General features: G+C 45.3%; 3 protein-coding genes across 4 annotated transcripts in view; all 3 read right to left on the bottom strand.

The window, feature by feature from the left end:
• Positions 1–13,316, bottom strand: part of usp21 (ubiquitin specific peptidase 21) — a 20,171-nt gene extending 6,855 nt beyond the window's left edge. Inside the window, exons 1-5 of the mRNA XM_064956117.1 lie at positions 13,155–13,316; positions 8,207–8,254; positions 1,443–1,560; positions 1,250–1,370; positions 497–616 (exon numbers count right to left, since the gene is read on the bottom strand). Coding sequence (XP_064812189.1) covers positions 497–616; positions 1,250–1,370; positions 1,443–1,560; positions 8,207–8,254; positions 13,155–13,316 — 569 coding nt within the window. The remainder of the gene's footprint in view (positions 1–496; positions 617–1,249; positions 1,371–1,442; positions 1,561–8,206; positions 8,255–13,154) is intronic.
• A 25,121-nt stretch (positions 13,317–38,437) lies between these two features.
• LOC135527674 (ubiquitin-like modifier-activating enzyme 1) lies at positions 38,438–110,840 on the bottom strand. 2 transcript variants are annotated; one of them, XM_064956162.1, is made up of 24 exons: positions 110,659–110,840; positions 85,742–85,858; positions 85,555–85,613; positions 83,273–83,441; positions 82,761–82,895; positions 80,936–81,133; positions 77,240–77,372; positions 74,405–74,502; positions 73,951–74,097; positions 69,372–69,548; positions 64,591–64,701; positions 56,759–56,976; positions 56,230–56,411; positions 54,685–54,881; positions 54,500–54,564; positions 51,529–51,724; positions 49,963–50,037; positions 49,657–49,846; positions 48,384–48,472; positions 46,566–46,658; positions 44,464–44,655; positions 42,981–43,082; positions 42,793–42,893; positions 38,438–38,967 (listed from the first exon to the last, which is right to left on the bottom strand). In XM_064956162.1, exons 2-24 carry the CDS (start codon positions 85,856–85,858, stop codon positions 38,832–38,834), a joined length of 3,180 nt encoding a protein of 1,059 aa, XP_064812234.1. In that variant the 5' UTR covers positions 110,659–110,840; the 3' UTR covers positions 38,438–38,831. The 2 variants fall into 2 exon arrangements, with proteins under 2 accessions (XP_064812234.1, XP_064812233.1); XM_064956161.1 differs by lacking the exon at positions 110,659–110,840 and adding an exon at positions 97,022–97,245.
• A 33,229-nt stretch (positions 110,841–144,069) lies between these two features.
• LOC135527627 (caM kinase-like vesicle-associated protein) overlaps positions 144,070–144,179 on the bottom strand; it is a 156,525-nt gene continuing 156,415 nt past the window's right edge. The window contains exon 12 of the mRNA XM_064956116.1: positions 144,070–144,179. This exon is cut by the window's right edge and continues 2,022 nt beyond it. The gene's annotated coding sequence lies outside the window, so the exon portion shown is untranslated.

Here is a 144,179-nt window from a genome sequence, read left to right as displayed (position 1 = left end):
AGAGTGAAAGAGAGAGAGAGATAGGGAGAGACAGAGTGAAAGAGAGAGAGAGTTAGGGAGAGACAGAGTGAAAGAGAGAGAGAGAGAGAGAGATAGGGAGAGACAGAGGGAAAGAGAGAGAGAGTTAGGGAGAGACAGAGTGAAAGAGAGAGTTAGGGAGAGACAGAGGGAAAGAGAGAGCGAGATAGGGAGAGACAGAGTGAAAGAGAGAGAGAGATAGGGAGAGACAGAGTGAAAGAGAGAGCGAGATAGGGAGAGACAGAGTGAAAGAGATAGGGAGAGACAGAGTGAAAGAGAGAGCGAGATAGGGAGAGACAGAGTGAAAGAGATAGGGAGAGAGAGTGAAAGAGAGAGCGAGATAGGGAGAGACAGAGTGAAAGAGAGAGAGAGTTAGAAAGAGGGTGGAACGTTTATATTTAAGACAAGAGGTTGAATCTTGCCTCAGTAGGTCATTAGGTGGTCTTTAGTGCATTTGGACCCTTCCATGTCTCTGTACCTGACTGTGGTGCATTTGGGTTCAGGCTCCAGGCTGGTGAGCCGGACGTACGGCCGGCGGTTGATCTCACAGTGAAGCCTGTCCAATAAGAACCTCAGAAACTCCTGAGCATCCTGTTGACTGGAAGGAAGTAGAGATGTTCTCACTGCTTTACAATAGTTTTGCACGTGCACACACACGGCCGGCTCTATTCTTTTGGGAGCCCTAGACGAGATTTGGTCTTTAAAGAGATTTTTGTTTTAAAGTTAATTTCCTTTAATTCTACACATTTTTGACATGGGGCAGAGAGAACATTTAGCAATTTTATAACTAAATACATGCTAATAATTTTGCCATGGGGTGAGGAAATGTCCGTTTTTCAGATAATTTCCTGAGGTTTTACACATTTTGCCATGGTGTGGAGAATTTCTTTTTAAATTCTACAATTTTTTCCATGACTTAAGCCATGTCATTATGATATCTGAGTGAAAATGACCAAATCAAATGGGGTGCCCCCTGAAAGTCAGGCCCCCTGGGCATGTGCCCTTCATGCCCGGGTGATAATTCGGCAATGATTACTACGTTTAGATAGCTGGCCGCTTGACCAACTTACCAATCAATCTAAAGAAAAATGTTAGCTAACATGGGCTAATTGAGTGACTGTCAGTGACTGACGTAAGACATTTTGAAATTGCACCTTGATTTGCTCAAATGTTGAACAGTAAGTTGTGACCAGACTGAACCACTTATGCCCAGGGCCTTGCGCACACCTACCTGTATCCGCTGAAGTAAGGCACCGCGTCTTTGAAGATGCTGTAGAACTTCCCAGGATTCACTTCTGTGTTTTGGTTTTCTTCGTTCACATCCCAGAGACTCAACAGCACCTGGGAGAACGCTGGGTGGGAGAGGTTAGAGGTCAGAGAACCGCTGAGGAAAGGGAGAGAGGAAAGGAAAAGGTTGTATTTACCCTCCATGAGGTGTGGTTCCTCTGTACTGCACATCTCCTGTCTGTAGGCTTTGACCAGACAGTAGTCCCTCAGACCTCTGGTGTGAGATAGACACTGAACCACCGCATTCAGAAAACACTGAGAGAGAGAGATGAAATCATGAGTTTTTACTCACCAGAGTAACACAATGTGGTCAAAGACTTAGTAACATAAAACCTCTTTGTTTTTCAATGTTCACCTAAAATGACATACCCACATCTAACTGCCTGTAGCTCAGGACCCAAATCTAACTGCCTGTAGCTCAGGACCCAAATCTAACTGCCTGTAGCTCAGGACCCACATCTAACTGTCTGTAGCTCAGGACCCAAATCTAACTGCCTGTAGCTCAGGACCCAAATCTAACTGCCTGTAGCTCAGGACCCAAATCTAACTGCCTGTAGCTCAGGACCCACATCTAACTGCCTGTAGCTCAGGACCCAAATCTAACTGCCTGTAGCTCAGGACCCAAATCTAACTGCCTGTAGCTCAGGACCCAAATCTAACTGTCTGTAGCTCAGGACCCAAATCTAACTGCCTGTAGCTCAGGACCCAAATCTAACTGTCTGTAGCTCAGGACCCAAATCTAACTGTCTGTAGCTCAGGACCCAAATCTAACTGCCTGTAGCTCAGGACCCAAATCTAACTGTCTGTAGCTCAGGACCCACATCTAACTGCCTGTAGCTCAGGGCCCAAATCTAACTGCCTGTAGCTCAGGACCCAAATCTAACTGCCTGTAGCTCAGGACCCAAATCTAACTGCCTGTAGCTCAGGACCCAAATCTAACTGCCTGTAGCTCAGGACCCACATCTAACTGCCTGTAGCTCAGGACCCAAATCTAACTGCCTGTAGCTCAGGACCCAAATCTAACTGTCTGTAGCTCAGGACCCAAATCTAACTGCCTGTAGCTCAGGACCCAAGTCTAACTGCCTGTAGCTCAGGACCCAAATCTAACTGCCTGTAGCTCAGGACCCAAATCTAACTGCCTGTAGCTCAGGACCCAAATCTAACTGTCTGTAGCTCAGGACCCAAATCTAACTGCCTGTAGCTCAGGACCCAAATCTAACTGCCTGTAGCTCAGGACCCACATCTAACTGCCTGTAGCTCAGGACCCAAATCTAACTGCCTGTAGCTCAGGACCCAAATCTAACTGCCTGTAGCTCAGGACCCAAATCTAACTGCCTGTAGCTCAGGACCCAAATCTAACTGCCTGTAGCTCAGGACCCACATCTAACTGCCTGTAGCTCAGGACCCAAATCTAACTGCCTGTAGTTCAGGACCCAAATCTAACTGTCTGTAGCTCAGGACCCACATCTAACTGCCAGTAGCTCAGGACCCAAATCTAACTGCCTGTAGCTCAGGACCCAAATCTAACTGTCTGTAGCTCAGGACCCAAATCTAACTGCCTGTAGCTCAGGACCCAAATCTAACTGTCTGTAGCTCAGGACCCAAATCTAACTGCCTGTAGCTCAGGACCCACATCTAACTGCCTGTAGCTCAGGACCCAAATCTAACTGCCTGTAGCTCAGGACCCAAATCTAACTGTCTGTAGCTCAGGACCTGAAGCAAGGATATGTATATTATTGATACCATTTGAAAGGAAACACTGAAGTTTGTGGAAATGTGGGAGATGTAGGAGAATATAATACATTACATCTACTGTAGGCCGTCATTGTAAATAAGAATGTGTCCTTAACTGACTTGCCTAGTTAAATAAAGGTTCAATAAAAAATTGTAAATTTAAAAAGAATCTGGTCAAATATAATAAACATGAGTTTAGAAAAAAATATTCTTCCATCTTTGAAATGCAAGAGAAATGCCAGAATATAATATTGCAGTTTAGGTGCAAGTTAGATTTTGGCCACTAGATGGCAGCAGTGTGTGCACAAAGTTTCAGATTGATCCAGTGAAGCGTTGCAATACTGCACAGTATTTTGTATCAAGTCTGCCCAAATGTGCCGAATTGGTCAATTGATAAATTTTCAAGTACATACAAACATGCTATGGTAATACAACATTTTAGTTTACACACTCCCAGGAATGTCATACATGATGGATCATTAGCTTATACACTAACTTTAACCCATCTAGATGTCTGGGCAGGGTGGGTGTGGAGCCATAGACAGAAGTGGGGTCAAACTGTAGACCCCAGTTCCTACATTTCAATATATCCAATGAACAAACGTATTTTATCAAACTAAACTATGCTACATTTTTATCTCTGGGACCATCAGGATGACAAATCAGAGCAGATTACTGAATGTAAGTACATTATTTACCTTCAGAGGTGAATGTATCAAACCAGTTGCCGCGATTTCTCTTTCCTTTATCTAGGTTTTTACCCCCATAAAAACTGTTGGCAGAAGGAATACTCGGTGTCTTCTACCTCAACAATTTAACTATCCAAATCCACCACATCTCCCAGTTTACGAGATTGTTAACACACAAGCAGGAAAAACATGGGGAAATGCTTGAACAAATGTATCATCTGTAGTTTTGATTTCTGGGTACTACTACTTCTAAAACAGGAGTTACCACCAGCGATATTGTTCCCTACTAGGAATGTGACTCCTTTTACTGACAGTGTAGACACCAACACGGAAACGTCCTGATACCAAGTCTGACACTAAGTGGACCCAGTGTAATGGTACAGGTACGGTTTGTCTCTCTATCCCCTGTAATATGACATGCGAGCCACAATACGTTTCAGGAGACCAGGGTAAAGCATCAGTAACGATCACTGACTGCACCGCCCCGGTGTCTCGTAAGATTTGTATGGGCTTTTGATCAGCTTGTTCTCCAGTTAAGGAAACACAACCGGCAGAGATAAACGGAGCAGAGACAGGATCTTTCTAAGGTCTTCGAAAGCCAAGTCAACAAACAGATTACCGACCATTTCGAATCCCACCATACCTTCTCCGCTATGCAATCTGGTTTCAGAGGTGGTCATGGGTGCACCTCAGCCCTGCTCAAGGTCCTAAACGATATCTTAACCTCCAACGATAAGAAACATTACTGTGCAGCCGTATTTATTGATCTGGCCAAGGCTTTCGACTCTGTCAATCACCACATCCTCATCGGCAGACTCGACAGCCTTGGTTTCTCAAATGATTGCCTCGCCTGGTTCACCAACTACTTCTCTGATAGAATTCAGTGTGTCAAATCAGAGGGTCTGCTGTCCGGACCTCTGGCAGTGTCTATGGGGGTGCCACAGGGTTAAATTCTTGGACCGACACTCTTCTCTGTATGCTGCTGGTGAGTCTCTGATCCAGCTCTACGCAGACGACACCATTCTGTATACTTCTGGCCCTTCTTTGGACACTGTGTTAACAACCCTCCAGGCAAGCTTCAATACCATGGAACTCTCCTTCCATGGCCTCCAATTGCTCTTAAATATAAGTAAAACTAAATGCATGCTGCCTGCACCTGCCCGCCCATCCAACATCACTACTCTGGACGGTTCTGACTTAAAATATGTGGACAACTACAAATACCTAGGTGTCTGGTTAGACTGTAAAGTCTCCTTCCAGACTCACATCAAACAACAAGTTAAATCTAGAATTGGCTTCCAATTTCGCAACAAAGCATCCTTCACTCATGCTGCCAAACATACCCTTGTAAAACTGACCATCCTACTGATCCTCGACTTCGGCGATGTCATTTACAAAATAGCCTCCAACACTCTACTCAGCAAACTGGATGCATTCTATCATAGTGCCATCCGTTTTGTCACCAAAGCCCCATATACTACCCACTACTGCGACCTGTACGCTCTCGTTGGCTGGCCCTCGCCTCATACTCGTCGCCAAACCCACTGGCTCCATGTCATCTACAAGACCCTGCTAGGTAAAGTCTCCCCTTATCTCAGCTCGCCGGTCACCATAGCAGCACCCACCTGTAGCACGCGCTCCAGCAGGTATATCTCTCTGGTCACCCCCAAAACCAATTCTTCCTTTGGCCGCCTCTCCTTCCAGTTCTCTGCCGCCAATGACTGGAACGAACTACAAAAAACTCTAAAACTGGGAACACTTATCTCCCTCACTAGCTTTAAGCACGAGCTGTCAGAGCAGCTCACAGTTTACTGCACCTGTACATAGCCCATCTAAAATTTAGCACAAACAACTACCTCTTCCCCATACTGTATTTATTTATTTAGCTCCTTTGCACCCCATTATTTCTATCTTGACTTTGCACTTTCTTCCACTGCAAATCTACCATTTCAGTGTTTTACTTGCTATATTGTATTTACTTTGCCACCATGGCCTTTTTTTTGCCTTTACCTCCCTTATCTCACCTCATTTGCTCACATCATATATAGACTTGTTTCTACTGTATTATTGACTGTATGTTTGTTTTACTGTGTGGCTCAGTCGGTAGAGCATGGCGCTTGCAACGCCAAGCGTCGTGGGAAGAACGTCGTGGGTTCGATTCCCGCTGGGACCACCCATATGTAAAAAGTAGTGGCCCCAGCCGACTTGTAAGTCGCTTTGGACAAAAGCGTCTGCTAAATGGGATATATTATATTATTATTATTATTTTACTCCATGTGTAACTCTGTTGTATGTGTCAAGCTACTTTGCTTTATCTTGGCCAGGTCGCAGTTGTAAATGAGAACTTGTTCTCAACTGGCCTACCTGGTTAAATAAAAAAACTTTTAAAAACCGGGCAGTCCGCAATCACCCTTTTGGTAAAAACATTAATGGATTTCGTGCGAAGGCTTAAGGTCGGAGGAGAAGCGACCTGAACGAGGCACTGATGATGTAATCGTCTGGCCTTCAAAACGAGGCGCACCAAAGACAGTCTTGTGTGTAAAAGCGGACTCATCTGCCAACACTGCTGCCTGGGCCAATGTCATCACTTTCTGTTCAGTTTCTGTTCAGTTAAATGAACTACAATTCTATCAGGGAGGTTGCTTTTAAAATCCTCCAATAGCATCAACTCCTGAATATCAGCAAAGGTGTTAGCTTTGCTGGCTGAACACCAGCGATTAAATAGATACTATACAGATACTTTTAACTGTATCGTAGTGTAAACTGTCTTCCAGGGAGAGAGCAGCTACTACTTCCTGGGCTTTCCCAGACAATTTACATTGTAACAGGAGCGGCCAAACCTCGAGTGGCCAATGCAGCGGCAACATGCTCAAATGCAGAGAAATAGGAATCAACTTCCGACTCCCGAAACGGCGCAATATTTTGAATCACATCGAAGCGGGTATGATGACGGGCAGGTTGTGGAGCCGCACTGGCGCCAGCGTCTAGTTCCAGTTGTCGGATCCTCATCTTGTCGATTTTCATAATTTATAAATCGAACTTCATCTGTCTCTCTTTATCCTTTTGCTTATGTTCTGCTTCTAACCGGGCCAGCTTCAGCCTAGCGGTCCCATCTGAACGACCCGAAGCAGAAAATAAAGGGTCCTCTGACTTGGCATCGGAAGGTCTACCCGTCTCCTGAAGCCTCCCTCTCCTCATCTTTCAAAGAGAACATTTGGTTTCTCATTAAACCCTCCCTGACTAGCACCAAAAGCTCAGCCGCCTCTCGGGGATAAAGAGTTCATAATGGTCAGCTATAGCGAAAAGGTCTACTTTCCTCAACCCCACCAAACGATCAACAGAGGGCGCTTCAATAAACTTGGAGATGACAGAGGCAGCCATTTTGTACACTGCAGCCTACTGAACACACATAAACTAAACAAATCATCCAAACTCACAACCTACCATCACACCTCAATCACTAACCACAGGTGAGCTCAGAGCAGCAGGGTCAGGTGGGTTTAATTATCCCGGATGAGTCCCCATTGTTACCCGCACCTACAGTCACATATCTCTTTCACTCCACGGGAAGTTAAGTGTAGCAGGGTGTTGCGTTCCCTCCTCCAAGAGGTGTATGTTACAATAAGATATTACAGTTTTTAATGTCCCGTTGGTAGGAGAGTCTTAATCGATGATGATCCAGTTTCTTTTCCAATAATTGAAGTTGGCCAATAATATGGAGAGTAGTTGTGGTTCGCCTACTTCTCTGCAAATTCTTACAAGGACCCCAGCCTTCTCCCCTGTCTTTTCTTCACGTGAATGACGGGGATTTGGGCCTCTGAGAAGCAGTATATCCTTCGCGTCGGACTCATTAAAGAAAAAATATTTGTCCAGTTCGAGGTGAGTAATCACTGTTCTGATATCCAGAAGCTCTTATCGGTCATGAGAGACGGTAGCAGCAAAATTTGGCAAAAAATGAGTTACAAACAACGCGAAAAACAAACAAAACAGCACAGTTGGTTAGGAGCCCGAAAAACGTCAGCCCTCCCCCTCTGGCGCCATTATCAATAAGGGTCAGTGCTAACATAGCCCTACCAGCTTGCTAATGTTAAGGTTAACAGGCCAGTTGGCTAGCAACCTTGCAAGTTTTGTTTGTAACAATACATTTAAGTATTTGCTAATAAGTTGGATGAAAATCTAATTGAAACCAATAGTCATGAGTGCAAAGGATTGTTTAATTTGAAGTTCTACGTTCTTTCTGTTTGAGTTCCCATTACACCTGCCAGATTCTCCATATTACATCATATCTGGCATTCTGATCGGGCTTTAAGTAATAAATGTCAAAGTGAAGTGTAATTTTGCATTGGGACTTTTGATGCGTATACTAATGCAGATTCATGTGTTACATGTGGTTACGTTTATGTTACCTACCCTTGAACCGATTTCCCAAATTTCCCTCACCCTGACACACACATCACACGTCAAACACAAGTACTTACCGTGTTTCCTACGTTACGAAGGCCGACTCTTCCACTCCCAACCTTGAGCTGGTCTTTCTGTGGAGAAGATTCAGACGAAGTCAGAGCTGAGGTGAAAGGGACAGTCAGAGCTGAGGTGAAAGGGACAGTCAGAGCTGAGGTGAAAGGGACAGTCAGAGCTGAGGTGAAAGGGACAGTCAGAGCTGAGGTGAAAGGGGCAGACAGACAGAGCTGAGGTGAAAGGGGCAGACAGACAGAGCTGAGGTGAAAGGGACAGACAGACAGAGCTGAGGTGAAAGGGACAGTCAGACAGAGCTGAGGTGAAAGGGACAGTCAGACAGAGCTGAGGTGAAAGGGACAGTCAGACAGAGCTGAGGTGAAAGGGACAGTCAGACAGAGCTGAGGTGAAGGGACAGTCAGACAGAGCTGAGGTGAAAGGGACAGTCAGACAGAGCTGAGGTGAAAGGGACAGTCAGACAGAGCTGAGGTGAAAGGGACAGTCAGACAGAGCTGAGGTGAAAGGGACAGTCAGACAGAGCTGAGGTGAAAGGGACAGTCAGACAGAGCTGAGGTGAAAGGGACAGTCAGAGCTGAGGTGAAAGGGACAGTCAGAGCTGAGGTGAAAGGGACAGTCAGAGCTGAGGTGAAAGGGACAGTCAGAGCTGAGGTGAAAGGGACAGTCAGAGCTGAGGTGAAAGGGACAGTCAGAGCTGAGGTGAAAGGGACAGTCAGAGCTGAGGTGAAAGGGACAGTCAGAGCTGAGGTGAAAGGGACAGTCAGAGCTGAGGTGAAAGGGACAGTCAGAGCTGAGGTGAAAGGGACAGTCAGACAGAGGTGAAAGGGATAGTCAGACAGAGCTGAGGTGAAAGGGATAGTCAGACAGAGCTGAGGTGAAGGGACAGTCAGAGCTGAGGTGAAGGGACAGACAGAGCTGAGGTGAAAGGGACAGTCAGACAGAGCTGAGGTGAAAGGGACAGTCAGAGCTGAGGTGAAAGGGATAGTCAGACAGAGCTGAGGTGAAGGGACAGTCAGAGCTGAGGTGAAGGGACAGACAGAGCTGAGGTGAGGTGAAAGGGACAGTCAGACAGAGCTGAGGTGAAGGGACAGTCAGAGCTGAGGTGAAGGGACAGTCAGACAGAGCTGAGGTGAAGGGACAGTCAGACAGAGCTGAGGTGAAGGGACAGTCAGAGCTGAGGTGAAGGGACAGTCAGAGCTGAGGTGAAGGGACAGTCAGAGCTGAGGTGAAGGGACAGTCAGAGCTGAGGTGAAGGGACAGTCAGAGCTGAGGTGAAGGGACAGTCAGAGCTGAGGTGAAAGGGACAGTCAGACAGAGCTGAGGTGAAAGGGACAGACAGACAGAGCTGAGGTGAAAGGGACAGACAGAGCTGAGGTGAAGGGACAGTCAGAGCTGAACTGGCATACGGTTGTCGGTCTGTGAGTTGTTACAGGCATCACACCCATGTGTGTCTGTGTACTGGAGTCACCTCGTTAGTCAGGATGCGTTTTACCTGTCCCAGAGAGTCACCTCGTTAGTCAGGATGCGTTTTACCTGTCCCAGAGAGTCACCTCGTTAGTCAGGATGTGTAACATCTGTGCTGTCCCAGAGAGTCACCTCGTTAGTCAGGATGTGTAACATCTGTGCTGTCCCAGAGAGTCACCTCATTAGTCAGGATGCGTTTTACCTGTCCCAGAGAGTCACCTCGTTAGTCAGGATGCGTTTTACCTGTCCCAGAGAGTCACCTCGTTAGTCAGGATGTGTAACATCTGTGCTGTCCCAGAGAGTCACCTCATTAGTCAGGATGTGTAACATCTGTGCTGTCCCAGAGAGTCACCTCGTTAGTCAGGATGTGTAGCATCTGTGCTGTCCCAGAGAGTCACCTCGTTAGTCAGGATGCGTTTTACCTGTCCCAGAGAGTCACCTCATTAGTCAGGATGTGTAGCATCTGTGCTGTCCCAGAGAGTCACCTCGTTAGTCAGGATGTGTAGCATCTGTGCTGTCCCAGAGAGTCACCTCGTTAGTCAGGATGTGTAGCATCTGTGCTGTCCCAGAGAGTCACCTCGTTAGTCAGGATGCGTTTTACCTGTCCCAGAGAGTCACCTCATTAGTCAGGATGTGTAGCATCTGTGCTGTCCCAGAGAGTCACCTCGTTAGTCAGGATGTGTAGCATCTGTGCTGTCCCAGAGAGTCACCTCGTTAGTCAGGATGTGTAGCATCTGTGCTGTCCCAGAGAGTCACCTCGTTAGTCAGGATGTGTAGCATCTGTGCTGTCCCAGAGAGTCACCTCATTAGTCAGGATGTGTAACATCTGTGCTGTCCCAGAGAGTCACCTCATTAGTCAGGATGTGTAACATCTGTGCTGGCCCAGAGAGTCACCTCATTAGTCAGGATGCGTTTTACCTGTCCCAGAGAGTCACCTCATTAGTCAGGATGCGTTTTACCTGTCCCAGAGAGTCACCTCGTTAGTCAGGATGTGTAACATCTGTGCTGTCCCAGAGAGTCACCTCATTAGTCAGGATGTGTAACATCTGTGCTGGCCCAGCTGGATTTTAAGAGCTGCTAACCCTTGTTTATTAGTTGGAAAGGAAATGTTGGTGGGTGTCTTTTAGAACCCCTTCCTAGTGGGAACTCATGGTGGGTGTCTTTTAGAACCCCTTCCTAGTGGGAACTCATGGTGGGTGTCTTTTAGAACCCCTTCCTAGTGGGGATCCATGGTGGGTGTCTTTTAGAACCCCTTCCTAGTGGGAACTCATGGTGGGTGTCTTTTAGAACCCCTTCCTAGTGGGAACTCATGGTGGGTGTCTTTTAGAACCCCTTCCTAGTGGGGATCCATGGTGGGTGTCTTTTAGAACCCCTTCCAAAACCCCAACATTCAGAACTCATTTTGAAAGCCCTTTCTGTTTTGGTTCGATTGTCAAAGTGATTTTCTTTGTTAGTTCTCTTTTCTGTGAGGGACGTCAATTTGAGTGTGTCTTATGGGAACGTGTGTGTGAGCCAGATTAAGCCTGTTTATCTGGTTCGGCTCAGCAGAGGCTACACCGTTTATCCTATTACACACAGGGAACACTGCTGACCGGGTGAGAGACGGTACCAGTGACAGGGTTAGAGACGGTACCAGTGACAGGGTTAGAGACGGTCCCAGTGACAGGGTTAGAGACGGTCCCAGTGACAGGCTTAGAGACGGTACCAGTGACAGGCTTAGAGACGGTCCCTGTGACAGGGTTAGAGACGGTCCCTGTGACAGGGTTAGAGACGGTCCCTGTGACAGGCTTAGAGACGGTACCAGTGACAGGCTTAGAGACGGTACCAGTGACAGGCTTAGAGACGGTACCAGTGACAGGCTTAGAGACGGTACCAGTGACAGGCTTAGAGACGGTACCAGTGACAGGCTTAGAGACGGTCCCTGTGACAGGCTTAGAGACGGTACCAGTGACAGGCTTAGAGACGGTCCCAGTGACAGGCTTAGAGACGGTCCCTGTGACAGGCTTAGGGACGGTCCCTGTGACAGGCTTAGAGACGGTCCCAGTGACAGGCTTAGAGACGGTCCCAGTGACAGGCTTAGAGACGGTACCAGTGACAGGCTTAGAGACGGTACCAGTGACAGGCTTAGAGACGGTACCAGTGACAGGCTTAGAGACGGTCCCTGTGACAGGCTTAGAGACGGTCCCTGTGACAGGCTTAGAGACGGTCCCTGTGACAGGCTTAGAGACGGTCCCTGTGACAGGCTTAGAGACGGTCCCTGTGACAGGCTTAGAGACGGTCCCTGTGACAGGCTTAGAGACGGTACCAGTGGGGCTGCTACGGTCCCTGTGACCGGGTTAGAGACGGTACCAGTGACCGGGTTAGAGACGGTACCAGTGACCGGGTTAGAGACGGTACCAGTGACCGGGTTAGAGACGGTACCAGTGACCGGGTTAGAGACGGTACCAGTGACCGGGTTAGAGACGGTACCAGTGACCGGGTTAGAGACGGTACCAGTGACCGGGTTAGAGACGGTACCAGTGGGGCTGCTAGGGTCCCTGTGACCGGGTTAGAGACGGTACCAGTGGGGCTGCTAGGGTCCCTGTGACCGGGTTAGAGACGGTACCAGTGGGGCTGCTACGGTCCCTGTGACAGGGTGAGAGACGGTCCCTGTGACAGGGTGAGAGACGGTCCCTGTGACAGGGTGAGAGACGGTCCCTGTGACAGGGTGAGAGACGGTCCCTGTGACAGGGTGAGAGACGGTCCCTGTGACAGGGTGAGAGACGGTCCCTGTGACAGGGTGAGAGACGGTCCCTGTGACAGGGTGAGAGAGACGGTCCCTGTGACAGGGTGAGAGACGGTCCCTGTGACAGGGTGAGAGACGGTCCCTGTGACAGGGTGAGAGACGGTCCCTGTGACAGGGTGAGAGACGGTCCCTGTGACAGGGTGAGAGACGGTCCCTGTGACAGGGTGAGAGACGGTCCCTGTGACAGGGTGAGAGACGGTCCCTGTGACAGGGTGAGAGACGGTCCCTGTGACAGGGTTAGAGACGGTCCCTGTGACAGGGTTAGAGACGGTCCCTGTGACAGGCTTAGAGACGGTCCCAGTGACAGGCTTAGAGACGGTCCCTGTGACAGGGTGAGAGACGGTATCAGGCTGCTACGCTACCTGAGAGCTGCTATGATACCTGTGGGGCTGCTACGGTACCTGTGACAGAGTTAGAGACGCTACCCGTGGGGCTGCTACGCTACCCGTGGGGCTGCTACGCTACCCGTGGGGCTGCTACGCTGTGTTCTGTGTTTCTTTACCAACTTAACTCCTAATGCCTGTCAATACAACCACAGGGTGCAGCAGGCTCTTACTCAAAACCAGCATTTGGCTCATCAATGACTCATTAGCTGCTGATTCAACTCAGAACCAGGAATGTAACTGCTGGGCTGGAACTAAAGCCTGCAAACCTCAACAGCAGCCCCATCAGTGATGTGTTTCTATGTACATGTGTATAGTAACACTCACCTCTTTGTGTACAACCAGGAGCAGCCCCATCAGTGATGTGTAGAGGAGAGACTTGGAGATGTCAGCCGTGTTTCTCTGGATCCCGTTCTGAGAGACCAGGGTTCTGCACAGAGCCTGGCAGGTCCCGTCCCCGGTGGCACGCGTTTCTGCCGGCATCGGTACCACAGTCAAAGAGGTCCCCAACTCTACGGCGCAGAAACTAATGAGTTGACTGGTCTCCTGGTCCTGTATCGGCGAGGTTGCTGGTTCAAGTCAACGAGGCCTTTGATGTAGAAAGAAGAAAAGATCCCTCTTAATGAAGGGTTGGTAAACCCTATCACAAACAGGGGTTCCTCTGCCAAGCTAACAATTCTAGGAGAAAGGAACATTTTCCAAATCATGACTGAACATATATATATAACTCCCACTATGACTACCACTATAACTACCACTATACTAATGCTATAACACCCACTATACTAATGCTATAACTACCGCTATAACTACCACTATAACTACCACTATAACTACCACTATACTAATGCTATAAGTCCCATTATACTAATGCTATAACTACCGCTATAACTACCGCTATAACTACCACTATAACTACCACTATAACTACCACTATACTAATGCTATAACACCCACTATACTAATGCTATAACTACCGCTATAACTACCACTATAACTACCACTATAACTACCACTATACTAATGCTATAAGTCCCATTATACTAATGCTATAACTACCGCTATAACTACCACTATAACTACCACTATAACTACCACTATACTAATGCTATAACACCCACTATACTAATGCTATAACTACCGCTATAACTACCACTATAACTACCACTATAACTACCACTATACTAATGCTATAATTACCTCTATACTAATGCTATAACTACCACTATAACTACCACCATAACTACCACTATAACTACCACTATACTAATGCTATAACTCCCACTATACTAATGCTATAACTACCACTATACTAATGCTATAACTACCACTATACTAATGCTATAACTACCACTATAACTTCCACTATACTAATGCTATGACTACCACTATAACTACCACTATAACTACCACTATAACTACCACTATACTAATGCTATAAGTCCCATTATACTAATGCTATAACTACCGCTATAACTACCGCTATAACTACCACTATAACTACCACTATAACTACCACTATACTAATGCTATAACACCCACTATACTAATGCTATAACTACCGCTATAACTACCACTATAACTACCACTATACTAATGCTATAAGTCCCATTATACTAATGCTATAACTACCACTATAACTACCACCATAACTACCACTATACTAATGCAATAACTCCCACTATACTAATGCTATAACTACCACTATACTAATGCTATAACTACCACTATAACTTCCACTATACTAATGCTATAACTACCACTATACTAATGCTATAACTACCACTATACTAATGCTATAACTACCACCATACTAATGATAACTACCACTATACTAATGCTATAACTACCACTATACTAATGCTATAACCACCACTATACTAATGCTATAACCACCACTATACTAATGCTATAACTACCACTATACTAATGCTATAACTACCACTATACTAATGCTATAGCTACCACTATACTAATGCTATAACTACCACTATACTAATGCTATAACTACCACTATACCAATGCTATAACTACCACTATACTAACGCTATAACTACCACTATACTACTGCTATAACTAACACCATACTAATGCTATAACTACCACTATACTAATGCTATAACTACCACTATACTAATGCTATAACTACCACTATAACTACCACTATAACTACCGCCATACTAATGCTATAACTCCCACCATACTAATGCTATAACTACCACCATAACTACCACCATAACTACCACCATAACTACCACCATAACTACCACTATCACTACCACCATAACTACCACTATCACTACCACTATCACTACCACTATAACTACCACTATAACTACCACCATACTAATGCTATAACTACCACTATACTAATGCTATAACTACCACTACAACTACCACTACAACTACCACTATACTAACTCTATAACTACCGCTATAACTACCACTATACTAACGCTATAACTACCACTATACCACTGCTATAACTATAACTACCACTATAACTACCACTATACTAATGCTATAACTACCACTATACTACTGCTATAACTACCACTATACTACTGCTATAACTACCACTATACTACTGCTATAACTACCACTATACTACTGCTATAACTACATCTATACTAATGTTATAACTAACACTTTAACTACCACTATACTAATGCTATAACTACCACTATACTAATGCTATAACTCCCACTACAACTACCACTATACTTATGCTATAACTAACACTATACTAATGCTATAACTACCACTATACTTATGCTATAACTAACACTATACTAATGCTATAACTCCCATTATACTAATGCTATAATTACCTCTATAACTACCGCTATAACTACCGCTATAACTACCGCTATGCTAATGCGATAACTACCGCTATGCTAATGCCATAACTACCGCTATAACTACCACTATAACTACCGCCATACTAATGCTATAATTACCGCCATACTACCGCTATAACTACCGCTATAACTACCGCTATACTACTGCTATAACTCCCACTATACTAATGCTATAACTCCCACTATAACTACCGCTATTGTGCTGTCACTCGTGCTCAGGCACGACAAGAGGGTGATGAGAGAGATTTGTCGAACACTGTTCTGTTCAAAGAGGTTGATCAAGAGGATGGATTGTGTGATACCTCTGAGAAGCATGGACAGGTGCGCCCTGTTGATGCCAAGGTTTTGGCATTCCCTGCACCTACCACCAGACGAGAGCTACGCCGCTTTTTAGGGATGGTTGGCTACTACCGTAGCTTCTGTAAAAATTTCTCTGCGGTAGTTGCTCCATTGACCGATTTGCTTAGTCCGGCTAGATCATTTGTGTGGTCCCCTGATTGTAAGAGAGCTTTTGAATCAGCGAAAGCACTCTTATGTAGTACACCTGTACTTGCTGCTCCAGATTTTGAACAACCGTTCAAACTTGAGGTAGATGCTAGTGCCAGAGGTGCTGGTGCTGTTCTACTGCAGCAGGACAAGAGTGGAGTGGATCATCCCGTTTGTTATTTTTCACGTAAATTTAATAAATGTCAAACAAACTATGCGACAATAGAACAAGAAGCTCTTGCTTTGTTGTTGGCTCTGCAATACTTTGAAGTATATATTGGTTCCAGTGCCCTACCCGTGATTGTATATACTGACCCATAACCCCTTAGTTTTTCTCCACCGAATGTACAACCAGAACCAGCGCCTTATGCGTTGGGCACTGATTGTACAAAATTATAATTTGGAGATCCGCCACAAAAAGGGTTCTGATAATGTGTTGGCAGATGCTTTGTCTCGTGTGTGAAATTGATTTCTGCATGTTTTGCAAGGTTGTTGCTTTGTTGGGAGTATTCATTGAAATACTGTAGTCGCAACCCCTAGGGTTGCTCTTTTAAGGGTGGGAGTGTTACGGATACAGTTATCCTGTGTGTGTGTATCCTGTGTGTGTGTTTCTTTTCTCTCCTTCTCCCCTCACAGGTGAAAATCATCACTCCCCAATCAGTCAACAATCAATCATCAATCAGAAGAGGCACCTCCTCCTATTTCCTGACCTATCACAGTTCCTTTCCCATGTTTTAAAAACCCCATCATTTGTTTGTTCTGGAGCCCAGCTCAGCTCAATCTCTCTGTAAATGCCATGTCTGTAGGTCTCTGTGTTTCACTCTCGCTTTGTGTCGTAACCTCTCTTTTGTTTAAGCACCTCATAGCACTTTGTCATCACCTGTGAGTATTGTTTTTGGTTATGGTGTTTGTGTTTGATTGCTGGTGGAAAAGGGGGAAACCAAGACAAGTCGCCCATGGGCATACACTACCCGTAGGTGAACTTTGTTAAATACACTAGTTAGAACTGGGCGGACCACCCACTGTATTTTTGGTTAGTTAGTTAGCTGTTGTTAAAGTAGGCTAGTCTAGCTTAGGGGTGTTTTTGAATACTTATTGTTTCTTTCCTTGGGTCCAGCTCAGCCCCTTTTCCTGCTCCTCCCATTACCGTGTGTTTATAAATAAACCTAGAGTTTGACGGTAGATTTCAGTTGTCGTGCTTATTTCGTTCACACTTTTCCTTTGTCACAATAATAATTTGCATGAGTTATGTTACGAGTCTCATTACCATCCCCCCTAGACTGTCGGGCCAAAAGGGATTCGTAACATAATGCTATAATTACCTCTATACTACCGCTACAACTACCTCTATACTACCGCTACAACTACCGCCATCCTACCGCTACAACTACCGCCATCCTAACGCTACAACTACCGCCATCCTAACGCTACAACTACCGCCATCCTACCGCTACAACTACCGCCATCCTAACGCTACAACTACCGCCATCCTAACGCTACAACTACCGCCATCCTAACGCTACAACTACCGCCATCCTAACGCTACAACTACCGCCATCCTAACGCTACAACTACCGCCATCCTAACGCTACAACTACCGCCATCCTAACGCTACAACTACCGCCATCCTAACGCTACAACTACCGCCATCCTAACGCTACAACTCCCTCTACAACTCCCTCTACAACTCCCTCTACAACTCCCTCTACAACTCCCACCATACTAATGTTCACGGAGGAGGTAGCTGCTCTTGAAAGAGTCATTGTCCACCCTCTCTCCCAGAAGCCTGGAAGGGATGAGAGAGCAATGTCTATGGGTTCGTAGCTTCAATCCCGCATAAAAAAAAACACAAAAAAACAAAACAACCAACCAACTGATTAATGGACTGCTGAATGTATATGTTTTCTCTTGCTTTGTTTGCCCTTTTCCATATCATGTCTGTCTCTGATAAATCCTTTTTGGGATAGGGGGCAGCATTTTCACTTTTGGATGAATAGCGTGCCCAGAGTAAACTGTCTGCTCCTCAGTCCCAGATGCTAATATATGCATATTATTATTAGTATTGGATAGAAAACACTCTGACGTTTCTAAAACTGTTTGAATGATGTCTGTGCGTATAACAGAACTCATATGGCAGGCGAAAACCTGAGAAAAATCCAACCAGGAAGCGGAACATCTGATGTTTGTAGTTTTTCAACGCTTGGCCTACCGAGTACACATTGAGATATGGATGAGGTTGCACTTCCTACGGCTTCCACTAGATGTCATTCGTCTTTTGAACATTGAATGAGGATTCTACTATAAAGGAGGGGCTTACGAGACCTCTGAGTCAGTGGTCTGGCAGAGTGCCTTGGTCTCATGACGCGCTCCAGACAGAGTTACCTCTCGTTCCAGTGCTTTTCTTCAGACAAAGGAATTCTCTGGTTGGAACATTATTGATGTTTTGTGTTAAAAACATCCTAAAGATTTATTCCATACATCGTTTGACATGTTTCTAAAGGACTGTAACGGAACTTTGAGTTTTTGTCTGGACGAAGTGCCTGCGCCTCATGAAGATGGATTACTGGGCTGAACATGCTAACAACAAGTTATTTGGACATAAATTATGGAACAAATCAACTCCACCTTTTATCGAATCAGATGGCTTTGTCCTCAGGCTTGAAGGGAAGCCAAAGTCATTACACTACCCCTTTACTGGTTCTGACAGTAGACCTATCAGCTTGCTGCCAGCTCTAAGCAAACTGATGGAAAAATGGTGTTTGACCAAATACAATGCTATTTCTCTTTTAACAAATTAACAGATTTTTAGCATGCTTATAGAGAAGGGCACTCAACATGTACTGCATGATGATTGGTGGAAAGAAATTGATCATTAGAAGATTGTGGGTGCTGTAATGTCAGATTTCAGTGCATTCTTTGATATTATTGACTGTAACATAACTTATGTGTTATGGCTTTTCAACTTCTGCCATATCGTGGATTCAGAGACATCTATCTAGAATAACTCAGAGGATTTTCTTTAATGGAAGCTTCTCTAAAGTCAAACATGTAAAATGTGGTGTACCGCAGGGTAGCTTTCTAGGCCCTCTACTCTTTTCATTTTTTTTTTTTACAAATGACCTGCCACTGGCATTAAACAAAGCATGTGTGTCCATGTATGCTGATGATTCAACCATATACACATAAGCAACCACAGCTAATGAAGTCACTGAAACCCTTAACAAAGAGTTGCAGTCTGTTTTGGAATGGGTGGCCAATAATAAACTGGTCCTGACCATCTCTAAAACTAAGAACATTGTATTTGGTACAAATCCTTCTCTACGTTCTAGACCTCCGCTGAATCTGGTAATGAATGGTGTGGCTGTTGAAGTTGAGGAGCCTAAATTACTTGGCGTTACCTTAGATTGTAAACTGTCATGGTCAAAACATATAGATTCAGTGGTTGTAAAGATGGGGGAGGTCTGGCCGTAATAAAGAGATGCTCTGCTTTTTTGACACCACACTCCACAAAGCAAGTCCTACAGGCTCTAGTTTTATCTAATCTTGATTATTGTCCAGTCGTGTGGTCCAGTGCTGCAAGGAAAGACCTAGTTAAGCTGCAGCTGGCCCAGAAGAGAGTGGCACGTTTTGCTCTTCATTGTAATCAGAGGGCTGATATTAACACTATGCTGCCAGTCTCTCTTGACTCAGAGTTGAGGAGACACTGACTGCATCACTTCTTCTTTATATAAGAAACATTAATGTGTTGAAAATCCCAAATTGTTTGCATAGTCAACTTACACACAGCTCTGACACACACATTTACCCAACCAGACATGTCACCAGGGGTCTTTTCACAGTCTCAAAATCCAGAACAAATTAAAGAAACGGTACAGTATTATATAGAGCCCTTATTGCATAGAACCACCTTCCATCTCTTATTGCTCAAATAAACAGCAAACCTGGTTTCAAAAAACAGATAAAGCAACACCTCACAGCACAACGCCTCTCCCCTATTGGACCTAGATAGTGTGTGTGTGTATGTATTGATATGTAGGCTACGTGTGCCTTTTTTGAAAAATGTATGTAGTTCTGTCCTTGAGCTGTTCTTGTCTTAATTTTCATGTTTTGTGGAACCCAGGAAGAGGAGCTGCTGCTTTTGCAACATCTAATGAGGATCCTAATAAATTACCAAACATCTACCACTATAACTAATATCATACTAATGCTATAACTACCACTATAACTACCACTATACTAATGCTATAACTACGACTATAACTACCACTATAACTACCACCATACTAATGCTATAACTACCCCTATAACTACCACCATACTGATGCTATAACTACCACCATACTAATGCTATAACTACGACTATAACTACCACTATAACTACCACCATACTGATGCTATAACTACCACCATACTAATGCTATAACTACGACTATAACTACCACTATAACTACCACCATACTGATGCTATAACTACCACCATACTAATGCTATAACTACGACTATAACTACCACTATAACTACCACCATACTGATGCTATAACTACCACCATACTAATGCTATAACTACGACTATAACTACCACTATAACTACCACCATACTGATGCTATAACTACCACCATACTAATGCTATAACTACGACTATAACTAATATCATACTAATGCTATAACTACCACTAGAACTAATAACTACCACTATAACTACCACTAGAACTAATAACTACCACTATAACTACCACTAGAACTAATAACTACCACTATAACTACCACTAGAACTAATAACTACCACTATAACTACCACTAGAACTAATAACTACCACTATAACTACCACTATAACTACCACTATACTAATGCTATAACTCCCACTATACTAATGCTATAACTACCACTATAACTAATATCATACTAATGCTATAACTACCACTATAACTACCACTATACTAATGCTATAACTCCCACTATACTAATGCTATAACTACCACTAATACCTTACTGATGCTATAACTACCACTATAACTAATACCATACTAATGCTATAACTACCACTATAACTAATATCATACTAATGCTATAACTACCACTATAACTACCACTATAACTAATATCATACTAATGCTATAACTACCACTATACTAATGCTATAACTACCACTATAACTACCACTATAACTAATATCATACTAATGCTATAACTACCACTAACTACCACTAATACCTTACTGATGCTATAACTACCACTGTAACTAATACCATACTAATGCTATAACTACCACTATAACTAATATCATACTAATGCTATAACTAAAACTATAACTACCACTAATACCTTACTGATGCTATAACTACCACTGTAACTAATACCATACTAATGCTATAACTACCACTAGAACGAATACCTTACTGATGCTATAACTACCACTATAACTAATACTTTAAAACATGACCAGACAGAAACTTACCTGGTTGTTCAATTGATATATCTCCTCTACTCCAACCATCACTGGCTGTAGTGCTGTAGTCTGTCAGGTCTCCAACCATCACCGGCTGTAGTCTGTCAGGCCTCCAACCATCACCGGCTGTAGTCTGTCAGGTCTCCAACCATCACCGGCTGTAATGCTGTAGTCTGTCAGGTCTCCAACCATCACCAGCTGTAATACTGTAGTCTGTCAGGTCTCCAACCATCACCGGCTGTAATGCTGTAGTCTGTCAGGTCTCCAACCATCACCGGCTGTAGTGCTGTAGTCTGTCAGGTCTCCAACCATCACCGGCTGTAGTCTGTCAGGTCTCCAACCATCACCGGCTGTAGTGCTGTAGTCTGTCAGGTCTCCAACCATCACCGGCTGTAGTGCTGTAGTCTGTCAGGTCTCCAACCATCACCGGCTGTAGTCTGTCAGGTCTCCAAACATCACCGGCTGTAATGCTGTAGTCTGTCAGGTCTCCAACCATCACCGGCTGTAATGCTGTAGTCTGTCGGGTCTCCAACCATCACCGGCTGTAATGCTGTAGTCTGTCAGGTCTCCAACCATCACCGGCTGTAATGCTGTAGTCTGTCAGGTCTCCAACCATCACCGGCTGTAATACTGTAGTCTGTCAGGTCTCCAACCATCACCGGCTGTAATACTGTAGTCTGTCAGGTCTCCAACCATCACCGGCTGTAATACTGTAGTCTGTCAGGTCTCCAACCATCACCGGCTGTAGTCTGTCAGGTCTCCAACCATCACCGGCTGTAGTCTGTCAGGTCTCCAACCATCACCGGCTGTAGCCTTTCAAGTCTCCAAACATCACCAGCTGTAATACTGTATAGCGTGTATCAGGTAGGGGACATCACCTGTTTGGGGTGTAAATGCTGTGTCAGATAGGGGACGTCTCTCGTTTCTCCTAATGCTGTAATTCTCTCCTGTCCTGACACGGTCACACCCTCCCCTAAATAACTGCTCAGAGAGAGAGAGATAATCATGCCTAATCTTTCCGCCTAAATTTAGCTGTCTCTGTCCCCACCCTCTTAGTGTAGCTTAGACCTCAATGGGAACATACCACACATGGATAAACAGGGGATCTACTCAGCTCTGTGAGAAGTTTTTTACATTTTATTTTTTCGAAGTGCCGCTTTTATTTAAATCTTTGTCCAATGGATGTTAAATGTCAATTTATTATCAACAAATAAAAATATCCACTTCAGTCATGACATTTAGATGTTGCCTTCAGTCTGTACAGGTTGTCAGTGTGATCAATACTCACAGCTAACATCGCAGGGAGTTTCAACTTCAATTTAAATATACACTGACTTGTACAAATCATTATAGGGCAGACACATGGCAGATCATTAAGAACACCTGCTCTTTCCATGACAACGACTGACCAGGTGAACCCAGGTGTAATCTATGATCCCTTATTGATGCCACCTGTTAAATCCACTTCAATCAGTGTAGATGAAGTGGAGGAGACAGGTTAAAGAAGGATGTTTAAGCCTTGAGGCATGTGTGCGATTCAGAGGGTGAATGGGCAAGACAATAGATTGTAGTGCCTTTGAATGGGGTATGGTAGTAGGTGCCAGGCGCACCGGTTTGAGTCAAGAACTGCAACGCTGCTGGGTTTTTCACGCTCAACACTTTCCCGCGTGTATCAAGAATGGTCCACCCACCCAAAGGACATCCAGACAACTTGACACAACTGTGGGAAGCATTGGAGTCAACATGGGCCAGCATCCCTGTGGAACGTTTTCGACACCTTGTAGAGTCCATACCCTGACAAACTGAGGCCGTTCTGAGGGAGAAAGGCGGTACAACTCAATATAAGGAAGGTGTTCCTAATGTTTTGTCCACTCAGTGGATAGGGCATAAAGACTTTGAGGCACATATTCTAATATTAATGCATAACATTTTTAACAGAGACCCGGTGTTACTGACAGTAGGATAGAGATCAGTTTAACAGAGAGGTGTTACTGACAGTAGGATAGAGATCAGTTTAACAGAGACCCGGTGTTACTGACAGTAGGATAGATATCAGTTTAACAGAGAGGTGTTACTGACAGTAGGATAGAGATCAGTTTAACAGAGACCCGGTGTTACTGACAGTAGGATAGATATCAGTTTAACAGAGAGGTGTTACTGACAGTAGGATAGATATCAGTTTAACAGAGGTGTCACTGACAGTAGGATAGATATCAGTTTAACAGAGAGGTGTTACTGACAGTAGGATAGATATCAGTTTAACAGAGAGGTGTTACTGACAGTAGGATAGAGATCAGTTTAACAGAGAGGTGTTACTGACAGTAGGATAGAGATCAGTTTAACAGAGACCCGGTGTTACTGACAGTAGGATAGATATCAGTTTAACAGAGAGGTGTTACTGACAGTAGGATAGAGATCAGTTTAACAGAGACCCGGTGTTACTGACAGTAGGATAGATATCAGTTTAACAGAGAGGTGTTACTGACAGTAGGATAGATATCAGTTTAACAGAGGTGTCACTGACAGTAGGATAGATATCAGTTTAACAGAGAGGTGTTACTGACAGTAGGATAGATATCAGTTTAACAGAGAGGTGTTACTGACAGTAGGATAGATATCAGTTTAACAGAGAGGTGTTACTGACAGTAGGATAGATATCAGTTTAACAGAGAGGTGTTACTGACAGTAGGATAGAGATCAGTTTAACAGAGAGGTGTCACTGACAGTAGGATAGATATCAGTTTAACAGAGAGGTGTTACTGACAGTAGGATAGATATCAGTTTAACAGAGAGGTGTTACTGACAGTAGGATAGATATCAGTTTAACAGAGAGGTGTTACTGACAGTAGGATAGATATCAGTTTAACAGAGACCTGGTGTTACTGACAGTAGGATAGATATCAGTTTAACAGAGACCTGGTGTTACTGACAGTAGGATAGATATCAGTTTAACAGAGACCTGGTGTTACTGACAGTAGGATAGAGATCAGTTTAACAGAGACCTGGTGTTACTGACAGTAGGATAGATATCAGTTTAACAGAGACCTGGTGTTACTGACGGTAGGATAGATATCAGTTTAACAGAGAGGTGTTACTGACAGTAGGATAGATATCAGTTTAACAGAGAGGTGTTACTGACAGTAGGATAGATATCAGTTTAACAGAGACCTGGTGTTACTGACAGTAGGATAGATATCAGTTTAACAGAGACCTGGTGTTACTGACAGTAGGATAGATATCAGTTTAACAGAGACCTGGTGTTACTGACAGTAGGATAGATATCAGTTTAACAGAGACCTGGTGTTACTGACAGTAGGATAGATATCAGTTTAACAGAGACCCGGTGTTACTGACAGTAGGATAGAGATCAGTTTAACAGAGAGGTGTTACTGACAGTAGGATAGATATCAGTTTAACAGAGACCCGGTGTCACTGACAGTAGGATAGATATCAGTTTAACAGAGAGGTGTTACTGACAGTAGGATAGATATCAGTTTAACAGAGAGGTGTCACTGACAGTAGGATAGATATCAGTTTAACAGAGAGGTGTTACTGACAGTAGGATAGAGATCAGTTTAACAGAGACCGGTGTCACTGACAGTAGGATAGATATCAGTTTAACAGAGAGGTGTTACTGACAGTAGGATAGATATCAGTTTAACAGAGAGGTGTCACTGACAGTAGGATAGATATCAGTTTAACAGAGAGGTGTTACTGACAGTAGGATAGAGATCAGTTTAACAGAGACCCGGTGTCACTGACAGTAGGATAGATATCAGTTTAACAGAGACCCGGTGTCACTGACAGTAGGATAGATATCAGTTTAACAGAGAGGTGTCACTGACAGTAGGATAGATATCAGTTTAACAGAGAGGTGTCACTGACAGTAGGATAGATATCAGTTTAACAGAGACCCGGTGTCACTGACAGTAGGATAGATATCAGTTTAACAGAGAGGTGTTACTGACAGTAGGATAGATATCAGTTTAACAGAGAGGTGTTACTGACAGTAGGATAGATATCAGTTTAACAGAGAGGTGTTACTGACAGTAGGATAGATATCAGTTTAACAGAGACCCGGTGTTACTGACAGTAGGATAGATATCAGTTTAACAGAGAGGTGTTACTGACAGTAGGATAGATATCAGTTTAACAGAGACCTGGTGTTACTGACAGTAGGATAGATATCAGTTTAACAGAGACCTGGTGTTACTGACAGTAGGATAGAGATCAGTTTAACAGAGACCTGGTGTTACTGACAGTAGGATAGATATCAGTTTAACAGAGACCTGGTGTTACTGACGGTAGGATAGATATCAGTTTAACAGAGAGGTGTTACTGACAGTAGGATAGATATCAGTTTAACAGAGAGGTGTTACTGACAGTAGGATAGATATCAGTTTAACAGAGACCTGGTGTTACTGACAGTAGGATAGAGATCAGTTTAACAGAGAGGTGTTACTGACAGTAGGATAGATATCAGTTTAACAGAGACCTGGTGTTACTGACAGTAGGATAGATATCAGTTTAACAGAGACCTGGTGTTACTGACAGTAGGATAGATATCAGTTTAACAGAGACCTGGTGTTACTGACAGTAGGATAGAGATCAGTTTAACAGAGAGGTGTTACTGACAGTAGGATAGATATCAGTTTAACAGAGAGGTGTTACTGACAGTAGGATAGATATCAGTTTAACAGAGAGGTGTTACTGACAGTAGGATAGATATCAGTTTAACAGAGAGGTGTTACTGACAGTAGGATAGATATCAGTTTAACAGAGAGGTGTTACTGACAGTAGGATAGATATCAGTTTAACAGAGAGGTGTCACTGACAGTAGGATAGATATCAGTTTAACAGAGACCCGGTGTTACTGACAGTAGGATAGATATCAGTTTAACAGAGACCCGGTGTCACTGACAGTAGGATAGATATCAGTTTAACAGAGAGGTGTTACTGACAGTAGGATAGATATCAGTTTAACAGAGAGGTGTCACTGACAGTAGGATAGATATCAATTTAACAGAGAGGTGTTACTGACAGTAGGATAGATATCAGTTTAACAGAGACCCGGTGTCACTGACAGTAGGATAGATATCAGTTTAACAGAGAGGTGTCACTGACAGTAGGATAGATATCAGTTTAACAGAGAGGTGTCACTGACAGTAGGATAGATATCAGTTTAACAGAGACCCGGTGTCACTGACAGTAGGATAGATATCAGTTTAACAGAGAGGTGTCACTGACAGTAGGATAGATATCAGTTTAACAGAGAGGTGTTACTGACAGTAGGATAGAGATCAGTTTAACAGAGACCCGGTGTCACTGACAGTAGGATAGATATCAGTTTAACAGAGAGGTGTTACTGACAGTAGGATAGATATCAGTTTAACAGAGAGGTGTCACTGACAGTAGGATAGATATCAGTTTAACAGAGAGGTGTTACTGACAGTAGGATAGAGATCAGTTTAACAGAGACCCGGTGTCACTGACAGTAGGATAGATATCAGTTTAACAGAGACCCGGTGTCACTGACAGTAGGATAGATATCAGTTTAACAGAGAGGTGTCACTGACAGTAGGATAGATATCAGTTTAACAGAGAGGTGTCACTGACAGTAGGATAGATATCAGTTTAACAGAGACCGGTGTCACTGACAGTAGGATAGATATCAGTTTAACAGAGAGGTGTTACTGACAGTAGGATAGATATCAGTTTAACAGAGAGGTGTCACTGACAGTAGGATAGATATCAGTTTAACAGAGAGGTGTTACTGACAGTAGGATAGAGATCAGTTTAACAGAGACCCGGTGTCACTGACAGTAGGATAGATATCAGTTTAACAGAGACCCGGTGTCACTGACAGTAGGATAGATATCAGTTTAACAGAGACCCGGTGTCACTGACAGTAGGATAGATATCAGTTTAACAGAGAGGTGTTACTGACAGTAGGATAGATATCAGTTTAACAGTCAGGTGTTACTGACAGTAGGATAGATATCAGTTTAACAGAGACCCGGTGTTACTGACAGTAGGATAGATATCAATTTAACAGAGAGGTGTTACTGACAGTAGGATAGATATCAGTTTAACAGAGAGGTGTCACTGACAGTAGGATAGATATCAGTTTAACAGAGAGGTGTTACTGACAGTAGGATAGATATCAGTTTAACAGAGAGGTGTCACTGACAGTAGGATAGATATCAATTTAACAGAGAGGTGTTACTGACAGTAGGATAGATATCAGTTTAACAGAGAGGTGTCACTGACAGTAGGATAGATATCAGTTTAACAGAGAGGTGTCACTGACAGTAGGATAGATATCAGTTTAACAGAGAGGTGTTACTGACAGTAGGATAGATATCAGTTTAACAGAGAGGTGTTACTGACAGTAGGATAGATATCAGTTTAACAGAGAGGTGTTACTGACAGTAGGATAGATATCAGTTTAACAGAGACCCGGTGTCACTGACAGTAGGATAGATATCAGTTTAACAGAGAGGTGTTACTGACAGTAGGATAGATATCAGTTTAACAGAGAGGTGTTACTGACAGTAGGATAGATATCAGTTTAACAGAGAGGTGTCACTGACAGTAGGATAGATATCAGTTTAACAGAGAGGTGTCACTGACAGTAGGATAGATATCAGTTTAACAGAGACCCGGTGTCACTGACAGTAGGATAGATATCAGTTTAACAGAGAGGTGTTACTGACAGTAGGATAGATATCAGTTTAACAGAGAGGTGTTACTGACAGTAGGATAGATATCAGTTTAACAGAGAGGTGTCACTGACAGTAGGATAGATATCAGTTTAACAGAGAGGTGTTACTGACAGTCAGATAAAGTTGAAGACAGAAGTTTAAATACACTACGTTAACTGTGCCTTTAAACAGCTTAGAAAATTCCAGAAAATGTCATGGCTTTAGAAGCTTCTGATAGGCGAATTGACATCATTTGAGTCAATTGGAGGTGTACCTGTGGGTGTATTTCAAGGCCTACCTTCAAACTCAGTGCCTCTTTGCTTGACATCATGGGAAAAGCAAAAGAAATCAGCCAAGACCTCAGAACAAAAAGTAAACATCCACAAGTCTGGTTCATTTTTGGGAGCAAGGTGTTTTCAAACACCCGAAGGTACCATGTTCATCTGTACAAACAACAGTACGCAAGTATAAACACCATGGGACCATGCAGCCGTCATACCGCTCAGGAAGGAGACGGGTTCTGTCTCCTAGAGATGAACGTACTTTGGTGCGAAAAGTGCAAATCAATCCCAGAACAACAGCAAAGGACCTTATGAAGATACTGGAGGAAACATATACAAAAGTATCTATATCCACAGTAAAACGAGTCCTATATCGACATAACATGAAAGGCCGCTCAGCAAGGAAGAAGCCACTGCTCCAAAACCGCCATAAAAAAGCCAGACTACGGTTTGCAACTGCACATGGGGACAAAGATCCTACTTTTGGAGAAATGTCCACTAGTCTGATGAAACAAAAATGGAACTGTTTTGCCGTAATGACCATTATTATGTTTGGAGGAAAAAGGGGGAGGCTTGCAAGCAGAAGAACACCATCCCAACCGTGAAGCATGGGGGTGGCAGCATCATGTTGTGTGGGTGCTTTGCTGCAGGAGGGCCTGGTGCACTTCACAAAATAGATGGCATCATGATGTAGGAAAATGTTGATATATTGAAGCAAAATCAGTCAGGAAGTTATAGCTTGGTCGCAAATGGGTCTTCCTAATGGACAATAACCCCAAGCATACTTCCAAAGTTGTGGAAAACGGCTTACAGACAACAAAGGCAAGGTATTGGAGTGGCCATCACAAAGCCCTGACCTCAATCCTATAGAACATTTGTGGGCAGAACCGAGCTACAGTTGCACCAGCTCAGTCAGGAGGAATGGGCCAAAATTCACCCAACTTATTGTTGAAAGCTTGTGGAAGGCTACCCGAAACGTTTGACTCAAGTTAAACAATTTAAAGGCAATGCTACCGAATACTAATTGAGTGTATGTAAACTGGGAATGTGATGAAAGAAATAAAAGCTGAAATAAATCATTCTCAAGTATCATTCTGACATTTCACATTCTTAAAATAAAGTGGTGATCCTAATTGACCTAAGACAGGGCATTTTTACTAGGATTAAATGTCAGGAATTGTGAAAAACGGAGTTTAAATGTATTTGGCTTAGGTGTATGTAAACTTCCGACTTCAACTGTATATGCCTCACCATCTGAAGCCCTATCACAATAGTTGGAATGATCCGGCCTCTGCCGTGTCTCGAAGCTGATTGCTGGACTAGAACCACAGAACTCACCTGAGAAGATGATGCCGGGTGTGTGCAGGACACAACAGCCAAAAGGACAGAGCTCTGATCCAAAGAGCCCAGCAGAGGAGGGCTGGGGTGGTCCAGGCTGTGCCCAGGTAGTTGATTGACTAGGACAGGGAGAGGTAGCTGGAGGGACACCCACAGCCATGGAGGGATCCCGACCCAATCCCCGGGCAGAAGATAGCTGGTACAGGTGCTCAAATAGTTCCAAGATGGCATAGCAGTTCAGACGTCTTTTGTCCTCGTCTTGTCCCGTGTGTGTGTGTGTGTGTGTGTGTGTGTATATATATATATATATATATATATATATATATATATATATTTGTACAACTTTTTTAAATTTAATTTTCCATAAACTCATCTTCAAAACACTCTCCTGCAACCCGCCTCACCAATTTATATTTATAAAAAAGTATTATTTACCTCAAATCTGTAATCCTCCAAGAAGCTAGCCAGAAACTAGCCAGAAGCTAATCCAGACGCTAATCAGAAGCTAGTTAGCTTCTTTACTGGCAAATCGTTAGTATTCAGCTAACCACGGTTTGTGGTCATCAGCTATCCTTTTGCTCGAAAATCTATCACCAGTTTTGTACGGCGCAGCGCGGCTCGGAACGGAACATACCGGACCTATTTTTCTCTCCATGTCCCTGGATTTCTACCGCAAACTCTGGATATTCATACCTGGATCTATCTAGCTGCTATCCGTGTGACTAACGGCTTTCGTCGATTCCGGGGCAAACATCAATTATTCCGGAGCTAGCCAGCTGAAGAGTTCCATCAATCACTCCTGGGCTGCAGTCACCTATCCGGACCAGTTTTACTGCCCACCGGGCCTTGACAACTAGACTAACCGAAGGAGTTATCCGGGTGGCTCCTCCGTCGCAACGTTACCTTAACGCCCATCTGCGGCCTGCTAACCGTGAGCTGTCTTATTGGCTGCTATCTGAATAGACAATCGGACAATTTATTTTTATTATTATTATTTTTTTTTTTTCTTAGGCCTCTAACTTTATCTATTGTTTTTATTTTTGTGGTTGTTGTGTGATTTGGATTAATCCCCTCTACCACATGGAACCCCACTAATCTACTGACGGAACAAAAGAGGTGGCTAATAACAGACGTCCATCCTATGCTAGCTTGCTAACGATGGCCTGGCTAGCTGTCTAAATCGACGTGACCCCCAAACAACCTCTCCACTCACCGGACCCTTTTGATCACTCGACTAAGCATGCCTCTCCTTAATGTCAATATGCCTTGTCCATTGCTGTTTTGGTTAGTGTTTATTGGCTTATTTCACTGTAGAGCCTCTAGTCCTGCTCACTATACCTCAAATCAAATCAAATTATATTTGTCACATACACATGGTTAGCAGATGTTAATGCGAGTGTAGCAAAATGCTTGTGCTTCTAGTTCCGACAATGCAGTAATAACCAACAAGTAATCTAACTAACAATTCCTAAACTAATTTATTATACACAGTGTAAAGGGATAAAGAATATGTACATAAAGATATATGAATGAGTGATGGTACAGAGCAGCATAGGCAAGATACAGTAGATGGTATCGAGTACAGTATATACATATGAGATGAGTATGTAAACAAAGTGGCATAGTTAGTGGCTAGTGATACATGTATTACATAAAGATGCAGTCGATGATATAGAGTACAGTATATACGTGTGCATATGAGATGTAATGTAGGGTATGTAAACATTATATTAGGTAGCATTGTTTAAAGTGGCTAGTGATATATTTTACATAATTTCCCATCAATTCCCATTATTAAAGTGGCTGGAGTTGAGTCAGTGTGTTGGCAGCAGCCACTCAATGTTAGTGGTTGCTGTTTAACTGTCTGATGGCCTTGAGATAGAAGCTGTTTTTCAGTCTCTCGGTCCCAGCTTTGATGCACCTGTACTGGCCTCGCCTTCTGGATGATAGCGGGGTGAACAGGCAGTGGCTCGGGTGGGTGTTGTCCTTGATGATCTTTATGGCCTTCCTGTAACATCGGGTGGTGTAGGTGTCCTGGAGGGCAGGTAGTTTGCCCCCGGTGATGCATTGTGCAGACCTCACTACCCTCTGGAGAGCCTTACGGTTGTGGGCGGAGCAGTTGCCGTACCAGGCGGTGATACAGCCCGCCAGGATGCACTCGATTGTGCATCTGTAGAAGTTTGTGAGTGCTTTTGGTGACAAGCAGAATTTCTTCAGCATCCTGAGGTTGAAGAGGCGCTGCTGCGCCTTCTTCACGATGCTGTCTGTGTGGGCGGACCAATTCAGTTTGTCTGTGATGTGTATGCCGAGGAACTTAAAACTTGCTACTCTCTCCACTACTGTTCCATCGATGTGGATAGGGGGGTGTTCCCTCTGCTGTTTCCTGAAGTCCACAATCATCTCCTTAGTTTTGTTGACGTTGAGTGTGAGGTTATTTTCCTGACACCACATTCCGAGGGCCCTCACCTCCTCCCTGTAGGCCGGCTCATCGTTGTTGGTAATCAAGCCTACCACTGTTGTGCGTTCCGCAAACTTGATGATTAAGTTGGAGGCGTGCGTGGCCGCGCAGTTGTGGGTGAACAGGGAGTACAGGAGAGGGCTCAGAACGCACCCTTGTGGGGCCCCAGTGTTGAGGATCAGCGGGGTGGAGATGTTGTTGCCTACCCTCACCTTATCCAGCCTATTAGTTCCACCACCCACACCAACCACACATACAATGACATCTCCTGGTTTCAATGATGTTTTTAGAGACAATATCTCTCTCTTCATCACTCAATACCTAGGTTTACCTCCACTGTATTCACATCCTATCATACCTTTGTCTGTACATTATACCTTGATGCTATTTTATCGCCCCCAGAAACCTCCTTTTACGCTCTGTTCCAGACGACCAATTCTTATTGCTTGTAGCTTATTCTACTCCACCTCTGTTCCTCTGGTGATGTAGAGGTGAATCCAGGCCCTACAGTGCCTAGCTCCACTCCTACTCCCCAGGCACTCTCTTTTGACGACTTCTGTAACCGTAATAGCCTTGGTTTCATGCATGTTAACATTAGAAGCCTCCTCCCTAAGTGTGTTCTATTCACTGCTTTAGCACACTCTGCCAACCCAGATGTTCTAGCTGTGTCTGAATCCTGGCTTAGGAAGACCACCAAAAATTCTTACATTTTAATTCCAAACTACAACATTTTCAGACAAGATAGAACTGCCAAAGGGGGCGGTGTTGCGATCTACTGCAAAGATAGCCTGCAGAGTTCTGTCCTACTATCCAGGTCTGTACCCAAACAATTTGAACTTCTACTTTTAAAAATACACCTCTCTAAAAACAAGTCTCTCACCGTTGCCGCCTGCTATAGACCACTCTCTGCCCCCAGCTGTGCTCTGGAAACCATATGTGAACTGATTGCCCCCCATCTATTTTCAGAGCTCGTGCTGCTAGGCGACCTAAACTGGAACATGCTTAACACCCCACAATCTAAACTTGATGCCCTCAATCTCACACAAATTATCAATGAACCTACCAGGTACCTCCCCAAAGCCTTAAACACGGGCACCCTCATAGATATCATCCTAACCAACTTGCCCTCTAAATACACCTCTGCTGTCTTCAACCAAGATCTCAGTGATCACTGCCTCATTGCCTGCATCCGTAATGGGTCAGCGGTCAAACGACCTCCACTCATCACTGTAAAACGCTCCCTGAAACACTTCTAATCGACCTGGCCGGGGTATCCTGGAAGGATATTGATCTCATCCCGTCAGTAGAGGATGCCTGGATTTTTTTTTAAATGCCTTCCTAACCATCTTAAATAAACATGCCCCATTCAAGAAATTTAGAACCAGGAACAGATATAGCCCTTGGTTCTCCCCAGACCTGACTGCCCTTAACCAACACAAAAACAACCTATGGCGTTCTGCATTAGCATCGAACAGCCCCAGTGATATGCAGCTGTTCAGGGAAGCTAGAAACCATTATACACAGGCAGTTAGAAAAGCCAAGGCTAGCTTTTTCAAGCAGACATTTGCTTCCTGCAACAATAACTCAAAAAAGTTTTGGGACACTAAAGTCCATGGAGAATAAGAACACCTCCTCCCAGCTGCCCACTGCACTGAAGATAGGAAACACTGTCACCACTGATAAATCCACCATAATTGAGAATTTCAATAAGCATTTTTCTACTGTTGGCCATGCTTTCCACCTGGCTACTCCTACCCCGGTCAACATCACTGCCTTCCCCATTTCTCCTTCTCCCAAATCCGTTCAGCTGATGTTCTGAAAGAGCTGCAAAATCTGAACCCCTACAAATCAGCCGGGCTAGACAATCTGGACCCTTTCTTTCTAAAATTATCTGCCGAAATTGTTGCCACCCCTATTACTAGCCTGTTCAACCTCTCTTTCATGTCATCTGAGATTCCCAAAGATTGGAAAGCAGCTGCGGTCATCCCCCTCTTCAAAGAGGGGGACACTCTTGACCCAAACTGCTACAGACCTATATCTATCCTACCATGGCTTTCGAAGACCTTAGAAAGGCAAGTCAACAAACAGATTACCGACCATATCGAATCTCACCATACCTTCTCTGCTATGCAATCTGGTTTCAGAGCTGGTCATGGGTGCACCTCAGCCACGCTCAAGTTCCTAAACGATATCTTAACCGCCATCGATAAGAAACATTACTGTGCAGCCGTGTTCATTGATCTGGCCAAGGCTTTCAACTCTGTCAATCACCACATCCTCATCGGCAGACTCAACAGCCTTGGTTTCTCAAATGATTGCCTCACCTGGTTCACCAACTACTTCTCTGATAGAGTTCAGTGTGTCAAATTGGAGGGTCTGCTGTCCGGACCTCTGGCAGTCTCTATGGGGGTGCCACAGGGTTCAATTCTTGGACAGACTCTTCTCTGTATACATCAATGAGGTCGCTCTTGCTGCTGGTGAGTCTCTGATCCACCTCTATGCAGACGACACCATTCTGTATACTTCTGGCCCTTCTTTGGACACTGTGTTAACAACCCTCCAGGCAAGCTTCAATGCCATACAACTCTCCTTCCGTGGCCTCCAATTGCTCTTAAATACAAGTAAAACTAAATGCATGCTCTTCAACCGATCGCTACCCGCACCTGCCCGCCTGTCCAGCATGACTACTCTGGACGGCTCTGATTTAGAATACGTGGACAACTACAAATACTTAGGTGTCCGGTTAGACTCTAAACTCTCCTTCCAGACCCATATCAAATATCTCCAATCCAAAGTTAAATCTAGAATTGGCTTCCTATTTCGCAACAAAGCATCCTTCACTCATGCTGCCAAACATACCCTTGTAAAACTGACAATCCTAACAATCCTCGACTTTGGCGATGTAATTTACAAAATAGCCTCCAATACCCTACTCAACAAATTGGATGCAGTCTATCACAGTGCAATCCGTTTTGTCACCAAAGCCCCATATACTACCCACCATTGCGACCTGTACGCTCTCGTTGGCTGGCCCTCGCTTCATACTCGTCGCCAAACCCACTGGCTCAATGTCATCTACAAGACCCTTATCTCAGCTCGCTGGTCACCATAGCATCTCCCACCTGGAGTCCAACAAGGACCAGCCATTTCCACTCACCTGGAGTCCAACAAGGACCAGCCATTTCCACTCACCTGGAGTCCAACAAGGACCAGCCATTTCCACTCACCTGGAGTCCAACAAGGACCAGCCATTTCCACTCACCTGGAGTCCAACAAGGAGCAGCCATTTACACTCACCTGGAGTCCAACAAGGAGCAGCCATTTACACTCACCTGGAGTCCAACAAGGAGCAGCCATTTACACTCACCTGGAGTCCAACAAGGACCAGCCATTTCTACTCACCTGGAGTCCAACAAGGAGCAGCCATTTCCTGGTTCTAGCTCGTAGAGGGGTGCAGTGGCGGTAATTGATCGCAGCCCAGGAAGGTCCCTTTATGATCCTCTTGGATGTTTTTAGGACGTTTCAGAGAATCAGGACGCGCCGATTGAAATATCAAAACAAACTCAGGACGACAGTAAAACACCTTCATGGCCATTTAGCTAGCTAGCTTACTGTTGCTAGTTCATTTGTCCTGGGATATAAACATGGGGTTATTTTACCTGAAATGCACACGGCCATTTTGTCCCCTGGAGTTTTGTAGAATATCAGTCCATTTTGAGTCACAACATTGCGTGTTCTCTACTCCGACAATTAATCCGTAGATTATGGGAGAACGAGTTAAATTTCTAGTCATCTCCTCATTCATTCTTTCGTCTGTTCATTACCACAACCAACTGGAATGGAGTGTGGACCTCAGTTCAATCACCCACAGGGTATATACTGCTAAATACCAAATGGGGAGATGGGAGAGACTTACAGCTCATCAAGGATCAAAAATACAAACGTTTTATTTTAGCGCCTGGCTACAGACGGTCGTTGATGCACGCGAGCCGTCTGGATGAATAACATGTGTAATTTGAAACGCCGGCGGTGTGGTCAACATAGCCAGGGCGGTATTCAGTACAGCAGATGGTGCTGAGAACCCAGAATATACCGTGGCTAGTACAGTACGGCCTGCACACTTGAATTATCCAATAACATACCTTTAAAATCAGTCAACCTCGCCCCTGCATCACATACGGCTGGTCCCAGATGTGTCTGTGTTGTCTTGTCAGGCGATCGACCATAGGAGTTGATAAGCACAAACAGATCTGGGATCAGGCTAGCGCATCATACTTCTCCCTCTTCATAGAAACCCCCATGGGTGAACATTTAAAGAGGAGATGAGACAAATCTTTATTTATTCAATTCAATGTATTTATTGATCACACTCAGTGTTCCCATGACAGCTCTACCAGACCGACTCCACCTGTCAACACACTGGAGTTTAAAAAGCAGATGGAACAGGACAGAATGTTCCTAAAGGTTGTGGCCCGGCGCACACACAAGTCCATCCCAAAATAAAATTAAATGGAAAATCAGATTGAAAACTCAAGTCATGTTTAAACACCTGTCCCCCCCCACAATCCCTCCTCCTACCTTTAGGAACTAGATAGAAGGGGGGGAAGGAGGCAGAGACACACCTGTTAAAATACCAAACACCTGGGGGTCCCGGTCGGTCAGTCTGCCCCCCTCCCAGAGACACAGTCAGTCTGCCCCCTTCCCAGAGACACAGTCAGTCTGCCCCCTTCCCAGAGACACAGTCAGTCTGCCCCCTTCCCAGAGACACAGTCAGTCTGCCCCCTTCCCAGAGTTCCTCTTTATTCACAGCTCCCCCATTTCACAATTCTAATACAATCCAAGTGAGATTTTACGGTTGTTTCCTGGATTTCTGTTTTCCAAAATGTATAAAATCCTTAGAGATGTTCGTTCCAGTTAAGTTTGGTTTGCCACTACCGGTCAGATGACATCACGATGCAGGGGTCAGGGGTGAACAGGGAAGGACGTGCCACGTTGGCCCTGACACGGCAGTACTGAGTGGGGAGGGTAGCAGAGTTGTTGAGGGGGGGGTAGCAGAGTTGTTGAGGGTAGCAGAGTTGTTGAGGGGGAGGGTAGCAGAGTTGTTGAGGGGGGTAGCAGAGTTGTTGAGGGTAGCAGAGTTGTTGAGGGGGAGGGTAGCAGAGTTGTTGAGGGGGGGTAGCAGAGTTGTTGAGGGGGGGTAGCAGAGTTGTTGAGGGGGGGGGTAGCAGAGTTGTTGAGGGGGTAGCAGAGTTGTTGAGGGGGGTAGCAGAGTTGTTGAGGGGGGATAGCAGAGTTGTTGAGGGGGAATAGCAGAGTTGTTGAGGGGGGGGTAGCAGAGTTGTTGAGGGGGGTAGCAGAGTTGTTGAGGGGGTAGCAGAGTTGTTGAGGGGGGGGTAGCAGAGTTGTTGAGGGGGGGTAGCAGAGTTGTTGAGGGGGGTAGCAGAGTTGTTGAGGGGGGTAGCAGAGTTGTTGAGGGGGGTAGCAGAGTTGTTGAGGGGGGGTAGCAGAGTTGTTGAGGGGGTAGCAGAGTTGTTGAGGGGGAGGGTAGCAGAGTTGTTGAGGGGGTAGCAGAGTTGTTGAGGGGGAGGGTAGCAGAGTTGTTGAGGGGGTAGCAGAGTTGTTGAGGGGGTAGCAGAGTTGTTGAGGGGGGGTAGCAGAGTTGTTGAGGGGGGGAGGGTAGCAGAGTTGTTGAGGGGGGATAGCAGAGTTGTTGAGGGGGAGGGTAGCAGAGTTGTTGAGGGGGGAGGGTAGCAGAGTTGTTGAGGGGGAGGGTAGCAGAGTTGTTGAGGGGGAGGGTAGCAGAGTTGTTGAGGGGGAGTGTAGCAGAGTTGTTGAGGGGGGAGGGTAGCAGAGTTGTTGAGGGGGGTAGCAGAGTTGTTGAGGGGGGAGGGTAGCAGAGTTGTTGAGGGGGAGGGTAGCAGAGTTGTTGAGGGGGAGTAGCAGAGTTGTTGAGGGGGAGGGTAGCAGAGTTGTTGAGGGGGAGTAGCAGAGTTGTTGAGGGGGAGGGTAGCAGAGTTGTTGAGGGGGAGGGTAGCAGAGTTGTTGAGGGGGGAGGGTAGCAGAGTTGTTGAGGGGGGGGAGTAGCAGAGTTGTTGAGGGGGGGGTAGCAGAGTTGTTGAGTACAGGGGCCAACCCGTTTACAATCTCCCCACAACCATGTCCCAACACATCTCATTTCAGATCGTTGTTTGGCACCATAGTCTCTATAAATTCAGGGTACACTATATAGGAAATAGGGTACACTATATAGGGAAGAGGACACACTATACAGGGAATAGGGTACACTATATAGGGAATAGGGTACACTATATAGGGAATAGGGTACAATATATAGGGAATAGGGTGCCATTTTGATCCAGGGATCCAATAACCTTTCCTCTACAAGTGATTGATCCAAAGCCACCCCCCCGGTGTGTGTTGGTTCAGCGGATGGTGTATCTGACGTAGGGAACCTCCACATCTTCGTCAGTCAGGTCGTTGCAGCACAGCTCAAACACCAGGGCTTTCACATGCTTCCCCAGCTTCTTCTTAGAAACCTTGGTCACAATCTCTGTCATCCTGCAGAGGAGGGGGAGGGGTTAGTGGAGAGGAGAGAGGGGGGGGTTAGTGGAGAGGAGAGAGGGGGGAGAAGGAAGACAACAGTCATCTCTGGCAGGTGTCGCTTTCGGGGACAGGCTTAGTTCTGTACGCCGTGACAGTACGGGGTCAGTTCTGTACGCCGTGACAGTACGGGGTCAGTTCTGTACGCCGTGACAGTACGGGGGTCAGTTCTGTACGCCGTGACAGTAGGGGGTCAGTTCTGTACGCCGTGACAGTAGGGGGTCAGTTCTGTACGCCGTGACAGTACGGGGTCAGTTCTGTACGCCGTGACAGTAGGGGGTCAGTTCTGTACGCCGTGACAGTAGGGGGTCAGTTCTGTACGCCGTGACAGTACGGGGTCAGTTCTGTACGCCGTGACAGTACGGGGTCAGTTCTGTACGCCGTGACAGTACGGGGTCAGTTCTGTACGCCGTGACAGTACGGGGTCAGTTCTGTACGCCGTGACAGTAGGGGGTCAGTTCTGTACGCCGTGACAGTAGGGGGTCAGTTCTGTACGCCGTGACAGTACGGGGTCAGTTCTGGACGGGGTCAGTTCTGGACGGGGTCAGTTCTGGACGGGGTCAGTACGGGGGTCAGTTCTGGACGTGACAGTAAGGGGGTCAGTTCTGTACGCCGTGACAGTACGGGGGTCAGTTCAGTACGCCGTGACAGTACGGGGGTCAGTTCAGTACGCCGTGACAGTACGGGGGTCAGTTCAGTACGCCGTGACAGTACGGGGGTCAGTTCAGTACGCCGTGACAGTACGGGGGTCAGTTCTGTACGCCGTGACAGTAGGGGGTCAGTTCTGTACGCCGTGACAGTAGGGGGTCAGTTCTGTACGCCGTGACAGTAGGGGGTCAGTTCTGTACGCCGTGACAGTAGGGGGTCAGTTCTGTACGCCGTGAGTTCTGGACGTGACAGTAGGGGGTCAGTTCTGTACGCCGTGACAGTAGGGGGTCAGTTCTGTACGCCGTGAGTTCTGGACGTGACAGTAGGGGGTCAGTTCTGTACGCCGTGACAGTACGGGGTCAGTTCTGTACGCCGTGACAGTAGGGGGTCAGTTCTGTACGCCGTGACAGTAGGGGGTCAGTTCTGTACGCCGTGACAGTAGGGGGTCAGTTCTGGACGGGGTCAGTTCTGGACGGGGTCAGTTCTGGACGGGGTCAGTACGGGGGTCAGTTCTGGACGTGACAGTACGGGGGTCAGTTCTGGACGTGACAGTACGGGGGTCAGTTCTGTACGCCGTGACAGTACGGGGGTCAGTTCAGTACGCCGTGACAGTACGGGGGTCAGTTCAGTACGCCGTGACAGTACGGGGGTCAGTTCAGTACGCCGTGACAGTACGGGGGTCAGTTCAGTACGCCGTGACAGTACGGGGGTCAGTTCAGTACGCCGTGACAGTACGGGGGTCAGTTCAGTACGCCGTGACAGTACGGGGGTCAGTTCAGTACGCCGTGACAGTACGGGGGTCAGTTCTGTACGCCGTGACAGTAGGGGGTCAGTTCTGTACGCCGTGACAGTAGGGGGTCAGTTCTGTACGGGGTCAGTTCTGTACGGGGTCAGTTCTGGACGGGGTCAGTTCTGGACGGGGTCAGTACGGGGGTCAGTTCTGGCCGTGACAGTACGGGGGTCAGTTCTGTACGCCGTGACAGTACGGGGGTCAGTTCTGTACGCCGTGACAGTACGGGGATCAGTTCTGTACGCCGTGACAGTACGGGGGTCAGTTCTGTACGCCGTGACAGTACGGGGGTCAGTTCTGTACGCCGTGACAGTACGGGGGTCAGTTCAGTACGCCGTGACAGTACGGGGGTCAGTTCAGTACGCCGTGACAGTAGGGGGTCAGTTCTGGACGGGGGTCAGTTCTGGACGTGACAGTACGGGGGTCAGTTCTGGACGTGACAGTACGGGGGTCAGTTCTGTACGCCGTGACAGTACGGGGGTCAGTTCTGTACGCCGTGACAGTACGGGGGTCAGTTCTGTACGCCGTGACAGTACGGGGGTCAGTTCTGTACGCCGTGACAGTAGGGGGTCAGTTCTGTACGCCGTGACAGTACGGGGGTCAGTTCTGTACGCCGTGACAGTACGGGGGTCAGTTCTGTACGCCGTGACAGTAGGGGGTCAGTTCTGTACGCCGTGACAGTAGGGGGTCAGTTCTGTACGGGGTCAGTTCTGGACGGGGTCAGTTCTGGACGGGGTCAGTTCTGGCCGTGGTCAGTACGGGGGTCAGTTCTGGCCGTGACAGTACGGGGGTCAGTTCTGTACGCCGTGACAGTACGGGGGTCAGTTCTGTACGCCGTGACAGTACGGGGGTCAGTTCTGTACGCCGTGACAGTACGGGGGTCAGTTCTGTACGCCGTGACAGTACGGGGTCAGTTCTGTACGCCGTGACAGTACGGGGGTCAGTTCAGTACGCCGTGACAGTACGGGGGTCAGTTCAGTACGCCGTGACAGTACGGGGGTCAGTTCAGTACGCCGTGACAGTAGGGGGTCAGTTCTGGACGGGGGTCAGTTCTGTACGCCGTGACAGTACGGGGGTCAGTTCTGTACGCCGTGACAGTACGGGGGTCAGTTCTGTACGCCGTGACAGTACGGGGGTCAGTTCTGTACGCCGTGACAGTACGGGGGTCAGTTCTGTACGCCGTGACAGTACGGGGGTCAGTTCTGTACGCCGTGACAGTACGGGGTCAGTTCAGTACGCCGTGACAGTACGGGGGTCAGTTCAGTACGCCGTGACAGTAGGGGGTCAGTTCTGGACGGGGGTCAGTTCAGTACGCCGTGACAGTAGGGGGTCAGTTCTGGACGGGGGTCAGTTCCGGACGTGACAGTACGGGGGTCAGTTCCGGACGTGACAGTACGGGGGTCCGGACGTGACAGTACGGGGGTCAGTTCCGGACGTGACAGTACGGGGTCAGTTCCGGACGTGACAGTACGGGGGTCAGTTCCGGACGTGACAGTACGGGGGTCAGTTCCGGACGTGACAGTACGGGGTCAGTTCCGGACGTGACAGTACGGGGTCAGTTCCGGACGTGACAGTACGGGGTCAGTTCCGGACGTGACAGTACGGGGTCAGTTCCGGACGTGACAGTACGGGGGTCAGTTCCGGACGTGACAGTACGGGGTCAGTTCCGGACGTGACAGTACGGGGTCAGTTCCGGACGTGACAGTGCGGGGTCAGTTCCGGACGTGACAGTACGGGGTCAGTCAGTTCCGGACGTGACAGTACGGGGGTCAGTTCCGGACGTGACAGTACGGGGTCAGTTCCGGACGTGACAGACGGGGTCAGTTCCGGACGTGACAGTACGGGGGTCAGTTCCGGACGTGACAGTACGGGGTCAGTTCCGGACGTGACAGTACGGGGTCAGTTCCGGACGTGACAGTACGGGGGTCAGTTCCGGACGTGACAGTACGGGGTCAGTTCCGGACGTGACAGTACGGGGGTCAGTTCGTGACGGACGTTCCGGACGTGACAGTACGGGGTCAGTTCCGGACGTGACAGTACGGGGTCAGTTCCGGACGTGACAGTACGGGGTCAGTTCCGGACGTGACAGACGGGGTCAGTTCCGGACGTGACAGTGCGGGGTCAGTTCCGGACGTGACAGTACGGGGTCAGTTCCGGACGTGACAGTACGGGGTCAGTTCCGGACGTGACAGTACGGGGTCAGTTCCGGACGTGACAGTACGGGGTCAGTTCCGGACGTGACAGTACGGGGTCAGTTCCGGACGTGACAGGACGGGGTCAGTTCTGGACGGGGTCAGGACGGGGTCAGTTCTGGACGTGACAGGACGGGGTTAGCAGTGACTCACGGTAACAGCAGCCTCTCCTTCAGTTTAGCTGCAGGCATGAAGAAGGAGTAGAGCATGGAGACTCCCTGAGACAGCATGGTGATCTCCAACTGATGCTCATTCTACAGGGGAAGGAAAGACAAAATGTTATAGAAACCAATAATGAACGTAAAGCTTAGCACAGAAACTCAGCACGAGGGCAGACGTACCTTGAAGTAGTCCAGGAACTGTCGGAGGGTCATCTCCTCTCCATTGGCCTGCAGACCCTTCACCTCAAAACGATCCCACAGAGACCAGTCAATCTCATAGTACTATGGAGGGATGGAGAGATGGATGGGGAGGCAGAGAGAGAAAGAGATGGATGGGGAGGCAGAGAGAGAAAGAGATGGATGGGGAGGCAGAGAGAGAAAGAGATGGATGGGGAGGCAGAGAGAAAGAGATGGGGAGAGAGGGGGAGGCAGGGAGAGAAAGAAATTGATGGGGAGAGAAAAGTGTGGGGACAGAAGAATCTGTTAGAGGTACAGACAACCACTAAACGCTCAGTGTTCTGATCCTCGACCAGGGGATTTCTCTGAGTGTATGGTTGCTAGACATGACAGTCACGGGGACATTTCTCTGAGTGTATGGTTGCTAGACGTGACAGTCACGGGGACATTTCTCTCTGAGTGTATGGTTGCTAGACGTGACAGTCACGGGGACATTTCTCTCTGAGTGTATGGTTGCTAGACGTGACAGTCACGGGGACATTTCTCTCTGAGTGTATGGTTGCTAGACGTGACAGTCACGGGGACATTTCTCTGAGTGTATGGTTGCTAGACGTGACAGTCACGGGGACATTTCTCTCTGAGTGTATGGTTGCTAGACGTGACAGTCACGGGGACATTTCTCTCTGAGTGTATGGTTGCTAGACGTGACAGTCACGGGGACATTTCTCTCTGAGTGTATGGTTGCTAGACGTGACAGCCACGCAACATGCTACAATTTCAAAAGGTTTAATGCGTTACAGTTCATATAAGGAAATCAGTCAATTGAAATAAACGAATGAGGCCCTAATCTATGGATTTCACATGACTGGGCAGGGGTGCATCCACTGGGGAGCCAGGCACAGCCAATCAGAATGAGTTTATCCCCAGGGCTTTACCACAGACAGACACACCCCCCACCACCCGATCCCGCAGGTGAAGAAGCTGGATGAGGAGGTCCTGGGCTGGCGTGGTTACACGTGGTCTGCAGTTGTGAGACCGGGCGGACGTACTGGGAGAGAAACTACCATTAAATTCTCTGGCAACAGCTCTGGTGGACATTCCTGCATTCCTTGAGACATCTGTGGCATTGTGTCTTGTGACAAAACTGAACATTTTAGAGTGTCCTTTCATGGTCCCCAGGACAAGGTGCATCTGTGTAATGACCATGCCGGGACCAACATTTTACATCTTTCGTTTATATTTCTGTTCAGTTTAGTTCAAAATCATTTGTACTCTGCAATTAACCACAAACCTTGATTACATTGGAATACCATACCATATGCCTATATTTATAAGTGGGAATTAAATCATTTGAGGGGCCAAATAAAATACATTTTTAAATCAAATTAGAAAAATCACCCGCGGGCCATCTACTGGGGAGCCCTGTCCCAGACAGTCACACACATACCCTCTGAACAGACCCCCTCCCTCCCGAATCCAACCCTACCTTGTGGCTGGGAGCAGAGATGGGTTCTGAGAAGCCGAAGAAAGGCAGAGCCAGGTTCATGAAGCCGTTCTTAAACGACTCCACCTTCTTGTGTCCCTGAACGATCTTGATGAGCTCTAGACAGACCAGACCTACGACCGCTGCTGTGGTGGTCGCTATCGCAGGAATGATCTTCCCAGCTATCAGCTTACTCTGGGGACAGAGAGAGCCAGAGTCACAGAGAGCAAGACAGCGAACGAGCCAGAGTCACAGAGAGCAAGACAGCGAACGAGCCAGAGTCACAGAGAGCAAGACAGCGAACGAGCCAGAGAGCAAGGCAGCGAACGAGCCAGAGAGCAAGGCAGCGAACGAGCCAGAGCCAGAGAGAGCAAGACAGAACGAGCCAGAAGAGCAAGACAGAGCACGAGCAAGACAGCGAACGATCCAGAGTCACAGAGCAAGACAGCGAACCATCCAGAGTCACAGAGAGCAAGACAGCGAACGAGCCAGAGTCACAGAGAGCAAGACAGCGAACGAGCCAGAGTCACAGAGAGCAAGACAGCGAACGAGCCAGAGTCACAGAGAGCAAGACAGCGAACGAGCCAGAGAGAGCAAGACAGCGAACGAGCCAGAGAGAGCAAGACAGCGAACGAGCCAGAGAGAGCAAGACAGCGAACGAGCCAGAGAGAGCAGGACAGCGAACGAGCCAGAGAGAGCAGGACAGCGAACGAGCCAGAGAGAGCAGGACAGCGAACGAGCCAGAGAGAGCAGGACAGCGAACGAGCCAGAGAGAGCAGGACAGCGAACGAGCCAGAGAGAGCAGGACAGCGAACGAGCCAGAGAGAGCAGGACAGCGAACGAAACAGAGAGCAAGACAGCGAACGAGCCAGAGAGCAAGGCAGCGAACGAGCCAGAGCCAGAGAGAGCAAGACAGGGAACGAGCAGAGAGCAAGACAGAGAACGAGCCAGAAGAGCAAGACAGAGCACGAGCAAGACAGAGAGCAAGACAGCGAACGAGCCAGAGTCACAGAGAGCAAGACAGCGAACGAGCCAGAGTCACAGAGAGCAAGACAGCGAACGAGCCAGAGAGCAAGACAGCGAACGAGCCAGAGAGCAAGACAGCGAACGAGCCAGAGAGCAAGACAGCGAACGAGCCAGAGTCAGAGAGCAAGACAGCGAACGAGCCAGAGTCAGAGAGCAAGACAGCGAACGAGCCAGAGTCAGAGAGCAAGACAGCGAACGAGCCAGAGCCAGAGAGCAAGACAGCGAACGAGCCAGAGAGAGCAAGACAGCGAACGAGCCAGAGAGAGCAAGACAGCGAACGAGCCAGAGAGAGCAAGACAGCGAACGAGCCAGAGAGAGCAAGACAGCAAACGAGCCAGAGAGAGCAAGACAGCAAACGAGCCAGAGAGAGCAAGACAGCGAACGAGCCAGAGAGAGCAAGACAGCGAACGAGCCAGAGAGAGCAAGACAGCGAACGAGCCAGAGAGCAAGGCAGCGAACGAGCCAGAGCCAGAGAGAGCAAGACAGGGAACGAGCAGAGAGCAAGACAGAGAACGAGCCAGAAGAGCAAGACAGAGCACGAGCCAGAGTCACAGAGAGCAAGACAGCGAACGAGCCAGAGTCACAGAGAGCAAGACAGCGAACGAGCCAGAGTCACAGAGAGCAAGACAGCGAACGAGCCAGAGTCACAGAGAGCAAGACAGCGAACGAGCCAGAGTCACAGAGAGCAAGACAGCGAACGAGCCAGAGTCACAGAGAGCAAGACAGCGAACGAGCCAGAGTCACAGAGAGCAAGACAGCGAACGAGCCAGAGTCACAGAGAGCAAGACAGCGAACGAGCCAGAGTCACAGAGAGCGCAAGACAGCAAACGAGCCAGAGTCACAGAGAGCGCAAGACAGCAAACGAGCCAGAGTCACAGAGAGCAAGACAGCGAACGAGCCAGAGTCACAGAGAGCAAGACAGCGAACGAGCCAGAGTCACAGAGAGCAAGACAGCGAACGAGCCACAGTCACAGAGAGCAAGACAGCGAACGATCCAGAGTCACAGAGAGCAAGACAGCGAACGAGCCAGAGTCAGAGCAACCGGGACAGCGAGAGGGACAGTGTGTGTACGTACACACCTTGTGTCTGTCTGCAGGGGGAATGTTGTAGTTTTCTGCTCTCAGGTTGGAAGCAGCCACAATGAAGTCCATGTGGAAGTTAGAGTCATCATCCTGGAACACACAGAACACACAGAGTCATCATCCTGGAACACACAGAGTCATCATCCTGGAACACACAGAGTCATCATCCTGGAACACACAGAGTCATCATCCTGGAACACACAGAGTCATCATCCTGGAACACACAGAGTCATCATCCTGGAACACACAGAGTCATCATCCTGGAACACACAGAGTCATCATCCTGGAACACACAGAGTCATCATCCTGGAACACACAGAGTCATCATCCTGGAACACACAGAGTCATCATCCTGGAACACACAGAGTCATCATCCTGGAACACACAGAGTCATCATCCTGGAACACACAGAGTCATCATCCTGGAACACACACAGTCATCATCCTGGAACACACACAGTCATCATCCTGGAACACACAGAGTCACCATCCTGGAACACACAGAGTCACCATCCTGGAACACACAGAGTCATCATCCTGGAACACACAGAGTCATCAACCTGGAACATACATTCATCATCCTGGAATATAGAGGGGGTAGAGTAAAGAGAGAGAGGGGGGTAGAGTAAAGAGAGAGAGGGGGTAGAGTAAAGAGAGAGAGGGGGTAGAGTAAAGAGAGAGAGGGGGGTAGAGTAAAGAGAGAGAGGGGGTAGAGTAAAGAGAGAGAGGGGGTAGAGTAAAGCGAGAGAGGGGGTAGAGTAAAAGAGAGAGAGGTGTAGAGTAAAGAGAGAGAGGGGGGTAGAGTAAAGAGAGAGATGGGTGTAGAGTAAAGAGAGAGAGGGGGGTAGAGTAAAGAGAGAGAGGGGGTAGAGTAAAGAGAGAGAGGGGGGTAGAGTAAAGAGAGAGAGGGGGTAGAGTAAAGCGAGAGAGGGGGGTAGAGTAAAGAGAGAGAGGTGTAGAGTAAAGAGAGAGAGGGGTGTAGAGTAAAGAGAGAGAGGGGTGTAGAGTAAAGAGAGAGAGGGGTGTAGAGTAAAGAGAGAGAGGGGAGTAGAGTAAAAGAGAGAGAGGGGGTAGAGTAAAGAGAGAGAGGGGTGTAGAGTAAAAGAGAGAGAGGGGGTAGAGTAAAGAGAGAGAGGGGGTAGAGTAAAGAGAGAGTAGGGGGTAGAGTAAAGAGAGAGAGGGGGTAGAGTAAAGAGAGAGAGGGGGGGTAGAGTAGAGAGAGAGGGAGGGGTAGAGTAAAGAGAGAGAGGGGGGTAGAGTAAAGAGAGAGAGGGGTAGAGTAAAGAGAGAGAGGGGTAGAGTAAAGAGAGAGAGGGGTAGAGTAAAGAGAGAGAGGGGTAGAGTAAAGAGAGAGAGGGGTAGAGTAAAGAGAGAGGGAGGGGTAGAGTAAAGAGAGAGGGAGGGGTAGAGTAAAGAGAGAGGGGGGATAGAGTAAAAGAGAGGGGGGATAGAGTAAAGAGAGAGGGGGATAGAGTAAAAGAGAGGGGGGTAGAGTAAAGAGAGAGGGGGGTAGAGTAAAGAGAGAGAGGGGGGTAGAGTAAAGAGAGAGAGGGGGTAGAGTAAAAGAGAGAGGGGGTAGAGTAAAGAGAGAGGGGGGTAGAGTAAAGAGAGAGGGAGGGGTAGAGTAAAGAGAGAGAGGGGGGTAGAGTAAAGAGAGAGGGGGGGTAGAGTAAAGAGAGAGAGGGGGGTAGAGTAAAGACAGAGAGGGGGTAGAGTAAAGACAGAGGGGGTAGAGTAAAGACAGAGGGGGTAGAGTAAAGAGAGAGGGGGGGTAGAGTAAAGAGAGAGGGGGGGTAGAGTAAAGAGAGATCTCTACCTTCTCAAAGTCGATCGCAGTGAGTTTGAAGTGAGAAGAAGCTTCCGGTCCAGGCAGCAGAGTCTTCAGTTCCTCCAGCCTGTTGTCATCTACACACACACAACCCCCCCAGACCCAGACACACCCCCCCCAGACCCACCCCCCAGACCCAGACACACCCCCCCCAGACCCAGACACACCCCCCCCAGACCCAGACACACCCCCAGACCCAGACACACCCCCAGACCCAGACACACCCCCCAGACCCAGACACACCCCCCAGACCCAGACACACCCCCCAGACCCAGACACACCCCCCAGACCCAGACACACCCCCCAGATTCACACACACATCCCAAAGACATTCACACCAGAGAGAGAGAGAGAGAGAGAGACATCCGTTAGTCCGACAGTGTCCATTGGCTGACAGACAGGGGAACAGGCCAATGAGACAGGGGCATAGAGGTGGGACCTGTCTTGTTAGTTTTTTCTGATGAAACACAATAAACATACTCTGATCATAACTGGGATTCTTCCATCTCAGTAGTCATTTAATTCAACACAAGTCCTTCTTCCATCCAGTCTGTGGAAGGCTTTCATTCTGTGGCAAATGCAGAAATAACAGATGTCCCATTTCTAGAGGCTTTCTTAGTTCTACACACTCCTGCAGACTGCTGCGATGGCTTTCTTAGTTCTCCACACTCCTGCAGACTCTGCTACGATGGCTTTCTTAGTTCTCCACACTCCTGCAGACTCTGCTACGATGGCTTTCTTAGTTCTCCACACTCCTGCAGACTCTGCTACGATGGCTTTCTTAGTTCTCCACACTCCTGCAGACTCTGCTACGATGGCTTTCTTAGTTCTACACGCTCCTGCAGACTCTGCTACGATGGGTTTTTTAGTTCTACACGCTCCTGCAGACTCTGCTACGATGGCTTTCTTAGTTCTACACGCTCCTGCAGACTCTGCTACGATGGCTTTCTTAGTTCTACACGCTCCTGCAGACTCTGCTACGATGGCTTTCTTAGTTCTACACACTCCTGCAGACTCTGCTACGATGGCTTTCTTAGTTCTACACACTCCTGCAGACTCTGCTACGATGGCTTTCTTAGTTCTACACGCTCCTGCACTCTGTTGCGATGGCTGGCTTAGTTCTACACACTCCTGCACTCTGTTGTGATGGCTGGCTTAGTTCTACACGCTCCCGCACTCTGCTGCAATGGCTGGGTTAGTTCTACACCCTATATATGTATAAATAAATGGCCTATATAAATGTAAAAGCCCTCTCCCTCACCGACGTTGACGTTGGCGCTCTGCAGCTCCTGGTCGGAGACGTGGATCTTGACCCCTGACCTGGGGACGAAGGTGGGCACCGATAGGCTGTCCAGGATCTTAGCCACGGCGACACGGTCGGTAGAGCCCTGCATGCCGTACGACTGGGCAAATAAGTTGGCTCCTGACATCACATAGTCCATATGGAGGTGCTAGAGAGAGAGAGAGGATGTATGAGGGAGAGGACAGGAGGGGAGGTTAGGAGGGGCTAGGGTAGGGGGGTATGGTAATATATAGGGAGGACAGGAGGGGGGAAGAAAGGACTCACATTGCTGGTGCTGAACTCCAGAGGGTGAGGACATCTCTTTGGACCGGACCAGAAGGGGGCGCCAGAGCTGGTCAGCTGAGAAAGGAGAGAGAAAGTAGGGTTAGAGATAGTCAAACATGTTAAGTGTATGACTATCACCAGTTTGTGTATAAACAGTCAGAGCACAAAACATTAAGAACACATTCCTAACACTGAGTTTTTGCTCTCCCCACAGTTGTGTCAAGTTGACTGGATGTCCTTTGGGGGGTGGACCATTCTTGATACACACGGGAAACTGTTGAGCGTGAAAAATCCAGCAGCGTTGCAGTTCTTAGCTTCTTTGGGACTGGGGCAGTAGAGTAGTTTGGATGAATAAGGTGCCCAGAGTAAACTGCCTGCTACTCAGGCCCAGAAGCTAGAATACGCATATAGTAGATTTGAATAGAAAACACTCTGACGTTTCTAAAACTGTTTGAATGATGTCTGTGATTATAACAGAACCCATATGGCAGGCAAAAACCTGAGGTTTGTAGGTTTTCAAGTCTTTGCCTATCAAATATACAGTGTCTATGGGGTCATATTGCACTTCCTAAGGCTTCCACTAGATGTCAACAGTCTGGCAGAAGGCCATGAGCTCAGTCAGGCGCCCGGCCGTGAGAGGTAGCTGCGGTCCTTTTCAATTCAAAGGAATTGTCCGGTTGAAACATTATTGAAGATTGATGATAAAAACATCCTAAAGATTGATTCTATACATCGTTTGACATGTTTCTACGAACTGTAATATAAAACTTTGACTTTCGTCTGAAGTAATTGCTCGCGCATTGTGCATTTGGCTTACTGGGCTAAACGCGCAAACAAAAAGGAGGTATTTGAACATAAATAATGGACTTTATTGAACAAAACAAACATTTATGCGTCTGCTAAATGACTTAAATGTAATGTAAATGTTATTGTGGAACTGGGATTCCTGGGAGTGCATTCTGATGAAGATCAAAGGTAAGTGAATATTTATAATGCTCTGAGTTTTTTTCCTTTGGAAAATGGCTGTATGTTTTTCTGTGGCTTGGCACTGACATAATTGCAAGGTGAGCTTTCGCCGTAAAGCCTTTTTGAAATCAGACACTGTGGCTGGATTAACGAGAAGTTAATCTTTAAAATGGTGTATAATCCTTGTACGTTTGAGGAATTTTAATTTGTTTTTTGGCCACTGCAATTTTACTGGCTGTTGGCAAGGCGGGACGCTAGCGCCCAGATAAGTTAACAATCCAGTGTGCACCTATTACCATACCCTGTTGAAAAGGCACGTTAGTCTTTTGTCTTACCCATTCATTACATTTACATTTTTACATTTAAGTCATTTAGCAGACGCTCTTGAATGAACCACATATACAATCCATGTCTCAATTGTCTCAAGGCTTAAAAATCCTTCTTTAACCTGTCTCCTTCCCCTTCATCTACACTGATTTAAAGTGGGTTTTAACAAGTTTAACATCAGTAAGGGATCCATCTCTTTCCATTAGAGACCGACCAGGTGAAAGCTGAGGTGTTCCTAATGTTCTGTAAACTCGGTGTGTGTGTTCTTCACACCTGTTCTGGGGGAAAGTTGTGCAGTAGCTGATGGATGTTGTTGCTGTACTGGCATTGCCAGTGGTGGCGAGCCCAGGTGACGCAGTCGGCCCAGCTGCGAGGGCAGTCGATCACCAAACTCTTATAGACGGCCTCCAACACTTCTAGAGGCTGGGCTCCAGGCAGCTTCAGGGTCCTCTCCAGGAACTTAGCATCTCTGGATCATAAAACATCAACTTAGAAGAGCACCAGCGACTTGCGAAAGTATTCACCTCCCTTGTAATTTTTATCTATTTTGTTGCCTTACAACCTGGAATTAAAATAGATTTTTGGGGGTTTGTATCATTTGATTTACACAACATTCCTACCACTTTGAAGATGCCAAATATGTTATTGTGAAACAAACAAATAAGACACAAATATAGAAAACTTTAGCATGCAAAACTATTCACCCCCCCAAAGTCAATACTTTGTAGAACAACCTTTTACTGCAATTCCAGCTGCAAGCCTCTTGGGGCATGCCTCTACAAGCTTGGCACATCTAGCAACTGGGATTTTTGCCCATTCTTCAAGGCAAACTGCTTCTTCAAGTTGGATGGGTTCCGCTGGTGTACAGCAATCTTTAAGTAATACCACAGATTCTCAATTGGATTAAGGTCTGGGCTTTGACTAGGCCATTCCAAGACATTTAAATGTTTCCCCTTAAACCACTCAAGTGTTGCTTTAGCAGTATGCTTAGGACCATTGTCCTGCTGGAAGGTGAACCTCCGTACAAATCTCAAGAATTTTCCTGTATTTAGCACCATTCTTCAATTCTGACCAGTTTCCCTGCAGATGAAAATCATGCTGCCACCACCATGCTTCACTGTGGGGATGGTGTTCTCGGGGTGATGAGAGATGTTGGGTTTGTGCCAGTGTTTTCCTTGATGGCCAAAAAGCTACATTTTTGTCTCATCTGACCAGAGTACCTGCTTTCATATGTTTGGGGAGTCTCGGTGGTGGTTGGGGTTATATCCTTCCTGTTTGGCCCTGTCCGGGGGTGTCCTCGGATGGGGCCACAGTGTCTGACCCCTCCTGTTTCAGCCTCCAGTATTTATGCTGCAGTAGTTTGCGTGTCGGGGGCTAGGGTCAGTTTGTTATATCTGGAGTACTTCTCCTGTCCTATCCAGTGTCTGTGTGAATTTAAGTGTGCTCTCTCTAATTCTCTTTCTTTCTCTCTCTCGGAGGACCTGAGCCCTAGGACCATGCCTCAGGACTACCTGACATGATGACTCCTTGCTGTCCCCAGTCCACCTGGCCGTGCTGCTGATCCAGTTTAACTGTTCTGCCTTATTATTATTTGACCATGCTGGTCATTTATGAACATTTGAACATCTTGGCCATGTTCTGTTATAATCTCCACCCGGCACAGCCAGAAGAGGACTGGCCACCCCACATAGCCTGGTTCCTCTCTAGGTTTCTTCCTAGGTTTTGGCCTTTCTAGGGAGTTTTTCCTAGCCACCATGCTTCTACACCTGCATTGCTTGCTGTTTGGGGTTTTAGGCTGGGTTTCTGTACAGCACTTTGTGACATCAGCTGATGCACGAAGGGCTTTATAAATACATTTAATTTGATTCATTTCTTTACTATCAAAAGAGAAACTTATCACACAAGTAAGAGTTATACTTAAACTAAATATTTTATCACTTATTAATAAGGGAGCAAGTCAATACAACACACAAATATAAAGTGAATCGATTTGAGTTGTCTACGATAAATTACGATCAGATGATTTGTTGAGAGTGGGACACAAAGTTAAGATTTGTCTGCTGTGAATAATAAGTATCTGCTGTGAATAATAAGTATCTGCTGTGTCAACAGTTATCTTTCATTGTTCAGACCAGGGTCTGACCCTCTCTTCCCTGGTATAGAACAGAAACATTAACTCATGCTCCGGAATGAGGTTTCATCACCCAAAAGACATGATAAATCTCCGGTCAGCGTTATCTCCCAGAGGCCCACACACAGATGAGCGTTCTAACAACCCCTTATTCTGTTTCATAAAACAGCCATTTAATGCAATAACAGCATTATAACATAATCTTGGAATTTTCCACCGTATCTCCCACATGACTTTTTACAAACACCAAATGTGCTTATTTCTTTAAGCAATGGCTTGTTTCTGGCCACTCTTCCATAAAGCCCAGCTCTGTGGAGTGTACTGCCTAAAGTGGTCCCATGGACAGATACGCTGATCTCAGCTGTGGAGCTTTGCAGCTTCTTCAGGGTTATCTTTGGTTTCTTTGTTGCCTCTGTTTAATGCCCTCCTTGCCTGGTCTGTGAGTTTTGGTGGGCGGCCCTCTCTTGGCAGGTTTGTTGTGGTGTCATATTCTTTCCATTTTTGAATAATGGATTTAAATGGTGCTCCGTGGGATGTTCAAAGTTTCTGATATTTTTTATAACCCAACCCTGATCTGTATGGAGAGCTCCTTGGTCTTCGTGGTGCCCCTTGCTCTTGGTGGTGCCCCTTGCTCTTGGTGGTGCCCCTTGCTCTTGGTGGTGCCCCTTGCTCTTGGTGGTGCCCCTTGCTCTTGGTGGTGCCCCTTGCTCTTAGTGGTGTTGCAGACTCTGGGGCCTTTCAGAACAGGCGTATATATATACACTGAGATCACATGTGACACTTAGTTCACCTGTATGCAAAGTAACTAATTGTGTGACTTCTGAAGGTAATTGGTTGCACCAGATAGTATTCATAGTAGGGGTGGATACACAACACTTTTCTATTTAAAGATATATATTTTTTTAATTTCACTTCACCAATTTGGACTATTTTGTTTATGTCCATTAGATGAAATCCCAATAAAAATCCATTTAAATTACAGGTTGTAAGGCAACAAAATAGGAAAAACGCCAAGGGGGATGAATACTTCTGTAAGGCCCTGTAGACACACTGTAACCCTGTATAAGCCTTCAGACAGAAGAAGCCTTTCAAAGGCCAGAGCTGTAGACTTACGTGAGGTACTGCATGGCATTCTCTGACGGCTGTTTAAACAGACCCTCAAACTCATCACGGGCCCACTGGAGAGGAGGAGGAGAGAGTTACCACACACTGCATATAGAGGACATCATTCGACAGGTGTGTGTGTGTGTGTGGACGTCAGTCCCGCAGGTTAGAGAGTGTGTGTGTGTGTGTGTCACCTGCAGGGTGTGTTCGATGGCGTTGGGGAAGTTCTTCAGTGTGCAGATGGGGATGGACTTCTCCGGGGGGTCCTGGGAGGAGCTGTATGACTCTGTCAGGAAGGGGATGACCACCTGAACGTTTCCCTTGGTACCCAGAGTCCCCGACTCCAACAGGGGCTTCCTGTAGTAGACACACCGGCGGTCCATATACATACCTACAGGAGAGGGACATTCACAAAGCATAATTATTCCCAATATTCCTGAGCCCTAAGCAATCGACCCCCGGACTCCTCTTCCTTGGCCCTAAACAATAGACCAACCCCCCCGGACTCCTCTTCCTTGGCCCTAAACAATAGACCAACCCCCCCCCGGACTCCTCTTCCTTGGCCCTAAACAATAGACCCCCCCCCCGGACTCCTCTTCCTTGGCCCTAAACAATAGACCAACCCCCCCGGACTCCTCTTCCTTGGCCCTAAACAATCGACCCCCCCCCGGACTCCTCTTCCTTGGCCCTAAACAATAGACCAACCCCCCGGACTCCTCTTCCTTGGCCCTAAACAATCGACCCCCCCCCGCGGGCACCTCTTCCTCAGCCCAAAACAATCTAATTGTACCGGCCCAGCCCCCTGGACTCCTCTTGATAACTGCGGAGACAAATACCGCCTGTAGCCTTTGATAACTGTGGAGACTATACCGCCTGTAGCCGTTGATAACCGCGGAGACAAATACCGCCTGTAGCCGTTGATAACCGTGGAGACTATACCGCCTGTAGCCGTTGATAACCGTGGAGACTATACCGCCTGTAGCCGTTGATAACCGCGGAGACTATACCGCCTGTAGCCGTTGATAACCGCGGAGACAAATACCGCCTGTAGCCGTTGATAACCGCGGAGACAAATACCGCCTGTAGCCGTTGATAACCGTGGAGACTATACCGCCTGTAGCCGTTGATAACTGTGGAGACTATACCGCCTGTAGCCGTTGATAACCGTGGAGACTATACCGCCTGTAGCCGTTGATAACCGTGGAGACTATACCGCCTGTAGCCGTTGATAACCGTGGAGACTATACCGCCTGTAGCCGTTGATAACCGTGGAGACTATACCGCCTGTAGCCGTTGATAACCGTGGAGACTGTACCGCCTGTAGCCGTTGATAACCGTGGAGACTGTACCGCCTGTAGCCGTTGATAACTGTGGAGACTGTACCGCCTGTAGCCGTTGATAACTGTGGAGACTATACCGCCTGTAGCCGTTGATAACTGTGGAGACAAATACCGCCTGTAGCCGTTGATAACTGTGGAGACTATACCGCCTGTAGCCGTTGATAACTGTGGAGACAAATACCGCCTGTAGCCGTTGATAACTGTGGAGACTGTACCGCCTGTAGCCGTTGATAACTGTGGAGACAAATACCGCCTGTAGCCGTTGATAACTGTGGAGACTGTACCGCCTGTAGCCGTTGATAACTGTGGAGACTATACCGCCTGTAGCCGTTGAAACCGATAGATAACGGTCGATAACGACAGCACACAAGGTGCAGTAATGTTAAAAGTGCGTCTTACGTGCGTCGACGTTGTCCAGAGCGTTGGCGACTCCGTGGAGGCTCTCGAAGAAGTCGTCGTCGTAGACGCGCTCCGTCTCGGGCCCAACGCGGTTCTGGTGCCCCGTGATCCGGATGGACGGGTTCATCTGCTTCACCGCCGCCGCCGCCGTCTCGCTCTTCATCTTCGTCACGTCCCACGGCCTGAATACAAACCAAAACAGTACTTTATTTCATAAAAGCTCCTTTGAAACCCGTAACCCTTTACAGAAGAACAATGACATACAAGCAAACAAGAAGCAATAACAGCTCAATTAAAACACAACAGGTCTATGTCCCAAGAGGTTCTCTATTCTATGTAGAGTACTACATCTGAACAGACCCGCTGTGCACTGATCTACAGTAATGCAGTATGTTGGAAAGTGGGAGCCATTTCAGACACCCGATGTCTAAACCAGTGTAATCACAGGGTCAAGGCTGAAGAGATGCTTGTGTTGTATGATTTAAACCCTCCAAGGGTTAAGTTTGCCCCTCCCCAACTCCCCTCTCACCTGAAGAGGAACTGTCTGTTGAGGTTGGATTTCTCAATGGTGTCCATGTCTGTCACGATGACCTCACCCTCTCCTCCAGCCAATCCAATCATGGCAAAGTTCTTTAGCAGCTCACAGCCAATAGCGCCAGCCCCAACCAGGAAGTAACGTTGTTTAGCCAGCTCCTCCTGCAGCTGGGAGCCAAACACAGCGATCTGGCCGTCATAACGACTGTTCCTCTGGGGAGAGGGAGAGATGTAATTTAATAGTTTTCCCACAGGTAGAAGGAGAGGCTGTAAAGGAGAACAGGTAGAAGGAGAGGCTGTAAAGGAGAACAGGTAGAAGGAGAGGCTGTAAAGGAGAACAGGTGAGGCTGTAAAGGAGAACAGGTAGAAGGAGAGGCTGTAAAGGAGAACAGGTGAGGCTGTAAAGGAGAACAGGTAGAAGGAGAGGCTGTAAAGGAGAACAGGAGAGGCTGTAAAGGAGAACAGGTGAGGCTGTAAAGGAGAACAGGTGAGGCTGTAAAGGAGAACAGGTGAGGCTGTAAAGGAGAACAGGTAGAAGGAGAGGCTGTAAAGGAGAACAGGTAGAAGGAGAGGCTGTAAAGGAGAACAGGTAGAAGGAGAGGCTGTAAAGGAGAACAGGTAGAAGGTGAGGCTGTAAAGGAGAACAGGTAGAAGGAGAGGCTGTAAAGGAGAACAGGTAGAAGGTGAGGCTGTAAAGGAGAACAGGTGAGGCTGTAAAGGAGAACAGGTAGAAGGAGAGGCTGTAAAGGAGAACAGGTGAGGCTGTAAAGGAGAACAGGTAGAAGGTGAGGCTGTAAAGGAGAACAGGTGAGGCTGTAAAGGAGAACAGGTGAGGCTGTAAAGGAGAACAGGTAGAAGGAGAGGCTGTAAAGGAGAACAGGTAGAAGGAGAGGCTGTAAAGGAGAACAGGTAGAAGGAGAGGCTGTAAAGGAGAACAGGTAGAAGGAGAGGCTGTAAAGGAGAACAGGTAGAAGGTGAGGCTGTAAAGGAGAACAGGTGAGGCTGTAAAGGAGAACAGGTGAGGCTGTAAAGGAGAACAGGTAGAAGGAGAGGCTGTAAAGGAGAACAGGAGAGGCTGTAAAGGAGAACAGATAGAAGGAGAGGCTGTAAAGGAGAACAGGTAGAAGGTGAGGCTGTAAGGAGAACAGGCGAGGCTGTAAAGGAGAACAGACAGAAGGTGAGGCTGTAAAGGAGAACAGGTAGAAGGAGAGGCTGTAAAGGAGAACAGGTAGAAGGTGAGGCTGTAAAGGAGAACAGGTAGAAGGAGAGGCTGTAAAGGAGAACAGGTGAGGCTGTAAAGGAGAACAGGTAGAAGGTGAGGCTGTAAAGGAGAACAGGTGAGGCTGTAAAGGAGAACAGGTGAGGCTGTAAAGGAGAACAGGTAGAAGGTGAGGCTGTAAAGGAGAACAGGTGAGGCTGTAAAGGAGAACAGGCGAGGCTGTAAAGGAGAACAGGTGAGGCTGTAAAGGAGAACAGGTAGAAGGAGAGGCTGTAAAGGAGAACAGGTAGAAGGTGAGGCTGTAAAGGAGAACAGGTAGAAGGAGAGGCTGTAAAGGAGAACAGGTGAGGCTGTAAAGGAGAACAGGTAGAAGGAGAGGCTGTAAAGGAGAACAGGTGAGGCTGTAAGGAGAACAGGTAGAATGCGAGGCTGTAAGGAGAACAGATAGAAGGTGAGGCTGTAAAGGAGAACAGGTGAGGCTGTAAGGAGAACAGGTAGAAGGCGAGGCTGTAAGGAGAACAGGTGAGGCTGTAAAGGAGAACAGGTAGAAGGTGAGGCTGTAAAGGAGAACAGGTGAGGCTGTAAAGGAGAACAGGTGAGGCTGTAAAGGAGAACAGGTAGAAGGAGAGGCTGTAAAGGAGAACAGGTGAGGCTGTAAAGGAGAACAGGTAGAAGGTGAGGCTGTAAAGGAGAACAGGTGAGGCTGTAAAGGAGAACAGGTAGAAGGAGAGGCTGTAAAGGAGAACAGGTGAGGCTGTAAAGGAGAACAGGTAGAAGGAGAGGCTGTAAAGGAGAACAGGACAGGCTGTAAAGGAGAACAGGTGAGGCTGTAAAGGAGAACAGACAGAAGGTGAGGCTGTAAAGGAGAACAGGTAGAAGGAGAGGCTGTAAAGGAGAACAGGTAGAAGGTGAGGCTGTAAAGGAGAACAGGTAGAAGGAGAGGCTGTAAAGGAGAACAGGTAGAAGGTGAGGCTGTAAAGGAGAACAGATAGAAGGTGAGGCTGTAAAGGAGAACAGGTAGAAGGAGAGGCTGTAAAGGAGAACAGGTAGAAGGTGAGGCTGTAAGGAGAACAGGCGAGGCTGTAAAGGAGAACAGATAGAAGGTGAGGCTGTAAGGAGAACAGGTAGAAGGCGAGGCTGTAAAGGAGAACAGGTGAGGCTGTAAAGGAGAACAGGTAGAAGGTGAGGCTGTAAAGGAGAACAGGTGAGGCTGTAAAGGAGAACAGGTGAGGCTGTAAAGGAGAACAGGTAGAAGGAGAGGCTGTAAAGGAGAACAGGTGAGGCTGTAAAGGAGAACAGGTAGAAGGTGAGGCTGTAAAGGAGAACAGGTGAGGCTGTAAAGGAGAACAGGTAGAAGGAGAGGCTGTAAAGGAGAACAGGTGAGGCTGTAAAGGAGAACAGGTAGAAGGAGAGGCTGTAAAGGAGAACAGGACAGGCTGTAAAGGAGAACAGGTGAGGCTGTAAAGGAGAACAGACAGAAGGTGAGGCTGTAAAGGAGAACAGGTAGAAGGAGAGGCTGTAAAGGAGAACAGGTAGAAGGTGAGGCTGTAAAGGAGAACAGGTAGAAGGAGAGGCTGTAAAGGAGAACAGGTAGAAGGTGAGGCTGTAAAGGAGAACAGGTAGAAGGTGAGGCTGTAAAGGAGAACAGGCGAGGCTGTAAAGGAGAACAGATAGAAGGTGAGGCTGTAAAGGAGAACAGGTAGAAGGAGAGGCTGTAAAGGAGAACAGGTGAGGCTGTAAAGGAGAACAGGTAGAAGGTGAGGCTGTAAAGGAGAACAGGTGAGGCTGTAAAGGAGAACAGGTAGAAGGAGAGGCTGTAAAGGAGAACAGGTGAGGCTGTAAAGGAGAACAGGTAGAAGGAGAGGCTGTAAAGGAGAACAGGACAGGCTGTAAAGGAGAACAGGTGAGGCTGTAAAGGAGAACAGACAGAAGGTGAGGCTGTAAAGGAGAACAGGTAGAAGGAGAGGCTGTAAAGGAGAACAGGTAGAAGGTGAGGCTGTAAAGGAGAACAGGTAGAAGGAGAGGCTGTAAAGGAGAACAGGTAGAAGGTGAGGCTGTAAAGGAGAACAGGTAGAAGGTGAGGCTGTAAAGGAGAACAGGCGAGGCTGTAAAGGAGAACAGATAGAAGGTGAGGCTGTAAGGAGAACAGGTAGAAGGCGAGGCTGTAAAGGAGAACAGGTGAGGCTGTAAAGGAGAACAGGTAGAAGGAGAGGCTGTAAAGGAGAACAGGTGAGGTTGTAAAGGAGAACAGGTAGAAGGTGAGGCTGTAAAGGAGAACAGGTAGAAGGAGAGGCTGTAAAGGAGAACAGGTAGAAGGAGAGGCTGTAAAGGAGAACAGGTGAGGCTGTAAAGGAGAACAGGTAGAAGGTGAGGCTGTAAAGGAGAACAGGTAGAAGGAGAGGCTGTAAAGGAGAACAGGTGAGGCTGTAAAGGAGAACAGGTAGAAGGTGAGGCTGTAAAGGAGAACAGGTGAGGCTGTAAAGGAGAACAGGTGAGGCTGTAAAGGAGAACAGGTAGAAGGTGAGGCTGTAAAGGAGAACAGGTGAGGCTGTAAAGGAGAACAGGCGAGGCTGTAAAGGAGAACAGGCGAGGCTGTAAAGGAGAACAGGTAGAAGGTGAGGCTGTAAAGGAGAACAGGTAGAAGGAGAGGCTGTAAAGGAGAACAGGTGAGGCTGTAAAGGAGAACAGGTAGAAGGAGAGGCTGTAAAGGAGAACAGGAGAGGCTGTAAAGGAGAACAGGTGAGGCTGTAAGGAGAACAGGTAGAATGCGAGGCTGTAAGGAGAACAGATAGAAGGTGAGGCTGTAAAGGAGAACAGGTGAGGCTGTAAGGAGAACAGGTAGAAGGCGAGGCTGTAAGGAGAACAGGTGAGGCTGTAAAGGAGAACAGGTGAGGCTGTAAAGGAGAACAGGTAGAAGGTGAGGCTGTAAAGGAGAACAGGTAGAAGGAGAGGCTGTAAAGGAGAACAGGTGAGGCTGTAAAGGAGAACAGGTAGAAGGAGAGGCTGTAAAGGAGAACAGGTGAGGCTGTAAAGGAGAACAGGTAGAAGGAGAGGCTGTAAAGGAGAACAGGCGAGGCTGTAAAGGAGAACAGGTGAGGCTGTAAAGGAGAACAGGTGAGGCTGTAAAGGAGAACAGGAGAGGCTGTAAAGGAGAACAGGTAGAAGGCGAGGCTGTAAGGAGAACAGATAGAAGGTGAGGCTGTAAAGGAGAACAGGTAGAAGGAGAGGCTGTAAAGGAGAACAGGTAGAAGGAGAGGCTGTAAAGGAGAACAGGTGAGGCTGTAAAGGAGAACAGGTAGAAGGAGAGGCTGTAAAGGAGAACAGGTGAGGCTGTAAGGAGAACAGGTAGAAGGCGAGGCTGTAAGGAGAACAGGTGAGGCTGTAAAGGAGAACAGGTGAGGCTGTAAAGGAGAACAGGTAGAAGGTGAGGCTGTAAAGGAGAACAGGTGAGGCTGTAAAGGAGAACAGGAGAGGCTGTAAAGGAGAACAGGTGAGGCTGTAAAGGAGAACAGGTGAGGCTGTAAAGGAGAACAGGAGAGGCTGTAAAGGAGAACAGGTGAGGCTGTAAAGGAGAACAGGTGAGGCTGTAAAGGAGAACAGGTGAGGCTGTAAAGGAGAACAGGTAGAAGGAGAGGCTGTAAAGGAGAACAGGTGAGGCTGTAAAGGAGAACAGGTAGAAGGAGAGGCTGTAAAGGAGAACAGGTGAGGCTGTAAAGGAGAACAGGTGAGGCTGTAAAGGAGAACAGGTGAGGCTGTAAAGGAGAACAGGTGAGGCTGTAAAGGAGTACAGGTAGAAGGTGAGGCTGTAAAGGAGAACAGGTAGAAGGAGAGGCTGTAAGGAGAACAGGTGAGACTGTAAAGGAGAACAGGTGAGGCTGTAAAGGAGAACAGGTGAGGCTGTAAAGGAGAACAGGTGAGGCTGTAAAGGAGTACAGGTAGAAGGTGAGGCTGTAAAGGAGAACAGGTAGAAGGAGAGGCTGTAAGGAGAACAGGTGAGACTGTAAAGGAGAACAGGTGAGGCTGTAAAGGAGAACAGGTGAGGCTGTAAAGGAGAACAGGTAGAAGGAGAGGCTGTAAGGAGAACAGGTGAGACTGTAAAGGAGAACAGGTGAGGCTGTAAAGGAGAACAGGTGAGGCTGTAAAGGAGAACAGGTAGAAGGTGAGGCTGTAAAGGAGAACAGGTGAGGCTGTAAAGGAGAACAGGTGAGGCTGTAAAGGAGAACAGGTAGAAGGAGAGGCTGTAAAGGAGAACAGGTGAGGCTGTAAAGGAGAACAGGTAGAAGGTGAGGCTGTAAAGGAGAACAGGTGAGGCTGTAAAGGAGAACAGGTAGAAGGAGAGGCTGTAAAGGAGAACAGGTGAGGCTGTAAAGGAGAACAGGTGAGGCTGTAAAGGAGAACAGGTAGAAGGAGAGGCTGTAAAGGAGAACAGGTGAGGCTGTAAAGGAGAACAGGTAGAAGGAGAGGCTGTAAAGGAGAACAGGTGAGGCTGTAAAGGAGAACAGGTGAGGCTGTAAAGGAGAACAGGTAGAAGGAGAGGCTGTAAAGGAGAACAGGTGAGGCTGTAAAGGAGAACAGGTAGAAGGTGAGGCTGTAAAGGAGAACAGGTGAGGCTGTAAAGGAGAACAGGTGAGGCTGTAAAGGAGAACAGGTGAGGCTGTAAAGGAGAACAGGTGAGGCTGTAAAGGAGAACAGGTGAGGCTGTAAAGGAGAACAGGCGAGGCTGTAAAGGAGAACAGGTGAGGCTGTAAAGGAGAACAGACGAGGCTGTAAAGGAGAACAGACGAGGCTGTAAAGGAGAACAGGTAGAAGGAGAGGCTGTAAAGGAGAACAGGTGAGGCTGTAAAGGAGAACAGGCGAGGCTGTAAAGGAGAACAGGTAGAAGGAGAGGCTGTAAAGGAGAACAGGTAGAAGGTGAGGCTGTAAAGGAGAACAGGTAGAAGGAGAGGCTGTAAAGGAGAACAGGTAGAAGGTGAGGCTGTAAAGGAGAACAGGTGAGGCTGTAAAGGAGAACAGGTAGAAGGAGAGGCTGTAAAGGAGAACAGGTGAGGCTGTAAGGAGAACAGGTAGAAGGCGAGGCTGTAAGGAGAACAGATAGAAGGTGAGGCTGTAAAGGAGAACAGGTGAGGCTGTAAGGAGAACAGGTAGAAGGCGAGGCTGTAAGGAGAACAGGTGAGGCTGTAAAGGAGAACAGGTGAGGCTGTAAAGGAGAACAAGTAGAAGGTGAGGCTGTAAAGGAGAACAGGTAGAAGGAGAGGCTGTAAAGGAGAACAGGTGAGGCTGTAAAGGAGAACAGGTAGAAGGAGAGGCTGTAAAGGAGAACAGGTGAAGCTGTAAAGGAGAACAGGTAGAAGGCGAGGCTGTAAGGAGAACAGGTAGAAGGCGAGGCTGTAAGGAGAACAGGTAGAAGGCGAGGCTGTAAGGAGAACAGGTGAGGCTGTAAAGGAGAACAGGTAGAAGGTGAGGCTGTAAAGGAGAACAGGTGAGGCTGTAAAGGAGAACAGGTAGAAGGAGAGGCTGTAAAGGAGAACAGGTGAGGCTGTAAAGGAGAACAGGTGAGGCTGTAAAGGAGAACAGGTGAGGCTGTAAAGGAGAACAGGTAGAAGGTGAGGCTGTAAAGGAGAACAGGTAGAAGGCGAGGCTGTAAGGAGAACAGGTAGAAGGAGAGGCTGTAAAGGAGAACAGGTGAGGCTGTAAAGGAGAACAGGTGAGGCTGTAAAGGAGAACAGGTAGAAGGTGAGGCTGTAAAGGAGAACAGGTGAGGCTGTAAAGGAGAACAGGTAGAAGGAGAGGCTGTAAAGGAGAACAGGTGAGGCTGTAAAGGAGAACAGGTGAGGCTGTAAAGGAGAACAGGTGAGGCTGTAAAGGAGAACAGGTGAGGCTGTAAAGGAGAACAGGTAGAAGGTGAGGCTGTAAAGGAGAACAGGTGAGGCTGTAAAGGAGAACAGATAGAAGGTGAGGCTGTAAAGGAGAACAGGTGAGGCTGTAAAGGAGAACAGGTGAGGCTGTAAAGGAGAACAGGTAGAAGGAGAGGCTGTAAAGGAGAACAGGTGAGGCTGTAAAGGAGAACAGGTAGAAGGAGAGGCTGTAAAGGAGAACAGGTGAGGCTGTAAAGGAGAACAGGTAGAAGGAGAGGCTGTAAAGGAGAACAGGTGAGGCTGTAAAGGAGAACAGGTGAGGCTGTAAAGGAGAACAGGTAGAAGGAGAGGCTGTAAAGGAGAACAGGTGAGGCTGTAAAGGAGAACAGGTGAGGCTGTAAAGGAGAACAGGTGAGGCTGTAAAGGAGAACAGGTGAGGCTGTAAAGGAGAACAGGTAGAAGGAGAGGCTGTAAAGGAGAACAGGTGAGGTTGTAAAGGAGAACAGGTGAGGCTGTAAAGGAGAACAGGTGAGGCTGTAAAGGAGAACAGGTGAGGCTGTAAAGGAGAACAGGTGAGGTTGTAAAGGAGAACAGGTAGAAGGCGAGGCTTTATAGTTCTACTTGAAATAGTGGCATGATGTGTTTTGTGCCTGTATGTGTTTGGCCTGTGAGGGTTTGTGTTAGGTGTGTGCAAATTGGTGGGCGGTGTGTGTGTGAGTATGGTAGACGTCGGAGTGTGTGAAATGTACTCACAGGGGCACAGTCCTCCTCAGTGAGCATGGCTCCTCCCTCTTCCTCAGACAGACACTCCAGAGCATCAAAATAGAGCCACTGCATCATGGGCATGAACTTCCCTGTACACGCCTAGGACAGACACACACAGTTATAATACTGTACAGCCACTGCATCATGGGCATGAACAGGGTGGAAAATCAGCCTGATGGAGGGACAACAGAGCCCTGAGTACCAGGCCATTAGGACCTGATGGAGGGACAATAGAGCCCTGAGTACCAGGCCATTAGGACCTGATGGAGGGACAATAGAGCCCTGAGTACCAGGCCATTAGGACCTGATGGAGGGACAATAGAGCCCTGAGTACCAGGCCATTAGGACCTGATGGAGGGACAACAGAGCCCTGAGTACCAGGCCATTAGGACCTGATGGAGGGACAATAGAGCCCCGAGTACCAGGCCATTAGGACCTGATGGAGGGACAATAGAGCCCTGAGTATCAGGCCATGAGGACCTGATGGAGGGACAATAGAGCCCTGAGTACCAGGCCATTAGGACCTGATGGAGGGACAACAGAGCCCTGAGTACCAGGCCATTAGGACCTGATGGAGGGACAATAGAGCCCTGAGTACCAGGCCATTAGGACCTGATGGAGGGACAATAGAGCCCTGAGTATCAGGCCATGAGGACCCGATGGAGGGACAATAGAGCCCTGAGTACCAGGCCATTAGGACATGATGGAGGGACAACAGAGACCTGAGTACCAGGCCATTAGGACCTGATGGAGGGACAATAGAGCCCTGAGTACCAGGCCATTAGGACCTGATGGAGGGACAATAGAGCCCTGAGTATCAGGCCATGAGGACCTGATGGAGGGACAATAGAGCCCTGAGTACCAGGCCATTAGGACCTGATGGAGGGACAATAGAGCCCTGAGTACCAGGCCATTAGGACCTGATGGAGGGACAATAGAGCCCTGAGTACCAGACCATTAGGACCTGATGGAGGGACAATAGAGCCCTGAGTACCAGGCCATTAGGACCTGATGGAGGGACAATAGAGCCCTGAGTACCAGGCCATTAGGACCTGATGGAGGGACAACAGAGCCCTGAGTACCAGGCCATTAGGACATGATGGAGGGACAACAGAGCCCTGAGTACCAGGCCGTTAGGACATGATGGAGGGACAACAGAGCCCTGAGTACCAGGCCATTAGGACCTGATGGAGGGACAATAGAGCCCTGAGTACCAGGCCATTAGGACATGATGGAGGGACAACAGAGCCCTGAGTACCAGGCCATTAGGACCTGATGGAGGGACAATAGAGCCCTGAGTACCAGGCCATTAGGACCTGATGGAGGGACAATAGAGCCCTGAGTATCAGGCCATGAGGACCCGATGGAGGGACAATAGAGCCCTGAGTACCAGGCCATTAGGACATGATGGAGGGACAACAGAGACCTGAGTACCAGGCCATTAGGACCTGATGGAGGGACAATAGAGCCCTGAGTACCAGGCCATTAGGACCTGATGGAGGGACAATAGAGCCCTGAGTATCAGGCCATGAGGACCTGATGGAGGGACAATAGAGCCCTGAGTACCAGGCCATTAGGACCTGATGGAGGGACAATAGAGCCCTGAGTACCAGGCCATTAGGACCTGATGGAGGGACAACAGAGCCCTGAGTACCAGGCCATTAGGACCTGATGGAGGGACAATAGAGCCCCGAGTACCAGGCCATTAGGACCTGATGGAGGGACAATAGAGCCCTGAGTATCAGGCCATGAGGACCTGATGGAGGGACAATAGAGCCCTGAGTACCAGGCCATTAGGACCTGATGGAGGGACAACAGAGCCCTGAGTACCAGGCCATTAGGACCTGATGGAGGGACAATAGAGCCCTGAGTACCAGGCCATTAGGACCTGATGGAGGGACAATAGAGCCCTGAGTATCAGGCCATGAGGACCCGATGGAGGGACAATAGAGCCCTGAGTACCAGGCCATTAGGACATGATGGAGGGACAACAGAGACCTGAGTACCAGGCCATTAGGACCTGATGGAGGGACAATAGAGCCCTGAGTACCAGGCCATTAGGACCTGATGGAGGGACAATAGAGCCCTGAGTATCAGGCCATGAGGACCTGATGGAGGGACAATAGAGCCCTGAGTACCAGGCCATTAGGACCTGATGGAGGGACAATAGAGCCCTGAGTACCAGGCCATTAGGACCTGATGGAGGGACAATAGAGCCCTGAGTACCAGACCATTAGGACCTGATGGAGGGACAATAGAGCCCTGAGTACCAGGCCATTAGGACCTGATGGAGGGACAATAGAGCCCTGAGTACCAGGCCATTAGGACCTGATGGAGGGACAACAGAGCCCTGAGTACCAGGCCATTAGGACATGATGGAGGGACAACAGAGCCCTGAGTACCAGGCCGTTAGGACATGATGGAGGGACAACAGAGCCCTGAGTACCAGGCCATTAGGACCTGATGGAGGGACAATAGAGCCCTGAGTACCAGGCCATTAGGACATGATGGAGGGACAACAGAGCCCTGAGTACCAGGCCATTAGGACCTGATGGAGGGACAATAGAGCCCTGAGTACCAGGCCATTAGGACATGATGGAGGGACAACAGAGCCCTGAGTACCAGGCCATTAGGACATGATGGTCATTAGAGAGTTGGGTACAAGCTACACATGTCCAAAATGCATAAGAGGAGATAACCGTGACCCAACGGCCACGTGGAATTTTACTACATTCAAGACTCATGACTGCTGTGTGTGTCGTTAATACGGTCACCTAACAACCACCCTAACAACACTCAGCGTTCCCAGAACGTATTCATAGCCCTCGACTTCCACCGCATTTTGTTGTCTTATAGTCTGAATTTTAGACTTGACATGTCTTGGAGTCAGTAACTAACCCCTTTGTTATGGAAGCCTAAATAAGTTCAGGAGTAACAAAGACACAAAATATGTTGCAATAATAGTGTTTTGAATGACTACCTCATCTCTGTACATCACACAACACCAAAGTAAAAAATAATAAAATAAAAAATAAGTCTGGTATATAAAAGACCCCCCCCCCCCCCAAGCAAGCAAAGACATCCACACATTAAGTGTTGGTAGTGGGGAACACTTAACCTAACGAGCCCCCTGATGAAATAGTGAAGAATTTAAAACAGGTTGTACGTAAACAACTACTTATTTAGCAAAACTAGACTGTTCTAGAGAATAAAACATTATGACAATACATTTAAAAAAATACTTAGACATATACAAGTAATTTAAAAGGAATTATGGCAGTGTGAACCAGAGATACTTAGAATCCCTAGACAGGACTGTTCAAGCACTAAGCACATGCCTCTCCAGTAACCATGTAATTATTTCTATGATGCTCATGTCCCTTATAGGCATTTTCACACAGATGTCCAAAGACCACACACTTAGATCAGTGAACTTTTCTTATAAAATAACTCACGACACCAGAAGATGATGTCATAAGGTGAATTCACCAATTTGTAAGTCGCTCTGGATAAGAGCGTCTGCCAAATGACTTAAATGTAATGTAAATGTAAGATAAAACTATATCCATGGCAGCACTAAATTCAGTGTATTCAAAGGACAAAGCCTTAAAAAAAAACAAAAAAATGGTGCTTCATCGACCCTGAAAACCATCAACAAATGAAATGAGCAGCTTCATGGTAAAGAAAGAAAGCTGTCTCACCGTAATGATGTAATGCACTAATGTTAACTGGTAAACTAGATGTAATGCACTAATGTTAACTAGTAAACTAGATGTAATGCACTAATGTTAACTAGTAAACTAGATGTAATGCACTAATGTTAACTGGTAAACTAGATGTAATGCACTAATGTTAACTAGTAAACTAGATGTAATGCACTAATGTTAACTAGTAAACTAGATGTAATGCACTAATGTTAACTAGTAAACTAGATGTAATGCACTAATGTTAACTGGTAAACTAGATGTAATGCACTAATGTTAACTAGTAAACTAGATGTAATGCACTAATGTTAACTGGTAAACTAGATGTAATGCACTAATGTTAACTAGTAAACTAGATGTAATGCACTAATGTTAACTGGTAGACTAGATGTAATGCACTAATGTTAACTGGTAAACTAGATGTAATGCACTAATGTTAACTAGTAAACTAGATGTAATGCACTAATGTTAACTAGTAAACTAGATGTAATGCACTAATGTTAACTAGTAAACTAGATGTAATGCACTAATGTTAACTGGTAAACTAGATGTAATGCACTAATGTTAACTAGTAAACTAGATGTAATGCACTAATGTTAACTAGTAAACTAGATGTAATGCACTAATGTTAACTGGTAAACTAGATGTAATGCACTAATGTTAACTGGTAAACTAGATGTAATGCACTAATGTTAACTGGTAAACTAGATGTAATGCACTAATGTTAACTAGTAAACTAGATGTAATGCACTAATGTTGAGTAGTGTAATGCAATAATGGTGAGAAACACCTCAAGCACCACGGTAGTGCATTTTTCCCACCATTATAAAAAATAAACATTTCAGTAGCTCGGATAAACGTGACCTACACCATGGCTTGCTCACTAGTGCCCCCCTAAATGTGATTTCTGTCATTCTGAGCACCGTGGGTGGACACCTTAATCAGGTTACGCACCCAATGCATATGAGTCCGGTAAATAAAAAATACAGCGGACACACACACACACACACACACATTGAGCAGAAAGACAGTTTTGCGTAGACAGGAAGGTGAGCTGCTCCTTACCTTCATTACTTCCTGTGCAGCCAGTCCACCAATGAAAGCGTTGAGTGGTGCCAGGTCGCCGGCGGAGACGAAGGCCAGTTTCTTAATGAGCTTGTCATCCAGCTCGTCCACCTTAGCTGACCCCGTCTGGCTGGAGTTCACCTCTTTAGCCAGGGACACCAACTCCTCTCCATCAGCCTGGAACACACCACAAAGCATTACATTGATAGGCTACAAGGTGCGGAAAGCATTCCACAGGGATGCTGGCCCATATTGACTACAATGCTTCCAACAGTTGTGTCAAGATGGCTGGGTGACATTTGGGTGGTGAACCGTTCTTGATTCACACGGGAAACTTGAGTGTGGAAAAACCCTGCAGCGTTGCAGTTCTAGACACAAACTGATTCACCTGGCATCTACTACCATACCCCGTTCAAAGGCACTTAAATCTTCTGTCTTGTCCATTCACCCTCTGAATGGCACACATACACAATCCATGTCTCACAGTGGTGCAATCAATTACCTTCAGAAGTCACATAATTAGTTATTGTCCACCTGTGTGCAATCTAAGTGTCACATGATCTCAGTATATATACACCTGTTCTGAAAGGCCCCAGAGTCTGCAACACCAATAAGCAAGAGGCACCACCAAGCAAGAAGCACCATGAAGACCAAGGAGCTCTCCAAACAGGTCAGAGACAAAGTTGTGGAGAAGTACAGATCAGGGTTGGGTTATAAAAAAATATCAGAAACTTTGAACATCCCACAAAGCACCATTAAATCCATTATTAAAAATTTGAAAGAATATGGCACCACAACAAACCTGCCAAGAGAGGGCCGCCCACCAAAACTCACACCAGGGAGGGAATTCATTAAACAGAGGCAACAAAGAGACCAAAGATAGCTCTGAAGGAGCTGCAAAGCTCCACAGCTGAGATCGGAGTATCTGTCCATGGGACCACTTTAAGCCGTACACTCCACAGAGCTGGGCTTTATGGAAGAGTGGCCAGAAACAAGCCATTGCTTAAAGAAAAAAAATAAAAGAAACACGTTTGGTGTTTGCCGAAAGGCATGTGGGAGAAGATACTCTGATCAGTTGAGACAAAAATAGATTTTTTTTGGCCATCAAGGAAAACGCTATGTCTGGTGCAAACCCAACATCTATCATCACCCCGAGGACACCATCCCCACAGTGAAGCATGGTGGTGGCAGCATGTTTTTCATCTGCAGGGAAACTGGTCAGAATTGAAGGATGGCGCTAAATACAGGGAAATTCTTGAGGGAAACCGGTTCCAGTCTTCCAGAGATATGAGACTGGGACGGAGGTTCACCTTCCAGCAGGACAATGACCCTAAGCATATTGCTAAAGCAACACTCGAGTGGTTTAAGGGGAAACATTTAAATGTCTTGGAATGGCCTAGTCAAAGCACAGACCTTAATCCAATTGAGGATCTGTGGTATGACTTAAAGATTGCTCTACACAAGGGGAACCCATCCAACTTGAAGGAGCTGGAGCAGTTTTGCCTCGAAGAATGGGCAAAAATCCCAGTTGCTAGATGTGCACAGGTTAAAGAGACATGCCCCAAGAGACTTGCAGCTGTAATTGCTGTGAAAAGTGGCTCGACAAAATATTGACTTTGGGGGTGGTAAATAGTTATGCACTCTCAAGTTGTGTTTTTTTGTCTTATTTTGTTTGTTTCACAATAAAAAACATTTGGCATCTTCAAAGGGGTAGGCAACCCCCCCCCCAAAAAAAATCCATTTTAATACCAGGTTGTAGGGCAACAAAACAGGAAAAATGCCAAGCCACTAATTTTCTCGAGGCTTAAAAATCATTCTTTAACCTGTCTTCTCACCATCTACACTGATTCAAGTGGACTTAACCCAGAGGTCAATGTCCGCACCCCCGCGGAAACCGAATTAGCATAATGAAAAAATCTGTCAGTTTAAACTAGAAATATGTGTTTTTTGGAGTACTGACAGTACTGACAGAGCTTGTACCGCATCCGCCGTCGTCGTGGTGACAGAAAGGTGAAAGAGCGGTGTTTGTCAGACCATGAGACATCCTGGAAATCTGTCCACTTACAAAATAATCTGTGGCGTCCGAATGGTTTGGCCTCCGAACTATAATGACCCTTTATGTAAAGATGAGACTCACTGACACGACGGTGTACTCCGTTTTGCTCTACCTCCCCCCATAAGCATCTTAGGACTTGTAAGTTGGTGTAGGCGATTTGCCAACTTCTGTCTAACAGTTTGGGCTACACACTATTATGCCCACTCTGTGGAAAGGTGAGATTCATGAACGTTGGTCGTTTTGCTAAAGGGCACCCACAGGCCTCAAAAGACTCATCTGAAAGTCCCCTGGTACCGGTTGGAAAAAAATATGAATCGATCCTATGGAGAAATTAATGCCAAAATAAGGGGTTAAATACATGTTTAAAAAATAAATAAAATAACATTTCCTGATCTTCTTTCTCTCTCTCTCTCAGATAGACATGTCAGAACAAAGAGACCCTTTTATGGGCATAAACCTGCCTTCAGGTTGGGAGGGGGTTTGGCCAGCCGGGATGACCTTGTCCCACTGCGCTTTAGTGACTCCTTGTGGCGGGCCGGGTGCCTGCAAGCTGAACCCGGCCGCCAGCTGGACAGTGTTTCCTCCGACACGAGGTAAAAGCACCAAAAAAACAACTGGAAATTCACGAGAACCACAACGCCTACTCCACCAAGGTTTTCCAGCACACAGCTTTGACCTACTACGGTAGCTATGTTGGTCTATTGTACTTCAAACTATGTGTAGGCAGGTTGCTTAGGATTCAAAACTTCTCAAACAGCCTGATTCATACTGTTAGAGGTGCTTCCAGAATAATGTGATTTATGCCACATATAAGTTAAAGGTATGAGGATTCTTCACACACCACAGTAGTCCCATTCCGCGACGTTTTCCATCTTTTTAAAATTATTAATATGACCTTTGCTTTTATACTTACAAGATCATACTTGATCAATCATACTTGATTGAGCTGTTTGTTATTGTAGTACTGTGGTGCCTTATAGTACCATGCTTCCTTAAATCTAGATTTTAGACAAATCTAAATTTCATAACATATTTCTTGGGGTCAGTAAGTGCCCAACATATCACCAGGTGGTGTGTTGGGCGTCTCTCATCTATAGAGGCAGGGCCTAAAATGAACACCTGCGGGTTCAGGCATTGGTGGGTAAGACATTCATTCCAGGAGCCACGTTGGTGGGTAAGACATCCATTCCAGGAGCCACGTTGGTGGGTAAGACATCCATTCCAGGAGCCACGTTGGTGGGTAACACATTCATTCCAGGAGCCACGTTGGTGGGTAAGACATCCATTCCAGGAGCCACGTTGGTGGGTAAGACATCCATTCCAGGAGCCACGTTGGTGGGTAACACATTCATTCCAGGAGCCACGTTGGTGGGTAAGACATCCATTCCAGGAGCCACGTTGGTGGGTAAGACATCCATTCCAGGAGCCACGTTGGTGGGTGCCAAGGGCTCCACAGCGCGAGCTTTTCACTCATTTGTGAATAAAATGGTCAAGTATGATTGTGGTGTCCATGTTGAATGTCCTTTTGTGCTGCAAGCCAGTGACTATTAGGTATTTAGTCCTATAAGAACAAGTGGAAGCAGTATTACTGCAAACACACTGGGTTCAATTAACACGACCACATATCCTGTTCCTGGCCTTGTTCCATAACAGATTGGTCACCATAGCAGCACCCACTCGTAGCACGCGCTCCAGCAGGTATATCTCATTGGTCACCCCCAAAGCCAATTCCTCCTTTGGCTGCATTTCCTTCCAGTTCTCTGCTGCCAATGACTGGAACGAACTGCAATAATCACTGAATCTGGAGACTCATATCTCCCTCACTAACTTTAAGCCCCACCTGTCAGAGGAGCTCACAGATCACTGCACCTGTACATAGCTCATCTGTAAATAGTCCATCCAACTACCTCATCCCCATACTGTTATTTATTTTGCTCCTTTGCACCCCAGTATCTCTACTTGCACATTCATCTTCTGCACATCTACCATTCCAGTGTTTAATTGCTATATTGTAATTATTTCACCACTACAGCCTATTTATTGCCTTACCTCCCTTATCTTACCTCATTTGCTCACATCGTATATAGACTTTTTCTACTGTATTATTGACTGTATGTTTGTTTTACTCCATGTGTAACTCTGTGTTGTTGTTTGTGTTGAACTGCTTTGCTTTATCTTGGCCAGGTCGCAGTTGTAAATGAGAACTTGTTCTCAACTTCCTGGTAAAATAAAGGTGAAAATGTAAATAATAATAGTTCCTGCTTCACGGGAACAGACTTGTTAAGACTTGTCGTCTTCCATAAACCAGAGGAAGCCAAGAATGGAAGCCAAGAATGGAAGCGTATTTTCAACTTCCTGGTGCTTTTGGAATGGCAGCTGGGGAAACACCCCAGGGAAGTCGAAAATAAGTAGAACACATTCATTCTTGTACACAAGATCTGATTGATGGGATTATCATTATGTGTGTGTGTGTGTGTGTGTGTGTGTGTGTGTGTGTGTGTGTGTGTGTGTGTGTGTGTGTACCTGGCACCAGGGCTTGGGCAGCCTGCTGTGTTTCCTCTGGTAGCTGTGTAGAGCCTGGAAGCCCAGGTGAAGCTGTCCTGGTCGCTCAAACTTAGCAAAGTCTGTCACCACAAACTCTGGCTCTGCCATGGAAGTGGTGAAGGATTTCTACAGAGAGAGAGAAGGCGAGACACAAATTAACTCAACCTTTCTTCCAACAAGTAATAGTGAACTATGCACTGTTGGAGATGATATTACTGGTGAAATCTACACGTCATGGTTAGTCAGAAACTACATTGATCTGTTACACAACCTGCACATTTTACCAGGCTTGTACCCACTACATTAAACATTGGTGTAATGACAGTAAACTGTCTGCCACATCACAGTAACAGAGCGGTTTAACGAGAACCAAAACATTCCACCCTCGACATGAACTTGACACCATGACATGCGGAAAATGTCTGGTACTTACGAAGGCCACCTTCTGGGGCATCTTGACCTGCGAGACGATGCCTCCCCTGATGTAGTCGGAGAACCCTGTGGTGTCACAGATACTGAAGGTGTAGGGGCCTGGACGGAGAGAGAGGGGGACCGGACAGAGAGGGAGGGACGGAGAGAGAGGGAGGGACGGAGAGAGAGGGAGGGACGGAGAGAGAGGGAGGGACGGAGAGAGAGGGAGGGACGGAGAGAGAGGGAGGGACGGAGAGAGAGGGAGGGACGGAGAGAGAGGGAGGGACGGAGAGAGAGGGAGGGACGGAGAGAGAGGGAGGGACGGAGAGAGAGGGAGGGACGGAGAGAGAGGGAGGGACGGAGAGAGAGGGAGGGACGGAGAGAGAGGGAGGGACGGAGAGAGAGGGAGGGACGGAGCGAGAGGGGGACCGGACAGAGGGAGGGACGGAGAGAGAGGGAGGGACGGAGAGAGAGGGAGGGACGGAGAGAGAGGGAGGGACGGAGAGAGAACGTACTGACTTCAGAAAACTTCTTCCAGACTAGGAAATACACAGCCTGGTCCCAGTAGTACTGTGGTTAGCAGCCTGGTCCCAGTACTACTGTGGTTCACAGCCTGGTCCCAGTACTACTGTGGTTAGCAGCCTGGTCCCAGTACTACTGTGGTTCACAGCCTGGTCCCAGTACTACTGTGGTTAGCAGCCTGGTCCCAGTACTACTGTGGTTAGCAGCCTGGTCCCAGTACTACTGTGGTTAGCAGCCTGGTCCCAGTACTACTGTGGTTAGCAGCCTGGTCCCAGTACTACTGTGGTTAGCAGCCTGGTCCCAGTACTACTGTGGTTCGCAGCCTGGTCCCAGTACTACTGTGGTTAGCAGCCTGGTCCCAGTACTACTGTGGTTAGCAGCCTGGTCCCAGTACTACTGTGGTTAGCAGCCTGGTCCCAGTACTACTGTGGTTAGCAGCCTGGTCCCAGTACTACTGTGGTTCGCAGCCTGGTGCTTGGACTGTTCGAGCAGTCCAGCCAAATCATAGGGCCATTGTCACGCCATTACAGACAGATCTGAAACCAGGATAAGACCATAATAAATTATGTTGATGGCGCTATGGCTCCAACCCAAGACAGCACAGACAGATCTGAGACCAGGCTATGAACATACAATGTTATGTTGATGGCGCTAACAGGCAGATCTGAGACCAGGCTACGATATCATAAAATTGATGTGCCACATGCTCCGAATTCAACAGGTCTACCTTACAGTGAAATGCTGACTTACAAGCCCTTAACCTCTTGAATGTAATGGCAAAATGTAGATTTAAGCCTATATAGACAAACCCAAAAGTAACTGCTATTCATGTGTAATTACATTATTCTGACATGTAAAAAAACATGTGAACAATATCAGGGGGAAAAAAATGGGATTGTTAGACCTAACAACTAGAAATGGGCAGATGTTTTTAGTAAGTGGTGTCAGGTGTGGTCACGGGATGTTTCCAAGTGTCACTAAACCTCTCCAAAGTGGCATGTCTAAATTAGATCATTCCAGTGCTATTTATATATTTGCAATCCCTAAATGCTATTTGTCCTGTATAAAAAAACAATTTCTACCACATCAACCTCACTCCAACATTGTGGTGATGTTCTGGGTCATCCAGGGGACATTCAAGTGTTCTTTCAGCCTCTCCAACGTGTCTGAATGTGGTAAATTGGACTGTTTTGCACACTGTATATGCCTAAAAGTTATTGTTCAACATAAAAAGTACATTTCTACAACACCAACCAATGAACGCCTACAGCGGCAGCATCTGTGGACGTTCGCCGTCGCCATTACGTCATACATCATCGGATAACGTCGGCGTTGAGAATGGGGGCGTGTTCGGACCTCCCTCTTCCTGTAGTCCACGATCAGCTCCTTTGTCTTGCTCACGTTGAGGGAGAGGTTGTTGTCCTGGCACCACACGGCCAGGTCTCGGACCTCCTCCCTATAGGCTGTCTCATCGTTGTCGGTGATCTGGCCTACTACTGTTGTGTCGTCAGCATACTTAATGATGGTGTTGGAGTCGTGCTTGGTCACGCAGTCGCCGGTGAACAGAGAGTACAGGAGGGGACTAAGCACGTACCCCTGAGGGGCTCCAGTGTTGAGGATCAGCATGGCAGATGTGCTGTTAACTAACCTCACCACCTGGGGGGCGGGCCCGTCAGGAAGCTCAGGATCCAGAGGGAGGTGTCTCGCATTCTCACGTAGGTGTTCCTTTTGTCCAGGTGGGAAAGGGCAGCATGGAGGGCGAGATTGCTTCATCTGTGTATCTGTTGGGGCGGTATGAAAATTGAAGGGATCTAGGATTTCCGGGATGATGGTGTTGATGTGAGTCATGACCAGCCTTTCAAAGCATTTCATGGCTACAGACGTGAGCATTACGGGTGGGTAGTCATTTAGGCAGGTTACATTAGTGTTCTTGGGAACAGGGACTATGGTCGTCTGTTTGAAACATGTAGGTATTACAGACTCCGTCAGGGAGAGGTTGAAAATATCAGTGACACTTGACGGGTGTTCCGTGCATGCCCTGATTACACGTCCTGGTAATCCAGCTGGCCCTGCGGCCTTGTGAATGGATGTCATGGATTTGAGCCTGGTCTCGGGGAAGTATATATATATATAAGTATATAATTCTCGTCGGACTCAATAAAGAAAAAAATAATCTTTGTCCAGTTCGAGGTGAGTAATCGCTGTACTGATGTACAGAAGCTCTTTTTGGTCATAAGAGAAGGTAGCAGCAACATTATGTACAAAATAACGCGAGAAAAAAAAAATCACAAAATACCACAGTTGATACTAAGTATTGCTACAGGACAGGACTCACCCAAGGTCTTGATCTCTATTGGCTGGCAGCTGTTGAGGTCCGTCATGCCCTGCACCTCGGTGAAGATCACGAAGTCTCCACTCTCAAACCCGTGGCGAGCCTCATCCAAACACGTCACCACGCCTGCTGCATCCTGACAGAGTGAGAAGGGATGAGATCTGCTGCATCCTAACAGAGAGGCAGGGATGAGATCTGCTGCATCCTAACAGAGTGAGAAGGGATGAGATCTGCTGCATCCTAACAGAGTGAGAAGGGATGAGATCTGCTGCATCCTAACAGAGTGAGAAGGGATGAGATCTGCTGCATCCTAACAGAGTGAGAAGGGATGAGATCTGCTGCATCCTAACAGAGTGAGAAGGGATGAGATCTGCTGCATCCTAACAGAGTGAGAAGGGATGAGATCTGCTGCATCCTAACAGAGAGGCAGGGATGAGATCTGCTGCATCCTAACAGAGTGAGAAGGGATGTGATCTGCTGCATCCTAACAGAGTGAGAAGGGATGAGATCTGCTGCATCCTAACAGAGAGGCAGGGATGAGATCTGCTGCATCCTAACAGAGTGAGAAGGGATGAGATCTGCTGCATCCTAACAGAGGCAGGGATGAGATCTGCTGCATCCTAACAGAGAGGCAGAGATGAGATCTGCTGCATCCTAACAGAGTGAGAAGGGATGAGATCTGCTGCATCCCGACAGAGTGAGAAGGGATGAGATCTGCTGCATCCTAACAGAGGCAGGGATGAGATCTGCTGCATCCTAACAGAGAGGCAGAGATGAGATCTGCTGCATCCTAACAGAGTGAGAAGGGATGAGATCTGCTGCATCCTAACAGAGTGAGAAGGGATGAGATCTGCTGCATCCTAACAGAGTGAGAAGGGATGAGATCTGCTGCATCCTAACAGAGAGGCAGGGATGAGATCTGCTGCATCCTAACAGAGTGAGAAGGGATGAGATCTGCTGCATCCCAACAGAGTGAGAAGGGATGAGATCTGCTGCATCCTAACAGAGTGAGAAGGGATGAGATCTGCTGCATCCTAACAGAGTGAGAAGGGATGAGATCTGCTGCATCCTAACAGAGTGAGAAGGGATGAGATCTGCTGCATCCTAACAGAGAGGCAGGGATGAGATCTGCTGCATCCTAACAGAGTGAGAAGGGATGAGATCTGCTGCATCCTAACAGAGAGGCAGGGATGAGATCTGCTGCATCCTAACAGAGTGAGAAGGGATGAGATCTGCTGCATCCTAACAGAGAGGCAGGGATGAGATCTGCTGCATCCTAACAGAGTGAGAAGGGATGAGATCTGCTGCATCCTAACAGAGTGAGAAGGGATGAGATCTGCTGCATCCTAACAGAGAGGCAGGGATGAGATCTGCTGCATCCTAACAGAGTGAGAAGGGATGAGATCTGCATGGGGAGCCAGGAACAGAGGGTACCAGCTCCACTCCATGATAAAATTAAAATGTGAGAGAGTACTAGGAAGACTGGGGGGGGGTGTATGTATCACACATATGATGAGTGGTCCTTCGTTACTCTTTATAGCTCAGTTGGTAGAGCACGGCGCTTGTAACACCAGGGGGTAGTGGGTTCGATTCCTGGGTCCACCCATATGTAAAATGGATGCACGCATGACTAAGTGGCTTTGGATAAAAGCATCTGCTGAATGGCATATATTGTGTTTCCAAAACTGCTTTTCTTATCCTGAAATGATGACACTGACAGTGAGTTCTGGTGTAGCGAGGTACTAATCAGAGGGGCTCCTGGTATCAAACCGCAGCTCCAGTAGTGGACTACCCTCCGTTACCGTTCAGGGGACGCGCTGCTGTAACCTCCTCACCTAACGTTACCGTTCAGGGGACGCGCTGCTGTAACCTCCTCACCTAACGTTACCGTTCAGGGGACGCGCTGCTGTAACCTCCTCACCTAACGTTACCGTTCAGGGGACGCGCTGCTGTAACCTCCTCACCTCTCCGTTACCGTTCAGGGGACGCGCTGCTGTAACCTCCTCACCTAACGTTACCGTTCAGGGGACGCGCTGCTGTAACCTCCTCACCTAACGGCACCGTTCAGGGGACGCGCTGCTCTGCCTTTCCAGAGCGGCCTGATGCTGTAACTAGTCAGTTGGTCGTCTCTTCTCTCTGCAGTCGGGTGCTGCATTCTGGCTGAGCCTTGAATACAGCAGCCAGTATATTGGCTGAGCCTTGGATACAGCAGCCAGTATATTGGCTGAGCCTTGGATACAGCAGCCGGTATATTGGCTGAGCCTTGGATACAGCAGCCGGTATATTGGCTGAGCCTTGGATACAGCAGCCGGTATATTGGCTGAGCCTTGGATACAGCAGCCGGTATATTGGCTGAGCCTTGGATACAGCAGCCGGTATATTGGCTGAGCCTTGGATACAGCAGCCAGTATATTGGCTGAGCCTTGGATACAGCAGCCAGTATATTGGCTGAGCCTTGGATACAGCAGCCAGTATATTGGCTGAGCCTTGGATACAGCAGCCGGTATATTGGCTGAGCCTTGGACACAGCAGCCGGTATATTGGCTGAGCCTTGGACACAGCAGCCGGTATATTGGCTGAGCCTTGGACACAGCAGCCGGTATATTGGCTGAGCCTTGGACACAGCAGCCGGTATATTGGCTGAGCCTTGGATACAGCAGCCGGTATATTGGCTGAGCCTTGGATACAGCAGCCAGTATATTGGCTGAGCCTTGGATACAGCAGCCAGTATATTGGCTGAGCCTTGGATACAGCAGCCGGTATATTGGCTGAGCCTTGGATACAGCAGCCAGTATATTGGCTGAGCCTTGGATACAGCAGCCAGTATATTGGCTGAGCCTTGGATACAGCAGCCAGTATATTGGCTGAGCCTTGGATACAGCAGCCAGTATATTGGCTGAGCCTTGGATACAGCAGCCAGTATATTGGCTGAGCCTTGGATACAGCAGCCAGTATATTGGCTGAGCCTTGGATACAGCAGCCAGTATATTGGCTGAGCCTTGGATACAGCAGCCGGCCTATTGGCTGAGCCTTGGATACAGCAGCCGGCCTATTGGCTGAGCCTTGGATACAGCAGCCGGCATATTGGCTGAGCCTTGGATACAGCAGCCGGTATATTGGCTGAGCCTTGGATACAGCAGCCGGTATATTGGCTGAGCCTTGGATACAGCAGCCGATATATTGGCTGAGCCTTGGATACAGCAGCCGGCCTATTGGCTGAGCCTTGGATACAGCAGCCGGTATATTGGCTGAGCCTTGGATACAGCAGCCGGCATATTGGCTGAGCCTTGGATACAGCAGCCAGTATATTGGCTGAGCCTTGGATACAGCAGAGTATTGCCCCAAACGCGGATCACTCGTTCGCTTACAGCCAGTAGTGATCCAACCCCCCCAAACTTTACTCATCGGATCTACACGAATCACGCAGGTCACCTATTTTGGATTCAAAATGGCGAATTTCACCGAAAGGTGACTCGTTTGCATCCCTGTATTTTGATAAAAATATACAATTATTAGTGGGTCTCAAGGTTGTAGAAGGCTTAGATTTTTCCTAAGTATAATTTCACAAGTCCTGAATTCATGACATTAATTTCTGTCTGAAATGCAGCGTATGACCTTTAAATTGTTCAACAAAGCTTATTTAGACTTACAAATCTCCACATTTTGTTGTTACAGCTTGAATTGTAGTAAGGTACTAACCTTGGTGATCATGGAGATCATAGCAGAGAGAGGCTGCTCTCCGTTGGTATCGATCACCAGCATCTCCTCCCCGAAGTCACAGAAGAGCTGTCCGAAGAGTCCCCGTGTGTCAGCGATCACCAGCTTGATGCCGTTACTGTGACAGAAGTCGCCAACACGCTGCTGCTCCTCTAGAGGGGAGTTGGTCAGGACCACAACCTACAACACAGAGGCGTGTTATCACACATTCAATGTTTACGGAAAATATATATTAATTCAGAAGAGAATTGCATTAAAAACCAAGTCCAAAATCCGTCTCTACCATATATTGTAGACAAATTAGGTGGGAGAATATAGCATGATTAGAGTGAACAGAATGTTGTCATGGCTACGGTCAAAAAGTGGAGTTAGTGGAGCTAACATGATGCAGTCCAGACTCCCAGGCTAGCAGGGAGTTAGTGGAGCTAACATGATGCAGCCCAGACTCCCAGGCTAGCAGGGAGTTAGTGGAGCTAACATGATGCAGCCCAGACTCCCAGGCTAGCAGGGAGTTAGTGGAGCTAACATGATGCAGCCCAGACTCCCAGGCTAGCAGGGAGTTAGTGGAGCTAACATGATGCAGCCCAGACTCCCAGGCTAGCAGGGAGTTAGTGGAGCTAACATGATGCAGCCCAGACTCCCAGGGAGTTAGTGGAGCTAACATGATGCAGCCCAGACTCCCAGGCTAGCAGGGAGTTAGTGGAGCTAACATGATGCAGCCCAGACTCCCAGGCTAGCAGGGAGTTAGTGGAGCTAACATGATGCAGCCCAGACTCCCAGGCTAGCAGGGAGTTAGTGGAGCTAACATGATGCAGCCCAGACTCCCAGGCTAGCAGGGAGTTAGTGGAGCTAACATGATGCAGCCCAGACTCCCAGGCTAGCAGGGAGTTAGTGGAGCTAACATGATGCAGCCCAGACTCCCAGGCTAGCAGGGAGTTAGTGGAGCTAACATGATGCAGTCCAGACTCCCAGGCTAGCAGGGAGTTAGTGGAGCTAACATGATGCAGTCCAGACTCCCAGGCTAGCAGGGAGTTAGTGGAGCTAACATGATGCAGCCCAGACTCCCAGGCTAGCAGGGAGTTAGTGGAGCTAACATGATGCAGCCCAGACTCCCAGGCTAGCAGGGAGTTAGTGGAGCTAACATGATGCAGCCCAGACTCCCAGGCTAGCAGTGAGTTAGTGGAGCTAACATGATGCAGCCCAGACTCCCAGGCTAGCAGGGAGTTAGTGGAGCTAACATGATGCAGCCCAGACTCCCAGGCTAGCAGGGAGTTAGTGGAGCTAACATGATGCAGCCCAGACTCCCAGGCTAGCAGGGAGTTAGTGGAGCTAACATGATGCAGCCCAGACTCCCAGGCTAGCAGTGAGTTAGTGGAGCTAACATGATGCAGCCCAGACTCCCAGGGAGTTAGTGGAGCTAACATGATGCAGCCCAGACTCCCAGGCTAGCAGGGAGTTAGTGGAGATGGCATGATGCAGCCCAGACTCCCAGTGCAGGCTAGATGTTGGCTGGGATGATGGACAGGCTTGATCACTGAGACACATTTGACAGAAGTCCTAAAAATAAATTCTAGTAGGGATCAATTTTTCAAGTTTTAGTATGCAAAATGTACCACAGTCAGTATACCATGCAACACTAGTCATCAGTAAGGGCTCCAGTGTAATGTAGTTTAACCAGGCAATGGGGGTTGATGGGTAATGTAGTTTATACCCTACCTGGAACAGAGTCAGGTCGCCGTCATCAGTGAGGGCTTCAGAGTAATGCAGTTTCACTAGGTAAGGGGGTTGATGGGTAATGTAGTTTTACCTGAAACTGAGTCAGGTAATCGTCGGTGAGGGCTTCAGTGTAGGCCACTACTGGTACGTAGCTGTTGAGTTCAGCCAGGCGAGTCTGAGACACCTCAGCCCTGTTCTTCCCCAGATCCTCTTCTCTCAGGTAGAACTGGAGACAGGGTCGTTACAGAGACAGGGTCGTTACGGGGTCGTTACAGAGACGGGGTCGTGACAGAGACAGGGTCGTGACAGAGACAGGGTCGTGACAGAGACAGGGTCGTGACAGAGACAGGGTCGTGACAGAGACAGGGTCGTGACAGAGACAGGGTCGTGACAGAGACAGGGTCGTGACAGAGACAGGGTCGTGACAGAGACAGGGTCGTGAATGAGACAGGGTCGTGACAGAGGTGTTAGAGACAGGGTCGTTACAGAGACAGGTCCTCTTCTCTCAGGTGGAACTAAACGGAAACTAACAACATGATCCAAACAATATCATCTTGACCTGAGCATGCCCAAAGAGAAGCTCCACAAACACACATCACGTACCTGTGAGGAGAGGTCTCTCCACTCGGCCTGTCCCTGGTCGTGCAGGGTAACACTCTTCACTCCTCCCAGGATGACGTTCTTAGCGATCTCCACGCCCAGCCCTCTCAGCCCTGAGACAAGGACGTTGGAGCTCTGCATGCGTTTCATAGCATCATGGCCCAACACGTACCTATGGAGGAGAGAATACAGGCTTTATAAGACTACATAACACCTCTATAACACTACGTAAGCCCTCTCAGCCCTGAGACCAGGACGTTGGAGCTCTACGGAGAGAGACAAGAGCTGTGATCAAATACTCACAATAATAGTACTATTTGTGAAGTAAATTGAGTATATAGTATGGATATAGTTATGTATGACAAAAGTTTCCACACATCGTACAATATTCGCCAAAATATGTAGCACACACGCAGTGGGCACTATTTCTCTTCTTTTTGGGCTCATAATGCAACTCTTCAGAAAATGGGTGTGGCTTCACATCATTTTCAGATTTGACGAAAATATGCAGCCGAAGTCCAACGAGAGCGAATACAAATTCCTTGCTTAAAACTTCTTAAGGTATAGGGGGCAGCATTTTCACTTTTGGATAAATAGCGTGCCCAATTTCAACTTCCTGTTGCTCATGCCAAGAATATAAGATATTACTAGTAGATTTGGATAGAAAACACTCAGGTTTCTAAAACAGTTTCAATCATGTCTGTGGGTATAACAGAACCTATGTAGCAGGAAAAACCCTGAGGACTAACCATTGAGATTTTTTTTTATTTTTTTTGAGGTCTGTTCAGTGAGCTGTCATTGGGAAACGATATTTCTTAGGAAATTGTTTTCAGTTCCTACCGCTTCCACTGGATGTCACTAGTCTTTGGAATTTGGTTGAGGTTATTTGTGCAATGAAGAGGTACGGCCATCTAGGAAATGGGTAACACTTGAGTTGCGCAAGACTTGAAAAGTAGCGTTAGTTTCCTCTCGTCCTCTATTGAAAACAGATAGCCCCGTCTTCAATTTGATCGATTATTAACGTTTAAAAATACCTGAAGTTGTAATACAAAAGTAGTTTGAAATGTTTTGGCAAAGTTTACAGGCAACTTTTGAGATATTTTGTAGTGACGTTGCGCAATCTGGAAGCTGTTTTTTTTCTGGATCAAACGCGCCAAATAAATGGACATTTAGGATATATATGGCCGGAAATTAATCGAACAAAAGGACCAATTGTGATGTATATGGGACATATTGGAGTACCAACAAAAGAAGCTCGTCAAAGGTAAGACTTGAATTAGATTTTATTTCTGCGTTTTGTGTCGCACCTGCAGTATGTTAGCTACGCTGTCCTTATGAACCACATAGCATATCATTACAGCAGTATGTAGTTAGCTACGCTGTCCTTATGAACCACATAGCATATCATTACAGCAGTATGTAGTTAGCTACGCTGTCCTTATGAACCACATAGCATATCATTACAGCAGTACGTACTGGTATGTTAGTTACGCTGTCCTTACGAACCACATAGCATATCATTACAGCAGTATGTAGTTAGCTACGCTGTCCTTATGAACCACATAGCATATCATTACAGCAGTATGTAGTTAGCTACGCTGTCCTTATGAACCACATAGCATATCATTACAGCAGTATGTACTGGTATGTTAGCTACGCTGTCCTTATGAACCACATAGCATATCATTACAGAAGTATGTTAGTTAGCTACGCTGTCCTTATGAACCACATAGCATATCATTACAGCAGTATGTAGTTAGCTACGCTGTCCTTATGAACCACATAGCATATCATTACAGCAGTATGTAGTTAGCTACGCTGTCCTTATGAACCACATAGCATATCATTACAGCAGTATGCCAGTATATTAACTAATCTAACTAACTCCCCAACGTTTATTGACTTGATTATTCCCGTCATTCTTAGCTTCGCGGTATAGTCATAGTGCGTTCTCAATGGACATTCAGGTGCTTTAGTAAACTCTCTCTGGCTATCTACTCCAATGGACATTCAGGTGCTTTAGTAAACTCTCTCTGGCTATCTACTCCGATGGACATTCAGGTGCTTTAGTAAACTCTCTCTGGCTATCTACTCCGATTTCAGAGCACTCTGGTCTGAGTGTATCAGAGAGCATAATAACTGATGAATTTGCCAACGCTCAACACCCGTTCAATATGGTCAGTATCAGTAAACATCGGCAAAAAATGCATAATTAAATTGTTGCCTGCAGCAGTTTGTCACCAACGCTCTGGGTAACATTCAAGAGTTATAGATACGATACTTACAGCTGTCTGGAGTACAGGCCTTCATCGATCTCAGCATCATTGCCATTCTTAGCCATGCCCTGGAGAACAACAGGAGTGAGAACCAGTCAAACTAACCCAGCAGTATGAGAGACAGTTCAGTTGTGACAGACATAGAAGACAGTGTGTGTGTGTGTGTGTGTGTGTGTGTGTGTGTGTGTGTACGTACGTTGGTGGGTGTGTGAGACAGTTCAGTTCTGACAGAGTTAGAGGAGGAGCAGTGGGATCCCGTCTTCGTCTCTGAGTCTGACACGCGACGCTTCTTGGACAGCGGCGAGCTGGACATCTGAAAACAAAACACAATTATTAGGTTGCCAACCTAACAGCGACATACACACAGACAACATACCCAGTACTGGCCCCCTTCCTGGAAGACCAACCCCACCGTTTGATACATTCGTTATATTGGCATCCTAGGAGAGGAGGGTGACCTCGACAATTTATTGTTATAAACGAGAGGCTGCCTGGATCTTTAATTTAAAGAACCTTGCTCCTGTCGGTCTCAACGTAGACTTTGATCTGAAGCCAATCTTGTGATTATTGTGGATTTTGCTATTGTAAATGTTTGTAGGCTTATCTAGTAGACACATGTGGCTACTACATAGGTCATAAATACAATGTTGCTACATAGGCTAATGGAGTGTATCTATGACAGTATGCTATCCCTTAGCCTATGTAGCCATATTGTATCTATGACCGTATGCTATCCCTTAGCCTATGTAGCCATATTGTATCTATGACCGTATGCTATCCCTTAGCCTATGTAGCCATATTGTATCTATGACCGTATGCTATCCCTTAGCCTATGTAGCCATATTGTATCTATGACCGTATGCTATCCCTTAGCCTATGTAGCCATATTGTATCTATGACCGTATGCTATCCCTTAGCCTATGTAGCCATATTGTATCTATGACCGTATGCTATCCCTTAGCCTATGTAGCCATATTGTATCTATGACCGTATGCTATCCCTTAGCCTATGTAGCCATATTGTATCTATGACCGTATGCTATCCCTTAGCCTATGTAGCCATATTGTATCTATGACCGTATGCAATCCCTTAGCCTATGTAGCCATATTGTATCTATGACCATATGCTATCCCTTAGCCTATGTAGCCATATTGTATCTATGACCGTATGCTATCCCTTAGCCTATGTAGCCATATTGTATATATGACCGTATGCTATCCCTTAGCCTATGTAGCCATATTGTATATATGACCGTATGCAATCCCTTAGCCTATGTAGACATATTGTATCTATGACCGTATGCTATCCCTTAGCCTATGTAGCCATATTGTATATATGACCATATGCTATCCCTTAGCCTATGTAGCCATATTGTATCTATGACCGTATGCAATCCCTTAGCCTATGTAGCCATATTGTATCTATGACCATATGCTATCCCTTAGCCTATGTAGCCATATTGTATCTATGACCGTATGCTATCCCTTAGCCTATGTAGCCATATTGTATATATGACCGTATGCTATCCCTTAGCCTATGTAGCCATATTGTATCTATGACCATATGCTATCCCTTAGCCTATGTAGCCATATTGTATCTATGACCGTATGCTATCCCTTAGCCTATGTAGCCATATTGTATATATGACCGTATGCTATCCCTTAGCCTATGTAGCCATATTGTATATATGACCGTATGCAATCCCTTAGCCTATGTAGACATATTGTATCTATGACCGTATGCAATCCCTTAGCCTATGTAGCCATATTGTATCTATGACCATATGCTATCCCTTAGCCTATGTAGCCATATTGTATATATGACCGTATGCAATCCCTTAGCCTATGTAGACATATTGTATCTATGACCATATGCTATCCCTTAGCCTATGTAGCCATATTGTATCTATGACCATATGCTATCCATTCATGTTTTTTTTATATGTTCAATATCAGAAAATCAACCAATGATATCAAGCCACAGCCGGCCATGATTACAGACACCTGTGTGTGTCCTTTCAAACTCTATAAACTAGTAACCCACAGTGTTTGTCATTATACCCTGAGGAAGGCTGTTGAAATGTTGGTTATTCTAGCATTACAGCTGAGCTCCGAGAGTGTGAGGCTCTCCTTTCTGTCTGACAACACAGACACACACAGTCCTAACAGGTAGACTAACATACTGCAGTACCCGACAGCCCTGACACAACCTACTGAAGACTTCAAAATCAAAACATGAAATTTTGATGACCGTGATAGTGTGTAAGTCATTATTTAGTTGGTAAGTCATTATTTAGTTGGTAAGTCATTATTTAGTTGGTAAGTCATTATTTAGTTGGTAAGTCATCTCAGTGCAATGAGACTGCCTGACCAACAACTGACTAAATCCTTGCCATCTGACCAGCCAATGTCAATAGGATTAAATGAGGACTGCAGGTGAATGTATTTTCCTTCAAACAGCTGATGTAACAGTTGTAAGAATTGACAAGAGAGTCATGACTTATCTATCCTACCCTGCCTTTCTAAGGTCTTCGAAAGCCAAGTCAACAAACAGATTACCGACCATTTCGAATCTCACCATACCTTCTCCGCTATGCAATCTGATTTCAGAGCTGGTCATGGGTGCACCTCAGCCACGCTCAAGGTCCTAAACGATATCTTAACCGCCATCGATAAGAAACATTACTGTGCAGCCGTATTCATTGATCTGGCCAAGGCTTTCGACTGTCAATCACCACATCCTCATCGGCAGACTCAACAGCCTTGGTTTCTCAAATGATTGCCTCGCCTGGTTTACCAACTACTTCTCTGATAGAGTTCAGTGTGTCAAATCTCAGGGCCTGTGGTCAGGACCTCTGGCAGTCTATGGGGGTGCCACAGGGTTCAATTCTTGGACCGACTCTCTTCTCTGTATACATCAATGAGGTCTCTATTGCTGCTGGTTATTCTCTGATCCACCTCTACGCAGACGACACCATTCTGTATACTTCTGGCCCTTCTTTGGACACTGTGTTAACAACCCTCCAGGCAAGCTTCAATGCCATACAACTCTCCTTCCGTGGCCTCCAATTGCTCTTGAATACAAGTAAAACTAAATGCATGCTCTTCAACCGATCGCTACCCGCACCTGCCCGAGATATGAGATATGAATAGAGATATCATCAAATATGGATCAAGGCGGTCCCTGGGAACTAGAGCCCTGAACGGGGCATTCATTTTTTTCTTTTTAATTTTACCCCCCTTTTCCTCCCCAATTTAATGGTATCCAATTGTTTGTAGGCACTATCTTGTCTCATCGCTACAACTCCCGTACGGGCTCAGGAGAGACGAAGGTCGAAAGCCAAGGAGTCGCTAGTGCGCGATGAGACAAGGATATCCCTACCGGCCAAACCCTCCCCTAACCCGGACGACGCCAGGCCAATTGCTCGTCGCCCCATGGACCTCCCGGTCGCAGCCGGCTGCGACAGGGCCTGGGCTCTGGTAGCACAGCTAGCACTCTGATGCAGTGCCTTAGACCACTGCACCACCCGGGAGGCCCAGGGCATTGATTTAAGCCCTACCTCATGCCTGTGACATTCAGTCCCGACCCCGATTTGCTTTTGTCAAATTTAAGGCACCGTTAGTAAATCTCCGTCACTTGATCTCTGCGCAGGCAGATCGCGCTGCATGGTTTCTGCTCATGGGGGTTTGGAGTCTGAGTAACCATAGCAACGGCTCCACTTGGGCTGCTCAATGAGGAGACATGAGATCAGTTAGCAGTTAGCTACTTTTCATCGCTCTAAACTCAGACATAACTCCAGGGAAATTCTGTGAAATAATCTCTCATCTTAATATTTGGTTATAGCACTTAGTTAGAGCACTTCTGACGCCACGTTATGGTTCTAGTCAGATATGACTAGAATGTGCAGCAGAGCACGAGCAAATGGCTCAGTTTAAACATGTTAGTGATCAATTTAGTGACAGCCGAGCCCTGCCCGCACCCTCGTTACCGATGGAACAAACAGACCCTATCCGGATGAATGACGTCGGGGCCCGGCAGCAGAGCTCTACTGGTAACAGATATGAAGAGGTATCATATGTTTATTCAGAGACAGACCACATACTGGTATTATTCTATAAGGAAGGCCCACCCCATCTCTACTGGTATTATACTATAAGGAAGGCTCACCCCATCTCTAGTGGTATTATACTATAAGGAAGGCCCACCCCATCTCTAGTGGTATTATACTATATGGAAGGCTCACCCCATCTCTACTGGTATTATACTATAAGGAAGGCTCACCCCATCTCTACTGGTATTATACTATAAGGAAGGCCCACCCCATCTCTAGTGGTATTATACTATAAGGAAGGCTCACCCCATCTCTACTGGTATTATACTATAAGGAAGGCCCACCCAATCTCTACTGGTATTATACTATAAGGAAGGCTCACCCCATCTCTACTGGTATTATACTATAAGGAAGGCCCACCCAATCTCTACTGGTATTATACTATAAGGAAGGCCCACCCCATCTCTAGTGGTATTATACTATAAGGAAGGCTCACCCCATCTCTACTGGTATTATACTATAAGGAAGGCCCACCCAATCTCTACTGGTATTATACTATAAGGAAGGCCCACCCCATCTCTACTGGTATTATACTATAAGGAAGGCCCACCCCATCTCTAGTGGTACTATACTATAAGGAAGGCCCACCCCATCTCTACTGGTATTATACTATAAGGAAGGCTCACCCCATCTCTAGTGGTATTATACTATAAGGAAGGCTCACCCCATCTCTACTGGTATTATACTATAAGGAAGGCCCACCCCATCTCTACTGGTATTATACTATAAGGAAGGCCCACCCCATCCCTAGTGGTATTATACTATAAGGAAGGCCCACCCCATCTCTAGTGGTATTATACTATAAGGAAGGCCCACCCCATCCCTAGTGGTATTATACTATAAGGAAGGCCCACCCCATCTCTAGTGGTATTATACTATAAGGAAGGCCCACCCCATCTCTACTGGTATTATACTATAAGGAAGGCCCACCCCATCTCTAGTGGTATTATACTATAAGGAAGGCTCACCCCATCTCTAGTAGTATTATGTATTATACTATAAGGAAGGCTCACCCCATCTCTACTGGTATTATTCTATAAGGAAGGCTCACCCCATCTCTAGTGGTATTATACTATAAGGAAGGCCCACCCCATCTCTAGTGGTATTATACTATAAGGAAGGCTCACCCCATCTCTACTGGTATTATACTATAAGGAAGGCTCACCCCATCTCTACTGGTATTATACTATAAGGAAGGCCCACCCCATCTCTAGTGGTATTATACTATAAGGAAGGCTCACCCCATCTCTAGTGGTATTATGTATTATACTATAAGGAAGGCTCACCCCATCTCTACTGGTATTATACTATAAGGAAGGCCCACCCCATCTCTAGTGGTATTATACTATAAGGAAGGCTCACCCCATCTCTAGTGGTATTATGTATTATACTATAAGGAAGGCTCACCCCATCTCTACTGGTATTATACTATAAGGAAGGCCCACCCCATCTCTACTGGTATTATACTATAAGGAAGGCTCACCCCATCTCTAGTGGTATTATGTATTATACTATAAGGAAGGCTCACCCCATCTCTACTGGTATTATACTATAAGGAAGGCCCACCCCATCTCTACTGGTATTATACTATAAGGAAGGCCCACCCCATCTCTAGTGGTACTATACTATAAGGAAGGCCCACCCCATCTCTACTGGTATTATACTATAAGGAAGGCCCACGCCATCTCTAGTGGTATTATAGTATAAGGAAGGCCCACCCCATCTCTACTGGTATTATTCTATAAGGAAGGCTCACCCCATCTCTAGTGGTATTATACTATAAGGAAGGCCCACCCCATCTCTAGTGGTATTATACTATAAGGAAGGCCCACCCCATCTCTAGTGGTATTATACTATAAGGATGGACCACCCCATCTCTAGTGGTACTATACTATAAGGAAGGCTCACCCCATCTCTAGTGGTATTATAGTATAAGGAAGGCCCACCCCATCTCTACTGGTATTATACTATAAGGAAGGCCCACCCCATCTCTAGTGGTATTATACTATAAGGAAGGCCCACCCCATCTCTAGTGGTTTTATACTATAAGGAAGGCCCACCCCATCTCTACTGGTATTATACTATAAGGAAGGCCCACCCCATCTCTAGTGGTATTATACTATAAGGAAGGCTCACCCCATCTCTAGTGGTATTATGTATTATACTATAAGGAAGGCTCACCCCATCTCTACTGGTATTATTCTATAAGGAAGGCTCACCCCATCTCTAGTGGTATTATACTATAAGGAAGGCCCACCGCATCTCTAGTGGTATTATACTATAAGGAAGGCTCACCCCATCTCTACTGGTATTATACTATAAGGAAGGCTCACCCCATCTCTACTGGTATTATACTATAAGGAAGGCCCACCCCATCTCTAGTGGTATTATACTATAAGGAAGGCTCACCCCATCTCTAGTGGTATTATGTATTATACTATAAGGAAGGCTCACCCCATCTCTACTGGTATTATACTATAAGGAAGGCCCACCCCATCTCTAGTGGTATTATACTATAAGGAAGGCTCACCCCATCTCTAGTGGTATTATGTATTATACTATAAGGAAGGCTCACCCCATCTCTACTGGTATTATACTATAAGGAAGGCCCACCCCATCTCTACTGGTATTATACTATAAGGAAGGCTCACCCCATCTCTAGTGGTATTATGTATTATACTATAAGGAAGGCTCACCCCATCTCTACTGGTATTATACTATAAGGAAGGCCCACCCCATCTCTACTGGTATTATACTATAAGGAAGGCCCACCCCATCTCTAGTGGTACTATACTATAAGGAAGGCCCACCCCATCTCTACTGGTATTATACTATAAGGAAGGCCCACCCCATCTCTAGTGGTATTATACTATAAGGAAGGCTCACCCCATCTCTAGTGGTATTATGTATTATACTATAAGGAAGGCTCACCCCATCTCTACTGGTATTATACTATAAGGAAGGCTCACCCCATCTCTACTGGTATTATACTATAAGGAAGGCCCACCCCATCTCTAGTGGTATTATACTATAAGGAAGGCTCACCCCATCTCTAGTGGTATTATGTATTATACTATAAGGAAGGCTCACCCCATCTCTACTGGTATTATACTATAAGGAAGGCCCACCCCATCTCTACTGGTATTATACTATAAGGAAGGCTCACCCCATCTCTACTGGTATTATACTATAAGGAAGGCCCACCCCATCTCTAGTGGTATTATACTATAAGGAAGGCCCACCCAATCTCTACTGGTATTATACTATAAGGAAGGCCCACCCCATCTCTACTGGTATTATACTATAAGGAAGGCCCACCCCATCTCTACTGGTATTATACTATAAGGAAGGCCCACCCCATCTCTACTGGTATTATACTATAAGGAAGGCCCACGCCATCTCTACTGGTATTATGCTATAAGGAAGGCCCACCCCATCTCTACTGGTATTATACTATAAGGAAGGCCCATCCAATCTCTACTGGTATTATACTATAAGGAAGGCTCACCCCATCTCTACTGGTATTATACTATAAGGAAGGCCCACCCCATCTCTAGTGGTATTATACTATAAGGAAGGCTCACCCCATCTCTAGTGGTATTATGTATTATACTATAAGGAAGGCTCACCCCATCTCTACTGGTATTATACTATAAGGAAGGCTCACCCCATCTCTACTGGTATTATACTATAAGGAAGGCCCACCCCATCTCTAGTGGTATTATACTATAAGGAAGGCTCACCCCATCTCTAGTGGTATTATGTATTATACTATAAGGAAGGCTCACCCCATCTCTACTGGTATTATACTATAAGGAAGGCCCACCCCATCTCTACTGGTATTATACTATAAGGAAGGCTCACCCCATCTCTACTGGTATTATACTATAAGGAAGGCCCACCCCATCTCTAGTGGTATTATACTATAAGGAAGGCCCACCCAATCTCTACTGGTATTATACTATAAGGAAGGCCCACCCCATCTCTACTGGTATTATACTATAAGGAAGGCCCACCCCATCTCTACTGGTATTATACTATAAGGAAGGCCCACCCCATCTCTACTGGTATTATACTATAAGGAAGGCCCACGCCATCTCTACTGGTATTATGCTATAAGGAAGGCCCACCCCATCTCTACTGGTATTATACTATAAGGAAGGCCCATCCAATCTCTACTGGTATTATACTATAAGGAAGGCCCACCCCATCTCTACTGGTATTATACTATAAGGAAGGCCCACCCCATCTCTACTGGTATTATACTATAAGGAAGGCCCACCCCATCTCTACTGGTATTATACTATAAGGAAGGCCCACGCCATCTCTACTGGTATTATGCTATAAGGAAGGCCCACCCCATCTCTACTGGTATTATACTATAAGGAAGGCCCACCCCATCTCTACTGGTATTATACTATAAGAAAGGCCCACCCCATCACTACTGGTATTATACTATAAGGATGGACCACCCCATCTCTACTGGTATTATGCTATAAGGAAGGCCCACCCCATCTCTACTGGTATTATGCTATACCCCATCTCTACTGGCATTATACTATAAGGAAGGCTCACCCCATCTCTACTGGTATTATTCTATAAGGAAGGCTCACCCCATCTCTAGTGGTATTATACTATAAGGAAGGCCCACCCCATCTCTAGTGGTATTATACTATAAGGAAGGCCCACCCCATCTCTAGTGGTATTATACTATAAGGAAGGCCCTCCCCATCTCTACTGGTACTATACTATAAAGAAGGCCCACCCCATCTCTACTGGTATTATACTATAAGGAAGGCCCACCCCATCTCTACTGGTATTATACTATAAGGAAGGCTCACCCCATCTCTACTGGTATTATACTATAAGGAAGGCCCACCCCATCTCTACTGGTATTATACTATAAGGAAGGCCCTCCCCATCTCCACTGGTATTATACTATAATACTATAAGGAAGGCTCACCCCATCTCCACTGGTATTATACTATAATACTATAAGGAAGGCCCACCCCATCTCCACTGGTATTATACTATAATACTATAAGGAAGGCCCACCCCATCTCCACTGGTATTATACTATAATACTATAAGGAAGGCCCACCCCATCTCCACTGGTATTATACTATAATACTATAAGGAAGGCCCACCCCATCTCCACTGGTATTATACTATAATACTATAAGGAAGGCCCACCCCATCTCCACTGGTATTATACTATAATACTATAAGGAAGGCCCACCCCATCTCTAGTGGTATTATACTATAAGGAAGGCCCACCCCATCTCTACTGGTATTATACTATAAGGAAGGCTCACCCCATCTCTAGTGGTATTATACTATAATACTATAAGGAAGGCCCACCCCATCTCTAGTGGTATTATACTATAATACTATAAGGAAGGCCCACCCCATCTCCACTGGTATTATACTATAATACTATAAGGAAGGCCCTCCCCATCTCCACTGGTATTATACTATAATACTATAAGGAAGGCCCACCCCATCTCTAGTGGTATTATACTATAATACTATAAGGAAGGCCCACCCCATCTCTACTGGTATTATACTATAAGGAAGGCTCACCCCATCTCTAGTGGTATTATACTATAATACTATAAGGAAGGCCCACCCATCTCCACTGGTATTATACTATAATACTATAAGGAAGGCCCTCCCCATCTCCACTGGTATTATACTATAATACTATAAGGAAGGCCCACCCCATCTCTAGTGGTATTATACTATAATACTATAAGGAAGGCCCACCCCATCTCTACTGGTATTATACTATAAGGAAGGCTCACCCCATCTCTAGTGGTATTATACTATAATACTATAAGGAAGGCCCACCCATCTCCACTGGTATTGTGTATTATAAACTAGGTGGTTCGAGCCCTGAATGCTGACTGGCTGACAGCCGTGGCATATTTAAGTGATAATGTCCTCGAAGCCAGTGTTTGGAGGATGTATTGGCACGCTTAATTATACAGTAAGGAAGTCGCAGCACACAAACTCCACTGGTATTGTTAATTATATGTAAGCCCCCCCCCCCCCCCCCCCCCCCCATCTCTGCCTAAACACTAAAACATGCTGATTCAGTAAAACTTTACTGCAGTAACCTGTAGTGGTGCAACGCTTAACAAAACCTCGTGGTGGTGGTGGGGGGGCTCTCGTCTAGGCCGCATACAACAACAACCATTTAACTCGAGCACGTCTGGTTATTGATGACAGTCATCACGCGACAAAGAGAAACAGAATATGGAAAATAGTCTCTGTTCACAAAAGCAAATCACAGTCAGTTATTTATAAAAAGTTGCGACAGAATTAAAACATCATTAGAAAACGGGTTGAGATAGCACACAAAAGCTATAGGTCTTTAACGTTGTACGAATCTACCGGTAAATAGCAATCAACTAAGACGCCCACCAAGATAGGACAGCGGTGTTTCCGGGACAGTGTGGGACAGACCGTAACTTCTAGATTCATGACAACCAGCCAACAAGAGAGGCGGAAATGCCGCATCCACTGCAGCTGCCTGTTATAACTAGCAAGCGCATAACGACAAGAAACAACGACTGATCTTCTGCAATGGCTAAATGTACACGGGACAAACTGAGGCAAGAGAGAGCGTCAAATGTCATATGTGGGTACAAAGTAACTCATATCAAGGTAATAATAATAATAATAATTGCCCATCAAATAAATAAAAATCGAAAATACCACAATGATACAGCAAAGTCCAAAACTGAAACAAAAAAGGAATATCATAACATGTGTTCTGTTGGCTATAACACTCCACGTTATTTCGAGTGAATGACCCCCCCTACAAAATATTCACTGGTCGACAGTCAGCACTGGGGCCGAACCAGTCTACCGAACCAGATAACACACCAACTTAGTCAGTCGTTTTGGTGAACAACAAAAGGGACGTCAAAAATGTCCGGCAACAGCACCAAGAGGCCAAAGCTATTATTAGTAGGCCGTGTGCAGCTGACTAACTTATCACATAAAGTCGTTTTGGCAAGTGGATCACTGTTGAATACGGTCGGAAAAGGAATAACAATAAAACGTGCCATCACCAGACTGCCTCCCTTCCTGCGCTCGGTCCGTGTTGGGAGACCAGCGCTGCTGGACTGGGGCCTAACGTTGTGCTGCTACCTTCAGCTAAAACAGAGCCGCTGAATGGTATACAGCTATAGCATAGGTAGCGAACATATGTTTTTAAATAACCCCGAATGCAATATCTAGGCTATGACTAGGCGCCTACAATGAATAATCGAGCAGAAATAACCGTATGTACATTACTGGAGTAGCTATTGTAACTAGTTATTTCGCACCTAGTGTCCATTGATTTGCCTGGCTTACCAATAATCCTTCTCTGTCCCTTCTCTGTGCAAACCGCTCCTCTCTTGTGTGTAAACGTCAATAACGATGCTTGTTCTGCTGACAAAAATAAATACAAAATGGGGTGAAAAGGTTTCGGACTATACTGTCGAGTCACTAAGTCGTTGAGCTGGTCGAGTCCTGTGTATTCGCGTTCCTGTATTTGCGAGCACAAGACGGGAACAAAAACCAAAATGGCAGAGGTAGATACTCTTTCCTCGAATATCTCTGGCGGAAGGGGTGGCCTTAGCCAGAGAGGAAGACGCGAAGCGAGATGATCCACGTCCATCAAACCTCTGTCCACACACACGGGTAAACAGCGATAAGCTGCCTTGTCGCACTTCGGACGAATCTCACTTGTTAGGGCCCGAAACCATCTAGTCATTATATACCGTATCTCTGCCTCCACAAATTCAATGGGCTTTATTGGCATGGGAAACCCATGTTTGTTTACATTGTCAAAGTGAAAAGGATAAAAATGTGAAATAAACAAATCAAAATGAAAAGTAAACATTTAAAAAAGTTTCAGAGGAAGAGAGACATTTCAAATGTCATATTATATGTGCGCTCTCCAAATCTGCCCCTCATTGGCATCTCTGTGCTATCAGTGATCCTTGGGATGTTTCCTTCGGTAAGGGGTTTACGGTAGTTTAAGGCATGTATGACAGAAAGATGGTTACCATGGACACTGACTAAACATCTCAGAGATATAGATATATATATATATATATATATATATATAGCAGCAAAAAAATAAATGTCCTCTCACTGTCAACTGCATTTATTTTCAGCAAACTGAACATGTGTAAATATTTGTATGAACACAACAAGATTCAACAACAGACAAACTGAACAAGTTCCACGGACATGTGACTAAGATAAATGGAATAATGTGTTCCTGAACAAAGGCGGGGTCAAAATCAAAAGTAACAGTCAGTATGTGGTGTGGCCACCAGCTGCATTAAGTACTGCAGTGCATCTCCTCCTCATGGACTGCACCAGATTTGCCAGTTCTTGCTGTGAGATGTTACGCCACTCTCCCACAAAGACACCTGCAAGTTCCCAGACATTTCTGGGGGGGAATGGCCCTAGCCCTCACACTCCGATCCAACAGGTCCCAGACGTGCTCAATGGGATTGAGATCCGGCCTTTTTGCTGGCCATGGCAGAACACTGACATTCCTGCTTGCAGGAAATCACACACAGAACGAGCAGAATGGCTGGTGGCATTGTAATGCTGGAGGGTCATGTCAGGATGAGCCTAGAGGAAGGGTACCACATGAGGGAGGAGGATGTCTTCCCTGTAACGCACAGCGTTGAGATTGCCTGCAATGACAACAAGCTCAGTCCGATGATGCTGTGGCACACCGCCCTAGACCATGACTTACCCTCCACCTCCAAATCGATCTCGCTCCAGAGTACAGGCCTCAGTGTAACACTCATTCCTTCCACGATAAATGCAAATCTGACCATCACCCCTGGTGAGACAAAACCGCGACTCGTCAGTGAAGAGCACTTTTTGCCAGTCCTGTCTGGTCCAGCGACGGTGGGTTTGTGCCCATAGGCGATGTTGTTGCCGGAGATGTCTGATGAAAACCTGCCTTACAACAGGCCTACAAGCCCTCAGTCCAGTCTCTCTCAGGCTATTGCAGACAGATGGTGGGATTGTGCGTTCCTGGTGTAACTCGGGCAGTTGTTGTTGCCATCCTGTACCTGTCCCGCAGGTGTGATGTTAGGATGTGCAGGTGTTGTTACACGTGGTCTGCCACTGTGAGGACGATCAGCTGTCCGCCCGGTCTCGCCGTAGCGCTGTCTTAGGCGTCTCACAGTACGGACATTGCAATTTATTGCCCTGGCCACATCTACAGTCCTCATGCCTCCTTGCAGCATACCTAAGGCATGTTTACGCAGAAGGGCAAGGACTCTGGGCATCTTTCTTTGTGTTTTTCAGAGTCAGTAGAAAGGCCTCTTTAGTGTCCTTAGTTTTCATAACTGACCTTAATTGCCTACAGTCTGTAAGCTGTAGTGTCTTAACTTCTTATGGCTGCAGGGGCAGTATTGAGTAGCTTGGATGAAAGGTGCCCAGAGTAAACTGCCTGCTCCTCAGTCCCAGATGCTAATATATGTATATTATTATTAGTATTGGATAGAAAACACTCTGAAGTTTCTAAAACGGTTTGAATGATGTCCGTGAGTTTAACAGAACTCATATGGCAGGCAAAAATCAGAGAAAAAATCCAACCAGAAAGTGGGAAATCTGAGGTTGGTCGATTTTCAACTCAGCCCCTATCGAAGATAGTGGGATATTGGTCATGTTGCACTTCCTAAGGCTTCCACTAGATGTCAACCGTCTTTAGAAACTTGTTTGAGGCTTCTACTGTGAAGGGGGGCTGAATGAGAGGGGAATGGGTCAGAGGACTGCCAGCAGTCACGCGCTGGTCACACGCATTTCACATGAGAGGTATCTCTCGTTCCTTTGCTTTTCTGAAGACAAAGGAATTCTCCGGTTGGAAAATAATTGAAGATTTATGTTAAAAACATCCTAAAGATTGATACATCGTTTGACAAGTTTCTATGGGCTGTAGCGGAACTTTTTGACATTTTGACTAGTGAACGCGCTTCGTGAGCTTTGATTTGTTTACCAAACCAAACACGCTAACTAAAGTAGCTATTTGGACATAAAGGATGGATATTATCGAACAAAAACATTTATTGTGGAACTGGGATTCCTGGGAGTGCATACTGATGAAGATCATCAAAAGGTAAGTGAATATTTATAATGTTATTTCTGACTTCTGTTGACTACCCAACATGGCGGATATACTGATAACAAGTTCAAACAGGTGCCATTAATACAGGTAACGAGTGGAGGACAGAGGAGCCTCTTAAAGGTCTGTGAGAGCCAGAAATATTGCTTGTTTGTAGGTGACCAAATACTTATTTTCCACCATAATTTGCAAATAAATTCATTAAAAATCCTACAATGTGATTTTCTGGATTTTTTTTTTCTCATTTTGTCTGTCACAGTTGAAGTGTACCTATGATGAAAATTACAGGCCTCTCTCGTCTTTTTAAGTGGGAGAACTTGCACAATTGGTGGCTGACTAAATACTTCTTTGCCCCACTGCATGTATTTGTTTGCCTGAGTGCCGTACTCAGATTATTGCATGGTTTGAAATCTGACACAGTGGTTGCATTAAGGAGAAGTTTATCTATATATCCATATATAACACTTGTATTTTCATCAACATTTATAATGAGTATTTCTGTAAATTGATGTGGCTCTCTGCAATATCACCGGGAGGTTTTTGGAACTACTGAACATAACGCGCAAATGTAACCTGAGATGTTTGGATATAAATATGCACTTTATCAAACAAAACTTACATGTATTGTGTAACATGAAGTCCTATGAGTGTCATCTGATGAAGATCATCAAAGGTTAGTGATTCAATCTCTCTCTATTTCTGGGTCTAAATACTTCTGTAAATATGATCTGTTTTAAAATGTCTAAACTTGTTTCTGCATTGTCTATGGGATATTGTGATGTTATACTATATACATTATGTGTGTAGATTGATGAGGGGGGAAAACGATTTATTACATTTTAGAATAAGGCTGTAACGTAACAAAATGTGGAAAAAGTCAAGGGGTCTGAATACTTTCTGAATGCACTGTATAAAAAAAATATGGCACACCGGTCTGAGTGGACTAATCCATTGTAGAGGCCTGTCTGAGTGGACTAATCCATTGTAGAGGCCGGTCTGAGTGGACTAATCCATTGTAGAGGCCTGTCTGAGTGGACTAATCCATTGTAGAGGCCGGTCTGAGTGGACTAATCCATTGTAGAGGCCTGTCTGAGTGGACCAATCCATTGTAGAGGCCTGTCTGAGTGGACCAATCCATTGGGGAGGCTGCGCGGATGGCACACCAGTAGTACATTTACCATTAATTACCATAATTTTAAATCTACAAGGTTTGTTTAGTTATAATAATTTCTGTTAATGCATTCAATATATGATTATTCAAGTTTTTACAGTTGTCATTGTAACAGTGGACACGTTGTTTGCAGAGCGCCCAACCTAGGCTACAGTTGTGAAAAATACGTTTTGGTTTATTTCATTACGTTTACAGATTGTCAATTTATTCATTGTCTTTTGTTTGGAGCGTCAATGTTGAGTAAGGACAAGCACCTGACAACAGATAGAACTAGGCTACCTGGCCTGTCTGTGTGCAAATGTAGGCCAATAAAATGTGCCCCTTTGGGGATGTGATACTATTTCTGATTGTCTTAACTCCCCATCACTGTGGAGCTTCTCAAAATATCTCTCTCTCTTCGGCCTCAAAAAGCAAGTCTGTTTTTTTTTTTATTATTATTTTTTACATCCATTGAGAATGACACTAGTTCGTCAACGTAGCCTATTAGAAAACACATTTCAGCCTATTAGAAAACACATTTCAGCCCTCTCCCTTTCAATAACCACTCAGCATGAAAGGAGGGGGATTTGAGGCTCTGATCTGGTGGAAATGTTATAAAACACCAACCTGATTACTTCTTATAGACTACAGCTGTGTCTGTCTGGAGTTCACCAGGGCAGGAAACGCTAAGGGCCCATAATATTTTATATAATGTTGCAAGTTTGCTAGTGCTAGCTTCAGACCAGACCCAAGTTAATAGTTGATACAATATTTCAAGTTTCTTCCAGACAGGCCATGGATAGCCAATGTGATTTATAGGATATTTATTTTTAAAATCAGGATATTTTCTACCTGCAGGCTGCAATGTTTTTATTTGTTGGCTTTATGTAGGCTATGTTTACATATTGGCAATAGAAGTTACTGTTAGATTTGTATCAATTTTCATTTAGATAAAATTTTGATTAACCACATGACATTGCAATATGAAGATCATTATAAATTAAATGAAAATGTTCCATGAAACATGCGTATGAATATCATAACTGGCACGCAGGGTCAGTAGAAATGGTCGGATAACTTGGCACTCCAAATAGAAAGGTTGCTTGACCGCTGATGAAGCCCGTTACTGGCAACTTCAGGAGCATAAAGGGCAGAATCTGTGGGGCGCCGGGGGACAGGTTTGATTTCGTCTGGTTAGGTGATATTGATCTCTGGCTCTCTCTTTAGTAATTTGTAGCTTCATTTTTAAAAATCGCAGGGCTTAAAGCATCAGACAAGCACAGTAGCCTACATATAGTTGATTTTATTCAAACATAGGGTGTGTCTATATGGAAAAATATATGTTTAAAAGAATAGAAGACTCTCAGCCCTAGTCCTAGCACTGCACATACGACATGACGTACAACCAACATTTGGGACATCCAACAGGGGTCTGGAGAACGGAACAGCCCGACCGGGTCTGGAGAACGGAACAGCCCGACCGGGTCTGGAGAACGGAACAGCCCGACCGGGTCTGGAGAACGGAACATTCCGACCGGGTCTGGAGAACGGAACATTCCGACCGGGTCTGGAGAACGGAACAGCCCGACCGGGTCTGGAGAACGGAACATTCCGACCGGGTCTGGAGAACGGAACATTCCGACCGGGTCTGGAGAACGGAACAGCCCGACCGGGTCTGGAGAACGGAACAGCCCGACCGGGTCTGGAGAACGGAACATTCCGACCGGGTCTGGAGAACGGAACAGCCCGACCGGGTCTGGAGAACGGAACAGCCCGACCGGGTCTGGAGAACGGAACAGCCCGACCGGGTCTGGAGAACGGAACAGCCCGACCGGGTCTGGAGAACGGAACAGCCCGACCGGGTCTGGAGAACGGAACAGCCCGACCGGGTCTGGAGAACGGAACAGCCCGACCGGGTCTGGAGAACGGAACAGCCCGACCGGGTCTGGAGAACGGAACAGCCCGACCGGGTCTGGAGAACGGAACATTCCGACCGGGTCTGGAGAACGGAACAGCCCGACCGGGTCTGGAGAACGGAACATTCCGACCGGGTCTGGAGAACGGAACAGCCGTTCGTGCATCCTTGACCCACTCAAACTACGCCAGTACCAACATACTGACCCAAGTTCATGGGAATTCACCCTGTCTGGGACAGAAGAAAATGTGGCAAATTCATGTCGTGTATGCCCAGCATAAGAGCAAGTCGAGTTGAATAAATATCTATATACACACACAGTCTAATTGAGGCTACCAGATAACCCTGTTTATTATTTTGTCTAAAACATATTTTGACAATGTCATAATTACATTTTAACAAATTCCAAACGCAAGCTTTAAGTAAATGATCAATTTCAAGCGATTTCATACCAAAAAAACCTATGTTAGTAATGGCCCATCGCTGGTGAGCTTCCAAAGTAAAAGCTTCCAAAGTAAATATTGAATATTCATGATCACCATTCCTGTATTTATTTTCAGCTGCATATTTATGTCAATCACCAATCACAATTTTACATTTGACAAATAGCGGTACAGGAAATCAGCAATTGGTTCTCAAACTTTTTGACCCCCCAAAAAGGAGTGGTTCAATCTCTGAAGCTACCATTAAAACTAGAGCCACAGCTACATATGACGACACCGACCTCTGGATTTTATGTCGGGGTCTCAACTTAATGTTGAGAGTTAAAATAGTAGAATACAAAAGGTGCAATTGCGAAATTTTGTTGTGCATCAGTTTCTTGTTAGTACCTTCAGAAAATATTCATATATATTGACTAATTCTATATTTTGTTGTGTTCAAAATGGATTAAATAGATTATCTCACCCATCTACACACAATACCTTATAATGACAAAGTGAAAACATGGCTTTTGATTTTGGCACATTTATTGAAAATTTAAATACAGAAATCTCATGAACATAAGTATTCACACCCGAGTCAATACATGCACCTTTGATAATCGATTACAGCTGTGAATCTTTCTAGGCGCATATGCGTAGCTAGGCGCTAAAGTAAAACTTGTTTAGACGATTGACGCGCTGCAAGTCCAATCTACTCTCCAATCTACTCATATACCCACACGGGTGATTGACAAATCACCAAAGTCTGCAGTCCAGTCGGTTGTGGTAATGCACCTTAAAGTTGGTTGGCAAGCGCCAGATAAATGAACGAGGAGAAATTAATCAAAGACAACCAACTACCCTTTTTTTTCTGGAGTAATTGTCAGAGTAGAGAACACACAATTTTATGTGACTCAAAATGGTTGAAAATTCTAGAAATATCCAGCAACAAATGTAGGTCAAAACCGTCACTAGGCCACTCAGGATCTTCATCTTGGTAAGCAACTCCAGTGTATATTTTTTGCCGTGTTTTAGGTTGATGTCCTGCTGAAAGGTGAATGTCTCCCAGTGTCTGGTGGAAAGCAGAACCAGGTTTTCCTCTATGATTTTGCCTGTGCTTAGCTCTATTCCATTTATTGTTCTTTAAAAAAAAAAAAACTCCCTAGAGCTAGCCGATGACAAGCACGGCCGTCCAACTCATTAGGCAGGATTGGGCAGCCATAAGGCAGATTGACATGGGTGGCATATTCTGAGCTAAACGGACCAAGACGCACCTCTAACACACAAAACCAACAATTCTGCCCAAAAACAATGACAATTTCACTCAGCCAGTGGCATATGGACTTGTCACTTGTGCCGCCCTGTGATAAACAATGCACACTTTGTCAAAGGCTAGAGCGCAAAATATATTGAACAAAAAATAAAAACACAACAATTTAAGATGGTTGGAAATCAGATTAGGACCTAATCTATGGATTTCACATGATTGGGCAGGAGCAGAGCCGTATGTGGGCATAGGCCTACCCACTTGGGGGCCAGGCTGACCCAATGGGCAACCAGTTCCAGCCGAACAGAATGAGTTTTCCCCACAAAAGGGCTTTGTTTTCCGGATTCGACCATATTACTGACCAAAGGCTCGAATTTCTGTGTGTTATTATGTTATAATTAAATCCAAGATTTGATATTTGATAGAGCAGTCTGACTGAGCGTTGGTAGGCAGCAGCAGGCTCGTAAGCATTCATTCAAACAGCCCTTTCGTGCGTTTTGCCAGCAGCTCTTCACTGTGCTTCAAGCATTGAGCTGTTTATGACTTCAAGCCTATCAACTCCAGAGATTAGGCTGGTGTAACCGATGTGAAATGGCTAAATAGTTAGCAGGGTGCGCGCTAATAACGTTTCAAACGTCACTCGCTCTGAGACTTGGAATAGTTGTTCCCCTTGCTCTGCATGGGTAACGCTGCTTCGATGGTAGCTGTTGTCGATGTGTTCCTGGTTCAAGCCCAGGTAGGGGCGAGGAGAGGGACGGAAGCTATACTGTTACACTGGCAATACTAAAGTGACTATAAGAACATCCAATAGTCAAAGGTTAATGGAATACAAATGGTATAGAGAGAAAGAGTCCTATAATTCCTATAATAACTACAACCTAAAAACTTCTTACCTGGGAATATTGAAGACTCATGTTAAAAGGAACCACCAGCTTTCATATGTTCTCATGTTCTGAGCAAGGAACTGAAACGTTTTTTACATGGCACATATTGCACTTTTACTTTCTTCTCCAACACTTTGTTTTTGCATTATTTAAACCAAATTGAACATGTTTCATTATTTATTTGAGGCTAAATGGATTTTTAGTGATGTATTATATTAAGTTAAACTAAGTGTTCATTCAGTATTGCTGTAATTGTCATTATTATTATTAATCGGCGTTGAAAAATCATAATCGGTCGACCTCTACTCTGATCCCATGTGGTATCGCCACTGGGAGGCTGTTAGGCAACTGTTTTAAACGCATGTGGTCAACTGGGTGTGCAGGTTTTTGTTCAAGCCCTGCTCAAACACATCAGAGCCTGTTTATCAAGGTCCGTTTGAGCAGCTAATTTCTTAAAATGTGGTTTGTTAGAGGGGTAATGGAATAAAAGCCTGCACACCCATTATCTCTCCTGGAGGATGGTTGACCACCTTTGATGTATAACATTGCAACCAAATACATACCTTTTTAAATAATTTGCTCATTCAATATATCAAAGATCAAATGCCTATGGTCGGCAAAAAATATTTGTATTCAGCTGAAGCCCACAAAAAGTCTTCAGGAAATGTACTTTCACACATGCAGGTGCTGCTTTTAAAAACACACGTTGAAGTGTCATCCCGATCCTGGCTGATATGTTGATTTTTTACAACTTTATTGATCAAATATTTTAAAACTGCATAAATAAATGACATTAAACAGAAATTAAATTAATTTCAATTACTTTTATCATTTTCCAGAACTTTTCCAGGCCTGGGGAAAAAACATCAAACTCCATGACTTTTCCAGGGTTTTTAAATGACCCTGCATTTCTGTTGGAGTTTACGTTATAGTAAACGTTATTGCGGGACCATATTACGTCACACCCTGCAAGAAACAATTCTGGCATGACTTCGGCATTCTTTGAAATTCTGATCGGTTTTATGGAATAACTAATACAATAGAAATATTAGGTGTTACTTTGGGACTTTTAATCCAGTAGCCAAGTTATAGGCTGTTTTCTCTGCTACCGCACAGCAAGCTGTACCGGAGCACCAAGTCTAGGACCAAAAGGCTCCTCAACAGCTTCTACTCCAAAGCCGTTAGACGACTGAACAAGTCATAAAAATCACCATGGGACTATTTACATCCCCCCCCCCCCCCCCGTCTTGTACAATGCTGCTACTCTGTTTGTTTGGTACCTATGCAGAGTCACTTCACCCCCACCTACATGTACAGATTACCTCAACTAGCCTGTACCCCAGCACACTGACTCTGTACTGGTACCCCCTGTATATAGCCTCCACATTGACTCTGTACCGGTACCCCCTGTATATAGCCTCCACATTGACTCTGTACCGGTACCCCCTGTATATAGCCTCCACATTGACTCTGTACCGGTACCCCCTGTATATAGCCTCCACATTGACTCTGTACTGGTACCCCCTGTATATAGCCTCCACATTGACTCTGTACTGGTACCCACTGTATATAGCCTCCACATTGACTCTGTACCGGTACCCCCTGTATATATCCTCCACACTAACTCTGTACCAGTACCCCCTGTATATAGCCTCCACATGGACTCTGTACTGGTACCCCCTGTATATAGCCTCCACATTGACTCTGTACCAGTACCCCCTGTATATATCCTCCACACTAACTCTGTACCAGTACCCCCTGTATATAGCCTCCACATGGACTCTGTACCGGTACCCCCTGTATATAGCCTCCACATTGACTCTGTACCGGTACACCCTGTATATAGCCTCCACATTGACTCTGTACCGGTGCCCCCTGTATATAGCCTCCACATTGACTCTGTACCAGTACCCCCTGTATATAGCCTCCATACTGACTCTGTACCGGTACCCCCTGTATATAGACTCGTTATTGTTATTCTTATAGTGCTACTGTTTATTATTACTTTGTATTTTGTTCTACTTGATAAATATTTTCTTCTTCTTGAACTGCACTGTTGGTTCAGGGCTTGTAAGGAAGCATTTCACAGTAAAGTCTACACTTGTTGTATTCTGGGCATGTGGCAAATAAAGTTAGAATTGATGCGTATACGAATGCAAATCCACATGTTCAATGTGGTTACATTTAAGCTACCTATCCTTTAAACATCCCGAGAGATCTGGCTCCTTCCATCTGTGGTATGGGTGCAGTGATGTGCTTGCTTGTTAAATGTTAAAGATCACATCACTAGGTCAAAAACAACCTGAGACTGAACTCAGTTAGCTGTATAATCCACTTTTTTTCCTACATGCTCCCACAAATAATACAAACAATTGCATGCTGGAATAGATGGCTCACAAGCCAAGTGAACGATATGGAACTGCTCTGCCACATATTGGGGTTAGGTGGGGGGGGGGGGGTCAGCATTCCTGGGAGAATTGAAGCAAATGAGTGTTGGGGGAGGGGGTGGTTGGCAAATCACAAAGGCCCAAGTGGGCCGCTTTTCTCGGGTATAGAGGAAAAGAGGCCTGGGGGGTGCAGAGGAAAAGAGGCCCGGGGGGTGCAGAGGAAGAGAGGCCCGGGGGGTGCCAGAGGAAGAGAGGCCCGGGGGTGCCAGAGGAAGAGAGGCCCGGGGGGTGCAGAGGAAGAGAGGCCCGGGGGGTGCCAGAGGAAGAGAGGCCCGGGGGTGCAGAGGAAGAGAGGCCCGGGGGTGCAGAGGAAGAGAGGCCCGGGGGTGCCAGAGGAAGAGAGGCCCGGGGGTGCAGAGGAAGAGAGGCCCTGGGGGTGCAGAGGAAGAGAGGCCCTGGGGGTGCAGAGGAAGAGAGGCCCGGGGGGTGCCAGAGGAAGAGAGGCCCTGGTGGGTGCAGAGGAAGAGAGGCCCTGGGGGTGCAGAGGAAGAGAGGCCCTGGGGGTGCAGAGGAAGAGAGGCCCGGGGGTGCCAGAGGAAGAGAGGCCCGGGGGGTGCAGAGGAAGAGAGGCCCGGGGGTGCAGAGGAAGAGAGGCCCTGGTGGGTGCAGAGGAAGAGAGGCCCTGGGGGGTGCCAGAGGAAGAGAGGCCCTGGGGGGTGCAGAGGAAGAGAGGCCCGGGGGGTGCAGAGGAAGAGAGGCCCTGGTGGGTGCAGAGGAAGAGAGGCCCTGGTGGGTGCAGAGGAAGAGAGGCCCGGGGGTGCCAGAGGAAGAGAGGCCCTGGGGGTGCAGAGGAAGAGAGGCCTGGGGGTGCCAGAGGAAGAGAGGCCCGGGGGTGCAGAGGAAGAGAGGCCCGGGGGTGCCAGAGGAAGAGAGGCCCTGGGGGTGCAGAGGAAAAGAGGCCTGGGGGTGCAGAGGAAGAGAGGCCCGGGGGTGCCAGAGGAAGAGAGGCCCTGGGGGGTGCAGAGGAAAAGAGGCCTGGGGGTGCAGAGGAAAAGAGGCCCTGGGGGGTGCAGAGGAAGAGAGGCCCTGGGGGGTGCAGAGGAAGAGAGGCCTGGGGGTGCAGAGGAAGAGAGGCCCTGGGGGGTGCAGAGGAAGAGAGGCCTGGGGGTGCAGAGGAAGAGAGGCCTGGGGGGTGCAGAGGAAGAGAGGCCTGGGGGGTGCAGAGGAAAAGAGGCCTGGGGGGTGCAGAGGAAGAGAGGCCTGGGGGTGCAGAGGAAGAGAGGCCCTGGGGGTGCCAGAGGAAGAGAGGCCCTGGGGGTGCCAGAGGAAGAGAGGCCCTGGGGGTGCAGAGGAAGAGAGGCCTGGGGGGGTGCAGAGGAAGAGAGGCCTGGGGGTGCAGAGGAAGAGAGGCCTGGGGGTGCAGAGGAAGAGAGGCCCTGGGGGGTGCAGAGGAAGAGAGGCCCTGGGGGTGCAGAGGAAGAGAGGCCTGGGGGGTGCAGAGGAAGAGAGGCCCTGGGGGGTGCAGAGGAAGAGAGGCCCTGGGGGGTGCAGAGGAAGAGAGGACCGGGGGGGTGCAGAGGAAGAGATGCCCTGGGGAGGTGCAGAGGAAGAGAGGACCGGGGGGGTGCAGAGGAAGAGATGCCCTGGGGGGTGCAGAGGAAAAGAGGCCTATGGGGGTGCAGAGGAAAAGAGGCATGGGGGTGCAGAGGAAGAGAGGCCTGGGGGTGCAGAGGAAGAGAGGCCTGGGGGGGTGCAGAGGAAAAGAGGCATGGGGGTGCAGAGGAAAAGAGGCATGGGGGTGCAGAGGAAGAGAGGCCTGGGGGTGCAGAGGAAGAGAGGCCTGGGGGGGTGCAGAGGAAAAGAGGCATTAGGGGGTGCAGAGGAAGAGATTCCTGGGGGGTGTTCGGATCTCTTGTAGTAGCAAGAAAGTGGAAATGGATTCTCTTCTGCATGAGTACAACATATTCTCCGTGCACATGGGACACTTGTTAAAATGTTCCCCCCTCCTTTTTTCGTCGTTGCCTTGCGAGTTGGTTTACAAGCGTTATTAATGACATGGGTAGTTTAGCTAACGCTGCTCCTGGATCCATGATCTTAACAAAAGCCGAGGACGCAGTTCAACGAGCCAAGCATGCTAGGTGGCTAGCTGACTAGGTGTCTAGCTGGTTAGGTGGCTAGTTGACTAGGTGGCTAGTTGGTTAGGTGGCTAGCTGACTAGGTGGCTAGCTGGTTAGGTGGCTAGCTGACGAGCTGGTTAGGTGGCTAGCTGACGAGGTGGCTAGCTGACTAGCTGGTTAGCTGACGAGGTGGCTAGCTGACGAGCTGGTTAGGTGGCTAGCTGACTAGCTGGTTAGCTGACGAGGTGGCTAGCTGACTAGATGGTTAGGTGGCTAGCTGACGAGGTGGCTAGCTGACTAGCTGGTTAGCTGACGAGGTGGCTAGCTGACTAGATGGTTAGGTGGCTAGCTGACGAGGTGGCTAGCTGACTAGCTGGTTAGCTGACGAGGTGGCTAGCTGACAAGCTTGACTGAATCCGTTACTTTATGCAAAACGACGTTACAGTAAAAGAGTTAGAGCCAATTAATTAGCTAACGTTAGTTATCGTCTCCTTCGGGACGTTATCAACCCAGTTTGTTATACAGATAATAATAAAAATGGTCTGTCCGTTATCTATCAAGTAGAACATGTGTCGATATTTTCTCGATGTTAATTTAGGCTAAAATTGTTAGCAAGTTGCTAGTTAAAGCAACTTATGGGGGGAGAACTCGACCTTTTCAGAAGCCATCTACAGTAGTTAACATTGGCGATATAAGTATGCAGGACTCACCACATCCGATATTACTCGGGGCCTGGTCCGTAGTATATATATTTCTATATATATATATTTGTATTTTTCAAATACAATCCAAAACAAAACCAACTTCAAAACGAATCTTAACGTTATTGTCCGTTATTCATCTGTCAAAGTCGAAGGATGGACTGAACTTTCACACTGCTGGACGGTTACCGGCACCGCTTGCAGCCAGCACCTATTTCTTCTTCGATGAGGTTTAACGGCGACGGCTATCCAATACATGTTGCATTTACCGCCACCTACTGGACTGGAGTATAACTCCCTTATACTTTGCTTAAGAACAACAAAAACAAATACCGTACCACCTAACACTACACTCACAAAAAAACAAAAACATTCTCCACTATTTAAATCTATCTATTCCTACCTCAGGCCAACAGACTGAAAGGATGGGACACCATCACTGAACACACCCTGTAACTCTTCTCACTTCAAGTCTCGCACACACAAATACCTCTCTGCAGCTGCCACCACAACTTCAATTTTCTGTGACTTACATTGCATCCCTGCAGTACAGTTGATAACCATTGCAATAAATTAAAAAAATCTAATCTTACTGAAACATACAGTACCAGTCAAAAGTTTGGACACACCTACCCATTCAAGGTTGTTCTTTTTTATATATATTTTTTATTTTTTACTATTTTCTACATTATGGAATAATAGTGAAGACATCAAAACTATGAAATAACACATATGGAATCATATAGTAACCAAAAAAGTATTTAAAAAATCTAAATACATTTTAGATTCTTCAAAGTAGCCACCCTTTGCCTTGATGACACCTTTGCACACTCTTGGCATTCTCTCAACCAGCTTAAAGAGGAATGCTTTTCCAACAGTCTTGAAGGAGTTCCCACATATGCTGAGCACTTGTTTGGCTGCTTTTCCTTCACTCTGCGGTCCTTCACTCCTTCACTCAACTCATCCCAAACAATCTCAATTGTGTTGAGGTCTGGTGATTGGGCTGCAATCTGAGGTGCAGTATTTTGCCGATTTCTGAGGCTGGTAACTCTAATGAACTTTTAACACAATTTAGACCACTCTCAGCCTCATCTCTAGTTAAGAAGTTACCCACCTTCTCTGGACACTATGGCCAGTCTTTATTATCAACTTGTACCACATCAAAGGATCACTAATGATTAGTTTGAGCTGTGACAGAGGAGGTGACAGAGGACAACGTTGCCAATCTACTATGCTTGATGAGCACCAACAAAGCAACTGGGCTGGACAACCTTCCTGCAAGATTCATAAAGGATAGTGCTCGTGTCACTGCAAAAATGATAACGCATATTATAAACCTTTCTATTAGCAGTGGTCAATTCCCCAAGGATCCCAAAACAGCCTGGTTTCACTCCAGAAGAGCAGTAAAACAAATGTAGGAAACTACAGGCCTGTGTCAAACCTCAGAACCTCATCCAAAGTTGTTGAGAGATGAGTTTGTAATCAACTTGAGGGATACCTTCTGGAGAACAGTCTTTTTATGAACTCGTCTGGCTCTGTTGTGAACTCCAGTCTGGCTCTGTTGTGAACTCCAGTCTGGCTCTATGAACTCCAGTCTGGCTCTGTGAACTCCAGTCTGGCTTTGTGATCTACAGTCTGGCTCTATAAACTCCAGTCTGGCTTTGTGAACTCCAGTCTTGCTCTGTGAACACCAGTCTGGCTCTGTGAACTCCAGTCTGGCTTTGTGAACTACAGTCTGGCTCTATAAACTCAAGTTTGGCTTTAAAACAGCTCCTTTCAATTACTTTATCCACCTTTTTGACCACATTTAGTAGGAAAGTGAGATTTGGAAGTGGGCTTGTTGCCTTTGGAGTCCAGAGTGGACCAACTTAAACTTAATCAGAATGTTTGACATCTTAAATGATCGTGCCCCAGGTTATATGAAAAACCACATTGACATGGTCTATAACCACCACAGTTACAATACCAGATCTAGTGTTATGTCTTGTAATATCCCAAGAGTAAACAGTATTGGGAGGAACATGTTTTTCTATACAGGCATGTGTCTACGGAATAGCCTTCCCTTGGAGATCAAGCAAAGAATAAGTAGAAACAGATTTTAAAAGGTTCATTTGGACAAGGTTATCTCAGTCAGAGAAACCACTCCACCGCCCCTTGTGCCCCCCTTGTGCTGGTCGGGTGTATTGATTTGAAGGATCGGTATGATGTGCAATGAATAGATTATTTTAATGAATATGGTTGATTTCTAAGGTCAGGGTTTTTTACCATCGAGGACCACTTTGGAAACAAGCGTTTTAATTAATACTTTCCTCTAGGTCCACATTGTACATTTTGTTGTATGTCTGTTACCCAAAATACACTGAAGGCCAGGTCATCTGATGCATAACTCCTTATACAGCCTGGAGGCTCAACGAGGTCAAATAGACCTTACACAGCCTGGAGGCTCAACGAGGTCAAATAGACCTTACACAGCCTGGAGGCTCAACGAGGTCAAATAGACCTTACACAGCCTGGAGGCTCAACGAGGTCAAATAGACCTTACACAGCCTGGAGGCTCAACGAGGTCAAATAGACCTTACACAGCCTGGAGGCTCAACGAGGTCAAATAGACCTTACACAGCCTGGAGGCTCAACGAGGTCAAATAGACCTTACACAGCCTGGAGGCTCAACGAGGTCAAATAGACCTTACACAGCCTGGAGGCTCAACGTGGCTCAGAACCCCTCTGGACCGATGGCACTGTGTAGGCTAGGTCAAACAACACACTCAGAACCCCTCTGGACCGACGGCACTGTGTAGGCTAGGTCAAACAACACACTCAGAACCCCTCTGGACCGATGGCACTGTGTAGGCTAGGTCAAACAACACACTCAGAACCCCTCTGGACCGATGGCACTGTGTAGGCTAGGTCAAACAACATGGCTTCTTCTGGCATTGTATAGAAACAGACTATTCCCTATTACTGCAGTCTCGAGAGGATCTTTATAGCGTACCTACGATAGATGTCCCATCTTTATAGCAATGATCTCTGGTGACCATTAAAAATGGTGTGCATATGTGTGTTAAACACGAATCAGAGAGCCAATGCACCGCGACAAGTTTAGTTCTGGACGTTTTATTGAAAGACAGACAGACAGACCTTATAAGAATAAGGACAGGTGGCAGGCCAACATCTGAGAGGGTCTCAAGAAGTTTACAGAAATAAAGAAAGATATTATTCACATCAGAAGAAGATGAACAAAGCAGTATACAGTAGAATCAATCAAGTTCAACATGATCAAAACCAGTCAACAAGGGCCTCCCGAGTGGTGTAGTGGTCTAAGGCTACTAGAGATCCTGGTTCGAGTCCAGGCCCTGTCACAGCCGGCCGTGACCGGGAGGCCCATGGGGCAGGCGCACAATTGTCGTCCGGGTTAGGGGAGGGTTTGGCCGGATGTTCTTGTCCCATCATGCTCTAGCGACTCCTGTGGCGGGCCGGGCGCAGTGCACGCTGACACAGTCGCCAGCTGTTACGGTGTTTCCTCCGACACATTGGTGCGGCTGGCTTCCGGGTTAAATGGGCATTGTGTTGGGTTGAGCAGTGCATTTGGGTTGTGTTTCGGAGGACGGCGGCTCTCGACCTTCGCCTCTCCCGAGTCCGAACGGGAGTTGCAGCGATGAGACAAGACTGTAACTACCAATCGGATACCAGGAAATTGGGGAGAAAAAAATGGGTAAAAAATACAAAATATAAAAACTGTCAACAGATCAGGGAAAAAGAACAATAAAAGCATTTTGTGTGTCAAAGAGCCGTGTGTTACATACATACATAGTCAGTCAGTGTATATAAACAGTGTATATCAACATCCCCTCCGGTTTTTACTACAGGCTAGGTTTTCTGTACAAGTGGACACACTACAGGACATACCCAACTAGTCGTGATCATGTGTTTACACACTCAACAATAGTTAAATAATTTTATTAATTAATACAAATTTAAAAAATACAAAATAAATACACAAAAAAAAAGTTGACGGGAAATGGATTGATTTGAAACAGTCTCCGTCCCAAATTACACCCTATTCAGTGTTTCCCAACTCCAGTCCTCCACTACCCCCAACAGCCCAATTCCAGTATTGGAGTTAGGATGTTGGGGGAACTGGAGGACTGGAGTTGGGCTGTTGGGGGTACTGGAGGACTGGAGTTGGGCTGTTGGGGGAACTGGAGGACTGGAGTTGGGCTGTTGGGGGGACTGGAGGACTGGAGTTGGGCTGTTGGGGGACTGGAGGACTGGAGTTGGGCTGTTGGGGGGACTGGAGGACTGGAGTTGGGCTGTTGGGAGGACTGGAGGACTGGAGTTGGGCTGTTGGGGGGACTGGAGGACTGGAGTTGGGCTGTTGGGGGAACTGGAGGACTGGAGTTGGGCTGTTGGGGGGACTAGAGGACTGGAGTTGGGCTGTTAGGGGGACTGGAGGACTGGAGATGGGCTTTTGGGGGGACTGGAGGACTGGAGTTGGGCTGTTGGGGGACTGGAGGACTGGAGTTGGGCTGTTGGGGGGACTGGAGGACTGGAGATGGGCTTTTGGGGGGACTGGAGGACTGGAGTTGGGCTGTTGGGAGGACTGGAGGACTGGAGATGGGCTTTTGGGGGGACTGGAGGACTGGAGATGGGCTTTTGGGGGGACTGGAGGACTGGAGATGGGCTTTTGGGGGGACTGGAGGACTGGAGATGGGCTTTTGGGGGGACTGGAGGACTGGAGATGGGAAACACTGCCCTACATAGTGCACTACTTGAGGTCTGGTCATAAGAAACACACTATATTGAGAATAGAGTGCATGCTGGGACAAAGGGACTCTCTACAGGGGACAGGCCTTAGTTTAATAAGAACCATTTTAGGATATGATGATGACAAAAGAGGAATCTATTCAGTTTATTTTATTTACAGTTTGGGATCAATAAAGGAGATGACAAGACGAGTAGAGGAGCGGAAGGGAGCGTAGAGTAAAGAGGATCAGTCATGTATAGAGTAGAGAGAATCAGTCATGTGTAGAGTAGAGAGAATCAGTCATGTATAGAGTAGAGTAGAGGGGATCAGTCATGTATAGAGTAGAGAGAATCAGTCATGTATAGAGTAGAGTAGAGGGGATCAGTCATGTATAGAGTAGAGTAGAGAGAATCAGTCATGTGTAGAGTAGAGAGAATCAGTCATGTATAGAGTAGAGTAGAGGGGATCAGTCATGTATAGAGTAGAGGGGATCAGTCATGTATAGAGTAGAGTAGAGGGGATCAGTCATGTATAGAGTAGAGAGAATCAGTCATGTGTAGAGTAGAGAGAATCAGTCATGTGTAGAGTAGAGTAGAGAGAATCAGTCATGTGTAGAGTAGAGAGAATCAGTCATGTATAGAGTAGAGTAGAGGGGATCAGTCATGTATAGAGTAGAGAGAATCAGTCATGTATAGAGTAGAGTAGAGGGGATCAGTCATGTATAGAGTAGAGAGAATCAGTCATGTGTAGAGTAGAGTAGAGGGGATCAGTCATGTATAGAGTAGAGTAGAGAGAATCAGTCATGTGTAGAGTAGAGAGAATCAGTCATGTATAGAGTAGAGTAGAGGGGATCAGTCATGTATAGAGTAGAGGGGATCAGTCATGTATAGAGTAGAGTAGAGGGGATCAGTCATGTATAGAGTAGAGTAGAGAGAATCAGTCATGTGTAGAGTAGAGAGAATCAGTCATGTATAGAGTAGAGTAGAGGGGATCAGTCATGTATAGAGTAGAGAGAATCAGTCATGTGTAGAGTAGAGTAGAGGGGATCAGTCATGTATAGAGTAGAGTAGAGGGGATCAGTCATGTATAGAGTAGAGTAGAGAGAATCAGTCATGTGTAGAGTAGAGAGAATCAGTCATGTGTAGAGCAGAGTAGAGAGGATCAGTCATGTGTAGAGTAAGAGTAGAGAGAATCAGTCATGTATAGAGTAGAGTAGAGAGAATCAGTCATGTATAGAGTAGAGTAGAGGGGATCAGTCATGTATAGAGTAGAGTAGAGAGGATCAGTCATGTGTAGAGTAAGAGTAGAGAGAATCAGTCTTGTATAGAGTAGAGTAGAGAGAATCAGTCATGTGTAGAGTAGAGTAGAGAGAATCAGTCATGTATAGAGTAGAGTAGAAGGGATCAGTCATGTATAGAGTAGAGTAGAGAGAATCAGTCATGTATAGAGTAGAGTAGAGAGAATCAGTCATGTATAGAGTAGAGTAGAGAGAATCAGTCATGTATAGAGTAGAGTAGAGGGGATCAGTCATGTATAGAGTAGAGTAGAGAGGATCAGTCATGTGTAGAGTAAGAGTAGAGAGAATCAGTCTTGTATAGAGTAGAGTAGAGAGAATCAGTCATGTGTAGAGTAGAGTAGAGAGAATCAGTCATGTATAGAGTAGAGTAGAGGGGATCAGTCATGTATAGAGTAGAGTAGAGAGAATCAGTCATGTATAGAGTAGAGTAGAGAGAATCAGTCATGTATAGAGTAGAGTAGAGAGAATCAGTCATGTGTAGAGTAGAGTAGAGTAGAGGGGATCAGTCATGTATAGAGTAGAGAGAATCAGTCATGTGTAGAGTAGAGTAGAGAGAATCAGTCATGTATAGAGTAGAGTAGAGTAGAGAGAATCAGTCATGTGTAGAGTAGAGGGAATCAGTCATGTGTAGAGTAGAGAGAATCAGTCATGTGTAGAGTAGAGTAGAGGGAATCAGTCATGTATAGAGTAGAGAGAATCAGTCATGTATAGAGTAGAGTAGAGAGAATCAGTCATGTGTAGAGTAGAGTAGAGTAGAGTAGAGGGGATCAGTCATGTATAGAGTAGAGAGAATCAGTCATGTGTAGAGTAGAGTAGAGTAGAGAGAATCAGTCATGTATAGAGTAGAGTAGAGTAGAGAGAATCAGTCATGAGTAGAGTAGAGAGAATCAGTCATGTATAGAGTAGAGTAGAGAGAATCAGTCATGTATAGAGTAGAGTAGAGAGAATCAGTCATGTATAGAGTAGAGTAGAGGGGATCAGTCATGTATAGAGTAGAGTAGAGAGGATCAGTCATGTGTAGAGTAAGAGTAGAGAGAATCAGTCTTGTATAGAGTAGAGTAGAGAGAATCAGTCATGTGTAGAGTAGAGTAGAGAGAATCAGTCATGTATAGAGTAGAGTAGAGGGGATCAGTCATGTATAGAGTAGAGTAGAGAGAATCAGTCATGTATAGAGTAGAGTAGAGAGAATCAGTCATGTGTAGAGTAGAGTAGAGAGAATCAGTCATGTGTAGAGTAGAGTAGAGTAGAGTAGAGTAGAGGGGATCAGTCATGTATAGAGTAGAGAGAATCAGTCATGTGTAGAGTAGAGTAGAGTAGAGAGAATCAGTCATGTATAGAGTAGAGTAGAGTAGAGAGAATCAGTCATGTGTAGAGTAGAGGGAATCAGTCATGTGTAGAGTAGAGAGAATCAGTCATGTGTAGAGTAGAGTAGAGGGAATCAGTCATGTATAGAGTAGAGAGAATCAGTCATGTATAGAGTAGAGTAGAGAGAATCAGTCATGTGTAGAGTAGAGTAGAGGGAATCAGTCATGTATAGAGTAGAGAGAATCAGTCATGTGTAGAGTAGAGTAGAGTAGAGAGTATCAGTCATGTATAGAGTAGAGTAGAGTAGAGAGAATCAGTCATGTATAGAGTAGAGTAGAGTAGAGAGAATCAGTCATGTGTAGAGTAGAGGGAATCAGTCATGTATAGAGTAGAGTAGAGAGAATCAGTCATGTATAGAGTAGAGTAGAGGGAATCAGTCATGTATAGAGTAGAGAGAATCAGTCATGTGTAGAGTAGAGTAGAGTAGAGAGTATCAGTCATGTATAGAGTAGAGTAGAGTAGAGAGAATCAGTCATGTGTAGAGTAGAGGGAATCAGTCATGTATAGAGTAGAGTAGAGAGAATCAGTCATGTATAGAGTAGAGTAGAGAGAATCAGTCATGTATAGAGTAGAGTAAAGGGGATCAGTCATGTATAGAGTAGAGAGAATCAGTCATGTATAGAGTAGAGTAGAGGGGATCAGTCATGTATAGAGTAGAGAGAATCAGTCATGTATAGAGTAGAGTAGAGGGGATCAGTCATGTATAGAGTAGAGTAGAGAGAATCAGTCATGTGTAGAGTAGAGGGAATCAGTCATGTATAGAGTAGAGTAGAGAGGATCAGTCATGTGTAGAGTAGAGTAGAGAGAATCAGTCATGTGTAGAGTAGAGTAGAGAGAATCAGTCATGTATAGAGTAGAGTAGAGGGAATCAGTCATGTATAGAGTAGAGTAGAGGGGATCAGTCATGTATAGAGTAGAGTAGAGGGGTTCAGTCATGTGTAGAGTAGAGTAGAGAGAATCAGTCATGTGTAGAGTAGAGGGAATCAGTCATGTATAGAGTAGAGTAGAGGGAATCAGTCATGTATAGAGTAGAGTAGAGGGGATCAGTCATGTATAGAGTAGAGTAGAGGGGATCAGTCATGTGTAGAGTAGAGTAGAGAGAATCAGTCATGTGTAGAGTAGAGGGAATCAGTCATGTATAGAGTAGAGTAGAGAGAATCAGTCATGTATAGAGTAGAGTAGAGGGGATCAGTCATGTATAGAGTAGAGTAGAGGGGATCAGTCATGTATAGAGTAGAGTAGAGGGAATCAGTCATGTATAGAGTAGAGTAGAGGGGATCAGTCATGTATAGAGTAGAGTAGAGGGGATCAGTCATGTGTAGAGTAGAGTAGAGGAGATCAGTCATGTATAGAGTAGAGTAGAGAGAATCAGTCATGTATAGAGTAGAGTAGAGGGAATCAGTCATGTATAGAGTAGAGTAGAGAGAATCAGTCATGTATAGAGTAGAGTAGAGAGAATCAGTCATGTATAGAGTAGAGTATAGGAGATCAGTCATGTGTAGAGTAGAGGGAATCAGTCATGTATAGAGTAGAGTAGAGGGAATCAGTCATGTATAGAGTAGAGTAGAGAGAATCAGTCATGTGTAGAGTAGAGGGAATCAGTCATGTATAGAGTAGAGTAGAGAGAATCAGTCATGTATAGAGTAGAGTAGAGAGAATCAGTCATGTATAGAGTAGAGGGAATCAGTCATGTATAGAGTAGAGTAGAGAGAATCAGTCATGTATAGAGTAGAGTAGAGGGAATCAGTCATGTGTAGAGTAGAGTAGAGGAGATCAGTCATGTATAGAGTAGAGGGAATCAGTCATGTATAGAGTAGAGTAGAGGGAATCAGTCATGTGTAGAGTAGAGTAGAGGGAATCAGTCATGTATAGAGTAGAGTAGAGAGAATCAGTCATGTATAGAGTAGAGTAGAGGAGATCAGTCATTTGTAGAGTAGAGGAGATCAGTCATGTGTAGAGTAGAGTAGAGGGAATCAGTCATGTATAGAGTAGAGTAGAGAGAATCAGTCATGTATAGAGTAGAGTAGAGGAGATCAGTCATGTGTAGAGTAGAGGGAATCAGTCATGTATAGAGTAGAGTAGAGAGAATCAGTCATGTATAGAGTAGAGTAGAGGGAATCAGTCATGTGTAGAGTAGAGAGAATCAGTCATGTATAGAGTAGAGTAGAGGAGATCAGTCATGTGTAGAGTAGAGGGAATCAGTCATGTATAGAGTAGAGTAGAGAGAATCAGTCATGTATAGAGTAGAGAGAATCAGTCATGTATAGAGTAGAGGGAATCAGTCATGTGTAGAGTAGAGAGAATCAGTCATGTATAGAGTAGAGTAGAGGGAATCAGTCATGTGTAGAGTAGAGTAGAGAGAATCAGTCATGTATAGAGTAGAGTAGAGAGAATCAGTCATGTGTAGAGTAGAGAGAATCAGTCATGTGTAGAGTAGAGAGAATTAGTCATGTGTAGAGTAGAGAGAATCAGTCATGTGTAGAGTAGAGAGAATCAGTCATGTGTAGAGTAGAGAGAATCAGTCATGTATAGAGTAGAGTAGAGGGAATCAGTCATGTGTAGAGTAGAGTAGAGGGAATCAGTCATGTATAGAGTAGAGTTTAGGGGATCAGTCATGTGTAGAGTAGAGTAGAGGGAATCAGTCATGTATAGAGTAGAGTAGAGGGAATCAGTCATGTATAGAGTAGAGTAGAGGGAATCAGTCATGTATAGAGTAGAGTAGAGAGAATCAGTCATGTATAGAGTAGAGTAGAGGAGATCAGTCATGTGTAGAGTAGAGGGAATCAGTCATGTATAGAGTAGAGTAGAGAGAATCAGTCATGTGTAGAGTAGAGTAGAGGAGATCAGTCATGTATAGAGTAGAGTAGAGAGAATCAGTCATGTATAGAGTAGAGTAGAGAGGATCAGTCATGTGTAGAGTAGAGTAGAGAGAATCAGTCATGTGTAGAGTAGAGTAGAGAGAATCAGTCATGTATAGAGTAGAGTAGAGGGGATCAGTCATGTATAGAGTAGAGTAGAGAGAATCAGTCATGTATAGAGTAGAGTAGAGGAGATCAGTCATGTGTAGAGTAGAGTAGAGGGAATCAGTCATGTATAGAGTAGAGTAGAGGGAATCAGTCATGTATAGAGTAGAGTAGAGGGAATCAGTCATGTATAGAGTAGAGTAGAGAGAATCAGTCATGTATAGAGTAGAGTAGAGAGGATCAGTCATGTGTAGAGTAGAGTAGAGAGAATCAGTCATGTGTAGAGTAGAGTAGAGATAATCAGTCATGTGTAGAGTAGAGTAGAGAGAATCAGTCATATATAGAGTAGAGTAGAGGGGATCAGTCATGTATAGAGTAGAGTAGAGAGAATCAGTCATGTATAGAGTAGAGTAGAGAGAATCAGTCATGTGTAGAGTAGAGTAGAGAGAATCAGTCATGTGTAGAGTAGAGTAGAGTAGAGTAGAGTAGAGTAGAGTAGAGGGGATCAGTCATGTATAGAGTAGAGAGAATCAGTCATGTGTAGAGTAGAGTAGAGTAGAGAGAATCAGTCATGTATAGAGTAGAGTAGAGTAGAGAGAATCAGTCATGTGTAGAGTAGAGGGAATCAGTCATGTGTAGAGTAGAGAGAATCAGTCATGTGTAGAGTAGAGTAGAGGGAATCAGTCATGTATAGAGTAGAGAGAATCAGTCATGTATAGAGTAGAGTAGAGAGAATCAGTCATGTGTAGAGTAGAGTAGAGGGAATCAGTCATGTATAGAGTAGAGAGAATCAGTCATGTGTAGAGTAGAGTAGAGTAGAGAGTATCAGTCATGTATAGAGTAGAGTAGAGTAGAGAGAATCAGTCATGTATAGAGTAGAGTAGAGTAGAGAGAATCAGTCATGTGTAGAGTAGAGGGAATCAGTCATGTATAGAGTAGAGTAGAGAGAATCAGTCATGTATAGAGTAGAGTAGAGGGAATCAGTCATGTATAGAGTAGAGAGAATCAGTCATGTGTAGAGTAGAGTAGAGTAGAGAGTATCAGTCATGTATAAAGTAGAGTAGAGTAGAGAGAATCAGTCATGTGTAGAGTAGAGGGAATCAGTCATGTATAGAGTAGAGTAGAGAGAATCAGTCATGTATAGAGTAGAGTAGAGAGAATCAGTCATGTATAGAGTAGAGTAAAGGGGATCAGTCATGTATAGAGTAGAGTAGAGGGGATCAGTCATGTATAGAGTAGAGAGAATCAGTCATGTGTAGAGTAGAGTAGAGTAGAGAGAATCAGTCATGTATAGAGTAGAGTAGAGTAGAGAGAATCAGTCATGAGTAGAGTAGAGAGAATCAGTCATGTATAGAGTAGAGTAGAGAGAATCAGTCATGTATAGAGTAGAGTAGATAGAATCAGTCATGTATAGAGTAGAGTAGAGGGGATCAGTCATGTATAGAGTAGAGTAGAGAGGATCAGTCATGTGTAGAGTAAGAGTAGAGAGAATCAGTCTTGTATAGAGTAGAGTAGAGAGAATCAGTCATGTGTAGAGTAGAGTAGAGAGAATCAGTCATGTATAGAGTAGAGTAGAGGGGATCAGTCATGTATAGAGTAGAGTAGAGAGAATCAGTCATGTATAGAGTAGAGTAGAGAGAATCAGTCATGTGTAGAGTAGAGTAGAGAGAATCAGTCATGTGTAGAGTAGAGTAGAGTAGAGTAGAGTAGAGGGGATCAGTCATGTATAGAGTAGAGAGAATCAGTCATGTGTAGAGTAGAGTAGAGTAGAGAGAATCAGTCATGTATAGAGTAGAGTAGAGTAGAGAGAATCAGTCATGTGTAGAGTAGAGGGAATCAGTCATGTGTAGAGTAGAGAGAATCAGTCATGTGTAGAGTAGAGTAGAGGGAATCAGTCATGTATAGAGTAGAGAGAATCAGTCATGTATAGAGTAGAGTAGAGAGAATCAGTCATGTGTAGAGTAGAGTAGAGGGAATCAGTCATGTATAGAGTAGAGAGAATCAGTCATGTGTAGAGTAGAGTAGAGTAGAGAGTATCAGTCATGTATAGAGTAGAGTAGAGTAGAGAGAATCAGTCATGTATAGAGTAGAGTAGAGTAGAGAGAATCAGTCATGTGTAGAGTAGAGGGAATCAGTCATGTATAGAGTAGAGTAGAGAGAATCAGTCATGTATAGAGTAGAGTAGAGGGAATCAGTCATGTATAGAGTAGAGAGAATCAGTCATGTGTAGAGTAGAGTAGAGTAGAGAGTATCAGTCATGTATAGAGTAGAGTAGAGTAGAGAGAATCAGTCATGTGTAGAGTAGAGGGAATCAGTCATGTATAGAGTAGAGTAGAGAGAATCAGTCATGTATAGAGTAGAGTAGAGAGAATCAGTCATGTATAGAGTAGAGTAAAGGGGATCAGTCATGTATAGAGTAGAGAGAATCAGTCATGTATAGAGTAGAGTAGAGGGGATCAGTCATGTATAGAGTAGAGAGAATCAGTCATGTATAGAGTAGAGTAGAGGGGATCAGTCATGTATAGAGTAGAGTAGAGAGAATCAGTCATGTGTAGAGTAGAGGGAATCAGTCATGTATAGAGTAGAGTAGAGAGGATCAGTCATGTGTAGAGTAGAGTAGAGAGAATCAGTCATGTGTAGAGTAGAGTAGAGAGAATCAGTCATGTATAGAGTAGAGTAGAGGGAATCAGTCATGTATAGAGTAGAGTAGAGGGGATCAGTCATGTATAGAGTAGAGTAGAGGGGTTCAGTCATGTGTAGAGTAGAGTAGAGAGAATCAGTCATGTGTAGAGTAGAGGGAATCAGTCATGTATAGAGTAGAGTAGAGGGAATCAGTCATGTATAGAGTAGAGTAGAGGGGATCAGTCATGTATAGAGTAGAGTAGAGGGGATCAGTCATGTGTAGAGTAGAGTAGAGAGAATCAGTCATGTGTAGAGTAGAGGGAATCAGTCATGTATAGAGTAGAGTAGAGAGAATCAGTCATGTATAGAGTAGAGTAGAGGGGATCAGTCATGTATAGAGTAGAGTAGAGGGGATCAGTCATGTATAGAGTAGAGTAGAGGGAATCAGTCATGTATAGAGTAGAGTAGAGGGGATCAGTCATGTATAGAGTAGAGTAGAGGGGATCAGTCATGTGTAGAGTAGAGTAGAGGAGATCAGTCATGTATAGAGTAGAGTAGAGAGAATCAGTCATGTATAGAGTAGAGTAGAGGGAATCAGTCATGTATAGAGTAGAGTAGAGAGAATCAGTCATGTATAGAGTAGAGTAGAGAGAATCAGTCATGTATAGAGTAGAGTATAGGAGATCAGTCATGTGTAGAGTAGAGGGAATCAGTCATGTATAGAGTAGAGTAGAGGGAATCAGTCATGTATAGAGTAGAGTAGAGAGAATCAGTCATGTGTAGAGTAGAGGGAATCAGTCATGTATAGAGTAGAGTAGAGAGAATCAGTCATGTATAGAGTAGAGTAGAGAGAATCAGTCATGTATAGAGTAGAGGGAATCAGTCATGTATAGAGTAGAGTAGAGAGAATCAGTCATGTATAGAGTAGAGTAGAGGGAATCAGTCATGTGTAGAGTAGAGTAGAGGAGATCAGTCATGTATAGAGTAGAGTAGAGGGAATCAGTCATGTATAGAGTAGAGTAGAGGGAATCAGTCATGTGTAGAGTAGAGTAGAGGGAATCAGTCATGTATAGAGTAGAGTAGAGAGAATCAGTCATGTATAGAGTAGAGTAGAGGAGATCAGTCATTTGTAGAGTAGAGGAGATCAGTCATGTGTAGAGTAGAGTAGAGGGAATCAGTCATGTATAGAGTAGAGTAGAGAGAATCAGTCATGTATAGAGTAGAGTAGAGGAGATCAGTCATGTGTAGAGTAGAGGGAATCAGTCATGTATAGAGTAGAGTAGAGAGAATCAGTCATGTATAGAGTAGAGTAGAGGGAATCAGTCATGTGTAGAGTAGAGAGAATCAGTCATGTATAGAGTAGAGTAGAGGAGATCAGTCATGTGTAGAGTAGAGGGAATCAGTCATGTATAGAGTAGAGTAGAGAGAATCAGTCATGTATAGAGTAGAGAGAATCAGTCATGTATAGAGTAGAGGGAATCAGTCATGTGTAGAGTAGAGAGAATCAGTCATGTATAGAGTAGAGTAGAGGGAATCAGTCATGTGTAGAGTAGAGTAGAGAGAATCAGTCATGTATAGAGTAGAGTAGAGAGAATCAGTCATGTGTAGAGTAGAGAGAATCAGTCATGTGTAGAGTAGAGAGAATTAGTCATGTGTAGAGTAGAGAGAATCAGTCATGTGTAGAGTAGAGAGAATCAGTCATGTGTAGAGTAGAGAGAATCAGTCATGTATAGAGTAGAGTAGAGGGAATCAGTCATGTGTAGAGTAGAGTAGAGGGAATCAGTCATGTATAGAGTAGAGTTTAGGGGATCAGTCATGTGTAGAGTAGAGTAGAGGGAATCAGTCATGTATAGAGTAGAGTAGAGGGAATCAGTCATGTATAGAGTAGAGTAGAGGGAATCAGTCATGTATAGAGTAGAGTAGAGAGAATCAGTCATGTATAGAGTAGAGTAGAGGAGATCAGTCATGTGTAGAGTAGAGGGAATCAGTCATGTATAGAGTAGAGTAGAGAGAATCAGTCATGTGTAGAGTAGAGTAGAGGAGATCAGTCATGTATAGAGTAGAGTAGAGAGAATCAGTCATGTATAGAGTAGAGTAGAGAGGATCAGTCATGTGTAGAGTAGAGTAGAGAGAATCAGTCATGTGTAGAGTAGAGTAGAGAGAATCAGTCATGTATAGAGTAGAGTAGAGGGGATCAGTCATGTATAGAGTAGAGTAGAGAGAATCAGTCATGTATAGAGTAGAGTAGAGGAGATCAGTCATGTGTAGAGTAGAGTAGAGGGAATCAGTCATGTATAGAGTAGAGTAGAGGGAATCAGTCATGTATAGAGTAGAGTAGAGGGAATCAGTCATGTATAGAGTAGAGTAGAGAGAATCAGTCATGTATAGAGTAGAGTAGAGAGGATCAGTCATGTGTAGAGTAGAGTAGAGAGAATCAGTCATGTGTAGAGTAGAGTAGAGAGAATCAGTCATGTGTAGAGTAGAGTAGAGAGAATCAGTCATATATAGAGTAGAGTAGAGGGGATCAGTCATGTATAGAGTAGAGTAGAGAGAATCAGTCATGTATAGAGTAGAGTAGAGAGAATCAGTCATGTGTAGAGTAGAGTAGAGAGAATCAGTCATGTGTAGAGTAGAGTAGAGTAGAGTAGAGTAGAGTAGAGGGGATCAGTCATGTATAGAGTAGAGAGAATCAGTCATGTGTAGAGTAGAGTAGAGTAGAGAGAATCAGTCATGTATAGAGTAGAGTAGAGTAGAGAGAATCAGTCATGTGTAGAGTAGAGGGAATCAGTCATGTGTAGAGTAGAGAGAATCAGTCATGTGTAGAGTAGAGTAGAGGGAATCAGTCATGTATAGAGTAGAGAGAATCAGTCATGTATAGAGTAGAGTAGAGAGAATCAGTCATGTGTAGAGTAGAGTAGAGGGAATCAGTCATGTATAGAGTAGAGAGAATCAGTCATGTGTAGAGTAGAGTAGAGTAGAGAGTATCAGTCATGTATAGAGTAGAGTAGAGTAGAGAGAATCAGTCATGTATAGAGTAGAGTAGAGTAGAGAGAATCAGTCATGTGTAGAGTAGAGGGAATCAGTCATGTATAGAGTAGAGTAGAGAGAATCAGTCATGTATAGAGTAGAGTAGAGGGAATCAGTCATGTATAGAGTAGAGAGAATCAGTCATGTGTAGAGTAGAGTAGAGTAGAGAGTATCAGTCATGTATAAAGTAGAGTAGAGTAGAGAGAATCAGTCATGTGTAGAGTAGAGGGAATCAGTCATGTATAGAGTAGAGTAGAGAGAATCAGTCATGTATAGAGTAGAGTAGAGAGAATCAGTCATGTATAGAGTAGAGTAAAGGGGATCAGTCATGTATAGAGTAGAGAGAATCAGTCATGTATAGAGTAGAGTAGAGGGGATCAGTCATGTATAGAGTAGAGAGAATCAGTCATGTATAGAGTAGAGTAGAGGGGATCAGTCATGTATAGAGTAGAGTAGAGAGAATCAGTCATGTGTAGAGTAGAGGGAATCAGTCATGTATAGAGTAGAGTAGAGAGGATCAGTCATGTGTAGAGTAGAGTAGAGAGAATCAGTCATGTGTAGAGTAGAGTAGAGAGAATCAGTCATGTATAGAGTAGAGTAGAGGGAATCAGTCATGTATAGAGTAGAGTAGAGGGGATCAGTCATGTATAGAGTAGAGTAGAGGGGTTCAGTCATGTGTAGAGTAGAGTAGAGAGAATCAGTCATGTGTAGAGTAGAGGGAATCAGTCATGTATAGAGTAGAGTAGAGGGAATCAGTCATGTATAGAGTAGAGTAGAGGGGATCAGTCATGTATAGAGTAGAGTAGAGGGGATCAGTCATGTGTAGAGTAGAGTAGAGAGAATCAGTCATGTGTAGAGTAGAGGGAATCAGTCATGTATAGAGTAGAGTAGAGAGAATCAGTCATGTATAGAGTAGAGTAGAGGGGATCAGTCATGTATAGAGTAGAGTAGAGGGGATCAGTCATGTATAGAGTAGAGTAGAGGGAATCAGTCATGTATAGAGTAGAGTAGAGGGGATCAGTCATGTATAGAGTAGAGTAGAGGGGATCAGTCATGTGTAGAGTAGAGTAGAGGAGATCAGTCATGTATAGAGTAGAGTAGAGAGAATCAGTCATGTATAGAGTAGAGTAGAGGGAATCAGTCATGTATAGAGTAGAGTAGAGAGAATCAGTCATGTATAGAGTAGAGTAGAGAGAATCAGTCATGTATAGAGTAGAGTATAGGAGATCAGTCATGTGTAGAGTAGAGGGAATCAGTCATGTATAGAGTAGAGTAGAGGGAATCAGTCATGTATAGAGTAGAGTAGAGAGAATCAGTCATGTGTAGAGTAGAGGGAATCAGTCATGTATAGAGTAGAGTAGAGAGAATCAGTCATGTATAGAGTAGAGTAGAGAGAATCAGTCATGTATAGAGTAGAGGGAATCAGTCATGTATAGAGTAGAGTAGAGAGAATCAGTCATGTATAGAGTAGAGTAGAGGGAATCAGTCATGTGTAGAGTAGAGTAGAGGAGATCAGTCATGTATAGAGTAGAGTAGAGGGAATCAGTCATGTATAGAGTAGAGTAGAGGGAATCAGTCATGTGTAGAGTAGAGTAGAGGGAATCAGTCATGTATAGAGTAGAGTAGAGAGAATCAGTCATGTATAGAGTAGAGTAGAGGAGATCAGTCATTTGTAGAGTAGAGGAGATCAGTCATGTGTAGAGTAGAGTAGAGGGAATCAGTCATGTATAGAGTAGAGTAGAGAGAATCAGTCATGTATAGAGTAGAGTAGAGGAGATCAGTCATGTGTAGAGTAGAGGGAATCAGTCATGTATAGAGTAGAGTAGAGAGAATCAGTCATGTATAGAGTAGAGTAGAGGGAATCAGTCATGTGTAGAGTAGAGAGAATCAGTCATGTATAGAGTAGAGTAGAGGAGATCAGTCATGTGTAGAGTAGAGGGAATCAGTCATGTATAGAGTAGAGTAGAGAGAATCAGTCATGTATAGAGTAGAGAGAATCAGTCATGTATAGAGTAGAGGGAATCAGTCATGTGTAGAGTAGAGAGAATCAGTCATGTATAGAGTAGAGTAGAGGGAATCAGTCATGTGTAGAGTAGAGTAGAGAGAATCAGTCATGTATAGAGTAGAGTAGAGAGAATCAGTCATGTGTAGAGTAGAGAGAATCAGTCATGTGTAGAGTAGAGAGAATTAGTCATGTGTAGAGTAGAGAGAATCAGTCATGTGTAGAGTAGAGAGAATCAGTCATGTGTAGAGTAGAGAGAATCAGTCATGTATAGAGTAGAGTAGAGGGAATCAGTCATGTGTAGAGTAGAGTAGAGGGAATCAGTCATGTATAGAGTAGAGTTTAGGGGATCAGTCATGTGTAGAGTAGAGTAGAGGGAATCAGTCATGTATAGAGTAGAGTAGAGGGAATCAGTCATGTATAGAGTAGAGTAGAGGGAATCAGTCATGTATAGAGTAGAGTAGAGAGAATCAGTCATGTATAGAGTAGAGTAGAGGAGATCAGTCATGTGTAGAGTAGAGGGAATCAGTCATGTATAGAGTAGAGTAGAGAGAATCAGTCATGTGTAGAGTAGAGTAGAGGAGATCAGTCATGTATAGAGTAGAGTAGAGAGAATCAGTCATGTATAGAGTAGAGTAGAGAGGATCAGTCATGTGTAGAGTAGAGTAGAGAGAATCAGTCATGTGTAGAGTAGAGTAGAGAGAATCAGTCATGTATAGAGTAGAGTAGAGGGGATCAGTCATGTATAGAGTAGAGTAGAGAGAATCAGTCATGCATAGAGTAGAGTAGAGGAGATCAGTCATGTGTAGAGTAGAGTAGAGGGAATCAGTCATGTATAGAGTAGAGTAGAGGGAATCAGTCATGTATAGAGTAGAGTAGAGGGAATCAGTCATGTATAGAGTAGAGTAGAGAGAATCAGTCATGTATAGAGTAGAGTAGAGAGGATCAGTCATGTGTAGAGTAGAGTAGAGAGAATCAGTCATGTGTAGAGTAGAGTAGAGAGAATCAGTCATGTATAGAGTAGAGTAGAGAGAATCAGTCATGTATAGAGTAGAGTAGAGGGAATCAGTCATGTATAGAGTAGAGTAGAGGGAATCAGTCATGTATAGAGTAGAGAGAATCAGTCATGTATAGAGTAGAGTAGAGGGGTTCAGTCATGTGTAGAGTAGAGTAGAGAGAATCAGTCATGTGTAGAGTAGAGGGAATCAGTCATGTATAGAGTAGAGTAGAAGGAATCAGTCATGTATAGAGTAGAGTAGAGGGAATCAGTCATGTGTAGAGTAGAGAGAATCAGTCATGTGTAGAGTAGAGTAGAGGGAATCAGTCATGTATAGAGTAGAGTAGAGAGAATCAGTCATGTATAGAGTAGAGTAGAGAGGATCAGTCATGTGTAGAGTAGAGTAGAGAGAATCAGTCATGTGTAGAGTAGAGTAGAGAGAATCAGTCATGTATAGAGTAGAGTAGAGAGAATCAGTCATGTGTAGAGTAGAGTAGAGTAGAGAGAATCAGTCATGTATAGAGTAGAGTAGAGGGAATCAGTCATGTATAGAGTAAGAGTAGAGGGAATCAGTCATGTATAGAGTAGAGTAGAGGGAATCAGTCATGTATAGAGTAGAGTAGAGGGAATCAGTCATGTATAGAGTAGAGTAGAGGAGATCAGTCATGTGTAGAGTAGAGTAGAGGGAATCAGTCATGTGTAGAGTAGAGTAGAGGGAATCAGTCATGTATAGAGTAGAGTAGAGGGAATCAGTCATGTATAGAGTAGAGTAGAGGAGATCAGTCATGTATAGAGTAGAGTAGAGGGAATCAGTCATGTATAGAGTAGAGTACAGGGAATCAGTCATGTATAGAGTAGAGTAGAGGGAATCAGTCATGTATAGAGTAGAGTAGAGGGAATCAGTCATGTATAGAGTAGAGTAGAGGGAATCAGTCATGTATAGAGTAGAGTAGAGGGAATCAGTCATGTATAGAGTAGAGGGAATCATTCATGTGTAGAGTAGAGAGAATCAGTCATGTGTAGAGTAGAGTAGAGTAGAGAGAATCAGTCATGTATAGAGTAGAGTAGAGGGAATCAGTCATGTATAGAGTAGAGTAGAGAGAATCAGTCATGTATAGAGTAGAGTAGAGGGAATCAGTCATGTATAGAGTAGAGTAGAGGGAATCAGTCATGTGTAGAGTAGAGAGAATCAGTCATGTGTAGAGTAGAGTAGAGTAGAGAGAATCAGTCATGTATAGAGTAGAGTAGAGGGAATCAGTCATGTATAGAGTAGAGTTTAGGGGATCAGTCATGTATAGAGTAGAGTAGAGGGAATCAGTCATGTATAGAGTAGAGTAGAGGGAATCAGTCATGTATAGAGTAGAGTTTAGGGGATCAGTCATGTATAGAGTAGAGTAGAGAGAATCAGTCATGTATAGAGTAGAGTAGAGGGAATCAGTCATGTGTAGAGTAGAGTAGAGGGAATCAGTCATGTATAGAGTAGAGTTTAGGGGATCAGTCATGTATAGAGTAGAGTAGAGGGAATCAGTCATGTATAGAGTAGAGTAGAGGGAATCAGTCATGTGTTGAGTAGAGTAGAGGGAATCAGTCATGTATAGAGTAGAGTTTAGGGGATCAGTCATGTATAGAGTAGAGTAGAGGGAATCAGTCATGTATAGAGTAGAGTTTAGGGGATCAGTCATGTATAGAGTAGAGTAGAGGGAATCAGTCATGTATAGAGTAGAGTTTAGGGGATCAGTCATGTGTAGAGTAGACTGTCCACATCATCCTGTCACTGCCCAGCTCTGTTGAGAGACTGAATCAACTCTGTTGAGAGACTGAATCAACTATGTTTTGAGACTGAATCAACTGTGTTGAGAGACTGAATCAGCTCTGTTGAGAGACTGAACCAGCTCTGTTGAGAGACTGAACCAGCTCTGTTGAGAGACTGAATCAACTCCGTTGAGAGACTGAATCAACTCTGTTGAGAGACTGAACCAACTCTGTTGAGAGACTGAATCAACTCTGTTGAGAGACTGAACCAGCTCTGTTGAGAGATTGAATCAGCTCTGTTGAGAGACTGAATCAACTCTGTTGAGAGACTGAATCAACTCTGTTGAGAGACTGAATCAGCTCTGTTGAGAGACTGAATCAGCTCTGTTGAGAGACTGAATCAGCTCTGTTGAGAGACTGAACCAGCTCTGTTGCGAGACTGAATCAGCTCTGTTGAGAGACTGAATCAGCTCTGTTGAGAAACTGAATCAGCTCTGTTGGGAGACTGAATCAACTCTGTTGAGAGACTGAATCAACTCTGTTGAGAGACTGAATAAGCTCTGTTGAGAAACTGAATCAGCACTGTTGAGAGACTGAATCAGCTCTGTTGAGAGACTGAATCAACTCTGTTGAGTTTTACCATCAGGGGTGGGATCAATTCCATTTCACTCCAATCAATTCAGGAGATTAATTGGAATTCAATTAATTTCTGATTCTTCAAATGAATTGAACAATCCAGAGTGTGAATTATACGGTGACATTCAGGGGGGGATAAAAAAAATAATTAATTTATTAACAATAAAGATTTTTATTAACTTTTAATATTTAATTTCTCCAAAATATCTCCAACATCCAGACAGTGCACTGTGCACCAGCCATTTCAGGAACGGACAGAGACATCTGGAATAAAACACCAAAAGAGTGGAATGACCTGAGAACTAACGGAATATCATCATGGGACCGGATAAAATCTGAACCAATCATACAAGTCTATGTTTCACAAGTTTGGACATCAAAGAACAGAACAGCAGAATACAGTACAGTAGAATACAGTAGAATACAGTACAGAACAGTAGAATACAGTAGAATACAGTAGAATACAGTACAGAACAGTAGAATACAGTAGAATACAGTAGAATACAGTACAGAACAGTAGAATACAGTAGAATACAGTACAGAACAGTAGAGTACAGTACAGAACAGTAGAATACAGTAGAATACAGAACAGAACAGTAGAATACAGTACAGAACAGTAGAATACAGTAGAAGACAGAACAGAACAGTAGAATACAGTAGAATACAGTACAGAACAGTAGAATACAGTAGAATACAGTACAGAACAGTAGAGTACAGTACAGAACAGTAGAGTACAGTACAGTACAGAACAGTAGAATACAGTAGAATACAGTACAGAACAGTAGAGTACAGTACAGAACAGTAGAATACAGTAGAATACAGAACAGAACAGTAGAATACAGACCAGAACAGTAGAAAACAGAACAGAACAGTAGAATACAGAACAGAACAGTAGAATACAGTACAGAACAGTAGAATACAGTAGAGTACAGAACAGTAAAGTACAGTACAGAACAGTAGAAAACAGAACAGAACAGTAGAATACAGAACAGAACAGTAGAATACAGTACAGAACAGTAGAATACAGTAGAGTACAGAACAGTAAAGTACAGTACAGAACAGTAGAATACAGAACAGTAGGGAACAGTAGAATACGGTACAGTACAGAACATTAGAATACAGTACAAAACAGAACAGTAGAATGCAGAACAGAACAGAACAGTAGAGTACAGAACAGGACAGTAGAATACAGAACAGAACAGTAGAATACAGAACAGTACAGAACAGTAGAATACAGTACAGAACAGACCAGTATAGTACAGAACAGAACAGTAGAGTGCAGAACAGAACAGTAGAGTACAGAACAGCACAGTAGAATACAGAACAGTACAGAACAGTAGAATACAGAACAGTACAGTAGAGTGCAGAACAGAACAGTAGAGTACAGAACAGAACAGTAGAATACAGAACAGTACAGAACAGTAGAATACAGAACAGAACAGTAGAATACAGAACAGTACAGAACAGAACAGTAGAATACAGAACATTACAGAACAGTACAGTAGAATACAGAACAGTACAGAACAGTAGAATACAGTACAGAACAGAACAGTAGAGTACAGAACAGAACAGTAGAATACAGAACAGAACAGTAGAGTACAGAACAGAACAGTAGAGTACAGAACAGAACAGTAGAGTACAGAACAGAACAGTAGAATACAGAACAGTACAGAACAGTAGAATACAGTACAGAACAGTAGAGTACAGAACAGAACAGTAGAATACAGAACAGAACAGTAGAATACAGTACAGTAGAATACAGTACAGAACAGTAGAATACAGAACAGAACAGTAGAATACAGAACAGAACAGTAGAACAGAACAGTAGTACAGAACAGAACAGTAGAGTACAGAACAGAACAGTAGAATACAGTACAGTACAGAACAGTAGAGTACAGAACAGAACAGTAGAATACAGAACAGAACAGTAGAATACAGTACAGTACAGAACAGTAGAATACAGTACAGAACAGTAGAATACAGTACAGAACAGTAGAATACAGAACAGAACAGTAGAATACAGAACAGAACAGTAGAATACAGTACAGTACAGAACAGTAGAATACAGTACAGAACAGTAGAATACAGAACAGAACAGTAGAATACAGAACAGAACAGAAATACAGAACAGAACAGTAGAATACAGTACAGTACAGAACAGTAGAATACAGAACAGAACAGAACAGTAGAATACAGTACAGAACAGTAGAATACAGTACAGAACAGTAATGTACAGAACATAACTGTAGAATACAGAACAGAACAGTAGAATACAGAACAGAACAGTAGAATACAGAACAGTACAGAACAGTAGAATACAGTACAGTACAGAACAGTAGAATACAGAACAGAACAGAACAGTAGAATACAGTACAGAACAGTAGAATACAGTACAGAACAGTAATGTACAGAACAGAACTGTAGAATACAGAACATTACAGAACAGTAGAATACAGTACAGTACAGAACAGTAGAATACAGAACAGTACAGAACAGTAGAATACAGTAGAATATAGTACAGAACAGAACAGTAGAATACAGCACAGAACAGTAGAGTACAGTACAGAACAGTAGAATACAGAACCTTACAGAACAGTAGAATACAGTACAGAACAGTAGAGTACAGTACAGAACAGTAATGTACAGAACAGAACTGTAGAATACAGAACATTACAGAACAGTATAATACAGTACAATACAGAACAGTAGAATACAGAACAGTAGAACACAGAACAGTAGAATACAGTACAGAACATTAGAATACAGTACAGAACAGTAGAATACAGAACAGTAGAGTACAGTACAGAACAGTAGAATACAGTAGAATACAGTACAGAACAGTAGAATGAAGAACAGCACAGAACAGTAGAATACAGTACAGTACAGAACAGTAGAATACAGTACAGAACAGAACAGTAGAATACAGAACAGAACAGTAGAATACAGAACAGAACAGTAGAATACAGAACAGAACAGTAGAATATAGAACAGTAGAATACAGAACAGTAGAATACAGTAGAATATAGTACAGAACAGAACAGTAGAGTACAGTACAGAAATGTACAGAACTGAACTGTAGAATACAGAATAGAACAGTAGAGTACAGAACAGAACAGTAGAATACAGTACAGTACAGAACAGTAGAATACAGTAGAATATAGTACAGAACAGAACACTAGAGTACAGTACAGAAATGTACAGAACAGAACTGTAGAATACAGAACAGTATAGAACAGTAGAATACAGTACAGTACAGAACAGTAGAATACAGAATAGAACAGTAGAATACAGAACAGTAGAAAACAGTACAGTACAGAACAGTAGAATACAGTAGAATATAGTACAGAACAGAACAGTAGAATACAGAATAGTACAGTAGAATACAGAACAGAACAGTAGAATACAGAACAGTAGAAAACAGAACAGTACAATACAGTACAGTGCAGAACAGTAGAATACAGAACAGTACAGAACAGTAGAATACAGAACAGAACAGTAGAATACAGAACAGTACAGAACAGTAGAATACAGAACAGAACAGTAGAATACAGAACAGTACAGAACAGTAGGATACAGAACAGTAGAATACAGAACAGTACAGAACAGTAGAATACAGAACAGTACAGAACAGTAGAATACAGTACAGAATAGTAGAATACAGAACAGTACAGAACATTAGAATACAGTACAGTACAGAACAGTAGAATACAGAACAGTACAGAACATTAGAATACAGTACAGTACAGAACATTAGAATACAGAACAGAACAATAGAATACTGAAAAGTACAGTATAATACAGAACAGAACAGTAGAATACAGAACAGAACAGTAGAATACAGAACAGAACAGTAGAATACAGTACAGAACAGTAGAATACAGAACAGAACAGTAGAGTACAGAACACCACAGAATGGTAGAATACAGATCAGAGCAGTAGAATACAGCACAGTACAGAACAGTAGAATACAGAACAGAACAGAACAGTAGAATACAGCACAGTACAGTAGAATACAGTAGAATACAGCACAGTACAGTAGAATACAGTAGAATAAAGAACAGAACAGTAGAATACAGAACAGAACAGTATAATACAGAACAGCACAGAACAGTAGAATACAGAACAGAACAGTAGAATACAGAACAGTACAGAACAGTAGAATACAGCACAGTACAGTAGAATACAGTAGAATAAAGAACAGAACAGTAGAATACAGAACAGAACAGTAGAATACAGAACAGCACAGAACAGTAGAATACAGAACAGTAGAATATAGAACAGAACAGTAGAATACAGAACAGCACAGAACAGTAGAATACAGAACAGTAGAATACAGAACAGTAGAATACAGAACAGTAGAATACAGAACAGAACAGTAGAATACAGAACAGTACAGAGCAGTAGAATACAGAACAGTACAGAACAGTAGAGTACAGTACAGTGGAGGACAGTAGAGTACAGTACAGTACACTGAAGTAGAACACAGTACAGTACAGAACAGTATAAAAGAGAACAGAACAGTAGAATACAGAACTGTACAGAACAGTAGAATACAGAACAGTACAGAACAGTAGAATACAGTACAGTACAAAACAGTAGAGTACAGTACAGTACAATAGAATACGGTAGAATACAGAACAGTACAGAACAGTAGAGTACAGTACAGTACAATAGAATACATTAGAATACAGTACAGTAGAGAACAGTAGGACACAGTACAGTACAGAACAGTAAAGTACAGTACAGTATAATACAGTACAGTACAGAAAAGTAGAGTACAGTACAGTACAATAGAATATGGTAGAATACAGTACAGTACAGAACAGTAGAGTAAAGTACAGAACAGTAGAATACAGTACAGTACAGAACAGTAGAGTACAGTACAGTACAATAGAATACGGTAGAATACAGTACAGTACTGAACAGTAGAATACAGTACAGAACAGTAGAATACAGTACAGTACAGAACAGTAGAATACAGTATAGAACAGTACAGAACAGTAGAATACAGTATCGTACAGTACAGTACAATAGAATACGGTAGAATACAGTACAGAACAGAACAGTAGAATACAGTACAGCACAGAACAGCAGAGTACAGAACAGTACCGAACAGTAGAATACAGTATAGTACAAAACAGTAGAGTACAATACAGTACCGAACAGTAGAATACAGTACTGTACAGTAGAATACAGTACAGTAGAATACAGTAGAGTAGAGTAGAATACAGTACAGTACAAAACAGTAGAGTACAGCATAATATAGTACAGTACAGTAGAACACAGTACAGTACAGTAGAATACAGTACATTACAGAACAGTAGAATACAGTACATTACAGTACAGTAGAATAAAGTACATTACAGTACAGTAGAATAGAGTACAGTACAGTAGAATACAGTACATTACAGTACATTAGAATAGAGTACAGTAGAATACAGTACAGTACAAAACAGTACATTACAGTACAGTAGAATACAGTACAGAACAGTAGAATACAGTACAGTACAGAACAGTAGAATACAGTACAGTACAAAACAGTAGAGTACAGTACAGTACCGAACAGTATAATACAGTACAGTACAAAACAGTACATTACAGTACAGTAGAATACATTACATTACAGTACAGTAGAATACAGTACAGTAGAGTTCAGTAGAGTATAGTTCAGTAGAGTACAGTACAGTAGAGTTCAGTACAGTACAGTAGAATACAGTACAGTACAGTTGTACTCAACTCGTTTGCTCTACTGTGTACTGTACTGTATTAAACTCTTGTGTGCATTATATTGTATTAAACTCTACTGTACTGTACTGAACTCTACTGAACTCTACTGTACTGTACTCTACTGAACTCTACTCTACTCAACTCTAATGTACTGAACTCTACTCTACAGTATTGTACTCTACTGAACTCTACTGAACTTTAATTTACTCTACTGTAATCTACTGAACTCTACTGTACTGTACTTCACTCGACTGTACTCTACTGAACTCTACTGTGTACTGTACTGTATTAAACTCTACTGTACTCTACTGTATTTTACTGTGCTGAACTCTACTCTCCTGAACTCTACTGTACTGTACTGAACTCTACTTTACTGTAATATACTGAACTATACTCTACTGTACTCTACTGTAATATACTGAAATCTACTCTACTGTACTCTACTGAAATCTACTCTACTGTACTCTACTGAACTCTACTCTATTGTACTCTACTGAACTCCACTCTAGTGAACTCTACTGAACTCTACTGATCGCTACTGAACTCTACTCTACTGAACTATACTCTACTAAACTCTACTCTACTCTACTATACTGAACTATAATCTACTGTACTCTACTCTACTGTACTGAACTATAATATACTGTACTCTACTGTACTGTACTGAACTCTACTCTACTGAACTCTACTCTACTGTACTATACTGAACTCTACTCTACTGAACTATACTGAACTCTACTCTACTGAACTCTACTGAACTCTACTCTACTGAACTCTACTGAACTCTACTCTACTGAACTATACTGAACTCTACTCTACTGAACTCTACTGAACTCTACTCTACTGAACTCTACTGTACTCTACTGAACTCTACTCGACTGTACTCTACTGAACTCTACTCGACTGTACTCTACTGAACTCTACTCTACTCTACTGAACTGGACTGAACTCTACTCTACTGAACTCTACTCTACTGTACACTACTGAACTCTACTCTTCTGAACTCTACTCTACTGAACTCTACTGTACTCTACTCTACTGAACTCTTCTTGAACTCTACTGTACTGTACTCTACTGAACTCTACTCTACTGAACTCTGCTGTACTGTATTGAACTCTACTGTACTCTACTCTATTGTACTCTACTGAACTTTATTCTACTGTACTCTACTGAACTCTACTCTCCTGAACTCGACAGTGTTCTCTACTGTATTAAACTCTACTGTACTGTACTAAACTCTATTCCACTGTAATGTACTATACTCTACTGTACTCTACTGAACTCTGCTGTACTATACTGAACTCTACTCTACTCTATTGTACTCTACTCTAGTGTACTCTACTGTATTAAAGTCTACTGTACTGTACTAAACTCTACTGTACTCTACTGAACTCTGCTGTACTATACTGAACTCTACTCTATTCTATTGTACTCTACTCTAGTGAACTCGACAGTGTTCTCTACTGTATTAAAGTCTACTGTACTGTACTAAACTCTACTCCACTGTAATGTACTATACTATACTCTACTGTACTGTCCTGAATCTGCGGTGTACTCTACTGTATTACACTTTACTGTACTCTACTGTATTACGCTCTACTGTACTGTACTGTACTCTACTCTACTGTAATGTACTATATTATACTCTACTGTACTGTAATGTACTATACTATACTCTACTGTACTGTCCTGAATCTGCGGTGTACTCTACTGTATTACACTTTACTGTACTCTACTGTATTAAGCTCTACTGTACTGAACTCCACTGTACTGTACTGAACTCTACTGTACTGTACTAAACTGTACTGTACTGAACTCTACTATACTGTACTGAACTCTACTGTACTGTACTCTACTGTACTCTACTGTACTGAACTCTACTGTACTGTACTAAACTCTACTCCACTGTAATGTACTATATTATACTCTACTGTAATGTACTATACTCTACTGTACTGTCCTGAACTCTACTGTACTGTACTGTACTGCACTGTACTCTACTCTACTGTACTAAACTCTACCACACTGTAATATACTATACTATACTCTACTGTACTGTACTGAACTCTACTGTACTGAACTCTACTGTACTGAACTCTACTGAACTCTACTGTACTGTAATGTACTGTAATGATCTCTACTGTACTGTATTAAACTCTACTGTACTGTACTCTACTGCATTAAACTCTACTGTACTGTACTCTACTGTGTACTCTACTGTATTAAACTCTACTGTACTGTATTCTACTGTGTACTCTACTGTATTAAACTCTACTGTACTGAACTCTACTGTACTGTACTGTAATGAACTCTACTCTACTGTATTGTACTGTACTCTAATGAACTCTACTCTACTGTATTGTACTATACTATACTGTCCAAACTTGTGAACCCAACTGCGGTTTATGACTACTATGATTGCCCATTGTAGAAAATTAATTTGCAGAAATTCTGTTACAAATGTATGGGGAAATTCCATTACCGATTTGGTAATGGAATTTCAAGTTTTAATCATTTGATAATTCATAAACAACATGTATATCAGTAAAAGAACTATAACAAATTGTTAGGTCTACCTGTACTTGTTCTGCGGACTGTCATTATGCTCCTCCTCATGAGGGAGAGAAATTAGACAATATTGTGGTTGTGGTAACAGATTTGCAAGATACAAGGCAATATTTCTTAAACTTACAGAAGGAAGGAAAATGTCTCAAAAACTAAATATACAGTAAGTGTTGATATTAATTTTACCTCTCTCTCTCTACCGCACCGGCTGTCTCTACCTCTCTCTCTCTACCGCATCGGCTGTCTCTCTCTCTCTACCGCACCGGCTGTCTCTACCTCTCTCTCTCTACCGCACCGGCTGTCTCTACCTCTCTCTCTCTACCGCACCGGCTGTCTCTACCTCTCTCTCTCTACCGCACCGGCTGTCTCTACCTCTCCACCGCACCGGCTGTCTCTACCTCTCTCTCTCTACCGCACCGGCTGTCTCTACCTCTCTCTCTCTACCGCACCGGCTGTCTCTACCTCTCACTACCGCACCGGCTGTCTCTACCTCTCTCACTACCGCACCGGCAGTCTCTACCTCTCTACCGCACCGGCAGTCTCTACCTCTCTCTCTCTACCGCACCGGCTGTCTCTACCTCTCTCTCTCTACCGCACCGGCTGTCTCTACCTCTCTCTCTCTACCACACCGGCTGTCTCTACCTCTCTACCGCACCGGCTGTCTCCACCTCTCTCTCTCTACCGCACTGGCTGTCTCCACCTCTCTACCGCACCGGCTGTCTCTACCTCTCACTCTCTACCGCACCGGCTGTCTCTACCTCTCTCTCTCTACCTCAACGGCTGTCTCTACCTCTCTCTACCGCACCGGCTGTCTCTACCTCTCTCTACTGCACCGGCTGTCTCTACCTCTCTCTCTACCGCACCGGCTGTCTCTACCTCTCTCTCTACCACACCGGCTGTCTCTACCTCTCTCTCTCTCTCTCTACCGCACCGGCTGTCTCTACCTCTCTCTCTACTGCACCGGCTGTCTCTACCTCTCTCTCTCTACTGCACCTGCTGTCTCTACCTCTCTCTCTCTACCGCACCTGCTGTCTCTACCTCTCTCTCTCTCTCTCTACCGCACCGGCTGTCTCTACCTCTCTACCGCACCGGCTGTCTCTACCTCTCTACCGCTCCGGCTGTCTCCACCTCTCTCTCTCTACCGCACCGGCTGTCTCTACCTCTCTCTCTCTCAACCGCACCGGCTGTCTCTACCTCTCTCTCTACCGCACCGGCTGTCTCTACCTCTCTCTACCGCACCGGCTGTCTCCACCTCTCTCTCTCTACCGCACCGGCTGTCTCTACCTCTCTCTCTCTACCGCACCGGCTGTCTCTACCTCTCTCTCTCTACCACACCGGCTGTCTCCACCTCTCTCTCTCTACCGCACCGGCTGTCTCTACCTCTCTCTCTCTACCACACCGGCTGTCTCTACCTCTCTCTCTACCGCACCGGCTGTCTCTACCTCTCTCTCTACTGCACCGGCTGTCTCCACCTCTCTCTCTCTACCGCACCTGCTGTCTCTACCTCTCTCTCTCTACCGCACCTGCTGTCTCTACCTCTCTCTCTCTACCACACCGGCTGTCTCTACTTCTCTCTCTCTACTGCACCTGCTGTCTCTACCTCTCTCTCTCTACCGCACCGGCTGTCTCTACCTCTCTCTCTACTGCACCTGCTGTCTCTACTTCTGAATGCTCAGCTATGAAAAGCCAATTGACATTTACTCCTGAGGTGCTGACCTGTTGCACCGTCTGCAACCACTGTGATTATTATTATTTGACTCTGCTGGTCATTTATGAACATTTGAACATCTTGGCCATGTTCTGTTATAATCTCCACCCGGCACAGCCAGAAGAAGACTGGCCACCCCTCGTAGCCTGGTTCCTCTCTAGGTTTCTTCCTAGGTTTTGGCCTTTCTAGGGAGTTTTTCCTAGCCACCGTGCTTCGACACCTGCATTGCTTGCTGTTTGGGGTTTTAGGCTGGGTTTCTGTACAGCACTTTGAGATATCAGCGGATGGCTATATAAATACATTGTATTGATTGCTGTATTTATAACACCTTGTAAGAGTGTTTCTGAGAGAGCTTTTCTAAGACCCCGTTTTCATCTATTTGACCAGAAATCAAAGTCTTTGTTTATTCCTCATTTATAGGATGGGGGGATGTATATATAGCTTCATTTCATTTTTGGGGGGGGCTCTTAGCTTTCATTTGACCCCCAATTTGACACGGACGCCGTGTTGGTGCTCGTGGGCCCTGTTGGTGCTGATGGGCCCTGTTGTTGCTGATGGGCCCTGTTGGCCCTGTTGGTGCTGATGGGCCCTGTTGGTGCTCATGGGCCCTGTTGGTGCTGATGGTTTCTGTTGGCCCTGTTGGTGTTGATGGGCCCTGTTGGTGCTGATGGGCCCTGATGGCCTTGTTGGTGCTCATGGGCCCTGTTGGTGCTGATGGGCCCTGTTGGTGCTCATGGGCCCTGTTGGCGCTGATGGGCCCTGTTGGTGCTCATGGGCCCTGTTGGCGCTGATGGGCCCTGTTGGTGCTGTGATGACCCTCCCACTCTGTCTGCCGTATTCTCTCTCTTTGCTCTTGTTTTCCTTATTAGGATGATGGTGGGCGGAGCAGGGAGGGTCATCAGCGAAATGGGACACACCTGGGCTCGGGTGTGTCCCAGGATAAATACACCTCTTCCCCATTCATTGAGCAGACTCTCTCCATGCAGACAGACACACTGTTGGATTTTGGTTGTCGCATTTTTTTGTGGCCATTTTGTTTGTTTGTTTGTTTGTTTGTTTGTTTGTTTGTTTGTTTGTTTGTTTGTTTGTTTGTTTGCTGGTTTGTTTGTTTGTTTGTTTTGGCACCTTTCAACACCCCTCATTATCACTATGCAGGCAACCACTCACTTACACTACTGACTACACACACCATTGTTTATTGTATATAGGTTACTTCAGTTCTTGAATATATTTTTTGTTATTCCTTATCTCTCTCTATGTTGTCTCCTTTTTGTTACGAGCTTCGAGACGGTTCATGACAGTGCTCATGGGCCCTGTTGGTGCTCATGGGCCCTGTTGGAGCTCGTGGGCCCTGTTGGTGCTCGTGGGCCCTGTTGGTGCTCGTGGGCCCTGTTGGTGCTCGTGGGCCCTGTTGGTGCTCGTGGGCCCTGTAGGTGCTCGTGGGCCCTGTAGGTGCTCGTGGGCCCTGTTGGTGCTCGTGGGCCCTGTTGGTGCTCGTGGGTCCTGTTGGTGCTCGTGGGCCGTGTTGGTGCTCGTGGGCCCTGTAGGTGCTCGTGGGCCCTGTAGGTGCTCGTGGGCCCTGTTGGTGCTCGTGGGCCCTGTTGGTGCTCGTGGGCCCTGTTGGTGCTCGTGGGCCCTGTTGGTGCTCGTGGGCACTTTTACATGGAAATTATTATTAGCATTATTTAGAGACCGGCTCCTCCCCCGTAGTTGGACTTTGTTGCATTTAGTGGCCCTCCCCTGTAATTCGCACTCTGGAACAATCTCAATCTCATGTTTCTGGTGGAGTACTAGTGCCTAGTATAAACACTTGTTCATATGTAAAAACCCATCTGTTGCTCTACTTATATCCAGTGACATACTACTTAGAATGAAGAAATATATTTAAGAATACATTACAGAATGGAAGAGGTCTTCTAGAATACATTATAGAACGGAAGAGGTGTTCTAGAATACATTATAGAACAGAAGAGGTGTTCTAGAATACATTATAGAACAGAAGAGGTGTTCTAGAATACATTATAGAACAGAAGAGGTGTTCTAGAATACATTATAGAACAGAAGAGGTGTTCTAGAATACATTATAGAACAGAAGAGGTGTTCTAGAATACATTATAGAATGGAA

Source organism: Oncorhynchus masou, chromosome 33, assembly GCF_036934945.1.
Source record: "Oncorhynchus masou masou isolate Uvic2021 chromosome 33, UVic_Omas_1.1, whole genome shotgun sequence".
NCBI classification, from domain to species: domain Eukaryota; kingdom Metazoa; phylum Chordata; class Actinopteri; order Salmoniformes; family Salmonidae; genus Oncorhynchus; species Oncorhynchus masou.
This window is presented reverse-complemented; position numbering and strand designations above follow the sequence as displayed.

Coding starts and splice junctions, on each gene's coding strand:
- LOC135527674 (XM_064956162.1), bottom strand. CDS start 85,858: ATGTCCAGCTCGCCGCTGTCCAAGAAGCGTCGCGTGTCAGACTCAGAG. Junction 74,503..77,239: donor AATAGAGATCAAGACCTTGG/GTGAGTCCTGTC, acceptor CTCTCCGTCCAG/GCCCCTACACCTTCAGTATC. Junction 50,038..51,528: donor ACAACTTTCCCCCAGAACAG/GTGTGAAGAACA, acceptor CTCCTTTCTCAG/CTGACCAGCTCTGGCGCCCC.